General features: G+C 41.3%; 3 protein-coding genes and 1 non-coding gene across 7 annotated transcripts; 1 reads left to right on the top strand and 3 right to left on the bottom strand.

Annotated features, from left to right (window-relative positions):
- Nucleotides 1-4720: 4720 nt before the first annotated feature.
- Nucleotides 4721-31017, bottom strand: MEP1B (meprin A subunit beta). The gene is made up of 15 exons (XM_040984658.1): nucleotides 30955-31017; nucleotides 29102-29120; nucleotides 28225-28275; nucleotides 28089-28136; nucleotides 25388-25459; nucleotides 22518-22635; nucleotides 19903-20081; nucleotides 18099-18317; nucleotides 17337-17489; nucleotides 14041-14256; nucleotides 11224-11667; nucleotides 9912-10091; nucleotides 7934-8060; nucleotides 5615-5819; nucleotides 4721-4954 (listed from the first exon to the last, which is right to left on the bottom strand). The coding sequence occupies exons 1-15, from the start codon at nucleotides 31015-31017 to the stop codon at nucleotides 4721-4723; spliced, it is 2328 nt and encodes a 775-aa protein (XP_040840592.1).
- Nucleotides 31018-58536: 27519 nt separating this feature from the next.
- Nucleotides 58537-82639, bottom strand: RNF138 (ring finger protein 138). Of its 4 annotated transcripts, XM_040984860.1 has the most exons (7): nucleotides 82442-82639; nucleotides 66493-66658; nucleotides 65250-65365; nucleotides 63382-63438; nucleotides 62811-62922; nucleotides 61085-61192; nucleotides 58537-58718 (listed from the first exon to the last, which is right to left on the bottom strand). In XM_040984860.1, exons 1-7 carry the CDS (start codon nucleotides 82549-82551, stop codon nucleotides 58650-58652), a joined length of 738 nt encoding a protein of 245 aa, XP_040840794.1. In that variant the 5' UTR covers nucleotides 82552-82639; the 3' UTR covers nucleotides 58537-58649. The 4 variants fall into 4 exon arrangements, with proteins under 4 accessions (XP_040840794.1, XP_040840795.1, XP_040840796.1 ...); XM_040984861.1 differs by lacking the exon at nucleotides 61085-61192; XM_040984862.1 differs by lacking the exons at nucleotides 61085-61192; nucleotides 63382-63438.
- On the top strand, nucleotides 79650-79756 carry LOC121159776. The gene has a single exon (XR_005884429.1). It is a non-coding gene; the product is annotated as a U6 spliceosomal RNA (small nuclear RNA).
- Nucleotides 82640-92801: 10162 nt separating the features above from the next.
- RNF125 (ring finger protein 125) lies at nucleotides 92802-131357 on the bottom strand. The gene is made up of 6 exons (XM_040984859.1): nucleotides 131121-131357; nucleotides 117862-118015; nucleotides 114696-114790; nucleotides 111470-111560; nucleotides 100345-100452; nucleotides 92802-97102 (listed from the first exon to the last, which is right to left on the bottom strand). Exons 1-6 carry the CDS (start codon nucleotides 131282-131284, stop codon nucleotides 97016-97018), a joined length of 699 nt encoding a protein of 232 aa, XP_040840793.1. The 5' UTR covers nucleotides 131285-131357; the 3' UTR covers nucleotides 92802-97015.
- Nucleotides 131358-144179: the final 12822 nt, after the last annotated feature.

The following is a 144179-nucleotide window of genomic DNA, read 5'->3' as shown; positions in this document are numbered from 1 at the left end:
CTTTAAAGCAAGTGGTCCAGATGAATTGCAAACAGCCATTGTGTTATAACCACAGGGAAGTACCACTCTAGCTCATTTCCAGAAACACCCACTGCTCCTCATCAGTCAAAACTGATGGAAACAAATGGCCTTAGAGACTTACAATTATGGGCCTGCCAAGCACAGCGTGATAGCTTGCTGTGCTGCAAGGAACTGTCGAGCATCAGCATGGAAACAGGTCTATGGACCAAGATCAGCATCCTCATTCTCCAGGGTTGAAGGAATATGTTAGGAGGTGTGCTAGAAGGTCTTGAGGTCTACCTATTTGGGAAACAATTAATTATGCAAGAACACGTACTTTTTTTTTTTTAAGATTGGTTTTATTTATTTGAAAGGCAGAGCTACGGAGAGTGGGAGAAAACTTTTATTCACAGGTTACTCCACAAATAGCTGCCATGGCCAGGACTGGTCCAGGAGGAATCCAGGAACTTCCTTCAGGTCTCCCACATGAGTGAATGTCTCCCACACAAAAATTGGGGCCATCTCCTACTGCTTTTACAGGAGCTTTAGTACGAAGTTGGATCAGAAGTGGAGCAGTCAGGACTTGAACTGGTGCCTAAATGTGATTGTTACAGGCAACAATTCAGCATATTGTGCTACAACACGAGCCCCAAGGACAGTTATGTTGAATAATCACAGGGTAGAGAGACTGAGAAAAGTAATCAAAGGGGAATCTCTGGTGTTACATCGTGGAAGGTACTGGACCCTGACAGGCTGAGGTACCCCTGCCTCCACAATCACTTTAAGGATACCTGAGACAACAGCTCTTGTGGAATTTAAAAAGAAGAAATATTCATTACTAATCACACATTGCTAAATTAACTGCTATATGCTCTCAATATACTGTTTGGAAACAACTATAAGACAAATATCCATATATTACTAAAAAACACAAAATCTGAAACCAACAGGTAACTAAAATTTATACTCAATATAGCTACTTGGTGTTAATGAACATCATTTTACTGATATATATAATATCCATAATATATATGAACCTTCAAAATATTCGTGGATTTCAATTCTTTTTCATTAAAATGAATTCTGACTACATTGTTAGAACAAGTGTCGATAGGAGGCAGTGTGAGGAACTAAGCAGGATTAAACAGTAGTTTGAAAAGAGCCTCTATCAAAGCAATATGAATTTTGTTAAACATTGATATGAGAACAGGCATCAAATTTATGATGATGTTTAGGCAGAAAATGGTGAAATACTCTATATTCCCTAAAACTTATTTTAAGAGGAAACAAGATAATGTTGAACATGACAGCCACAACGATAGACTAACCACATCAATTTGAAAGGAAAAAGTTGATCTTGCTCATGCCCTAGTTGTAAAAGACTGATGGTTAGCAGTAGCCAATACCACAGACATCTCAGTGGATTCAACTGACAGAATTATGCCTGTGACGTTAAAGCTGGGCATCCTTTCTGCTCTAAGAGCCAAAAAGTTGTACCTGGCTCATCTGCACAGAAAGCCAGAGCTTTTAATGGACATCGTAAGCAAGTGGAATCAAGATCTCGAAACATTTCATTCAAGAATATAATAGATTGAAGGATTGATCAGAATGGTGCTGGAGACAAAACACAATCAAAACAGTGGCTACCAAGATGGAACTGGTCCAGACAAGGCAAAAGGGACTGGTCGAGAGCAAAGGTCATGGTCACAGTTTCTTATTGACTGCCTGAAGTGTCACAAGATGACAACATTGGCTTGTAGTGACTTTGTTTGAAAAACAATTTCCAGAGTCTTAATAGGAACACACTGGTATATTTCACCAAAGAGTCTGAACTGGACAGTCCTAAACCTGCTGACATTCGACAGAAAGGATGTCTACTGGGTGTTTTAGGTAGGTTTCTAGGAGTTCTTTTGTCCTCCCAGAGAGGACCAGAAATTTAGAAAACTGTCTCTACATAGATGGATTCCCAATGAAACTGTTGGACATGTGTAGACAAGGGGATGCTGGACTGTCTGACATTGTCTGTACCAACAATGTCGGGGTACACTTCCATAAGAGACTGATAGAACTATGATTCCTTATGAAGGACTACACCATTGTAGTAAGACGGGGGTGGGAGTTTGGGGGGAATCCAAGCCTGTATGAAATTGTACCACATAACTCAAAATAAAAAAGGGGGGAAAACATTTAACACTGCCATCACTCAATTTGGAAATCTGTTATCAAAAGTTTGAAAATCATTGTTTTTGGTTTTTGTCTCTTTCCTTCAGACTTAGGTAATTTTATGTGATAACTTGAGTATGATACAGAGCAGTTGCTTAGTTAAATGTTGCTGTGAAGATCATTTTTGAATACACATGACATACAAGTCACAGACTTCAAATAAAGTAAATTAGCCTTGATAATATAGGAAGATCATGAACGATGACACAAAAGTCTTAACAGGAAGGCTGAAATTTCCTAAAAATAAAAAGAATAAACTCCACTTCAAAACAAAAGAAAGAAAACTCTCTAATTGTTGTGTTCTCGACACACTATCCTCCCAGTTGCTTCCTCTCATTAAAAAATTAAAAAAAAGAAAAAGAAGTACAAGCAATTTTTCATCAATTGTTTACCAAAATGATGATTTATAATCCATCCAACTATTAGTAGAGAAGCTCCATTTTTTTAGAAAAATGAGGTGGTTGTGATGTAGCTGAGGTGAAATTCATGATGAAGGATCATTGTAAATTTCATTTGCTGGCATGGCTGTGTTGTTGAGTTAATCTTCAAAAAGCATGATGCTAAAAGGGAAAGGACAATTGATGACTTAATTTCTAAATTTAAAAACTGTCATTTAAATGAATCTCATTGGAACAGTCTAATTTTTTAATGAGGTTCCTGGGCTCTCTCCCAGCTGGCAAGTAGCTTCTGTCCCCAGGCTCCAGGAAGATACTGTGGCCTTTCAGACTCACATGAATCAGATGCTAAAACATCAGGGTTGAACACACACTTTGATCTCATAAAAGTCAGTCTGATTTATGATCCAATCTAAAAGGGGGATCTGTTATCAGTAAATTACTGTAGAAACGCCTAGGCTAAGGAAAATACAAGTACATTCCTTGCATCTGGAAATATTTTTCGATGACTCACAGGCAAAGCAGTTCTCCTGTATGTTATGGTGTGTGTGTGTGTGTGTGTGTGTATGTATTTCACATGACGCCCCCTCTGTGTCCCCTAAACTCTGGGACTTACCCACCCACCCTTCCCATCATTGACTTATATCCCTTGTTTTATTTTCTCATTAAAAAAAATATATCATTTTTTTCTGGATCTTGCACTGTAGTATAGCAGATGAATCCACTGCCTACTGTGGCGCTGGCTTCCCATATGGGCTCTGGGTCACAAGTCACAGCTGCTCCACTTCACATCTAGCTCCCTGCTGATGTGCCCGGAAAAACAGCAAAGAATGTCCCAGTTGCTTGGGCCCCTGTACCAACATAGGAGACCCAGAAAAAGCTCCTGGCTTCTGTCTTTGGACTAGCCCCACTCTGGCTGTTGCAGTCATTTTGGGGAGTGAACAAGTGGATGGACGATCTCTCTGTCTCTCTCTCTCTAACTCTTACTTTCACATAAATAAATCTGTTTAAAAATAATTTTTTCTTTCATTTCTTCCTATTTCTATTCATAAAGTCAGAGCCCTGTGACAGTGCTTACATTCCCCAGTTTCCAGAATAATCTGGCCATCCCATCAACTCAGATAGCTGATCCTTTCCAGCCTAACTACTTGTCTACTTGCCCTGTGCTGGTTTCTGCATCATTTATTCTTGTCCAGGAGATCAGGCCTACAGTTACAGCTTCCATTAAGCTGGAGACCCCCCTACATGAGATGATCTGTTCTCTCTGCTTTTAAATCATAAGTTTTAAATCACTGTGTAAGAACAAATAAATAGGGCCAATACTGATTCAGTGGGTCAAGCTGTTGTCTGTGACCCTGGCATCCAATATGGGCACCAGTTTCACAGCTAGATGCTCTGCTTTTGATCCAGCTTTTTTATTTTTGAAGATTTACTTTATTTTTATCGCAAAGTCAGATATACAGAGAGGAGGAGACACAGAAAGATCTTCTGTCTATTGATTCATTCCCCAAGTGGGGAACTGAGCCAATATGAAATGAGGAACCCAGAGCGTCTTCCAGGTCTCCCACATGGGTGCAGGGTCCCAAAGCTTTGGGCCATCCTTAACTGCTTTCCCAGGTCACAAGCAGGGAGCTAGATGGGAAGTGGGGCTGCCGGGATTAGAACCGGTGCCCATATGGGATCCCGTGCATTCAAGATGAGGATTTTAGCTGCTAGGCCACAGCACTGGGCCCTTAATCCAGCTTTTGATCCTGCTAATTCACTTGGGAAAGAAACATAGGATGAATCAAGTGCTTTAAGACCTGCACCTATATAGCAAATTCAGAAGAGGCTCCAGGCTCCTAATTTCTTCAGTCTGTATACTCCCAGCCATTGTGGCCATTTGGGAGTGAACCAGTTGGACATCTCTTTCTCTCTCTCTTATGAATTTTGCCTTTGAAATAAATAAAAAACTAAGTTGAAAGAAAATAGTGCTTTTAAGCAAGGAATGTCCCCAACCAAAAGCCACTGCCTTCCCCAACTACCTGCTCCCTGCTTGAGAGCAGCTGCAGTCAGAAGGCTGGAGAACACAGGGGTTTGGCCCTTTCCCCTCTCAGGACACGTTAGAGCTGCACTGGTTCCAGAGTTCCCTGACAGATGGGCTGAGGCTTTGGCTGCACCTGCACCACAGCCCAGGCCAGCTGCCTTCGCTCATCGGAGCTGGAAACATGCGACTCCCACTCATTGCAGACTGCTTCTCCTGGGGCCTGGCCTGAGCTCAGGTGGCATCGAGAGCCTATCACCATCTTACAGGTTTCCTGAGGCAAGCAGATGTGAATCTTCTTCTCTGCCAAAGGCTATTTAGATATTTCTGACATCATTCATAGACCACACAGAATAATCAGCTTAAAATTTAAGTCTGCTATAGAGTTATTGAATCTCAAATATGTGGTTGCCTTGGCAAGAACCAGAACAAATGATTTTGTTGACCTTACACGGCCCAGGTGCCAGATATTCCCCATCCCTGCTAACCTTTAATTTGAAAATCTTGCTTTAGAGTAGTTCTATATAAAATCAGAGATAGAACATTCTTTAATGGAAAGTTTCTCCAGCCACATTTAAACCCATCCCTACAGGCCTGACCTCAACCACTGTTCTAACACATTTCAAATAAATACAGACCACCTCCCCCTTTTATCAGGGAGGTTGGAAACTTCTGGAAAAATCAGTTGTGCTCATAGATTATCCACATTCCAGAAACAAAAGCAAACAACTGCATCAAATTTGGGATCTGCTTCCGGGAGGATAATGAACTGTCCTGGGATGCCTCCATGGAATCCCATTTAAGAATCATTGATTTATACAGGTAACAGGAAAAAAACAGTCACAAATCAGTTGTTCCAGCACACGAAACAAAGAGATGCTAGGGGAGAAAAGCAACATCAAAAAGGTCCTGATTTCTCTCCCAATGGTTTCATCAATAGGTTTTGCATAAACAAATTTCAGACTCAACTTACAGTTTGCAGAGTGCTATCTTGTGTGTTTGAACTTGTCTTCTCACGATACCTCTGCCTGGTGCAGTAGACACTGACAAGGGTGATGATTAGCATTACGGCAAACACAGCGGCAGTGGAGGAGGCAGCAATGACAACGGTGTCTCGGGTTGAACCCCTCTTTTCACACCTTTCGCCCATGTACCACCAGTTCTCCCCTGATGGACACCTACACAGGGAGAACATGGCTCAGAGTTCCAAACTGACTGAACTTTGGAAATTATTATCACTAAAGGTGTTGATCACCTTTGGTCTGTGTGATCACCCCTTAGTCATTGACACATGCGACTGGTCCATCCAACTCTAGACCAAGGGAGACTGTTAAACTGATATCATAGGGGAAAATGGAAAGGAAAAATAGAAGAATCACTTTGAATCTGATTACAGAATAGCAACTGCAAAGTAGGAAAGAGAGGGAGCAAAGGTAGAAGAAAAAGTTTAGTTTTCCACCTTCTGACTTTACACATTGGCCAAGACCTTCTCAGAACTTGCGTCTTTTCTGTGCTAAGCTATTTACACGTGCTTAATTCGTTTAACCCTCCAAGTTGGCCCAGGAGGCAGTACTGTCATCATTCTTGTTTCGAGGAAACTGAGAGACAGGTTCACTTCGATTTGAACCCAGGCCATCTGGAGCTGGAGGCAGCATTTTTTTTTTAAAAGATTTATTTTTATTATTTTTTTATTGGAAAGGCGGATATACAGAGAGGAGAGACAGAGAGGAAGATCTTCCATCCAATGATTCACTCCCCAAGCAGCCGCAATGGCTGGAGCTGTGCCAATCTGAGGGCAGGAGCCTCTTCCGGGTCTCCCACGCGGGTGCAGGGTCCCAAAGCCTTGGGCCGTCCTCGACTGCCTTCCTGGGCCACAGGCAGGAAGCTGGAAGGGAAGCGGGGCTGCCGGGATTAGAACCGGCGCCCATATGGGATCCCGGGCGTGCAAGGCGAGGACTTTAACCACTTGCGCCATCACGCCGGGCCCAAGAGGCAAGACTTTTTAAGCAAGACTTTCAGCTCTCTGTCTCATAGTTTCGCTCAGTGACATCCACGCTTAGGAGCATCCTCATTCTTGGAGATTGTACTATATCAAATACATTGGGATTTCTCAAAAAAGAAGCCCAGCTGAAGCCCAATCTTAAAGCACACAAGAAATAATGTTTTGATTTTTAAAAATATTTATTTTAATTCTATTTAAAAAGCAATGACATCTTCCATCCACTGGTTCCCTGCCAAAACAACCTCAATACCCAGGGATGGACCAGGCCAAAGCCAGGAGCATGGAACTCAGCATGTTTATGTCTCACACTGAGAACTTAAGGTAGGGCTCCAGGTACTACCACCATTTCCTATTGCTTCCCAAGGTGCACATTAGCAGGAAGCTGGATCAGAAGTGGAAAAGCCAGACCTGGAACCAGGTACTATAAATGGGAGTGTCCCAAACAGTAACTTAACAACTAGACTCCATTGTGGTGTAGCAGGTAAAGTCACCACAGGTGATGCTAGCCACTTCATATCCCAGCTGCTGAGCAATCCACCTGCATCCTAACGATCTAAAAAAAAACAGCACAGGAGCTGTATGGCTTTGGCCTGGCCTTTGTGGCCACATGGGTGAGTAGATGGAAGATCTTTCTGCTTCTCCCCTTTTCCCTGTAACTCTTTCAGATAAACAAACAAACAAACAAACAAATAAACCTGGTGCCCATATGGGATCCTGATGCTTGCAAGGTAAGGATTTAGCCACTTGGCTATCATGCCGGGTCTGAAATAAATAAATCTTCAAGAACAAAAACAAACATTCAGGGCCAGTGTGGTGGCACACAGGCCAATCCTCTGCTCTGTGGCATTGACATCCCCATTTGGGTACTGGTTCATATCCTGGCTACTCCACTTTCCCATCCAGCTCTCTGCTGATGGTGCAGGAAAGCATCAGAGGATGGACCAAGTCCTTGAGACCCTGCAATCACATGGGTGACTTTAAGAAGCTCCTGGCTCCTGACTTCAGATCAGCTCAGTTCCAGCCATTTGTTCACTTCCCATTAGGAGTGGGCCAAGCTGAAGCATTAGCCTGGAGTTCCATCCAGATCTCTCATGTGGTGTGAGAGTTCCAAATAATTGGGCCATCTTCTGCTCTTTTCCTGGGGTATAAATGGTTTGGAAGTACAGCAGCCAGGACTCAAGCAGGCATCTAACACTGCAGGCAGTGGCTCAATCAACTGCACCACACACCGCTCCTAGGAATAAAACTCCTAACAAAGGAGTGAGGGACAATTTGTGTGTGACCTCTTACCTGCACTCAGCTTTGCCTTCTTTGACAGTGCAGAGACCATCATTCTCACAGGTGAATTTTGCGCAGAGGTCATCAGTGGTAGAGGTTGGATTTGGCTCAGTTTGTGTGGAATTGAGATGAGAAATATCTAAGAAGGGAAAGAGGAACACATGAATAGAAATCAGCCTTTGCTTTTGTTTCCAAGTTTAAACAGTGTTCATGTTTCAGGCTCATAAGAAATTCAGGTGACCTTGAAGCGCAGTCCTGCAGCATCCAACAGGCAGTGGAATTTCAAGCAGGGCAAAGGCAACTGGAGCCACTTGCTGAGGCTACAACATAATCACATTCTGCCTCAGGTTGTTGTAGCTCTGAAGGGGCAGAATCCCTGATTCTTAAAGGCCTGAAGGGATCTAAAGCTCAAAAGTGTACATTAGTTAAGGATCTTACTGAAGGTCATGGGTCTCTTGCTTAGAGCAGCAATTTGGTGGAGATTTTGAGCAAGACGCTTGCTATCTGACAAGTGTGAAGCTCTCAACAATGTTTTTGTTGCTTCTGATCAAAGTGGGTTCTAAGAGAATTAATAAATATGTAACATTTTTCTTCTGCATAAAATGTTTTCTCTCATGTTCAAGAGAAATAAAATCAGCATATAAAAGAGAAATTACATGTTTTTGCAGCACCATTCACAATAGCCAAGAAATGGAATCCATCTTAGCTGTCTATCAGCTGAAGACCAGATAAAGAAAATGCAATTTAAATATCTATACACAATGAAATACTCTTCATTCATAAAAAGAATGAAATCACGTCACTTGGGATAATGGAGATGGACCCAATGGGCTTATATTAAATTAAATAAACTGGGCCCAGACAAACTCTGAATGATGTCACTCATATGTGAATCTAAGAAAATTGATCTCATAAAAGAGATGATAGAATAGTGGTGACGAGCAAGTGGGGAAAGCAGAGGAGAGGGAAGAATGGAGAAACATTGGTGAATGGGGATGAAGTTAGAGCTAGATAAGATAAAGCAGCTTCATGTTCTTGCGCACTGTAGAGTGACCATAGGTAGTGTAACTTCATACTTCAAAAAGGTAAAGGAAAGAATTTCAAATGTTCTCACCACAAAGAAATGATAAATGTTTGAGGAAATAGGTGTGCTGTCCTGATTTGAACATTATACAATGTGTATGTGCCTTGAAACATCATATGATAGTCCATAAAGAAATCCAATTACAGCTGTCAATTTAGAAATACAAAAATAAATGCATCTTTTTTTCTCTTGTTTGAAGTTACTCCTGACTATTTTTCCCAAGAAATGTTATCTGGATTTACTCTAATGGACACTGAAGTAAAACTTTCAGTGTTTTTTCTACTTTCATTGCAAAGAAGAATATAATTTAACAACATGCACGTGGGTTTCTAATAGTAAGTGAGTTAAAATCCTACTACATACTACATAGAAGCTACCAGAGTTCTAGAAGCTATGCTCATTGGCTGCCATGAGAAGGAAATTCTAAAAGGCAGCAGACTAGGTCCATGTTATTACTGTCTATATTTTATGTATTTATGTCTGCATTCATATATTGTACATCTTTGTATGTGTACTTGAATGTCTATTTCTGAAAGATTAATAAGACAGCCCATTTCTAGTTAAGTACATGGTTGTGAGCTATCTTTATTTCTAGAATTTTGGAGTATAATCTAGAGTGGAACAGATGCACTTAAACTTATTTCAGAAGAGCTTTCTCAGTTTGAAAGTTTCCACAACTGCTCCAATGGTTGGCAACTAAATCATTTATCCTGGGACCCTCATTATTTTAAATTAAATTTTGTCATATTGTTAGTGCTTCATACCAAAAGAAAACCTATTCATGCCTATTTCTTCCCACATCTTTTATAATATACCTAAAAATGAAGGCCAGAAGAACACAGTAAACAATTACTAGCTGTACAAGTAACAAAAATAGCTTAACCAGAACTATTTTTATTGACATACCTTCCACCGTCAGTAGAATAAAAGCATCATCTCCTTTTAGGAAATCTCGGCTTCTCAGTCTGCCATAGGTTATGAAGGCACTGGTTCCATAGCCTGCACTTCTGCTATACTGTGTTCCATTAGGGAAAACCACCACTTGTCCCACTCTGGAGGGCCTGTCCCACAAATAGTTTCCATCACCTGAAAATTAAATTTATAGTAGCAGATTGTGTTTAGCGTCATCATAACTTTGGATGGTGGGAAAAACTGACAATGTGAAACACAACTAGGGTAGAGCTCAAAATAATTAAGTGCTATTATTGACCTGTGATGTAGTCCCTGGCAAATCACCGGGGCTTGCTCATTTCTACTGTCTTAAAGGAAATGAGATTGTTTGGCAGGGAGGAGCACACAGCTGTATATAAGGGGAGAGATACCCATAGTTCCCCGGGTTTTCTAGGAGAGATATAGTATTTCGATATTTACTGGGCAATATGGAAACACTCCTACGTATTACAACTTTTCCTTCACGGTTTCTGAGTTACAGATAGTTCTTTTAACTGAGTTAAAGCAATGTGTTGCTAAGGGACCATTTGTCTCATTAACTAAATTATTATGTAATAGAAACAAGTTGTTCAGGAGTAGAAAGCAAGAAGCATAAACTCTAGGAAAAGATGGTAACCTACTAACCCTGAGCCATGTTCAGGCTGGGGGAGAGTTAATACATTCTGATTGTCAAGTTCTGTTAATTTCTTTAGTGACAATTATCTTTATCCTATAAGACCAAGTTATTTTTCTATACCATCTGTCCTCCCGAACTCTTTAATTAGAGGTTGTAGACTATTCCTACATCCTTCCCGCCAGCACTCCAATGCACCTGCCCAACATCTTCCTTCTGATCAAATTTCATCTCCATTCCAATAACTGATTGCTTTCAACACTCTTAGCACATGAACTCTTACAAACTTTCGTGTTCATCAGTACTACGTCTCATAACAAATCTATAGGATTATTATTACTGCGCCAGTTTTACAACTAATAACCCTAGTATTCCAAAATATGATTCTCTCAAAATCACAAAACTAATAAAAAGCAAGCCTTGAACTTAGGACCTTAGACTAGCATCACCTCATCAATGCCCAGTAATACAGTCAGTATCTTCTCTGTTGGAGTCTCTGTCCTCAATCATCAAAACCTTTCCCATAAATATTTTTCTTGCTTAGAATTCAGGGTTCAAACTTCCCTAGTTCACCATGAAACCTTTGTTCCCAAGTTGCCTGTTCTTCCTACAGTAATAATCGTATCTGAGCAATAAAGAAAATGAGTCACGAACCGATGGTCATAAATGGGTCTGTTGTTATGCTCCGCTGGTTGGACATACGCTGTAGAATATCAGGATTTTGATCCATAAATGTCATTGTGGCTTGTTGCCAAGGGCATGGCCACTGTAAGTGATCATCATTGGCTCCAGAGATCAAGTGGAAATATATCCCCACATTGGCTGAAGAACTTAAATCCAAAAGCACCTGATAAGCATAACCTTTAGGAGAATAAAATGGAGGACTATACAGACTTCCATTAGAGTTGCCAATGTACTGCGTGAAATCTCTGATGTGCCAGACATGATGAGGGCATCGTGTTTCTGAAAGATTGATGTCATCAATAGACAGACCACCTGCCGATGCACCAGAGCCTCTGCGTCCTTCAAACACCACTCTAAATGTGTTGGCCACATTCAATGTTACATGGTAAAGTTGCCAGCTCCCAGTGGGTATTTCTGCAAAAGAGTCACTACGTTATTTCAAAGAAGACAAAGTACTATGAGTCTTATGCAAATCAACATTAGAGTTCTAACCCCGATAGGTAAGTGATCACCCCAAAGCTACTGATTCCTCCAGGAAATGGTCCAGGGTATGGTTTTTTTTTTCATCCTTTGGCATTTCTGCTGTTCTCCACGATACCTGAATTCTTGCCTAGTGATTTCTCAGAGAGCTCACCCTCTCCCAACGATATATGAATGAACTACAGGCTAACTCATAAAGACTCCATGTTCTACTTACAAACTGAATATTCTAACACCCATCTATATCCAACTTTCTTGTGATACCCACCAAATCTTCATAAGCATATTTATAGTTTGATTGGAATACATTCTTTATACCCAAATTTTCAAACAACTTTCTGAAATCAAAACTAGGAAGCTCCCAAACTCTAGGAAGCCCTTATTCTCTACTTTTTATAAAGCATTAACCAGGAACTCAACATTATATGTACTTATCTGATACTTGGTACAACTTTCATTGTCCAAAATCTGTTCTTCTTCATCACCATGATCTCAATTTGTTCATCCCTTGAGACCTTTCTCAAGAGATATCACCTTACTTTCTTACAGCACATACTCAACTAGGAAGTGAGCTAAAAATCTTCAGAAAGCCTTTGATAGACAAGAGCTGAGGAATTCAAGTAAAGCTAGTTGCTAACCCAAAAATTTAAAACTTAGCTATATGGGTATTTAATGCAAAACACAATTGCTTGGGAATAACAAGAAATTTCCAATTTACAGAAAAAATGCTATTGTCCAGATTTAACAAGAAGTCTAGATTTTACAAGAAGAACCTTGCTTGCATGAGAGCTCTACCCTGTTATCAGTAGCATCAGTTTAAGTCCTGGACATCTAAGAAAGTTTCTTCAGTGCCTTTCATGGTATCATCAATCAATCAATAATAGGCCACACATTACTAATGGAAAGATCCTTCTTCTAAACCTGCACAATGATATATAGATATGAATTTTATATTAGTGTATAACCTAACAAATAGTACACAAAGTTTTTATTGCTATATATGGCTTATGTGATGTTTCTATATATTTGACATATATAGTTCATGAAGTATATAAACATGTAGGATATCTTATATGCAGATATACTATTTATATGACTATATATGTGTGTGAGCATATACATATACTAAATATGTATATAGTCTTAGATGAAGAATCCTACTGTTCATAGGTGTTCACAAACAAAAATCTCAGATTGTTTCTCATTATTAGAAAGAGGGGGAAAGAGTATGATGGATCCATTTTATAATACATTTTACTCAACTTATTCATCCAGAGCATGCAATAGTCTATTTAACAGACCACAATTCCCAAAGAAGTGTGCTTCTTTCTCCACCACCTGCTTTAGCTGGTGACCATGATGGCCCACCTCTCTGACATGAAATTGATATGAAAGGTGGGTGTTCACTCCCTACTCAGGAATTGTTCTCAAATTGCATTTAACTCAAATCATAATGATCACAAATCTCCATGGCATATGTATATATATATATATGTATATAGTGCATATATAAATTTATTTTTTTTTAAAGATTTATTTTTATTATTTTTTCATTGGAAAGGCAGATATACAGAGAGGAGAGACAGAGAGGAAGATCTTCCGTCCGATGATTCACTCCCCAAGTGAGCGCAACGGGCCGATACTATGCCGATCCGAAGCCAGGAGCCTCTTCCGGGTCTCCCACGCGGGTGCAGGTTCCCAAAGCTTTGGGCCGTCCTCGACTGCCTTCCCAGGCCACAGGCAGGGAGCTGGAAGGGAAGCGGGGCTGCCGGGATTAGAACCGGCGCCCATATGGGATCCCGGGGGTGCAAGGCGAGGACCTTTAACCACTTGCGCCACCGCGCCGGGCCCTATAAATTTTTTAAGCTGGAAAATAAATGAATAGTCCTTTTTCCAGCCTAACATCATATTAAGAGGTAAGTTGAACAATCTTTAGCCAGAAGACTATTCTATATTGACAAGGTGATTCTGAGATAAGAGCCCCTCTATCCTCTGCTCTATAGTTGAATGGCATTGAGCCAATAAGCCTCCCCTTTTTGCTTAAGCTAGTTCACTTTTTGTTTTTACTACTTGACAAGCTGAGCTCTATGAGGTCAGAGACCGAGCTCCAGTTCCTTCATCAAGTGTCAGATGGCATGGGAAACAAAGGATCCAGGCCCTAAAACAGGATGGAGGTCTAGCTGCAAAACAGTGAATACAGAGTTCCTATCTCCTTGATTGTAACTTGTTCCACAAAAAAAAAAAAGTTAAGACCACTTAATTCTGAACTCAAACAATAAAAATGTCAATTGAATGTTAATCTTGTACCTTTTATTTCTTCCACAAGGGTTAAACTACCATTCACATTGCCTGTAGAATATTCCCTGACGTAGATATTCAGTTGGTCATCTTCACTTCCGCTGTTGTATAAAAAGAATTGCAAGCACTGAAATCCTCTTTTTGGGTAGAGAGTTCTACTTTCCAGAATTGCTGTGGCTCCCACATTTACAGAGCTGGTGTCAAAATGCATGAAAAAGCCAGAATCTGTTAAGGGAACAAGAAGTAGAATTGAGAGAAAAAACAGACACTGGGTCTAGGAAGGTGGTGAGAGTTTCTTTGCATGAGATATAATGAGCATTGAGATACAAATCACAAGGTGGGAATCCACAAATAACTGGTGCTTGGAAAAGCTAGCTACCTGCATAATAGAATAAAATGAAGCCTCTCTATTATTTAGAAAATATTTACTTCCAGTAGTAGTTTTGGGGGAGCAAGCTAATCCTTATTTACCTTGATTTCTATGAACTTTATAGAGCAAGTTTTAGTATCAAGTGCTAATTTTTTAAAATTACCTTGCTACTCTACCATCCTATATTGGAGTCTCAGTTTAAGGACTGACAGTCTGCTTCCAATCTAGTCTTTGGCACAGTAGCTAAGTGCCAGTTGCAATGTCTTGGGAGTGACTCAGTTCAGTTCCAAACTCCAGGGCTTATTCCATCCAGCCCACCACCAATGCAGACCCTGGAAAGCAGCAGGTGATGGCTCAAGAAGTTGATGTTCTGCCACCTTGTAGAACTAGATTGAGTTCTTGATCCCTCAGCTCTAGATTCAGCCCGGTCCCTCAGCCTGAGCAGGCATTTGGGCAGTGAAATGGCAAACAGGAACTCTTTCTGCCATTCTCTGTTTCCTCCACGTGTGTGTGTGTGTGTGTGTGTGTGTGTGTGTGTCTGTGCCTTTGCCTTTCAAATAAATCCAGTGTGAGACTTCAGGATGTGCATAAACAGAGGACAAAAAAAGGAGACTCTTCAAGAAAGAGTTTTCAACTGTTCACAATCCTGGTCCAGTAACCACTGGAAGCAACTACTACTGGTAAATGCTACCACGTTATCTGCCCCCATGAGTTTAAAAATAGTCAAATATAAATTAATTCAGCAGGAGGGTATGAAATCTTTTTATGTGTAGAGTGATACAGTCTAATTAAAGGTGAAGTCTTGCCCATTTTTAAAACCTTAAACATTTTTATGTATTTGAAAAGCAGAGAGACAGAGCCAAGGAAAGAGGTCATCCAGCAGTTGGGACACACACACCCAGCCCTGCAACAACTAGAGCAGAGCCAGGTCAAAGTCACAAACTCAAAATTCAGTTCAGGTCTCCCGTATGTGTGCCAGGAACCCCAATACTTGAGCCATCACATGCTGCCTTCCATGAAGCACATTAGCAGGAAACTGGAATCGGAAGTGGAGCCAAAACTTGAACCCTGACATGGAATATGCAGAGTGGATATTCCAAGCAGCATCTAATGAAAACACCAAATACATACCACCTCTTAGATTTTTTTTTTAAGGTTTATTTTTTAAGGCTGGTTTTACAGAAAGAGGCGACAGAGCTCTTCCATCTGCTGACTCACTCTCCACATGGCCACAGTGGCCAAAGATGAACCAATCAGAAGTCACAAGCTTCCTCTGCGTCTCCCACATGGATGCAGGGGGCCAAGGAAGTCTGCTGGATCAGAAGTGGAACACAGGACACAAACTGGTGCCCATATGGGATGCTGGCATTGCAGGCAGAGGATTAGTTAGATGAAGCACTGTGCCAGCACCCTTCTCAATTTTAAAAACATTTTCTAAGTCATTTTTGCTTTACTGCCAAAATGAAAATAACTTAAATTTCAGAAGATATTAGAAGACCAGCACTGTGCTGCAGCAGCCTAGATGACTGCTTGCCATTCTATCATCCTATATTGGAGTTCCAGTTCAAGGCCTGGCTGGCTTGCTTCCAATCCAGGTCTTGCTAATATGTTGAAAAAGCAGCAGATGATGTCCCAAATACATGGGCCCCTGCCACCCATGTTGGAGACCAGAATGGAGTTCTTGTCTCTTGGTTTCTGTGTGACTCAGCCCTGGCCATTGTGGCTATTTGTGGAAATAAACTGGTAAATGAATGATATATCTCTCTCTCTCTGTCTCTGAGTCACTCTGCTCTTTAAAAAAAGAAAAATAGAAGAGAAGGGAAAAGAAAGTTTAGGAAAAGAAGGGAAAGGGAAGAGAAAGGGAGGCAAAGCAAACAGTCAAGGTCCCTTTTTGATACTGAAATTATATTCCTAATATTGGGAATAATTAGACGTGATGACTTCAGAGATTCCTCCTAGTCCTTTGCATCCATTACTAGGGTACCCCCATCTCTTAAATCACCTCTAAAGAAGGCAGAATTAGTAACTCTGAGTTGTGTGTATATGAAATCTATTTGATTTAAAATATTTGCTTAATTTCCACAGTAAGCAGGTGCCATGCTTTGAATAGGTACCCCAAAGTTTCTGATTCAGAAATGAAACCCTCAGGTTCACATGCTAATGGAATTTTGAGGCAGGGCCTTTGCAGATGATCAGAATTAGATGATGTCTCTACCCTTCAGAAAAATGAAAATTTTTAAATTTTGATAAAAATTGATTTTTTTATAAACCAAAAATGAATAATCAAATACACATGTATTGAAACAGGAAAAATAAAATTAAATAAAGTAAATTTTCATCATCAAAGATCTCAGTCCCCATCTGGATTATTTGAGCTATGAAACCTTTATACACATGCTACCATAAGTGAAGAAACAAAATTTAAAAAGTGGTACGGTACTTGTGGCCAAATCACTACCTAATTCAAAGCAAAATTAAAATGAGGAATAGTATGAATCTGAAGAAAAATTCAATTAACTGTCCTTTCTACCTTCATTTTGTCTATTTTTGTAGCAGGAATGTGTAATCACAATCTACCAGAATTCTGAAAGTGAATAATTCTTCACCTAGAGCTGTTCATTGGGAGGCTCTTGTGTCTTGTGAGCTACTGGGAACATGGTTACCCCTAAGATGACAATCTTTCCAGAAGGTACCATTCTCTTAGGCTATGGTCAAAAACTCCCTCACTGATTGTAGGAAGATAAACAAACTGAGAAAATGGAAGTATAGAGATTGGCCACATCCTTCTAAGTCACAAGGCCTATTCCCTAGTAGTAACCTGAGAGACTATCATTAATAAATCCGGTAGAAATTAGAGATACAATCTCCATCTTTCCTAAACTGGACAAAGGCTGGAGCCATTGAGTGAAAATTCTAGCCGTGTCCCATTTGTTACCTTCACACTGGCCCATGTTGGAGTGATCAGTTCCTGGTCCACTGGAAACGTGGGAAACACGGCGCCAGTCAGCAGAATCTCCTGAACCCTGGATCATGCCACACACGTTTTCAAGCTCAAAACTGCACGAGTCCATAAAGCTCAGGGAAGAAGCTACAAACAGCAAAAATAAAACAGAAAACTATTATTGATTCTCATACAACATTACCTATATAGCAAACACTGACCCTATCTTGGGAGTATTAGGACAAGCCAGGATGATGCTAAGAGGTTACCATGCTGATTCTGGGTGACAGTGACTTCAGGACCCCTCCTTAGCTGCAGGTCAACCAAAAGATTGAGTAACTGTGGATCTGAATAAGTTGCCTGCCCAAGTATGCTTAATTGTGTGTTTCTTGAAGCTTGCACTCACCTAACTATTCAAAATATTAGGCTACAGTTCAGATTGTTTGATCGCATTTACATTAAGTGTAGACCACCTTTCATCTGAAAAGAGGTTTGAGTACCAAGCTGGTGCAATTTGAATTAATAACAACTTCAAAAAAATCTGCCACAGCATATTTCTACAAGGTGTATGTTGTGTTTAAGTCTCAAGACCAGAGCTTATGAGAATAAAAATTTGCAATTGGAACTTGGGAGTTATACTGTTTTTCTTTTGCCAGCATACTAAACTTCTATGATTCCAGAGAACCCCAAATGACACAGTCCAGCGATTTCCCTCCGCAGTGGAGGGAAATCAAAGTTATAGAATCCATCACATACTGCAGTTATACAGGCGATTCAACTTTGAGAGATCATAGTCGCTGAAATCCATCCGTTGGCCGATCACATCCTCGAAGTCTGAGATCCTTGTTACAATGGTTGGCTCTGTCCCGTTCTGGAACGCAGTTTTACTGTAGTGCATTACCGAGTTGTAATCATAAGGGACATTGAGAGAATCTGATACTTCATCATCATAGATGTTAAAATTGTGTTCTCTGCCTAAATAATACATTAAAAATATCCAATTACTTAGCTATACAAAATTGAGCTTATCACATTCAAAATATTATTAACTTAGAAATGGAGGCTCAAATACACTTGAGCAATTTTTGCTACAACTGATCTGCCATATTTCAAGTATTTCATATCTTCCTATCTCAAAACATGTTACCCAAACTTAGAATTGTGATGCCAGCAGTCACATCACACACTTATTTTTAATATATATATATATATATATATTAATTACATTGCATTATTTGACACAATTTCATAGGCTCTGGGGATCCCCCAATCCCTCCCCGTACCCTCTCCCCATGGTGGATTCCTCCACCTTGTTGCTATATTACATTTCAAATTCAGTCAAGATTCTTTCCTTGCAAGAGCACATTACACACTTCTAATGTTCCATTACAACCCAAAGTTGGAACATTAGCATTTGGTCTAATACCATAAGAATTGCTAAGGAGAAGGAGGGTTCTAAAGCAAGAATCAATCTAAAGCCAGGATCTTCCTCCAGGTCTCCCACACATGTACAGGGTCCCAAGGCTTTGGGTCATCCTCTACTGCTTTCCCAAGCCACATGCAGGGAGCTGGATGGGAAGTGGAGCATCCAAGACACAAACTGGCATCCATGTAGGAGCCCAGCATGTGTAAGATGGATTTAGACACTAGACTAAAACGAATGTGTTTAGAAAAGTGACCTAGCCTTTTAGTACTGTATCCATAGGTAACTAGAGAGGGGGCAAGGTTGCAGACAGCATGAGATGGATCTGATTTTCAAATCATAAAGACATACTGTCATATGTGGACAGAAGTTTCCTCCAAAAAATAAGACTGTGCGAATCCTAGAGTGAGGCCAAGGATGAAAGCCGAACACTTCCCTTGCTCTACAGACCTTTCAATTTGCTGCTGTGCAGCATTACAAATATCAGCTTAGTTTGCTTAACTTAGAAGTTCCCAAACTAAATTGGCCACAGATTCCTGGGCACATAACATCTGTGTACATGTCTTTGGACAGCACACCATAGCAGGTGCTCTGGAAAAACCTAAAACCAGTTTCCAAATTCACAGTACTAAGGTTCTGGAACACTAGCCCTCCAACAACTTGAAGGTACTTCAACGAATAGAATTAGAGTTAAACAAAATGGGACATTAAAACATCAAAATTCAGTATTAACATGTAATCCAAATAGAAAAGGACACATGATTAAAAACTCAGTCTTTATAAATGTAAGAAAACATGCGGCAGGCATTTGGTACAGGGTCAAGACAGCATTTGAGATATTTGCATCCCAACTTGAAGTGTCTCATTCAAGTTCCAGCTCTTCTACTTTCCATCCAGCTTCCTGCTATTGCACTCTCTGGGAAGCAACAGGTAATGGTTCAAGTACTTGGACCCTTGCCATTCATGTAGAATACCTGGCCTGGCCCCAACCTGGCTGTAGTGGGCATTTGGGGAATGAACAAGATCAATACAACTCTTTCTTTGTTGTCTCTCCTCCTTCCAAATAAAGTGAAAATAATCAGAATTTTTAAAAACATTTTTTAAAAAAAGTATAAAAGCAAAAAAAAAAAAATGTACCTGACAGAATTCTATCCCAAACTATATTGACATAGTCATCCCGGTCAGAACGCGATTGTTCGTGCCAGAACCCCAGAGCGTGGAGGAATTCATGCTGAACTGTCGCTATTCGGTCACAGTTCTCCCCAATGGAAAGTTCTTGCCTCCCAACACGCCTGTTTCCTACATAGGACCAGCAGCTTTAAGAGCATTGGTGAGAGAAGGAGGAAAGGTGTTACAAGGATGTACATTCATGTTTTAGATCAGTATTCCCCCTGCCCAATCCACCACGTTACCCAACCAGATTCTTGCATCATTCCTAGAACCCATGTTGCTCTCATAAACCACAAATACCTCCCAGACCAGGTACTCTTTGGGGAACCTGTCCAAATACCAAATATCAATACAGGTGCAAATCCTGTTTTTCCTGGCAATTATAAAGGCTTGACAATCAGCCTTAGTGTGTCTCTGCCCAATCACAAAAATCTAAAAAGGAGGGAACCATTCAGAGTAGCTGAGCTACAGGGAAATTACTTGCTGCCTTCTTAACTCAAGTAATGACAACTGTTAGGCTAACAGGGGACTGATGAGAGTAACTGGGAGTCACTCTGACTGACTTGCAGTTCCCACTGCAGTACATGAGGGCCAACTGTGTGGTGGGCAGAGATGAGCTGGGATGCAGCATCCATTAACTTACATTAGAGATGGGGCTGGAGACAGAACTGACCCAGCAACTGCAACCAGCCCTGTGTGTGTAAGCTCATCTTGGTGATGGACTGATCCAGACCCCATACTGCCTCGCACACACAAGAGTCAGGTCTGGGTGTCACCTCAAACGAGGTTCTTTGGGAACACCCCACAACTGAAATGCTGGACTCAGAGCTCCCAACCACAAGGAGAATCACTTCATCTGTGGTCTGACTGTGGAGTGCATGTGTCAGAAGTGGGCCTCCTCACTTGCTAACACAGAGCAGTGGATGGCATGCCCAAATGCACAAGGCAGGATATGGCAGTATGTTGGGAACTACAGAGGACATGTAGTGTCATAGGAGAGGATGGAGGGTAGAACAAATTGGACAGCTCTCCCAGCCAAGCTTTGACAGCAAGTATCTGGACTAGTGGGGACTCCAAGGTGGACTGTGTTAGCCTATGGACATTGGAAGGATTCCTTCATCCTTGGAGCAACAAAATCAACAGCATTTCAGAACTGTCAAAACCATCTGAGAAGAACCCTCAGAGCATGCTCCACATTGGGGGACTCTGGGATGAGATGGGGTGGCCATTCCCCATCCCCAGGTACTGATTTGATTAGGATAGTGGGTGCAGCTTCTCCCTTTCTCTTTCTCCTTCTCCCAGATACTTGAAGGAGAAAAACAAAATGGGAAATAATGGTCTTATCCATTTCCCCTAATCCTCAATCCTTCCCACTCTAATCAGTGGTTCACATGGGTATGCATCTTTCTCAATCATGAAAACATCATCAAAAATAAAACTAAAAAAAAATTACTCTGTCATCCTATAAGATTGTAGCATAAAATTAAATAGAAGGAAAAAAACTTAATTACAAAACAATAATAACCAAGACAGTGTGGGACTGATACAGACCACTGGATAGAACTGAAAGTACAGAAATAAATTATATGTCTGTGGTCAACTGGATTGTCAAATGCAAAACAATTAATCTGAACTCTTACCTCAAAACATTTTTAAAAAAAGTCTCCAGCAGGCTGAGGCTTACTACACCATGGAAGAGAGCAGACAATCCCACCCAGCTTTGTCCTAATGTTAGGAACTTGGTGGCATGTATGAAAATATCACTTTTTTTTTCTTTTTTATGGATAGTCTACTTTTAATTTATATTATTCTCAAATTCTTATAGGCTCCACTAAACAAAAAGTTCAATAATTTAAAATGAAAAGTATCAAGACTGGTGTCCTGGCATAGTGTGTTAAGCCTCCACCCGTGGCATCAGTATCCCATAGGGATGCCAGTTTTTATCCTGGCTGCTTCACTTTCAGTCCAGCTCCCTGTTATGGCATGGGAAAGAAGCAGAAGACGATTCACATTCTTTCGGTCCTGCACTCACATGGGAGACCCAGAAGAAGCTCCTGGTTCCTGACTTTGATCAGCTCAGCTCTCGTAAGTATGGCCACTTGGGAAGTGAACCACTGGATGAAATCACACATTCTCTCCCTTTTTCTTTCTCTCCTTAACTCTGCCCTTCAAATAAAAATAAAATAAATCTTCATCTAAAAAGGTAAAAAAGACCATTGCCCAGCAGGAAAATATAAATAGTAACCAGATGAAAAGATATTCAATTTCATTCATATAAAGTTTAAAACAGTAACAAATATTAAAACCATAATGGTGTTAACTCTTTTCAGTTTGTTTGACCAATTTAAAACAAAGTTTAACAAAGAACTACATTTGCAACGAAACTGAGCACACACAGGTTGAAAGTTTCTATATTCCTATTCCCAGAAAGATCACAGTCATTCTCTTTTACACTCCAGAAAACGACAAAGGAAATTCCCCATCACATCTAAAAGGTCAAGATGTCAGGCAATTGCTGAGATTTTATAGTACCCGAGACTAACAGTTCTTGTTAGCATCCTCGGACAATACCGTCACCTTACCCGCTGCCTTTGATCACTGATATGTAGTTAGCTTCTCCTGCCCAAGGCTTGAAGTCAATGCATGTTTTTAGGCGGTAGCGTTCAAAGGCATCGAGGATCACTCCCTTAGCATTTATATCTAAAAGACAAAAAAACAAAACACATTTGGCAAAGTGATCACCATTGAGCAATTCACCATACAAAATGTCACTATCTTGTTAGTCCTATCACAAATATTTAATATTTTATTTGTGTGAAATTCAGTGATACTCAGTAAAAATTAAGTATTGTATAACAAGTGCTTAATTATTTTTTAAAGATTTATTTATTTTTTTATTGCAAAGTCAGATATACAGAGAGGAAGAGAGACAGAGTGGAAGATCTTCCGTCCGATGATTCACTCTCCAAGCGAGTACAACAACCGGTGCTGTGCCAATCCGGAGCTAGGAGCCAGAAACCAGGAGGTTCCTCCAGGTCTCCCACACAGGTGCAGGGTCCCAAGGCTTTGGGCCGTCCTCGACTGCTTTCCCAGGCCACAAGCAGGGAGCTGGATGGGAATTGGAGCTGCCGGGATTAGAACTGGTGACCATATGGGATCCCAGTGCGTTCAGGGTGAGGATTTTAGCCACTAGGCCACACCGCAAGGCCCAAGTGTTTAATTATTTTTGATATCCCTGGTCTTATCTCACATTTCTCTGGAGCCTCTCTTATCAATCAATAAACAGGGAATTTACCTACCTCAGGAAATGTTTAGATAGGATCCCAGGCAAACACAGCCAAAGGTCATTTTACACTTCGTTTGAGAAGCTTTGACACATATTTATTGCCTTTAAAACCTCAATTTTCATCTGAAACCTTTGAGATGCTAGGGTAATGGGGATCCCATAATAGTATGCCTGTGTACATTAAGCGCCTTTTCTAATTTTAAGGGACCTTTTGTGAGAATCATAAATGACTTCAGGACTCACAACATGGCAGCAGCAATTCATTTGGTGATAAATATGAAGCCATTGAGTGGGACGGGCTGGAACTCAGTGGGAGGAGACATGAAAACAACAAAACACAGGCTAAGACACTCTGTGGGTGACTGGGAAGAAGGGGTGCTTGTGGAAGAGTCACCACAAATGGGCTCAGGTCCTGGTAGAGATGAACCTAGGTGGTCTTCTAGGAGGTGGCAGATAGATAGTATGACAAACAATTTCTGTCTCATCCTCCCTGCTTCCTTGGGCCATAAAATCTTTAATTTCATTAACCTGTAGCGCTTTGGTGTTATGGTCAGTTAAGTGAGGAAATGAATCCAGGGATAGTATGAAGACAAAATTATTAAACAAGGTGAAATCCAAGGAATTAGCATCTGTTAAATGTTTATTTCCTTCCCTCTTAAGTCATCATTGCGCAGGCACTCAAGGCGGTGAATATCAAATGCCTTTGTCTCAAGAGCTCTGAAGAGGTCAAGCAGGGCCCTAGAATCCTGAGTCATAAAGGGCACACAGGATTAAACCTTTTACAATACTACTCAAGTAACAGTTAGCAAACACACACAACCAAAATAAAGGAAACATGAAATTATACCACCAGGAAAGATCAATTGGCACTGTTATATTTTTCACTTCTGGATACATACACACTATACATTTATTTTATAAAATATAAAGTTGCAGTCTATAAAAAACATTTCATAAACCATTTGTTTACCAAACAAAAAATCATGAAAATCTTATCCATCATTACAATTATTTCTGTCAAATAGCCTGGGGAAAGCAGACGATGGTCCAGGTGCCTAAGCCCCTGCTACGCATGTAAGGGACCAGGAAGAAGCACTTGGTTCCTGGCTTTGGTTTTGGCCCAGCCCCAGCCAATGCAGCCTTCTAGGGAGTGAACCAGCAGATGGAAGATCTGTCTCTCTGTCCCTGTAACTGTCTTTTACAAATAAGTAAGTCTTAAAAAGGTGAATAAGGATAATGTCTACCTTACATTCAAGTGCTTTGAGAGCCAAATAAGAAAAACATGTGAAATTTTGTAAATATTGTACACTGAGTCCCAAAACTAAGGCAAGTCCAGGATGATCCCTGGCAGTTAACAAACGCTGGGGCAGGTCTGTTTTTCTCTTACTCATCCCATTGAGTTCCTAGCACCACCACCTTCATTTTATCCCTCCGTTTCCCTGATCGCCATTCCCTGCTCTCTCTTGACTCTTCCCTAAAATTTGGCACTCAGGCAAGGAATTATAACTTTAAAAAAAAAAGATCTGCTTTATTTTTATTGGAATTGTATATTTACAGAAAGAAGGACAGGTGGATGTAGTTCCAGACTCCTGGTTTTGGTGTTGGCCAGCCACCTAGGGCTTGAACTATGGATGGAAAACCTCTCTCTCCCTCTATCTCATTCTAGAACAATGCCTTTCATATAAACAAAGCAAATATTTTTAAATGTCCCTTTATAACAATCTGACTTCCACAATAAAATTTCCACTCAGTATAAAGGAAGCTCTTGCTGTTGTTCTTGACTTAGTAAAATAAAATGTTGGGTAAAAGAATGCCACTCCCGAAACTTTTGTTTGGTTAACTAGTTTGGGTTGTTTGAAATCATATGTAAAATCTAAACGTACAGGAAACACTGCTTTAAAATAACAAGTAACTCCCTAAACTTTATATTCTTTGCATTCAGTACAGAGTAGGACCTATATAATGTTCGTGGAATTAATCTCCATGTTGGTCAAAATGCAGCAGATATTTCAAACAGAATCATTTAACCTCTTTTTGTTTTCCATTTTTCTTATTTTTGATGGATCAAAAATGGGAAAAAACAAAACCTTAAATATGCAACCTTGTTCTTGAAAAACCTTGTCAGGAATATACAAAAGTTATAGATGCTTTAAGGAGCATACTAACCCAAACTATCTTCTAGAACATATGGAATGGTAAGAGGCCATCTGTATATTTCTCCTTTGATGGAATTTCTGTCTTGTACCTGTTAAAAACATATGAAAGATGAATAGTTAGATGGATTAGGCAAAAACATACAAAATAATCAGTCAATCCAGAAATACATGGAATTTAATGCTCATCCATTTCACTTAAATTTTATATTTTATCATAGTATAATAAAGCTTTTAGGAAGAAATCACTAATTTTGTTAATTTGCTGATAAAAATACGCAGGAATCATGCAAAGAAATGATCATTGGAGACTGAGCTATCAATATTGATTAACTATAAATATTGACTTATAGGTTAGTTTCCTGCACTAGGGATTAAAAACATATCAGAAGAAAGTGATAGAAAAAATTCAAAAATCTGGATTTTACAATAATATTAGAAAAGGGCACCTATGAATTAGGTCTGTTTTCCAACTTTGCCACAGGATTACAACATGTTACAGAGAATGAGTAATATTTCAGTAACGTCTGTCTCACCAATAAACTAAGTACTATTCTAAGAACGGGGATCTCTTGGCAATACAATGGAGGTTGATCTAGGATCACAGAATGATTGGAGGTCTAGGGTATGCAGTGTGTTGGGAGACAGAAATAATAGAACTTACTAACAGGCTAGACAGGAAGTGAGGAAAAGGAAGAAGTGAATGAGAGTGATTTTATTTAGAAAATGGGATGGTGGTGACGGAGGAACAGTGAGCTTACAAAGGAAAAAGCAGGCGGAGGGCTTTGTGGGACCTGTCAGGATAACTGATCAGGGGATGCCTTAGGTTTGGAATCTCATAGGCATTGAGATGGAGCTAACAAAGCTGACTGTGAGGTACAACAGTCTGGAGCTCAGAGGAAGGACAGGACCAGTTATGCATTTAAAGTTATTAATATAGAAGTGGCATTTTGAAGTCCTAGCCAAGGTGAAACTGACATGACCAACACTCAATTTCCAATGCTGCTGCTCTTTCGTTCGGGGGTGCTCCTGGCTAGGTTGGGAGAACAACACTTAGCCTCACGTGACATAAAAGACTCGAGTGTGTGCTTGAGGGAGAGTAGAATTTGCAAAACAAATGGTCTATATGTACTTTACAAACATTTAGGTTAGTCTTAATGTGCAGTTCTTTTTAAAAAACATTTTACTTATTTGAAAGGCAGACCAACAGAGAGAGAGAGGAGAGACAGAGAATGTTCCATCTGTTTGCTTCACTCCCCATATGCCCACAACAGCTAAGGCTGGCTGGGCCAAAGAGAGAAGCCCAGAACTCCATCAAGCTGGAGTAGGAGGAACTGAAGCACTGGGACCATCATCTGATACTGCAAGGATGTATTAGTAGGAAGCTGATTGGCAAATGAAGAAGCTGGTTCTCAAACTGGCACTCCATTGGGGAACGCGGGTGATGCAAGTGACAGCGTAATCTGTATCACAATGCTTGCCTCAACGGTGTGTTTGTTTTAAACGAGGTGGAGCTTGTCAAATTGCCTTCTCTAGTTTTAAGGATATATCCTCTCTAATATGAGAACATAAACACATCTGTAAGCAAGCCTCAGAAATCAGCACCAACAGTGATGGTTCTTGGATCTTTTTCAACCTGGTGGACAATAAATTGTATCACATCTTTAAATAATGCCTGTTACAGCAAACATATATGTCCCCTTAGTCTACACAGAAGGGCTGTTCCCCTATGAGGGTCAGCACTCCATGAACAGGTTTGGGAGGACATTTAGTGGGCCACCCTCCTCTTAGCTGAGCTCAGGGGAGAAGTGACAAAATCTATTTCTTATGGCCAATAGTCTGATTCATGGCAGACATTTATAAAGTCTGCTTGATGTTAATCCAAATTGATTGAAATCAGTGAGGTTTTATTTCAAAATGGGAAAGTGATATTACTCTAATAATGGAAAATCAATAAAAATATGAGTAATGAAAGATCAGACATTATCACTGGAGTCCCTCCAAATACAACATGGTCACTGAATAAATGTCCCACCGTGATTCTAGGTGGGGTTGGCCTCATCCTTGCTATCCAGTTATTCCTGGCTACTCTGTATTTAACATGCAATGGTCAATAGAAGATTTTTCTATTATCATATATATTATATATATAATATATCATCATCTATTATATATAAAATAAAAGATATTATATATGCTATATTAGATAGTGTCTATAATATATATAAATATGTCATGCATTATCAATAATATAAATACAATTATTGTGTTACATAATATAATTATGCATTATATTTATTGTGTATCAATTATACATAATATATATTCATATATAACAAATCTATATATTATAAAGTCATATAAATATATATTTATATAGTATAAGTATATGTAATATATGATAATATATAATGATGATATGTTAAAGTATAAAAATATAAATATATCATATGTATTTTATACATTATATTATATATAATATAAATCTATTATATATGATATAATATGTGTTGATGTTATATATTACATAATATTTATGATGTATGAATTATAATACATGATTGTATAATATGTAATAAAATATATAAATATATAAATGAAATATATGAATGTGTAGCTATATGATAAAAATATGTTATATATTACATAAATATATAATATAAGTGTTATTCGTATAGAATATATTATGATATATTTTCCATAATATATATTACTCACCCCAACAAGTTTGATGTCTCCCTCAAAAAGATCCAGTCCCAAATCTGGGAGTGAATATAAAACTTAACATTAGCAAAAACCCATTCAAATTCTCCATTTAATATATTATATATGAAAAAGAATTCTACAAACCTTCATTGATATCAAATATGTCCTGGTCAATTCCACCATCTATATCCTTGACTAAAACAAAAAATAAAGATACATTGAATATGAAAAGAGAAAATGTTCATAAACTATATAATCAGAAGTAAGCAAATTTCTTTTACCTCAGGTAATTTACTACTAGATTCTGAGTCAATAAAAGTATATAGATTGGTTAAATCATTGAAAAATTTGCATGAATCAGGCTCTTGCATGTAACATCTGTCCTATCCACAACTCTTGAATATGAGATAATTTCAGAAATAAGCTATTGATCACTCATGTGTTAGTAAGCCTAATTTGGGAGATTATATTAGTTGAATAAATTGGATGGGAAATAAGTTTTCCCATTAATAAATGCAAAAACCAACTCAATATTTTCATTTGTGCTTTTCCCTTTGTAATAGTATACTTGGAACTCCCAAGCAAAATACTTAAAGTGAACTTGAGGTATTCTTCTAAACTGCAAAGGGGTAGATCACAAGGCATGCAATTAAGTGGGAGTGGACTCTATTAGCAGGTCTATCTGATGTGACAAACAAGCAAAAACAAAACAGTGAGCATGTGTGGGACGTCTGTGTCAGTCACCAGGTTTAGCCCTTGTTAACACCGCATAGTTTTCTGCTGAGTACATGTGTCCAGCACATAGATGGCAAAGGGTCCCTCAATAAATGAAAACTCAGTGTTTGATCAAAGCTTAAAGCAATATTATGCAAATGAAATTACGTGTTAGGCTTAACATTAGACATGCCCTAGCTGCTTATGTTGTTCTGTTATCTACATAATCATTTTTTGTGGAATCTGTACTTGTTTTTTCCATATGATCTTCCTTTAAAAGAGAAAAATACACAAAAAATAAACTCACCAAAATGCTCTGGAGTTGGCTGGGGGGTAAACAGATTTAAAAATATATATTATTATCATGTCTATGTATAAATGACCCTTTTATATCAATTTGTATGTAGACATTCATTGTTGTAGCTTTCCCATTACTGTTATGTATGGCTTTCTGCCATATGTCCAAGATAGTTAACCTGGAGACTCACATGACTTTGGAACAAATGGCCTCTTTATTTTATATAGGAAATGAAATTGCTCATTCGACTAACTGGGAAGATAAAAGGTAATAAGGAAACTTCCATAACAAGACACATATAACAGAGCATAACCTCTAACCTTCAAATAAACGTTCATTTTAAACATGATTTTCCTTACGTTTTTTATTTATTTAAAGTTTTGAAAAGCAAAGAGAAAAAGAGATTTTTCTGTCTGTTGATTCATTCCCCAATGCCTGCAACAGCCAGTGCTAGGGCGAGACTGAAGCCAGAGCTATGAACTCAATCCAGGTCTCTCCCAAGGGTGACAGGGATCCAAGTACTTGAACTGCTTATCTGCCACCTTCCAGTAGGAAACTAGATTGAAAGTAGAGAACCAACTTTAACCCACATTTTCTGATGGGCATCCTTTACACATCTGTACAGTCACACCAAATGCCTGTCCTTGTTCACACATGATTTTCTAAAGAATTCACAAAGAAGCATTTGAAAAACCCAACAACATGTTCACGATGTTGAAATATTGCTGTAATGTATAACTATTTTTAAAACAAGTTTTACTTAATATCTTACAAATCTTGTTCTACTTTCATATTTCTCCCAAGATTCTACCCCTCAACAATACCAAATATTTAAGAAATAAACTAGAAATACTTTGTGATTGAATTTCTTCCTCTGAAAAATAGATGAATGAAACTCAGACTACTTGCCTGGTGAAAAATCTAGGTAAACCTTGGGAAATTTCTTAGTTAAATTTCTTAGTGTTTTCTGGTGAAAAAAAAAAAGTTTGCGAGATAGGCAGCAGATCTGGATTGTGTTATGGGTTCCAATTGCTAATGTTCATTCACTCACTTTGCTGGAACTCGGGCTACCTATAAAATACAGTCAATACTTCCTTTGTTGTGGGTTTGTGAAGGTTTTATGACATAATGTAAAAGTACTTTGTAAACAGTAATAACTTCACACTAGTGTAAAGCATAATTGTATTCAAATACATCTTACATACCTAAATACTGCAATCATTCAGTGTGTTAGCAAGATAGGAGAAAGAACTGGGTGGAAAGCTAGCATCATTACTGACATTAACTTATGCCTTGGTTGCCTCATATCATAGCCGTACACTCACAGAGGAATGACCATCAGCTCAATATAACAGCTGTTATCCCCAGGCACCTACCGGGGTGGTTTGTGGTTAACAGTACCTGTCATTGTGGAAGGATTAGTCTAAGTTGATAAAGAAGCCTAAGAGAAATGCTATGCTATCCAAATAAATATTGCCCACACCATGACATTGATTCATCTTTTCATGTATGTCTCAAATCATTATATCAGCATTCTATATTTCATCCAGTAAAAACAGAATGAGTCAAAACTCATGTTTTCCATCTTGTCCAAAAAGAACTTACTGCACAACAATTAAACTAAAGAAACATATAACTTGTGACCAACTTCTCTGATCCACTTTCTGGGATGGCTACTTCTTACTTCTTAGCATACACTACCAGCCCCTATTCACCACAAATAAACAGCTATTGTAGATTAACATTGTGAAAATTATAAAACATAAAACATGAACAAACATTTGTTTTTTAATCATCAATCTCAACTGCTCCAGATTTTCCCAATGCATAGAACAACTGTTTTCTATGCATTGCTTCCTTACCAAGCCTGAAGTCACAAGAGGAGCTGCAAAGAATAGAAGCCAAGGCAGGTAACATGAATCCATGTTGTAGCTTCCAGGAGAAAGTTGCAAACTGACATTCAGCGTACCATTGACTTTTTTTTAAACGGCAAACATCATAACTTACAGCCGTTGATCGCAATGATCCATTTTGCAAGTCAGCTCTTTGCTGAAGTAGTAACTCCAATCACAGAGTTAAAGTCCAGGATCCTTAACACGGGACTATAGAGTGGCATTTTTTTTTTTCTTACTGTGACAGTCCTTTTTTTCTATCTACTTTCCTTTTATTTGGAAGCAGGAGAGGAAGACAAAGAGAGCTCTTCCATCCACTAGTTCATTCTCCAAATGCTTGCAACAGCCAAGGCTGGACCAAATTAAAGATCATGTCTTAGGAGGAGAATAGCACTTGTAGTCAAGAGTGGTACGAAATTATCAGAGAAAGCTCTCTGGCATGAAGGGTCAGGTGTATAGAGACAAGCATGGCTCCCCAGCAGGCTGCAGGCAATGGCTACCTAGACCACACCGCAGATGTGCCTATGAAGTTGGATGCCCCTGGGATCAGACAGGATCCCAATGCCTCAAGACTATTAAGCTTAGACACAAACTTGAAGAAAGGAGTGGGAATCCTGAATTGATTGCAATTAAATTTACCTCCTGTGTGGCTGGGACCTAGAACAGTAATTATTATCACAGGAAAATAAAGATGTAACTGGCGCATTTGCTTCTCTAAGCTGAGACTTGCAACTGCAATGCCTGATTGCATACTGATCTGGAAAAGATAGCTCATATTTGAAGTTAGGAGAAGTGGAAAACAGGAAGACGTTACATTGTTCTTCTCAGAATTCCCATTTGCTTTATCCTGATTCGTAAAAAAAAAAAGGGGGGGGAGGCGTTTATAGTTATGTCATGAGTTTCCCATTGGAGCTCTTTATGAAATCTTCTACTCGGAATATACACATACTTGAATGTAAATTAGATTAAATGGCCCTAGGAAAAAGAATGAAGCTGGAGTGATTACAGAAATCTTGGGGCAGCTATGTGAACATAGATTCAACAGAGGCCCAGCTCCAGCTCCTGGGTCATCTGACAGGCGTTCCATCTGCATTGTCTAACATTGAACAGATCAGATTTGCCACACACATCTCCCCAGCCCCTCCCTCAAGTACCATGTTCGACTCTATTTTTTACAGATGCCATGTTAACCAGCATTCTCCAGTAAAGCAGAATCAATCGAATGTGTATATCAGTAGTGAACTTGCTCCTCTTGGGAGTTCTGTTTTTCTCTTAAAATTCCTCTGATTTCTCTGCTGCTCTCTCTGTGTTCTTTCCCAGGAAAAACAAAAACAAAAACAAAAAAACTCTGATTTGATGAAGCATAGCCACATTATGGAGGGTAATCCATGTTACTCAGTCTCCTGATTTAAATATTTACCTCATTCAAAAAATATCTGCCCAATGACATTTAGACCAGTGTGTAACTAGTTGTACACTAGTGTGTAACCTAGTTGACACATAAAAGTAACCAGCCATCAGTTACTTCTTTTGTTTGCTTCTTTTATTTACCAAACTCTGTAATCACGTGCTTATGGAGAGCTTCAGCTCACACCTGAGGTGCTTAACCTCATGACTCATCACATTTGGCTTAACTGCCAGTCACACACCTGACTGAAAGCGCAGACAATTGTCATGATAAACACACAGCAATACAGTCCATTCTGGGTACTGACAAAATATCCAAGGACCTGGATAACCCTTCATGTCTCAAGAACCCAACTGACCAGGACATTGAGGAGAAATTCTATCCCAGCATGGAAGGTCCCATTTCAAAACCTTGCACTAACTTTATGCAAGGAGTGTTGCGGGGAGTCAGCCCACAAAGGAACAATGGGGATAAATTACTGTGGTATGAATAGGTAAACAGCTTCTTCCCACCACTTATGGAAGAATCACCTATTAGCCTAAAAAGTTTGATAACCTTGAACTAGTTCAGTTGACTTCAAACTGCTATGAATTTACCTGAACCTAAAATAGGTGTAGGGAGCGCATCAAATTGACTCTGTTGGAAATAACAAGTTGACCATATTTAAAGTGATAGCTCTATGTCTACTTCATGGGACTGCTAAATAAGCTGAACTCCCTCAAACACAAATCCAGTCTACTACCTCCATCGCTTAGACCTACCAGCACCTGGAAGAAGGAATTAACTACTCCTACTTCTGTGCTTTGATTGCCTTTTAGTGTGGTACTCATTACTCAGAATTACATATAGTTATTTATGCAATTGCCTCTTCCATGTAACTAGGGGCCAGTCTCAATATGCGATGAATGTATATTGGGTAGATATTTATTAAAAGAAATGAGAACCAACAATTGAAAGTCAGTGTCCATCCATAAATCTATTTCATAACCTGCCTCATCTTCTCTAGGCACATAAGTACTAAAAATCAATTCTAACAGCCAAAAAAGCTTTGACCTACGTATTGGATTGATACTTCCCCTAGGGAAGGAATGCAATACTGTATTATAACATATCTTTATGGAGACCGAAATAGGGAAAGAAATACATCTTTCATCTGCTGGTTCACTCACTAGATGGCCACAATACAGCCAGGGCTGGCCCAGACCAAAGACAGTAGCCAGGAGCTTCATCTAAGTCTGCCATGTGGGTGGCAACGACCCAAGTACTTGGGCCATTTTCTACTGATCTTCTCATGCCATTAGCAGAGAGCTAGATTACAACTAGAGCAACTGAGACATGAATTGGCACCCTTATAGGATGCCAGCATCAAAGCAGATAGCTTTATCCACTATGCCGCAACACTGGCCCTAAGAAACGTTACTTTGATAAAATTGATGTATATTTTAGGGTAACTTTAGATTAACTTTAACCAATATTGATTAATTAGAATTTAAAATAGAAAAACTGTAAAAGAGTCACTTATTTATTTGAAAGGCAGATCAAACAGAGAGAAGGGAGAGACACAGAGCAAGACAAAAAAAGCCTCCGTCTGCTGATCCACTCACCGAATGGCCATGATAGCCACACCTGTGTCAGGCCACAGTCAAGAGCCATAACCTCCATTTTCATCTCCCACAACAGGAGCAGGCAATCAAGTATTTTGGCATCTTTTTTTTTTTTTTTTTTTTTTTTGCCTTTCCTGGTGTATTGGTAGGAAGCTGGGTCGGAAGTAGAGTATATGTTACTTGAACTGGCATTCCAGTGTAAGCAGTTTAACCAGGGGCTTACCAATGCTGGCATCTAAAACACAGAAATATTAAGTGTTTATTTATTTTCATTATAAATGGTAATTACTAACCTAATATAATAGCATAATATACATAGCATAAATAACATGTTAATGGAAAATAAGGCAGATATTCAAAAGCAAAGCTAATGACAATGGACATTATATTTTAAAAATATCTTTTTTAAAAGGTTTATTTATTTTTATGGAAAAGATAAATTTGCAGAGAGAAAGAGAGAGAGAGAAAGAGAAAGATCTTGCATCTGCTGGTTCACTCCCAAAGTGCCACAATGGTCGGAGCTCAGCTGTTCCAAAACCAGGAGCCAGGAGCTTCTGCCAGGTGCAGGGTCCCAAGGCTTTGGTCCATCATCTACTGGTTTCCCAGGCCACAAGCAGGGAGCTGGACAGAAAACGGAGATCTGAGACAGAAACTGGCACCCATATGGAATCTCGAGGCATGAAAGAAAAGGATTTAGCCACTAGGCTATCATGCTGAGCCCTTTACAAATATCTTAATGAATGAGTAGAAGACAGATTCTCACATTTGCTGATTTATCCCATCCATGTCAGGGTGTTGTGATAAATGTGTATGAACACGATTTGGTCCTAAAGAGACCAAAGATAGGGACATTTTAATTGTCTCTGTGACAATTGTTACGCTTAGGTTCTACCCAGCAAGTGTAACTTGTTAAAGTAATCAAGAAAATATGTATTCTGTTACATTCAAATCTATCAGACGCTTGAGTTCGAATGTGTTGTTTCTGGAGGCTATGATTTTGTAACCTCCTTCATTGGCTTTTTAGAAAACTTACAGCACCTGTATGGACGAGTTCATGGAGGCCTCTGGGTATAGGCTTGCAGGGGTCCTCAGTGATGGTGCCGGTAGAATCATGTGGGGACCTGGAGGCTCACGCCCAGGCAGGCACACAGAGTGAGACTGGGGCTTTTCCCTATGCTTGGTCCCAGGGTTATTGGAGGGTGGAAGGAGAGGAGAAGAGGCCCCTAGGTTAACATGTTGGGCTGGTGGACTAGGCTTGGGGAACATTGAATATGTTTGGATCTTAGGTGAGTGGGGGGTAAAATTGCAGGCCAGCACATATGCCAGGAACTTGGGACCCTGGTGGGTGAGCAGGCCAACACACCATACCACCACAAGACTGGACTTCCAGAGATTCAGCTGAGGAACCCATGCACTTCAGGGCACAAGGACTGTAGATTGTTCAGGAAAGGGGACAAGGGGATATGTGTGAGGGAAAGGGGACCTCTGAGGGAGTATGATGCAGGTGAAGAATGACTTCTGAGTGACTTCCACCAAGGCCACTGTACTTGCAGGTAAGTGATGGAGCTGATACCAACTGGTTTTGAGGGAGGGAAGCTGGAGGACCTTTCTTGGTCAGACTGATGCACCTGTCCACATGGAAAACCTGAGCTAGACTAGTTAGCATCAACCACCACTGAACACCAACCATAGGTGCATACCAAAGTTAGGGCTGGAGATCTACCTGGCAGGGCTAGATCACAGTACCCGCCAAAGTGTCAGAATAGAGGACAGGTAACATTAGGCTGGGCCATGACACTAACCAGCACATAAGAGAACCAAGCCTGGGTCAGATTCTCTGGGGTACATGTGGAATCACCCCTGTGGAATTGCAATATCTACTGGTTTGCTCAAGAACTGGAGTAGTAATGGGATGAGCACCCACGTGGCCATGGAATCCTCTGACACTCATGGGTACTAGAGTTGGGAACTGGCTGGGCTAGTCCAGGCTATAGCATTTGCAGGCACACCAAAGAATAGGATGTGAGGCGGGCCAGGCTGCAACATTCACCAGCTCACACAAAGGCCGAGATAGAGGGTGCAGACTATGCCAGGGAAGGACCTAACACCCACTGGCATATGTAAGATCTGGGTCTTGGGGTGAGACTGGTAGGGGAACTTGGAAAACTCCCCTGGCAAATCATAGCTCCCATTACTGAGCGTGTGATTTATGCCTGGGTGTTGGTCAGGCAGGGCAAGACTGCTCCACTTGTAAGCAAGTATGTAGGTTGGTTTTAGGGATGTGAGGAGGGGCAGGGCCAGGCCAAATCTTAGTACTCTGGCATGTGTAGGAGCTAGGACACAGATTGGGTCATGCTGAGCTAGGGTATCGCACCTACAAGCTTACATGAGCAGAAATGGGAGCAGACTGGGCACGGCTGGGCTCTGCCAAGTTGCAGCATCCAATGACAAAGGCCAAGACAGGGGATGGGCTATACCAGGCTAGGTCAGAGAAACGACCAGCATATGCAAGATCTGTCCTGCTGGGGAGCTAAAGGCACACCAGAACTGGGTTGTGGTTCAAACTAGTGAGGAGGAGAGCCAGAATTGGGGCTGTTACCTCGGCATGGGTGTAGACTGGGTCTAGGGTGTGCCACATTGGGCTAGATTCTAGCACCCACTGCTGCTCTCAAGAGCCAGGGTGGGCATAGAATGAGCTGGGCTAGGACTCCAAACCTCCTGAACTGCATAATAGCTGTGTCTGGGTATTGACCAGGCAGGACTGGCTGTAGCACCCAACAGTAAGAACCAAAATGGGTGTGGGTCAGTCATTCAAGGCCACTGTTCCTGCAAGGACAGGACATAGACCAAGTCAGGCTTAGCCAAGGACCCATTGGTGTGAGCAAGATTCGCCACTGGGAGGTTACCTGACAGAGGAGCTTGGGGAAATTTCCATCAGGACATAGTCCTTGCAGGTGAGCGCAAGAACCAAGAATGGGAATAGCCCAGAAAAGGCCAGACTACAGTACCTACATGTGGGTCAAATCTGGTAGCAGGCCAGGGTGGTCAGGTTCATAACATTCACTGGCAGAACTGAGAATAAGGATGGGGGCAAAACAGGCTGGGTTGAGCCTCAACAACAGCTAGTTCATATTTTGGCTGGGACTGGGATGATCCAGATTGAGCTAGGCTTCAGCATCCAGTAGCATGAGCTGAACTGGGGGGTGGGAGGGCAGACCAGGATTGACCAGGCTATAGCACCCACTGGCAAATGCCAAGGTGAAGTGGGCCATGCCAGACTGGGTCGAAACACCCACCAGCACACATAAGACTCTGGGGTATGAGCCAGCAAGGACTCCCTTGCTGGGCCACTGCTCCCACTGGTGAATGTGAGAACTGGGACCACATAGCCCTGGCTAAGCAGGGCTACAACACCCATTGGCTTGTATATGAGCTGGGTTAGGCAGAGAGACTGGCTGGGCTACCCAGCTCTATCCACTGGCACATGCATGAGCCAGAGTCAGTGCAGGCTGATCACTTTGCTATAACATCAGCTGGCAAGTCTGGAATGGGACAAATCCTGTCAAGTAAGGCTGCAGAACCACCTGAAAATACAAGATCTGTGGCTGGGAGTAGGCCTAGCAGGGAAACTGGGGGCTGCAGCTCCCACCAATAAGCAGGAGAATTCAGGGTGTGGGTGGACCTGACGGGACAGAGGGTAGCACCTGCCAGCATTAATGTGGTCGGGATAGTGGGGTCAGTTGGGCGGAACTAGACTGCAACACCCATTGGAGTGTACAAAAGCCGAATGGGATGTAGGGCAGACCAGACCAGTGCTCTGTACTTACCATTATGTGCAGGAACCAGGGCTGGGGATGGGACTGGTGAGAGTAACTGGGAGTCACTCTGACTGACTTGCAGTTCCCACTGCAGTACATGAGGGCCAACTGTGTGGTGGGCAGAGATGAGCTGGGATGCAGCATCCATTAACTTACATTAGAGATGGGGCTGGAGACAGAACTGACCCAGCAACTGCAACCAGCCCTGTGTGTGTAAGCTCATCTTGGGGATGGACTGATCCAGACCCCATACTGCCTCGCACACACAAGAGTCAGGTCTGGGTGTCACCTCAAACGAGGTTCTTTGGGAACACCCCACAACTGAAATGCTGGACTCAGAGCTCCCAACCACAAGGAGAATCACTTCATCTGTGGTCTGACTGTGGAGTGCATGTGTCAGAAGTGGGCCTCCTCACTTGCTAACACAGAGCAGTGGATGGCATGCCCAAATGCACAAGGCAGGATATGGCAGTGCGTTGGGAACTACAGAGGACATGTAGTGTCATAGAAGAGGATGGAGGGTAGAACAAATTGGACAGCTCTCCCAGCCAAGCTTTGACAGCAAGTATCTGGACTAGTGGGGACTCCAAGGTGGACTGTGTTAGCCTATGGACATTGGAAGGATTCCTTCATCCTTGGAGCAACAAAATCAACAGCATTTCAGAACTGTCAAAACCATCTGAGAAGAACCCTCAGAGCATGCTCCACATTGGGAGACAAAGAGAATGACCTCCCAGCTACTGTTTTTCTTTCCCTTCCAGTCAAACCCACCACAGATGACGGGGGTGGCCGTTCTCCATCCCCGGTACCAATGCAGTTAGAATGCTGGATGCAGCTTCTCCCTTTCTCTTTCTCCTTCTCCCAGATACTGGGGGGAAAATGGGAAACAATGGTCTCATCTAATTTCCCCTTTTACTCCATAATCAATGGTCCATATGGACGTACATCCTTCTCATCTATGTAAACGTCATCAAAAATAAAATTAAAAAGAAAAGAACGCTTAGATGCTCTTGGATGTGCAGGTCTTCCAAATATTAGCACATTTAATGACACCTCAGCTGATGAGTCACTTGGCAAGTATCACCACTCCTGCCATCCAGAAACGTTGTACAGATTGGGGAAACAGCCAAGGCCATGGAGGCAAATACAAGCCTTTCTAAAATTTTAACTTCTTCTAGGAAGCTCAACATTCACCATTGCCAATAAATACTGTCAGTTGGTTTTCCTGATATTTCAAGCTCATGCGTTCAGCTTCAAGAAAATGCCTGCCAAATACCTAACAGCTATAGGTTGTCAGTTCCTTCAGTAAATATGCTCTTTTTCCATGAAAAAGACAGTTTGCTCCGTTCACATATCAATTCAGCGAGTGCTTTCCCCAGACAATGAATGCAATTTGGTATGCAGCACAAGTGCTTTCTGTGTACTTCCCACTCAGTCCTGCAGACTATTAAAAAAAGATGTGCACTTGAGGGTCTAGATTTTTAAAAATTAATTTGTATAGCTTCATCAGGATGTTTAAAGCAAGACTGATTTTTTTAAAGCTTGTATTTATTTTCATTTTATTTGAAAGATAGACACACAAAGAGCGAGACCTCCCACCTACTGCTTTTCTTTGCCCCTCCCATCAAACCCACCACAGCCAGAGCTAGGCCTGGTGAGCCCAAGCCAAAGCCAGGAGCTGAGAGTTTAATCTGGGTATCCCAGGTGACTGGACGGGATCCAAGTGCTTGGGTCATCTCCTTCGTCTGCCCAGAGTACACTTTACAGGAAACTGGAACTGGAAATGGAGTTATGACTTGAACTAGGTACTCTAATATGGGCCTAGGCAACCCAAGCAGCAACTTAACTGCTGTGCCCTACACCCCTACACTCACCTCTGAGTCTGCACATGCCATGAAGCATACCGTGACTCACAGCCATTGCTTTACACCAATGTCAAATTTTCAAGGTTAAATTTCAGAATTTTTATGAGGATAATTTTGACTTATGTCGCCTTATGAGGATTTCTGTGACAGATAGAACTGGACTCAAAAAGAGCAGGATTAAAACGCTGAGCTACATCTTCTTTAAAAATGGCTCTTTCCTGTTGCAATTTATAGTCTTTCAGTTACAATTCCATTTAATTCTGCTGTGATTTTTACCATTTCTTGCTTCCTGTTCATTTTTTTCCATTTTTAGTAAGTTCTTGAGGTGCATTATTAGATCATTTATTTGAGATATTTTGATTTTTTATAAACACCTCATGTTATACATGTCCCTCTCAGTACTGGTTTTGCTACATCTCGTGGGTTCTGATATTTTTGTTTTCATTTCTTCAAAAAGTCTTTTTCCTTTTTTTTGTTTAAAGATTTATTTTTATTATTTTTTATTGGAAAGGCGGATATACAGAGAGGAGAGACAGAGAGGAAGATCTTCCGTCCGATGAGTCACTCCCTAAGTGAGCACAATGGCCGATGCTATGCCAATCCGAAGCCAGGAGCCTCTTCCGGGTCTCCCACGCGGGTGCAGGTTCCCAAAGCTTTGGGCCGTCCTCGACTGCTTTCCTGGACCACAGGCAGGGAGCTGGAAGGAAAGCGGGGCTGCCGGGATTAGAACCTGCGCCCATATGGGATCCCGGGCGTGCTAGGCGAGGACCTTAACCACTTGCGCCACCGCGCCGGGCCCGAGTCTTTTTCTTATTAATTTTCTCAGTGACACATAGGTCATAGAGTAGTGAGATTTTCTTCAAAACGCTTTTGATTTTCTTTTTCATTTCTTCAGTTACATATTGGTCTTTCAGTGGCATGTTATTTAACTTCATGTTGTTGTGAATTTTCTATTTTTCTTCCTGTTGTTTATTTTGTTTTATGGCCTCTCATCCAAAATAATATATAGTAAATGCATAATATAGACAATCATATCCAGATGTGAAGGTACAATGTAGTCTACATCTGTACTTCCAACCCAAAGATGGACTCCCCAAGAAACTCTTAAATATATCTTGACAATAGGATGATGGACTCTCTGTCATTGTCCATACTTACAATGTCAGAAAATGCATAAATAGCAGAATGATGGACTTATGACTGTTTATGAAGGACTATACTACTGCAAAATTATAGGGCAAATCAGTGGGGGGAAAGGCAATCCGAGAGCATACGGAACTGTATCATAAAATAATAATAAAAATGATATGCAAAAAAAAAATGAGGTAAAAAGCTCAGCAATTTACTAACCACCTAAGCACAGGAAACTTAAACCCAAACAACCTCAACTTTCTCACATATAAAATAGAAATAATAAAATAACTGAATAGAATTAACATTAAAAATTATACATGTAATGTAAGTATCTGGAATATAGATAAAATCCCACAATATGGACTAAGGATGTGTATGTAAGGAAGTTTACGTGCACAGGGATTATTAGAGAAAATTAACATGTTCTTTACCATAATTACTCACATATTCATGCTTCATTCCAAAGCATCACTGATATCTGATCCTCTCATCAGAGTAACTCAGCGTGGTCAGGCATCCCTCCCCGCCCCATGTTAACTAGGACTCCACAGCCATGAATGGCTCTGTGCATTAGCTAGAACAAAAATAACTACATGCTAACTTTATGAAACTAGAATCAACATGTAGCATTTTTATTCACTGTGGAAGTGAGACAAGACATGATAGTGTGTAAAGATCCGTGTCTTTGTTCTCAGGAAAGATAACAAATATTTTCCTATCAGGACAGAGTAGGTACTGTATTATAAAACAAGAGAAAAAAGTAAAAAAAAAAAAACCATAGTAAGTGATATCTCAAAATAGCATATATGTTCATTATTGCTTTGAGATTATGGTTATTAGACTTGTGGCTAAAATCTTGCCATTTAACATAACACAAGATTTGTGATGTACTATATCATAAATTTATTCTTCCTGCTAAAAGTATTTCCATGTGATCTTTTCCATTCTAATCCTATGTATTTTGTTCATTTAAAGCATTATTCTGGGGTTAGCATTTGACACAGTGAATTTTTGTTCTCTGCCTTTGTTTTGTCAAGATTTATTTATTCATTTAGGGCCCGGTGCGATAGCATAGTGGCTAAAGTCCTTGCCTTGAACGCATCGGGATCCCATGTGGGAGCCAGTTCTAATCCCAACAGCCCCGCTTCCCAGCCAGCTCTCTGCTTGTGGCCTGGGAAAGCAGTAGAGGATGGCCCAAAGCCTTGGGACCCTGAACCCAACGTGGGAAAGCTGGAGGAGGTTCCCGGCTCATGGCTTCAGATCGGCTCAGTACTGGCAATTGCAGTCACTTGGGGAGTGAATCATCAGACAGATGATCTTCCTGTCTCTCCTCTGTCTCTCTCTGTCTCTCCTCTCTGTATATCTGACTTTATAATAAAAATAAACAAATCTTAAAAGAAAAGATTTATTTATTCATTTGAAAAGCAGAGTTAGAGAATGACAGCAACCACAGGTTTGTGCTTCAAATGACCCCAACAGCCAGAGGCTGGGACAGCATACAGCGAAGAGTTTCATCCAGGACTACTGCATGAGTACTTAGGGCTTAAGAATCTGAGCCACATTACACTGCTTTTCCTGGCATGCTGTCAGGGAGCTGGGTGAGAAGTGGAGCTGCCGGCACTCAAAGTGGCATTCATAGGAGAAGCTAGTATCACAGGCAGCAGTTTGGCCTGCCGTGCCGTAGCACTGCCCCCTTGACCCGGAGCTTTAGACACTGCTTGAGATGCCTGTATCCCACAACGATGTGTCTCAGTTGGAGTCCTGGCTTTGCTCCCTATGCCTGCTTGCTGCTGATGTGTACCCTGGGAGGCACCAGGTGATGACGCATGAAGACGGATACCTCCTACACCTGAGAGGCCTGGCTAGAGTTACAGGTTGCTGGCTTCAGCCCGGGCCCAACCCTAGCTTTTGTGGGCATTTCAGGAAAGAGCCAGTGGATGGAAGATCTCTCTCTATCCCAACCCCTATCTCTGCCTTTCAACTAAAACTAAAGTCTCAAGTAAAGCTATAGATTTAAAATGCATGATTCTGGAAATAGATCCATGATGCAGACATGTTAAGGTGCCTCTTTCCAGTGCCCTCCAGGGTTCTGAGTCCTCTTGAAGGGATAAGCATCGTGTGTGTGTGTGTGTGTGTGAGAGAGAGAGAGAGAGAGAGAGAGAGAGAGAGAGAAAGAGAGAGAGAGAGAGGCAGAGAGAGCGCCAGTTCCAGGAAGCAACCCAAACCATCAGGTCTGAGGCCTAAGCAAGCTATTTCCCCATTAGGCACCATAGAAACAGGGCTGAGGGCCAATGAGCTCCAACAATACAGTATGCAAAAATGCTTGAAACAGACCTAGGGAAAAGAAATCGTTTGCTCTAAACTAAAAATAAAACTACAGATGTGAAATCAATAAGTGCCTGATTCAACATTCTATCAATATGCATACATCAAGTTCATCTGTTGCAAAATTTAATATCCATGTTTTTACATTTAAAAACATTGCAGATCTGATTTTCTCACTTTGCAAAAAGTCTCAGAGTAAGCATGATTATCAGGAAAGGCAATACAAAATTAAAAGTCACTTGTAGCTTAAATATTTGCCAATGCAGAATCCTGGAAATATGCCAAAGTGTTTTATGGGGAAATAAAATGTATTTATGAGATGTGGAATGTCAGTGCAGTTTAATACGTTTGAGAGGATGAGGGGTAGGGCCCAAGGTTCCCAAGGTCTCAAAAACACCCTGCTCAGAAGTTGTACCATTTCCTCTCTGCCCCCATGAGAATTATGGCCTGCCTTTAGGCCTTGGGAAAATTCCTGAAATTGGCATCCCTTCCCCCTCTTTCTCACGACCTTCCTAATCCTCCTGCCAGTATACCTCACCCCTTGCCAGGACCCTGGCTGAGACAGGGCCAGGTGTGCCAGGCTCCACATTCTTCCCAGGGACTGGAAACTTGGCCAGCTCAAGCTACTGGGCCTTCTCAGCCCACTGCTCCAGCTGTAATGGAGGCCGCCTGGGCCTGTGTGGCCTGAGCTTCCTCTGTGTCCTCTTGACTTTTTCTCTCTCCATCAGAAATGCTGTGTGTCTGACTCCCTGAACCTTCACCCCCCACCACAGCACACACACACACACACACACACACAGAGGCATGCACAAATACGCACACACCACACCCCTTGTATGTTTCCTTGAGTAGCCAGATATTGCCCTGAAGGGAGAAATTGTCCTACCTGTTCTTTCACTCATCTGCTCCCCTTTGTGCCCATTTGCTGTGCCCAATGCCTGGCCTTCTTACTCTCCTCTTTCTGGCTCTTCCATAACAAAATAACACTTCCTACAATTATTTATACTTACAGTATAATTTCTACCAAATTGCTTTTTTAAAGGTGGATTACTTAACTTGAAAGTAGAGTTGTGGCGGAAGCAGGAGTGAGAGACACATATGTTCTGCCCTCCAGTTCACTCCCCAGGTGGCCTCAGCAGCCAGGGCTAAGCCAGATGAAATCCGGGAGCCAGGAACTCCATTTGGATTTCCCAGGTGAGTGACAGGGCTCCAACCATTTAGCCCATCATCTGCTACCTTCCCAGGTGTATTAATCAGAAGGTGAAATGAAGGACAGACAGTAGGTAGGACTCAAATCAGCATATTGATAAGGGATGCCAGTGGCTTAACTCACTGTGCCACAACATAGGCCCCTAAACTGCTTTTATTTTTTTCCCCCTAAGTGAAGGAGGACAAACTAAGGTAAAAGAAGATTCTAGGGCCCACCTCAAAAAGTCTAAATATAGTCAAGGACATTTCAGAAATGAACTGAGAGATGGCATGGTTGTCAGTAGCTATGTAGGAAGGCAAAGAGACTTGCCTTCTTAAAAGTCACTTGAGATTTATAGTAGCAACAAAAACCATAACAACTTAGGAATACATTAACAAAACAATACAAAATCTCAGGTCAGATACAAATGTAATAGTCTACTAATGTTTTAGATGACATTTAAAACAAGTGTATAGGAGATAGATTATCAGTGAATGGCAATTAAGTAGTAGACACACAATTGTTTTAGAATTCTAAGAGCAAAGTATGAGAGACAAAGGATAGAGAGAGCAAAGACATTCTATTAGACCAAGGGCTAGTGTGCATGAAGATGGGCTAGTAGGTTCAGATGGAGAACCTAATGCCCAACACAGGATGGGGACCCAGTGGTTGGGACTCAGCATTGTTCCGCCTAGGAGGTCACAGACAGACCTGAACTTGATCCTAAACCACACTTAGGAAGCCTCTGAATCTGGAAGTAGGAAGCTGTCACAATTAGTTTTCTATTTTAGAACAATTGCTCTGCTGCCTGTTCATAGGATGGATTAAAAATAAGTAGGGGGGAGAGTGTTTGGCCTAGCAGCCTAGGCTGCTTCACCTCCTACGATAGTAGCTGAGTTTAAGTGCTGGTTCCAGCTCCCAATCCCAGCTTCCTGCTGAAGCAGCATCCTGGAGGGTAGCAGGTGATGACGTGGAGCAACTGGGATCCTGACACCCATTTGAGAGAGCTGGAGCTGGTCATATCAGCCCTGGGGCTCTGGGCATTAAACTAATAGACGGGGGCTCTCTGGGAAGTAGAGGAACCATTTAGGAAGAAATATTTGTGTATAGGAGCCAGATTACCAAAGTTTAATAGAGGAATATAATAGTCCTCACTCATCCACCAGGAACACTTAGCAAGATGCCCAGTAGATGCCAGAAAGCACAACAGTACTGAGCTCTTGCATCCTGTGCTTTTAATACACACGATATCTAAACTAAGCACTTGGATGTTGTGGCTGTAACTTTTGCAGTTTGAGGTATGACAGTAAAAGCAGCACAAATTTCTGTTGCACTTTTTACAATAGCATAGATGGAAGATACGTTCTTGCTGAAGAACTTAGTAACCTTGTTTCTGCTTTCTTAGATTAAGAATTTTTACCTTTTCACCTTTTTCTTTGGTGCATCCATATTGTCAATATCGCTGCTTTTGTGCTTTTAAGTCACTCTTAAGATAAGGGTTGTTTGAACGCCATCATTATAATTCTGAAACATCCAGTCTAATAACTGAGACACCTAAACTGTGGGTGCTGTGATGTGCTGGACCAAAGGATAGCCTTCATCCCAGGAAGCATGCATCCTCATCATGCTACTCAGAAGTGGAAAAGGAGCCCTCCCACGGGTGCTAAAGAGGTGGAAGGTGCGAGCACAGGCCTCGTGCTTGAGAATTTGGGTGGTGAGAGGAAGGGAGATGATGGGATGATCACATACATAGGTCTAACACCAAAGAGAAAACCACAAGCATCTTAGCAGTAAAATGGAACCCGTGGCAATAGGTAGGAGTGGGGGTGTAAGCTGGGCAGCCTGGAAAAGGTGGGGAGCACGGGAGATGGGAAGCACCAGAGGAGCTGTCCACATCCATTTGCAGATGTCAGTAGGAACAGGGGAATCGGCTAAGAGGCAGAAGAGGTGGAAACCATGCCCTCTGGTCTTCCCAGTCAGTTCTCATGTTCCACTTTTCCCAATTATGGGAAAACTTCACAAAAGATGCTAGGTCGAACGGAAAGAACAAATCCACATACTGCCCTAAAAGGCTCATAACCACTCATATAACCTCTTTTATACCAATGTTGTTTGTTTCTCTTAGGCTGGGGACTCAAGCAATGAATGAAATGCAAAAGGTCCCTGCGCATATGCAGCTCATGTTCTCATTAGAGAGAAGACAATCTTCAGATAAGTCACCTTGGAACACAATCACAATGTCAGAAAAGGCAAGCACCATGGAGAAATATGACTTAAGAACAGTGAGGTGGAGAGGCTGAGAAAATGTGCCACTTTACATAGGATGTCAGGGAAGAAATCTCCAGTTGGATGACATTTTCTGAAACCAGAAGAGCAAAATTTAATGAGCAGCAGGCATGACAATTTCAGAATTGGAGATCCTGCCAAATGCAAACGTTTACTAAAGGAATGAACCAAAGTAACCCAGTTATCAGTTACACAGCTGCATTTCTTGCCTGTCCCTGGTAACCACCATTCTATTCTCTGCTTCTGTGAGTTCAATTTTTTAAGAGTCTGTGACTATTTCACATAAAATAATGTCTTTCAGGCCAGCCTGGCAGGGTGGGCACAAAGTAAACCCACCAGGGTTAAGAAAGGAGATGAAGGAGAAATGGAAATTTCTTTTCTTTTTTAATTTTTTAAAGATTTATTCATTTTTATTGGAAAGGAAGACATACAGAGAAAGATCATTTTTTAAAAGTGATTATTTTTTTGATGATGTTACATAGTTGATTAAGGTGGTTAGGGTCAAGGACTACAGGAAGAAAGGTGAGATCATCATTTCCACAGTCCCCTTTTCCTTCTTGTGTTTGGTGGAAGGAAGACAAGCAGAGATGCCACACTGCTGCAACCTGGGATTGAGGGCAGCCACCCAAAACCACCCCAGGGTCCCCGATGTGGGGTACTCTCTGAGGGTCCTACTCATGAGGTTCTGATAGTTCAACAGTTCCGAATTACTGCCACTCCAAGCACTATGAAAGCTTTCCAGAATCCACTGATAGAGTCTCCGTTTGCCCAGTTATTCACTGCCAACACTTGACTGGGGTAGTTGGTCGATTTGTTCTGTCCTCCATCCTCTGTTGTGGTACCAGGCATCCTCTGCACACTCCAGTGTACTGCCATGTCCTCCATGTGCACCTGGATATGTTGTCCACTGCTGTAAGCCACTGAGGAGGCCCAGCTCTGATACACGCCCTCTACTGTCAGACCACGGAACCTACAATTCTCTCTATAGTTGGGGTTCTGAGTGCAGGAATTCAGTGGAGGGGAATTCCCATAGAAACTAAAACTGAGGTGATCCCAGAACTGATTCTCGTGTGTGCTTGCCAATACAGGGTACAGCACAGTCTGTCACCCCAATCAGCTTATGCACACACTGCTGATTGCAATTGCTGGATCAGTTTTGTCTCCAGCCCTGTCTTCTACCAATGGGTGATGCAGCCCAACCCGATCCTGCCCAACACACACTTGGCCTTCACATACACTAGGTGGGAGCCACAGTCTAGTTGGAGCAACCCACAATAACCCCACTAGGACTGCCCCCTGCCCTGGTTCCCGCGCTTGCCAGTATGTACAGCAGACTGGCCCACATCCCATTCACTCACATACATGTCAACCCAACCAGCGCACGTGAGACTCGGGGGGTGGGGGGAAGGGAAACAAAGCCAGTAGGGTGGCTGTGGAGAGCTTCCATTCTGGACCACCACTCCTACTGGAGAGCGTGAGTTGGGATGGGAGCAGACCAGGTAGGGCAACAACACCTGTTGGTATCATGTGAGCTGTATCAGGGCAAACCAGGCTGGGTTGACTGTTCCTACTGGTACAAGTATAAGTCAGAGCGAGTGAGGGCTGGTTGGGCTTTGCAGCAGCATCAGCTGATAGATGCTGGCACAGGGGCTAAATTCTGCCAAGTTGAACTCCACAACCACCTGGAGAGTGCAAGATCCGGGAGTTGGAGTGGGCCCCAGTAAGGAAACAGTGGGCACCTCCCACCTGGGTTGCCATTCCAACTAGTGAGCATGAGAACCAGGACTGTGTCAGGCATGGCTAGACAGAGGGTGGCACCCACCAGCATGTGTGTGGGCTGGGTAGTGCAGCTGGTAGAGGTAAACTAGGCTTCAATGCCTATTGACACGTATGAGCGAGACTTCTTAAGACTGACTTTACATTTGATGCGGCTGTGCTGTTTAAGTTCAAGTGTGCGTGTGTGTGTGTGTGTGTGTGTGTGTGTGTGTGTGTGTCATTTTTCCCGGGGGGTTACAAAGATGTGTGTGGTGAGTGCTGCAAACTGCTGTGTCTCCCTTCTGTTCTAACTGCCCTGTGCTCCTTTCCCCACCCCTGGCTACAGTGCAAGTGATTGGGTCTTCCAAAGTGTTCTTTTCTGTATTGGCATAGCTCTATGCTGCCACCTTGTGGCTATTACATGTATGTGTTTAACCAGTCTGAAACTGGCCACTGGTGATGCTTTGATGTCATTCCTGTCATCTTCTGCATTTTCATCACAACCACTAAGCCCCTCTGGCATTTAGGAACAAAATGCTGATACTGTAACAGATATACAGTAGAAACGGGTGCTTCCTTCCCCAGAGGTGCTAGCTTTCCTATCACAAGATCATAAAAATGGATTACAACACCATGCATCCCTCAGCATAGTAAGTGTTCCCTGTCCATCCTTTGACATCGGACTGAACACTGGCTGACATCAATGTGTCCTTACAGGAGATGGACATGTTTTGTTTTGCCTTGTCCAGACAATACACCAATGAGTTCAGGGACGGAAAACCCATGGGCACCAAACCCTTTGGTGTCTTAGAGAGTACATGGAGGACACATTATAACAAGCATCATCTATATAGTAATATAGTCAACAATGTCCTATAACAATTTAAAAACATGGCTCAAATGTATCCTTTTTATTAGTATTGATTTGAGAAGGGGAGACAGAGAGGGAGAAAAAGAGAATGTGCATGTGTGTGTGTGTGTGTGAGCGTGTGTGTGTGAAATGACAGACAAATCTCCCATCCAGCTGGTTCACCTTCCAAATATCTGCACCAGCCCAGACTGGGTCAAGGCAAAGCCAGGAGCTGAGACTTCAGTCTGGGTCTCCTTCATGAGTGGCAAGGAGCCAACTATTAGAGCTGGACTCAGAAGCTGGAGTCAGGAGCCAAAGTCAGGAGTTGAACCCAGGCACTTTAATATGGGAAGTGACATCTTAACCAGGGTATTTTAGTTTTTTAAACTAATTTTCGTTGTTTCACAACTGGGTGGGGGGAGACTCTATCACCTGCTGCCTGTGAGGATGGGTATTCCTAGCAGAAGATGCGTCTCACAAGCACAGCAGCCTGAACTTGAATTCAATATGGGAAACAGGTGACCCAAGCAGTGACAACCACACTATGCAAAATACCAAACTCCTTTGTTCTGGGTATTGTCTACCCTATTCATTTTTATTGATTGTGTACCTTAATAACTACCTGAGTCCAAAATAAATAGGCCATGATACAAGTATTCATGTGCAAATAGTTAATTTTGGAAGTACAGAAGATATCTGCAGAGAAGCGAAATGAGGCAGGAAAGGAACAGTTGCAAATCAGGGTTACACTGTCAAGCCAGGACATAGGGAGCAACTGGAATTCCACAGGCTGAGGAAATCCCGGGAAACAGTTTAATACAGAGCTCAGAGTTACCCCAAGCAAGCAACACGCCATGTGAATTGTTTCAACATCAACTTCTGGCAGTTGTTGAGTGAAAGTGTTTGGGGAAGGCAGTGTAAATGAAAGGGATGAATTTCCCAGCACTTCCACTGTACAGAGCCTCCAGAGTTCGGGAGAAAGTCCCTGTCAGAGGCAGATGTGCAGACTGGCCGTTGTCTGGGCAGGAGCACAGCACTGATTCCAGCAGTGTGCAAGTCACTGCTGTCCCCAGCTCTGAGTAGTTCATTGCTGTAGTGTCCTCATATATTCCAAAGGAAACTGGCAAGAAGCTATTTCTATGTTTCATTACAGTGAGGTTACATTCCAGGAACCAGAAGAGCAGGATACTCTGAAAGGATCTAACAGGATTGGAACAGTGCTGGGCTTTCCAGACTGTCTTGACCAACTAAGGTGAGAACCGAGCTTTAAGTAGATGGTAACTAGAAAGGGAAAGAAAGGCTGGAGGTGTTCTATGATGAGAAGGCAGCATGTGTAAACACCTGAGGGGAACACAGGTGATAACTTTGTAGGAATAGAATCTAGAACTAAGCATGCCATGGTCTGTACCAAGGAGACGAGGCTGGGAAGGTTGAGCAAAAAGCAGACTATGTAAATTTGTAGGCTAGGACCTCTGGTTTCTTTTCCTCTTGAGATGGAGGTCACTGGATTACTTTAACCAGACAATAATACAAAACCTTCAACATCTATACTAAACACATACATTTAGCAATTCAGAAATAGAGAAAATGGCTAAAAGTAATGAAATGTAAACATTGTAATGATAGTAAACAGGAAGAAAAGTAAAGACATTCCAGAGATTTCTAGAAGATATAAGCAACAGGATTTGTGAGACAATTGGACAAGCAAGGTAAGGAAGAGGACTCCTAACTTTTAGGCTTAACCAGTTGCTGGAAGACACAATTACTCAGCTTCTGAACATGAAGGAGAACCAGAGATTAAAATGAGACTGGTCTTAGCAATCATAAGTTTGAAGCGCTTGTGAGAGAAACTGAACAAATCATTGTGTAAATATAGTGCTCAGAGGAGAAAAGCAGGTCAAAGTTAGACCATGCTTAACATAAGATGATGCTTGAAACCTCTGTGATGTTGGGATAAAGTCAGAGAGAGCCAGGACTGAAGCCTAAAGAACTCTGGCGCTTGCCTGGTCTCAGAAAGTAACCAACACAGACCTAGTAGGAAAGAAACTAAGAAAACCCAGAAGAGAAAGATGTCAAATATGCCAAGAGAAAACAACAGCTTGACCCAATAAACAAGTACATCTTACATCTTCTCAGTAATATGCTTCTCAGTATACAAACTCTGGATTCCTTCTCTGGCTGAGAAATAGCATAAGCAGTTGGTAGAACATTAAAACTCATTTTTAATTCATGATACATGAATTAAAGTAAATGGCTGCTTTAAATGATTTTGTATCTCTAGGTCCAGATAAATTGCACAGCCATAATGACAAGATAAGAGTGCCAACTCCATGTCAATGACAGGTCCTGATTGGTGGAAACAGTCCACCTCTAAATTGCATGAAAAGAACAAAGGGGATACTGCCTTCCAAGGGTCTATTTCTGGTAATACTAGCCTGAACCACAGCCACACCACAAAGTAACCATATCCGTTTCTTCTTTTCCTGTTCTTTGCTTCTATTGAGCTGCATCTCCATTCCTCACACAGTTTACTGCCATTGATTTATTTTTCCTTGACCCAGTATGTTTCAGTTGTTCATATACTAACTGGCTTTCTGCTTCACCTCAGGATTTCATTTTCTGGATCTGGTCTCACAGAAAATGCTTGTTTATCCCAGGAGACTTGGCCCTGCCACATTCTTAACTGAGTTGAATGGCAGTCTATAATTAATATGCTTAACAGTCTGTGTTGGGCCTGGCACATAACCTGGTGGCTAAATCCTTGCCTTGCATGCACTGGGATTCCATATGGACACTGGTTCAAGTCCCATCCAGCTCCCTGGGAGTTATGGAAAAGTAGTAGAAGACGACCTATGGCCTTGGGACCCTGCACCTACATCAGAGACCTGTAGGAAGCTTCTGGCTCCTGGCTCCAGATCAGCTCAGCTCCAGTCGTTGGAGTCACTTGGAGAGTGAACCAGCAGATGGAAAATCTTTTTCTCTGTCTCTCTCCTTCTGTCTGTAAATCTGACTTTCCAATAAAAGTAAATGAAGCTAAAAACAAAAAGCTGTCTGTGTCCCTCATCTGGCTCCCGACTCCAGCTTCCCGACAATGCAGATCCTGGGAGCGGTGGTGATGGCTCTAAGATTTGGGTTCTGCCATTCATGTGGGAGACCCAAATTTGTTCTCTGTTGCTGGCCTTCACCAGACCAAAGCCTGGCACCCGGAGTGAACCAGCAGATGAGCACTCTGTCTGCTTGCCTGTCTGGCTCTCAGAAAAAAATAATAATATTAAGTTACTTTAAGGTGATATTATATTTAAAAACACTGCAAAGAATCCTTGAGCAATGATGAAGGAGGTCTAGGATAAGTGCCTGTTTCACCAACAAGCCCCAGGGTTAGAATAAAAACAGACTCCCCTGACAGTGAGTCCATTTCCATCACGGCGTTAAGTGATGTTATCTCAAAACCAACTGAAAGATGTGAAAGAAATAATCCTTCCATGTATTGTAACTTTCACAAGCCTTAGACCAACTGGCCTCCTTGCTGTGTTATTAGCCCATACCATGTAACAAGAAGGTATTTAGTAGGAACATGAGAGGAATAAACAGGACATGGAAATGCAATCTTTTTTCTTTTTTAATTTTTATTGGAAAGGCGGATATACAGAGAGGAGAGACAGAGAGGAAGATCTTCTGTCCGATGATTCACTCCCCAGGCGGCCGCAACAGCTGGAGCTGAGCCATTCCGAAGCCAGGAGCCTCTTCCGGGTCTCCCACTTGGGTGCAGGGTCCCAAAGCTTTGGGCCGTCCTCGACTGCTTTCCTGGGCCACAGGCAGGGAGCTGGAAGGGAAGCGGGGCTGCCGGGATTAAACTGGCGCCCATATGGGATCCCGGGCGCGCAAGGCAAGAACCTTAACCACTGTGCCATCGCGCTGGGCCATGGAAGTGCAATCTAGACATGATTGCACTGAGTCTCGCACTCAAGCTGCTTTAAGCCTCGATAAACAGTGATCACTAAGCATTAAAGAAACCCTACTTGGATCTAGCTGTTCCTCTCCTGTCTGTAAATCTTTACAATAAAAATAAATAAATAAATAAATACTCTTTATGTGAAAAGCAGAGTGACAAAGAGGAGATAGAGAAATCAAAAGAACTCGCAACCTTTAGTTCACTGTCCAAATGTCCAGGCTGGGCCAGACAACAGCTAAGAGCTGTTGCTTCATCTTTGCTACACGGATAGCAGAAACCCAAGTACGGGAGCCATCATGATCTGCTGGCTCCCAGGGTATGCACTGACAGGAAGCTGCAATTGGGCAAAGGCCCGTGACTTGAACCCTGGCACTCCGATATGGCATGTGGGCATTCCAAGCAGCATCATAACCCTTAACCAATGTACCACATATCTGCCCGTCTAAAATGATTAATAGATGGATGCCAGTCTAAAGCAATCTTTACCCTGTGCTGGACTTGGCCCTGTGCTGGACTTGGTCCTATGCAATAAGATCAAAGTCTTATTTACCAATCTGCAAATGAATCCCGGAGTAGCGGCCAATATATCGAATGCCAAAATCAAAATTCAAACCCTGTCATAGATGGGAACAACTAACCCAAACTAAAAATGATGAAATTAAAGTCATGGGCCAGTACTGTGGCATATCAGGTTAAGCTGCTGCCTGCAACACCAGCGTCCCATACAGGTACCAGTTCAATTCCCAGCTGCTTCACTTCCAACCCAGTTCCCTGCTAATGTGTCTGGGAAAGCAGCAGAAGATGGCCCAAGTGCTTGGGCCCCTGCACTTACATAGGAGACATGGATGAAGCTCCTAGCTCCTGACCCAGTCCTGGCTGTCGTGGTTGTTTCGGGAGTGTATTAGTAGATGAAAGATCTTTCTCTGTCTTCCCGTCTCTCTTTCCCTCCATCTGTCCTTCTCTTGCTAATTCTCTCTCAAATAAACGAATCTTTCCAAAAAGAAATTCAATAGAAACAAATTTAAATTATAAAAAATATTTTATGGATTATAATTTAACTGTCATCAGTGCTTATGTAGCTGTGAACAATTGTGATAAAATATATGGTCTATAATACAACATGTATAATCATACCAAATTGCTCTGCATTGATAAAATATTCAAAGCATCAGACTGAGATCAAGGAGCCAGCAAGTCAGATTGTTACTAAAGTTGATCCAAGTCAAGACAGTGAAGTCCAGAAAGAAAACTCGGGCCATGAGGCATGATCAAAGATAAGAAATATTTTCACCTGAAATGAATTTTGTGAATGGTGTTAACAGTTTCTTATGTATTCAAAAGAAGTGGTGACAATTTTGTTTTTTTACATTTTTACCGAGCAGGAATATGGAATTATGATATTGTCCGATGGAGATCATTTGGTTGGGATGGCATCGCATCACAGCAGAGATACGTTTGTGAGGGTTCGGCTGCTCTGACTCAGCTCAGCTCCTCCGCTCCACTTCCACAGGCTTAGTTACCACTTCTGCTCCACTTCATTCTCTCCAAAATAGGCTGGTGTGCTACAGCTTGTCAACTAGACACCACTTAAATCTCAAAAAACATAAACATTTTTTCCCCATTAAAAGAATTTTAATAACTGACACATTAGTTATTTTGAAAAACAAAATTTGCAAGAGGTAAGTTTTCAGACACCCTTCATCTATATTTCTCCACGTGTTTGATTTTATCACATGTTTACCTGTGTTTGCCTTTCCTTTTAACCATTCGAAAAAAGTTGCAGACATCATGATCTAATATTACGTATGTATCCGCTAAGATCTACAACATTCTCTTCCGTATCATTTATGTATACAGTGATGGAAGGATCGACACTCACAGCAAATGACCCTGAACCAACGGATGTCGACAGGAGCACGATGCACACACAGGATGTCAGCTCAGATGTCACCCATTACACAAAAATAAACTTTAAATGGAATACGATTTAAATGCAAAGCAGAAAGTTGAGAAACAAAATATGCGGTAATGTAGGGCTCAGTGAAGAGTTCTCAGACATGACACCAACAACATAACTCATAACAAAAATAATCAATAAATTGGAGTTCATCAAATTTAAAATTTGCTCTGTGCAAACCTCTGGAAAAGGAAGCAAAGCTACAAATGAAGAAAAATCATCTGCAAGCCTAATTACTTACTGGCAAAGGACTCAGAATTATCATACATACAAAAAACACCCAAAACTCAGTAGCAGAAAAACAAATAATATAATTTAAAAGTGAATAAAGGATATGAACAGATATTTCATAACAGAAATTATATGTAGGGCTCAGCGCCATGGCCTAGTGGCTAAAGTCCTCGATTTGAACGCGCGGGTTCTAGTCCTGGCAGTTCCACTTCCCATCCAGCTCCCTGCCTGTAGCCTGGGAAAGCAGTCGAGGACGGCCCAAAGCTTTGGGACCCTGCACCCGCGTGGGAGACCCGGAAGAGGCTCCTAACTCCCAGTTCCGGATCAGCGCAGCTCTGGCTGTTGCAGTCACTTGGGGAGTAAATCGGCAGACAGAAGATCTTCCTCTCTGCCTCTCCTCCTCTCTGTGTATCTGACTTTGCAATTTAAAAAAAAAAAAAAAAACTTTAAAAAGTTATACATATGGAGACTAAGCACGTTAAAATAGGCATAGCTGGAGCACAGTGGATTCACACTCCACTTGCAACAGTGGCATCCCATATTAGAGTGCAAACTTGAGTCTCCTGACTCCTCGACTTTTGATTCAAGTCCCTGCTAACGCACTTGGAAAAGCAGCATTGGACAGTCCGGGTACCTGGGTCCATGCCACCCACAGAGACATGGGTGGAGTTCTAAGGTCCTGCTCTCTTTGGCCATTTAGGGAATGAACTAGCGATGGAAGATCTTTATCTCTCCCTCTTCCATCATTGTCATTCCGCCTCTCAAATAAATGTATTTTTTTAACTGTCCACTATCACCATCCATTGTAGAAAAACTTACATTTAAACCACAATGAGACATCATTATGTATCTATTTCTTTCTTTTCTTTTTTTTTTTTTTTAAAGATTTATTACTTGAGAGAGAAGAGAGACAGAGATCTTCAGGGCTCACTTCCCAAAATGGCATCAGTGGTAGGCACTGAGGCAAGCTGAAGCCAGAAGCCAGAAAATTCAACTGGGTCTCCCACGTGGGAGCAACTGAAACACAAACTGGTGCTGATATGGGATGCTGGCATCCCAGGTGCCAGCTCACCCACTGCACCAGGTGTGGACCCAGTTTATCTCAAAGGTTAAACTTTAAAATAATAATACCAACTACTGGCAGAGATGTGGAGAACTGGATCCCTCATAAGTTTCTGATAAAGGGATACGACCAATTTCATATAGAACTACACACACACAAATTCATAATACAACTACCAGATTCAAGAAATTTTACGTTACAATATTGTTATCTAATGAATAATCTTCCCAACTCACCAGTTGTCTCTATTAACGTCCTTTACAAAGCGCATTCTCATCTGTGGAATGACATGTTCTTAACCACTTGGAAGAAATGGTTGCTAAGTATTCAGAAGTAGGATTTTGTTTTCTTTTTAAATATCTTTTGCACAATAATACCATGATGAGTAATGAGTAGGCATTTAAAAATGTGAAAGTTGTAAGGTCACGCTTTTCAACTTTTCAGGGGGTAAAGTAGTAGATTAACATGGCTTTATGAAAAAGCTTACTAACACATTTCACTTATCCACAAAGCTTCCAAACAAAATTTTCTCTCTGCTACAGCTTTCCTTTAAAGTTCTTAAATTCAACAATGGTTGAATTTCACATACATACCAGACTTTGAAAGAAGCTACTAAAGTTATTGCTTTAAACAGGGGAAAAAAAAACAAAGACACTAGTCGTCAAGTCTAAGAGTTGTTATATAACCATTCCTAACCACACCAAGGGGATGCGGAGAGTACCCACGCACACAGTAAGCATCACTCCTCAGAGCGACGAAGAGGCATGCCCTTTGAGAGGGACGCCTGTGGTGATTCCACTACAGTGCATGAAGTCATTACTAAGACTAAAAAAGGGTTTTACAAAACTCCACTTCCAAAATTAACCTTTTTATTAAACCAAGTTTAAAAAAATGTTCACTGTAAAAAAGTCAACAAGGGTTTAACAAAACCAAAATATACCTTTTTATACAATATACGTATATATTAGCAGCAAACTACTGAGATTTTCTTTTATACTTATAAGTTTTTTTAAGAAAGCATAAACAATGCATTAGTATGGAATGTTAGCTGACCCACTGTTCATCCTCTATTCTGTGATTTGCCTTGCACAAGTATGTTATGAGTCACAACAGAATACCAAAACCCAGTTTCAATGCAGAAGTAGTGAGATTGACAGAATCTTTATCATTATTAATAGTCATGTTTCCTTTGAGAATAACAAATGAGCACCATTTAAACAGCTGATTTGGCATGTGTGTAGACTCAAATTTTAAGATGTATACTACCAGCCAACTAAACCACATAGCATTTGACTTTTTAAAAAGTTTAGTGATATACAGAATTTATATATCAAATCCAATAAATAATTCAATCCCATTTTGCCCATTTTAAAAATCCTTGGTAGAAATTCAACCTGACAAACTGCAAGTACGTAAACATGTGTATATACACATATACTGTATCTGAAATTCACATATGTTATGTATATTCCCATACATACACTTTTAACTTGGAATGAATTTCACAAATGAAAACAAAATTGAATGTTTCTAATTAAAGTTTCATTTTAGCCAATCAGAAACACTGACTTTGGAAAAATTCTGAGGTCTAACAGCTTTCAAAATGCTTAATATATTTCATTTATAAATTAATCAAACAAGATTGAAATCACTTGTTCATTAAAGAAATGGTTATGTTAACATTTTCTAACAGGAAAAGAAAACACCTTAACAATGGGTTTTCATTTTTAAAGTTAAAATTATTAAAGAAATCTCACTAGTCCTAAAAAATACGAAAATTTTTACATAAATACAAGTTGTTAACCAGTTGAATTATTCATCTAGAATCTGTATTTAAAAGCTTTGCTTTGGATCATTCTATTTAGCACTTCAAGTCTCCATCTGCAACTCTGGTATCTGCTACCGTGTGTTACCTGTGAGCAAACTGCACAAAATTTCAACAACATAAAAATGAGAAATTCAATGTGTGTAATATAAAAAAAAGTACAAGAATTACTCCTTTTCACATTAATGAAATATTATCTTTTATGCTTTTCATGCTAACGTCAATTTTTTTAACTTATAACTGAGTTTTTGATGACCCACCTTTACTTCTCATACAAAAGACTAAAACAATAGATTGGATTACTTTTATTAATATACACATCGAGTAATTGAACATGGTGACTTCATGTCCTTTCTTGTAAAGATGGCACTTGCAGGTACACAGATGCAGATTTCTAGAGTCATCAGATATTTACTTGAAAAGATTCTTCAACAGCAGTTTGGTACTGAGTCTCCTCATCTAGCTGAAGATTCTAAAAATAGTAACATTAACACATCATTAGGAAAAAACATGCTCCATTAAATATTCTGCCCAGTACACATCTTGACACAATCACACACTTAAACAGTTTATGTACAACATATCGCACCCTTTAGCAAGTAAGACAACTTTAATAAAATTAAAGTTCAATTGTAATTATTTGGCAATAATGAGTAAACAGGAAAGGTTCATCAATGAATAAAGTTATTATGAGTACAGTTCATTTTAACATAGGAAAGGATGTTGAGTATCTGAAAATTTTAAATTATTAATAATTTTCACAAATAAAAACTATAGTTAGCTCACAAAATTATTCCTAAAAAACAAAAAGGACTAAAATACCAACAAACTGAAACATTTATCTACCCACTGTCCTCCACACCTTGACCCTTCCCTACCCCAATCAGCGGACCTCACAACTACATAATCAATATCAAGAACTTTAAATTTATAAAGTGTAAAAAATATAGAAAGAAAACTATTCCTGAAGTTTAAATGTTCTATATACCACTGACGTGCTTTCAAATCTACCAAGGCTGGGACCAGTGTGAATTAAGCTGCTGCTTTCGGTGCCGATATCCTACACTGGCACTGGCTGCAAGTCCCTGCTGTCCCACTTCTGATCCAGCTCCCTGCTAATGCACCTATGAAAACAGTGGAAGATGATCCAACTGACTGGCTCCCTGCAACCATGCGAGAGAGCCAGACGAAGCTCCTAACTCCTCCTTCAGGCCTAGTTTAAAACTGGCCATTGTGGCCACTTGGAGAATGAACCAGCAGATGGAAGATCTCCATTTCTGCTTCTTTGGAACTTTGCTTTTCAAACAAATAAATCTTCAGCATATCAAGGATTCTACTTCATAATTTCAAGTAATCATAATTACACATTTTTTCCTATGGAAAATAAAACAATCTAACAATCACATCCAAAGTGGTTCATAAAACTATGTTTTTCTGGGGCCCAGCACAATGGCATAGCAGCTAAAGTCCTCGCCTTGAACGCCCGGGATCTCATATGGATGCTGGTTCTAATCCTGGCAACCCTACTTCCCTACTTCCCATCCAGATCCCTGCTGTGGCCTGGGAAAGCAGTAAAGGACAGCCCAAAGCCTTGGGATCCTGCACCCACGTGGGAGACCTAGAGGAAGTTCCTGGCTCCTGGCTTCAGACTGGCGCAGCTCTGGTTGTTGCAGTCATTTGGGAAGTGAATCATCAGATGGAAGATCTTCCTCTCTATCTTTCATCCTCTCTCTGTATATCTGACTTCGCATTAAAATTAATAAATCTTTAAAAAATGTTTTTCTTGGGGTTGGCACAGTGGTATAGCAGGCTAAGTACCTGCTAGCATCCCAGCTGCTCCACTTTTGAGCCAGCTCTCTGTATATGGCATGGGGAATCAGCAGAGGATGACTCCTGCACCCCTGTGTAAGACAGGGCAGAAGTTCTTGGCTCCCCGCCTTGGATCAGCTCAGCTCTGGTCACTGAGGCCATGTGGGGAGCGAACCAGTAGATGCAAGACCTCTTTCACTGTTTCTCCTCTCTTTGTAAAATCTGCCTTTCAAATAAATCTTTTTTAAAAAGATGTTTTTCCAAGCAAAATCTTTCTAGCAATGCTAAGCTATAATTATTTCATAAAATCACTAAATTTTAATTACATTTTAATTATGAAATAGAATATGAAATACACACTTCATAAAATAAAAAAAAAAAAAAATCCGGAATGATGTGATCTCAATACCAGACAGCAAAGACAAATGCAAATACGTTCACCTCACATGAGCCCACACACTGCTGTTCACCTAAACTGGAATATTATCTGCTGTTTTTCCAAGGATCAATCTTGAGGTAAGACTTAATTAAAGTTGAATAAAGTGTACTTTTGTTAGTAAGAAAGCAGATGTCATTATCTAGGAAATTATATTAGAAAATCAGTAACTCCATATTTTTGTTTTAGGAATCCATTTTTACATTATCAATTCCTCACTTACTTGGTTATGCAGTCAACCCAGCTTTGCCTGAAAATTAAGCTTCCTCATTTCAGAAATATGTCATTCTTTTATATGTTATACCAATTTTACTTTTCTAGTAAGTATAACTTTTCCTTTAATCTAGACAGAATTCTCATTTTCTTGATGTGGGAGTTTGTCATTCCTCTGTTAATTTTCTCTTTAATCAATAACAAAGAAATTCAACTTTTATCACTTCTACAACTAGATTTCACAAATGTTATTAAAAATAACTTATTTAAAAAAAATGCTACATATCCAAACAACATCATCTCAAAACTCAAGTCTAGACTGAAAAAAAAAATTTAACTTGAATATCTAAGAAGTACTTAATCTTGAAGAATTCGCTTACCACAAATTCTCCATAATCAAACTGATGTCTTTGATTTAGATGACTGACGAAATTTCTAGTAATCTGGGTAGGATCTCCCCAAGGAAGAGACACACAAATAGGACATGTCTATGAGAAACAGATTGTTTTACATAAAAAATAATGCAAACATATAAACATTATATAATTATTGAGAGCAATTAAAACAGGCTCATGTTACCAAAACATCAGGCATATCTTGCTTTATTGAACTTGGAAGTTTGGGTTTTTTAAAACAAACTGAAGGTGTATAACAACCCTGCATCAGGCAAATCTATCAGCGCATTTTTCCAACAGATGAAAAGATGGCTAAATATTTTCAACAATAAAATAATTTTCATTGAGGTATATACATTGTTTTTAGATAGAATATTTAATAGACTACACAATAAAGTCCAACACTATTATATACAGTGAAACCAAAATAAATGAGGATGGTTTTATTTCAATATTCACATATTGTAGGACTCTGGAACTGAACTTACAATATCTGAAAGTATGCCTTGCCCACGAGAGCTTTTTCTAAAGGCCAAGCTCTAGGGCATGTAACACAATGTAATGACAGGGACCTTAGACATTCTAATTAAGTCTGCAATTTTACCACTTTCCTTGGAAAAACCACATCTAACCTTTAACAATCCCAGATATAGGGGCCTGGCATAATAGCTCAATTGGCTAATCCTTCCCTTGCAAGTGCCAGGATCCCATATGGGCAAGAAACTCCTGATTCCTGGCTTTGGATCGGCTCAGCTCTGGATGTTGTGGCCATTTGGAAACTGAACTAGAGAACAGAAGATTTCCGTTTCTTTTTCTCTGTAAGTGTGTCTTTCAAGTATAACTAACATAAATCTTTAAAAAAAGAAAGTCTCATTGCTAACTCACTCTCAAGGTAGAATAAAAATCTTGTGTTAAAAGTATAATTCTTGGGCATGGCACAGTAGCCTAGCAGCTAAAGTCCTTGCCCTGAACACGCAGGATCCCATATGGGCACCAGTTCTAATCACAGCAGCCCTGCATCCCCCATCCAGCTCCCTGCCTGTGGCCTGGGAAAGCAGTCAAGGATGACCCAAAGCCTTGGGACCCTGCACCCACATGGGAGATTTGGAAGAGGCTCCTGGTTCCTGGCTTCTGATTGGCTCAGCTCTCGCTGTTGGCGGCCACTTGGGGAATGAATCATTGGACAGAGATCGTCCTCTCAGTATATGACTTTGCAAAAAAAATAAAATAAATCTTTAAAAAAAAAAGGATGAATCTGTTTTCTTCCTTGCTTAATGTATTCAGGTAATAAACGCTATAACTTCACAGTTCAAATAGCCACTGTTTTTATTCTTATTGAAGGTTATTTTTTACCTAGAGCAAATCCACTCGACAAGATTCAATTATTTGCATATTACAGAGCCCCGAGAGTGTTGAGTCCTGCTGCTACTCAAGAAAGAATCCTGGTTCACCTTTCATTATTTCACTCTTCTGCACACTGTTCTCTTCTCTCCCCACCCAGTAAGCACCTGCATTTTGTGATGTAAATTACTGCAATTCTCAGTACTTTATTTTGCTTCACAGTCATTACTCATTTGCTCTCCAAAAACTGACCTCACTCATAATGCATTATCCAAATTAAACTCACATTCATTTGTTGAACGTATGAACTGAAATAAACGGAACAGCATGCTTTAATCTTACAGAAGCTTATAAAAACATATTTGCTTACCACAGGAACTATCTGAAACAGGTGATTACTGTTGCAGTGATCCAATAAACGCTGTCTGGTAAGATTTGATTCTTGACACAAGGGACACTTAAAGGTAGGATGTCCAGAAGAACTATAAAACGATTTTACATGAAGCACACTTAAATCAAAATTATGACATAAGGAAGTAACAATCTCAATTACAGTACCCTTATAGTATTAATAGCTAATTTTTTCATGGTGCCGCCAAGATAAAACAAAATCCATGGTGGCATAGTAGGCTGGGCTTCCACCTGCAGATCCGACATTCCATATGTGTGACAGTCCGAGTACCAACTGCTCCACTTCTAATTTAGCTCCCTGCTTGTGACGGGATTGGGGTAAGAGGTGACGGGACAGCAGAGGATGGCTCCTTGGGCCCCTACACCCACCCAATGTGACTCTCAAAAGCAAAACGTACAAAGTTTACTACTAGGGAGCTAACTACTAGTACTATTTTTGATGATTCAACTGAATTAGAGGCTTATTATTATTTAAAAACATAATATTATTTCCTAAAATAAGTTCAAATTTGAACTTTTCACAAGCTTACCTTGTATTCTCTTGGTAAATTTCTGTGGTATCTGATGTAGATGTTTCACTCCTATTACTTAAGAAACAGAGGGGGAAAAGTTAACACCCTAATAACCAATAAAACATTACTAATAGTTCATTAACTTGAACTGCTAAGATTAATCTCAATTTGCTTTCATACTCTTAAATGTTAAAAATAAATTATAGAATTGACTACTTTTCAAGTAAGGTAAGAACACGTATTAGGTTCTTCGTCAAGGCTTAAAAGTTACTTCACGCAAAGTTACAAAAAAAATTCTAAATATAGAATTTCACACAATTACATTAAATTCTATTCCTTTAGCTCTAACAGGAAGTTTATAAACCATGGAGTACACTCAAGAATTTGCAGCTAAGATAAGGTTAAAGATTATGTTTTACAAAGTCAGTAAGTTCAAGAAAATATTTGACTATTTATTGTACTTTATACCCTAACGGAAAATAAACTAAGCTTCATTAATAAACTCTAAGAAGAACATATATTAAAAGGTTATTACATTATTCCATTAACAAAAACAGCCTGTGACATCTATTTTTTAAAATTTTATTATCTATACATTTAAACCTGGTAACAAGATTCTTCAAGCTAGTTTTTTTTTTTAAGGTAATTCTTAGTATCAGATATTAGAACACTTCAAAAAAAAGCAAGCAAGGAGGCCACTGCTTTTTCTAGCAATTAAGATGCCTGTCTAGACCTGGTCCCATGTGGGCGCTGGTTCGTGTTCTGGTGGCCCCACTTCCCATGCAGCTCCATGTTTGTGACCTGGGAAAGCAGTCAAGGATGCCCAAAGTCTTGGGAACCTGCACCCGCGTGGGAGACCTGGAAGAAGCTTCTGGTGCCTGGATTTGGATCGGCTCAGCACTCACTTGGGGAGTGAATTAGCAAGCAGAAGATCTTCCTCTGTGTCCTCTCTATATATCTGACCTTCCAATAAAAAGAAATCTTAAAAAAAAAAAGATTTATTTATTTTTATTGGGAAGGCAGATACATAGAGGGAGGAGAGACAGAGAAACATCTTCTGTTCCATGATTCACTCCCCAAGTGACTGCAACAGCCAGCGCTGCACCAATCCGAAGCCAGGAGCCAAGAGCTCTTCTGGGTCTCCCACACAGTACAGGATCCCAAGGCTTTGGGCTGTCCTCAACTGCTTTCCCAGGCCACAAGAAGGAAGCTGGATGGGAAGCAAGGTTGTCAGGATTAGAACCGGTACCCACATGGGATGCTGGTATGTTCAAGGCGAGGTATTTAGCCTCTAGGCCACGGCACCGAGCCCAGGTTCTTCAAACTAGTTTTAACAATCTCCCAAAATCTGCCTGGAGAATTAGCTCAGTGGGTAAATCCTCGCTTTGCATGCGCCAGGATCCCATTTGAGTGTTGGTTCCTTCCCAGCTGACCCACTGCCCTTCCAGCTCTCTGCTTCTGGCCTGGGAAAGCAGTAGAGGATGGCCAAGGAGTTAGGAACTTGATTCAGGTGGATCTCCAATGTGGATGCAGGACCCAGGCACTTGTGCCATCTGCCTCTGCTTTCCCAGGCATATCAGCAAGGAACTGAGTAAGAAGTGAAACAGCCAGGACTCTAATTGGTGCCTGTATGGATGGCAGTGTAGGCAGCACCTTAACCTGCTACAAAACCAGCCCCTAGTTTTCGAATAAAGCTTAAGTTTATCACGAAGTTAATCTCCCAGATGCAACCACACAGGTGCCAAGCTGTGGAGGTCTGTCCTGCAGTTCTGAGACTTAGCCACTGAACAATCTAATCTAATATTGTTAGAACATAAACAATCTAATCCCCCACATAATTTCCATTTCAATCACAAAAATTATGTTTAACAATAAATATTACTTACCTGTTCCCTCCTGAATCTTGGGAAATCTGTAAGTTTGGAATGATTGAAGAAACACCATATTCATCTTGATACTTCTTGCAAGATTTGTAATGATGTCTCATGCGATAGAATTTAATCTGTAAATTATTGATTAAAATGTGATTTTTAACTTAAAGTAAAATTGGCAAGATTTGAGATACTGTCAATAAGAGAATAAAAGACAAAGAGGTCATTCGATATGCCATTTAAAGATTTCCTTAAAAATTAGCACATGATTTTATCCTTAAGTGTGAGCTAAAACAGGCAATGCAATTTTTGTCCGTTAGCTTCAAAGACCATGGAGAAGAGTCCGTCTGTCCATAAACTCACTGCAACAAATAATAACAAATAACTTTACACTTGAAATACTAACACTAACAGCAAAACCGAAAAAAAATTTAAAAGTACTATAAGGTTAATTCATGCCATAATTCTTTAATCACTGCAACATGCTAGAGTTAGAAAGGGCTTATAAAAACTTAAGATCCCAGGTTAACATTTAAAATATTTGTCAGTTTCTCACAAAGGAGAAAGTCAGAGCTTCTCGAGTATGTTTTCTAACTACTTCATTGCTTGTCAGTTAAATACCTTCCTCAAAGAGAGGCAAAGCAGATCGGGCTTGTGTGAGAGCATAAAACAGCAACTGGTTTTGCTCACTAAACTTTTCATCAAGGGGTAAAAAAACGTGTGATAAATCCAGACACAGAGTTACACTTAAAAATCCTTCATTCCTGTATTTCACCAAACAAAACAATAAAATCTGGATTGGATCTGATCTTCCCACATTTCTTAAAACTTAACTATTTTACCAAATATTTTGTGATTTTCTAGATAAATACTAAGTAACTTAATATTTGGAAGAAAAGTTGCAATAATGATACCACTGCTAGAAAACAATATTTAAGAATAGAATGTAGGCCAGAATGGGGCTTAAAAGAGCTTGTTGCTTTTTAATTATCTTAGTAAGTAATCAATGATTGATTACTTTGGGAAAAACACCATGCTGCAAATTATGGCAAAATCAAAGATTTCACCTTTTCATTTCTGTTCTCATTAAGTTTATAAAATAGTAAGATCTGCAAATTACAAAATTTTTGGCCTTAACTTCTAAACCAAGCTAAATAACTTATTTCTGTTGGAAACATCACCCACCAAGAAAAGTCAAACAGGGATTTCAGAGTAGAAGTTTGGTTTGCAAAGAGGAGCTCCGTCATGGTTACTCTACCTGTTTTGCACAGCATCTGCAGCTACCAGAAAACTTCCTCATGATATTTTCAAGGTCTAAGGCCCGTTCGGGACATGCTCTTTCTTTTCTAGTCACATTTCCACGACACAGGGGACAATGTATTCCACTTTCTCTCATTGCAGTCAGGAAACATTTTCTACAGAAACTAAGCCAAACATTTGTGACACATTAAATACAGAAAAAAATCCTTTTTATTTCTATTTTTAAACACAGGTGATTACGAATTTGCACTTGTGCTGAATAAGCTAGGCTATCCCAAACTTAAGAACACATATGTATTTCAAAGGCCATAAAATAATGGATTAGAAGGAAATATAAAGAAACCACAAGTCTACTTTATAACTTTTTAACATAATTATTAAAGACAAACATTAATATTACATAACATTATCAGAGGAAGCATGTTACAAAGGAAGAATTGGATCTGATCTGGTTCTGCCATTTTGCAGCTATCTGAACACTGCATCTCCACCCTCCCCTTACAAAATGAGAACAAGGACCAGGACCGAATCAGCTTTCCTCAAACCGTTTACATCAAAATGTTTGCTTTTTCAGGACAGTGAATGGTCAGAGGGAGTGGCCTCCATTTCACATGGTAAACAATAAAAGCTGTTCATACAGTACCACACACACAAAGAAAAGGTCTACAAAATCTGATTAGGTCTGCCAAAGAAAGTTAACAGACTTCTTTGGTAAGAAAAAACATAAATGTCACCCAAACTTACTTGTTCAGCAACAGTGTACAAGAAAATATAAATTGAAAATTAGAACACTTCCAGTTGTAAATATCTGATAACCCACTTTCTAATTAGAACCAAATGAATCTAAGTATTGATTTCTTGTCTAACCCCTTCCAAATAAACCAGAGAGAGCTTCATCGGAGACCAAGAATAAGCAAACATAAAACGCAATCACCCAGAAAGACAAAAATATCAATACTCCCCAATCATACCAATGTAAGTTGAAAAGTGACAGTGCAGTAACAGATCATAGAATCTGAGTTCCTAACTGTAACACTGAAGAAACCATTTCTCTCATATCAATTTAATTCATCCATAAAGCTATAACTGAGAGTCGCTCACAGGATTAAAAGGTATGTAAAATGTCAGTTATCTTACTATTTGTTAGTTGGGACAGTGTAGTATCAATAGTCAAATATCATTCAAATAGCATTAGAAGTGATTACCAATTAAGACCATAATTTAAAACATCAAAAATAGTCACCATAACCAGGAATCAAAGCAATGCCAAATAAATACTCCGACACTAATATTTACTTGTCAAACTGATGAGAACCATCAGGGACTGGTGTTGTGGTGCAGTGAGCACGTGTGTTCCACCTCTGACCAGCTCCCTAACGTGTCTGGAAGCACTGTCGGCCCAAGTCCCTGGGAACCCCAGAGATCTGTAAGAAGCTGCTGGCTCATGGCTTAGAACCAGACCCACTCCCCTTGCTGTAGCCCTTTAGCGAGTGAACCAGAAGAAGAAAGATCCATCTCTCCCCCATCCCTTCTCTGTAACTTTGTCTTTCAAATACATCTTCAAAAAAAAAAAAATCAAGTTGTACCTCATAATTATACACAAATGCCAATTCAAATTTTTAAAATACCAATATTATGTATCAAAGTCCTTAGAATATTTCAAAAATCTTCGTGTTACTTCAATCTTTTCCCCTCTCAATTACTTGCATTACCCTCTTTCAGTGCTTGTTTTTGAGGACTACCTGCAAGACAGGGACAAACACAACTCCCACCTACTGGATCAATCCCCAAATGCCAGTAACAGCTGGGGTTTGACCTGCCAAAGCCAATCAAGTATCCGAGTCCCTTCTGCCTCCCACTGAGAAGGGGGAAGCAGAACTCAAACGCAAGCACTTCAACGTGGGATAAAGGTGTGTCAAGCGGCTACTCAGCCCACTGCAGGACGGCTGCCTCTATTTGGACCTTTACATCCAAAGTTTCACAACTATCATTTTGAAGTTAAGCTTTTTAAGTAAAAAAATCTCATTCATTCTTCATTAGAAATTTCTGCAAAATTTAAAAGGCAGAACATCAGAGAAAGCACTCCCAAATACCAACTACTGGGCAGCCAGGAGCTCTTTATGAGCCTTTCAAGTGGGTGGCAGGGAATCGTATTTGAGCCCTCATCTGCTGCCTCCTAGTATATCACACTGCAAAGAAACAGGCTCAGAGACGGAGCTGGGACTCAACCCCAGGGACTTCAATATGGCATGCCAGCATATCAAGTGGTGGGTTCACTCACTGTACCGTGATGACTACCCCCTTCATAACTTTGAATAAGCATCTTTCAAAAAAACTTGTTGAAACTTACTTTTTAAAAAAAGATTTATGTATTTTTATTGGAAAGGCAGATAGAGAGGAGGAGAGACAAAGAGGAGGATCTTCTGACCAATAATTCACTCCCCAAGCAGTCTGGCTGCAGCTGAGCGAATCCGAATCCGAAGCCAGGAGCCTCATCCAGGTCCCAAAGCTTTGGGCAGTCCTTGACTGCTTTCCCAGCAGGGAGCCGGATGGGAAGTGGGGTTGCTGGGATTAGAACCAGCATTCACATGGGATCAAGGAGAGGACTTTAACCACTACTATCATGCTGGGCTTAGAAACTTACTTTTATTGCCTTGAAAAAACTTCTTAATTTTTCCATCCATTAGTATGATTCCTCATACTCAGTTCTTTTATAAAAAGCTTTTCCATAAAATTTTGCAGCTTTTTAAAAGATTTATTAATTTTTATTGGAAAGGCAGATTTAGAGAGAGGAGAGACAGAGAGGAAGATCTTCCATCCACTCGTTTACTCCCCAAGTGGCTGCAACAGCTGGAGCTGAAGCGATCAAGACAGCAGCCAAGAGCCTCTTCCGGGTCTCCCACTAGGGTGCAGGGTCCCAAGGCCTTGGGCTGTCCTACACTGCTTTCCCAGGCCACAAGCAGGGAGCTGGAGGTGAAGCGAAGCAGCTTGGATACAAACCAAAGCCCATCTGGGATCCCAGGTGTGCAAGGTGAGGATTTTAGCTACTAGGCTATAGACCCAGGGTTTACAGCTTTTAAAAATTTGTGTATTTTTATTAAACTTATCCTAGGTGTTACAAATAAGTTTTTGTATTAAAATTTTATCTACTTGCACTTTAAAATATTTTCGTATTTCCTTGCATTAAGAGACTGTGCTATATAGTCTAGTAGTCAACTGTTTCCCTTCAGTTTTACATATAGGTACTCTTATCTACAAATGACAGACAATTTTCTCTCTTTCTTTTCAAATTCTGTATATCTTATTTCCTCTTTTCTCACAGATTTTCCTAAAATCCGAAATACAAAATGTTGACTGTTAAGGACTGATGTAGACATCTTTGTCTAGCTTTTGACTAGAAAGGTCTCTGAAGCTTACTACTCCATATATTTACAGGCTTTAGGAAAGCTAGAACAAAAGCCTGCTCTGCTACAGTTTTAAAATAAAAAGGCTAAAATCTGTCAAGATGCTTCTGGCATCCACTGGGTGACAATAAGCTTCCTCCCAGTAATTTGTTAACATGGTCTAGGGCTAAACATCCAAATCCATTCTCATTTTGAGTAGCTTCTCAATTACATAATCTCCAGTGAAAAGCACTTCCACAAAGAGGTAAATTTAAACACATCATAATGATTGTGGTCCTACTAATTTCTCCCTACAATTCTGTCACTTTTCACCTATGCAGTTCAATTTTATTCAAGAGACTCAGAGAGCAAGAAACAGCCACAGCTTCTTCACCCTGTTTACTCCTGAAATGCCTCCAACAGCCAGGAAACTTCGCCAGAGAGGTAACTCAGTCCAGCCCTCCCTACTGCTCCCTCCCAGGGTATGCACGACAGGAAGCTAGCGAGGACCAGCGGTCAGAAACTGAACTCCAGCACTCCGATATGGCCACATCCCCCACATATAAAGTTACAGTGGTTTGATTCGTTTTCCCTTATGAAATGTCTCTCCACTGTAATGTTATTTTAATTAAATTTTATCTGCTGTTAGTATTACTATCAACTTTCTTTTTTTTTTTAATATTTGTTTATTTTTATTGGAAAGGTGGATATACAGAGAGGAGGAGAGAGAAAGGAAGATCTTCCGTCCAATGGTTCACTCCCCAGGTGAGTGCAATGGCTGGAGCTGAGCCAATCTGAAGCCAGGAGCCAGGAGCTCTCCCGGGTCTCCCACGCGGGTGCAGGTTCCCAAAGCTTTGGGCCGTCCTCGACTGCTTTCCCAGGCCACAGGCAGGGAGCTGGATGGGAAGCAGGGCCACCAGGCTTAGAACCAGAGACCATACGGGATCCCGGCAAGTGCAAGGCGAGGACTTTAACCACTATGCTATCACTCAGAGCCCTCTACTTTCTCTTCAATGTCATAAAAAAGCCAGAAGAGTCAGCACTTACAGATTCTCTCAAATATCTTTTAAAGGGTCTGTTTTCACATACAAATATATATTCCTAAAGATATCAATTATGCAAAATAACAATAAAACGAATGTTCACAGAAAAACTGAGGTGGGGTACAGTATCCAAATGTGACATGATCAAAGCAATCTCTATATTGGTTATACATGTATTTTCATATTTAAAATTTTAAAGGTTCCTTTAAAAAAATTTACTCATGAAAATATAGTTCATTTTTATTGATAATATCTATATTCTTTGGGAGAAATTTTAAAGCAAATACATCAAAATGTATTTTAAAATGTGCAACATGCTATCATTTGTGTAAAACAAGGGGAGAGCAATTTGAGTGTATCTGCTCATATTAGTACATGTATAAAATGTCTGAAAAGACAAACTCAATGATGGATACCAAGTAATATGGAAACAAGGATATATGAAGTGATAATATGCATGATAACTTTTAATTTTATTGACAGTACGTGATTACTAAGTATTACTAAGTGATAATATTACTAGGTGACAAGGAATTTGTGATTTTTGAACAATGTATGTGCATTTTAATATATTAAAATATTAAAATTCTAGGAGATAAACACATATACAGCAACTTCTCTAATCCTTGTGCTTTCCTATAGTAAAATTTTCAAAAGAAGTTACATAAAGGAGTAAAGAAATATGGAAGATGCATGCATAGCAACATGTGATGGGACGCTATGATATTTTGTTGATTGAAAATATGCCATGTTACACAGTGTGCTATATGAACCTTTATGGTTTTTAAAACTATGTGTATGTTTGGAAAGAGCATCAAGTAATCTCTTACTAGTAGTTATACCTCTGGCAAGAGGAATAAAAATTAAGGGAGATCATTTGATTTTTTAAAAAATTTAATATAACACCTTTATATTTCCAGACAATATATTTTTTATAAACACAATCATTTTGTTTTTAAAGGTTTATTTTTATCTGGAAGGCAGGTTTGAAGAGAAGGGAAAGACAGATCTACCTGCTGGTTCACTTCCCAATGTCTGAAGCTGGGCAGGTCTGAAGCCAGGATGCTGGAGCTCCCTCCCTCCTTCCAGAGCTCCCACATGGAAGCAGGTCCGGAGCACTTGTGCCATTTCGCAGCTTTCCCGGGGACACTGGGGTAGGGAACTGGATTGGAAGTGAAGCAGACAGGATCGGAACAGGTCCCAATATAATATTAAAAGAGACAGTGCTTAGACCAGGCAGGAATGCGAGGTTCTAATAATATTTAACTATGAAAATCTACAGGGCCCGGCATGATGGAGCAGTGGTTAGGGCGTTGGTTCTAATCCCGGCAGCCCCGCTTCCCATCCAGCTCCCTGCCTGTAGCCCGGGAAAGCAGTCGAGGACTGCCCAAAGCTTTGGGACCCTGCACCCGTGCGGGGGAACCGGAAAAGGCTCCTGGCTTCGGATCGGCATAGCATCGGCCGTTGCGCTCACTTGGGGAATGAATCAGTGTACAGAAGATCTTCCTCTCTGTCTCTCCTCTCTGTATATCTGCCTTTCCAATAAAAATAAAATAAATCTAAACAAACAAGAAAAAATCTACAAAGTATTTTCTCAACAAATACTCCCAAAAAGGTAATTGAATAAAAAAAGTAAATCATATTTTGCAAATTGGAAAAATTCAGAAAATTTATTATTTTGAATACTAATTCACCAAATCACTTTTCAAAACTTCAAATACAGTCCTGACTGTCCCAAAATGAGTGTATCCAAATATTGCACATATTGGGATCGGCGTGATAGCATAGTGATTAAAGTCCTCACCTTGCGTGTGCCAGGATCCATATGGGCACTGACTCTAATCCTGACAACCCTGCTTCCGGCCTGGGAAAGCAGTCAAGGACGACCCAAAGTGTTAGGACCCTGCACCTGCGTGGGAGACCCGGAAGAGTTCCTGGCTCCTGGCCTCAGATTGGCTCCACTCCGCAACTCCATTGCGGCCGCTTGGGGAGTGAATCATCAGACAGAAGATCTTTCTCTCTCTCCTCCTCTCTGTATATCCGTCTTTCCAATAAAAAAATAAATAAATCTTCAAATATAGCACATATCTAATTATTTTTAACTGAAGTACTATAGCAACTCAAAACTTACAAGGCAAGCCAGGGAAAAATGTAAATTCATAAATATTACTTGCAATCAAATATGTAATTCTTAAATAAGATAGAAGAGAAATGATAGCAGATATTTGAGAAGCAAACTAGCAAACAGAAGATCTATCGTTCTATTTTGCAAATCAACCAACCAATCAATCTAGGGGTTAGGGGTCCATACAGAGGCCAAAAGAGTGCCTCGGTTTGAGTCCCAGCCCCAGTCCAGTTTCCTGCTAATGTGCACCCTTGGTGGCAGCAGGTGATAGATCAGCCAGTTGGGTTCCTGCTATTTTTTGGGAAACCAGGATGGAGTTCCCAGCTTCAGTCTAGACTAGTCCTAGATATTGCAGCATGGGAATAATGAACTAGGTGATAAAGATCTGTCTCTCCCTCTGTGTCATTCTGCCTTTCAAATTAAATTGATCAATAAATAAAGCTTCCATGAGACTCTGGAAAGAAGCTCCTGGCTCCAGCCTGGCCCAGTTCTGGCAGCTGTGGCCATTTGGGGAGAGAGTCAGTGGAGGGAAGACCTTTCTATCTCTCCTTATCTTCTCTGTCAAGGAAGGGAAAGACAAGACTAAATTAACCTCCCCAAATTACATATTATGAGTTAGTTGAATAGTAACTCTTTAAGGCAAGAATGGCAGCAATTCAGAACTGCTGAACTATCAAAACTACTTGAGCTCGCCCCACATTATGGACCTGGGCTGGGTGGGAGGCTGGGTGGGGCTTCTCCCTTTGTTTTTTCCCTGACACCAGATACAGAAGGGGTGATGATGATATTAGTGTGAAAACATTGGTCTTACCCATTTTCCTGTAGCCCTTGACCCTTTGTACCCTAATCAAATATGTAGGATTATCAAAAAGAATAATAATCATTATAAAATTTAAAAGCCTCTTTAAATAGTTACTGTATTAATATGGACCAGTAAGACTATTAAAAATACAAGGAAAAACAAAAAAATCAGGTTCAAAATTAACTTAGGATGTCACTGTAAAATGTAATTAAGATTCTAACTAGTTAATTACAAAGTCTCTCAAAGATAATTATGTCATAGGTCTTTATTTTAAAAAGATGGTAAAAACTAACCAGCAAAGCTCTAGACTGGTAAGAATATAGCCTAAAAATCAAGAAACAATAAACAAATGTGCAAGAATCAAACTTATGGAGACAAGACAGCTTTGAATAAATTGCAACGGAGCAATTAGACAGTACACAAACCTCAATATGTTTCCTGTCTTAAAAATTATGTCAAAACAAATTACAGAATTTCAGTAAACTAAATCGTCATCCAAAGATACATATACTTTCCAATCTCAGAAAAGTTGAGTAAATACCTTACATAGGTCTAAATTACACTAAGGATTTTGAGATATTAGCTGAGAATTATCCAAGTGGGAACTAAGTGTCATTTAAGCGTTTTTTGAAGTGAGAGCATGTGTGCTCGCTTCAGCAGCACATATACTAAGATTGAAGTGAGAGCATGTGGAAATTTGATTCAGACACACAGGGAACCCCTGTGAACTCAAGGATGAGATCTGAGTGATATAGCTCCTCTGAGGGCCTCAGAAGGGAACATGGCCCTGACAACACCCTGATTTTGGCCCACTGAAACTGGAAATTACAGCCTCTTAACTGTGAGAAAATAAATTTATTTTGCTTTAAGCTACCACATTTGTAGCAATTTGTTAGAGCACCTCTGGGAAAGATACATGGCTTAGTGTGAAACATAAAAGTTTTTAAAACTTCTTAAAAACCAGAAAATATTCAAAATACACATAGAAATAATATTAAATATGCATTTCTTAAAAGGAAAAATTCATAGCTGCCCCATCCATGGCTTTGTTTTTCATAGCTTCAGTTACCCATGGTCAACTCTGGCCCAATAATACTGGAGTGCAAAATCACAGAAACAAACAGAATTCCTAAGTTCTAGGTTGCATGCTGCTTAAAGTACTTGATGAAATCTCACACTTCCCACCTGTGTCATTTCTTTGTCCAGTGCATACATGCTGCAGCCTATACCTGCCTAGCAACCTCCTAGCAGCCATCTTGTTTACCAGATCTGCTCTCTGTACTGCAGTGTTTGCTTTATTTTAATAATGGCACCAAAGCACAAGAGCAATGAAGCTGGCCATCCAGATATGCCAAAGAGAAGCAGTAAAGGGCTTCCTTTAAGTAAGAACATGAAAGCTTTCAGAGCAGTATTGTGGCCCAGCAGCTCGAACACCAGCATCCTATACTCAACTCCTGCTCTGGCTCCCCCAAGCCTGACTGCTGCAGCCACTTGGGGAAAGAAGCAAGCTCCTTCCTACCTTACTATCTGTCTCTATGATTCTTTCATATGAATAACAAATTAAATGTTTTAATAAGGTGAAAGCTTCCAATGTATTGCTAAGTTATTAAGATCTGGTAGAAGGAAACTGTGAAGGAAAAAAAAAAATCTGCTCATTTTCCTGTTACACCTCCAGCCATGAAACCTATGGCCACAGGGCACAGGTACTTAGTTAAAACAGAAAAGACATTAAACTTGCAAATGGCAGACAATGAACAGAAAACAGGTCTTGCTGATGGCAATAGATTGCACATCAATCTGTTGTAGCATTTGCAGTACTGGAATACACTGGGGGCCTTATTATTATTCATAATGGTTTCTTTAGCATTACATTTCTGGACACAAATTTTGAAAGTTTCCTTTTCATTTAATAATCAAAATTTTATATTGTTATGTTTTGAAAACTGTAAAACAGAACTTATAAGGTCATTATTATTATGCACAAATATAAAATCTTACTTGGTCTTTTGAAAAAACAAGCACCCTGTGAAATATGTGGCATGTTTTTATACTTGTTTTTTGTACAAGAAAACAGACAGAACGGAGTTAAACAACCTGACCAAGTAACAGAGTAATATTTGGTCTTAACTCAAACCCTTTCATTCCTTAGCTCAATAAAAAAAACTAAATGTGTGTACAGAAGGCTCAATCAGGCAATGTACTTATGGTTGCTGCCTTTAAAGCTCACAACTCAACCCACTGGACTTACCGCAGATCAAATCACAAATCACTGAGTCCTACAAATATTCTGATTATAAACTGTGAGAAGAGGATACAGTTCTTTCATCTCCAGTTTTACTGCTCCTTCCTCTATGCCACCAAGGGTTTTTTTTTAGATACAGAATTGTTTATCCTCATTTTGCCTTGGGTCAACCTACATGAACCTGCTAGACAGTATACTTTAAAAGCAGAAAAGGCAAAAATACAAACCAAGATTAAAACTATTTGACATATCAAAGGAGTGCACACTGCTAGAATAGTGAAATACCCTGAAGCAAACAGAAAGAACATCTTTAAACTTTTCTCAACTTCAACTAGTAGATGCCAGATGAATTTCTGTTTTTATTCTCAACAATTGGTTCACATGGAGAGAAAAACAACATTCTCCCCATCCAGCTACTGCCTTTAATAGAAATGAAAAATGTGGCACCTTTATTTTTTAGTCTGTAATAAAAAACATATTTCACAAAACTTGAAAAGCAAAAAAATTTAGAGGTTTTTAATTAGTCTCCAGGACTTAAAACTGTTTTTCTAGTTTGGCACAGTGGTTGGACACCACTTGGGAGGCCTGAATCCCACAGGAGAGGACCAGGTTCCACTATGGATTCCAGCTTCCCGCTAAGGCACACATTGGCAGGTGGAAGGTGATGGCTCAACTGCTGGGGCCTGTCACTCACACTGGAGCACCCAGATTGAGTCCCAACACCTGGCTCCGGCCTGGCCCAGTCCGGGCAGCTGCAGGCATTTGGAGAGTAAACCAAAGATGATAAAGATTACTATCTCCAAAAGAGACAATACTTACCCTTAGACCACTCTACTTTTTTTTTCTTCCAAAACCTTAATTTGAACATCTTTTCAACTTTAATGGTAAGTCTTTATGTTTTAACTCACAAGTATTTGACACTATTTTCCTTACAATTTCACTGCCATGCTCTACTCTGGTTTTCTTCCTATTCTTCAGTCCATTCTTCCTCAACTGCATTTTTTCAACATTTACATCTGTGTTCTCCTTATACTTTGTCCTATGTGGACTAGCATTTATCTGTCAGTTTATATACATCCCCTAAGGGACAACAATCAGTCACAGACTTAGTTAATATACTACAGACCTGTCTTTTAGTACACACGATACTTTAAAAGGTTTATGGGAAATGGATATTATCAAAAAACCACACACATAATTTCACATTTTTAACAAAATAAATACCTTTTAATTCTACTTTTCTACAAACTTTAAAAAAAATCCTTATAATCACTGAACATACCATAACCAATTTTTTTTTAATTTATTTACTTTCATTAGAAAAACAAGATTTACGGAGAAAATGAGTGACAGAGAGAAAGATCTTCCATTTGCTGGTTCACTCCCTAGATGGCCACAAAGGCCAGAGCTGAGCACATCCAAAGCCAGGAGCCAGAAGCCTCCTATGGGTCAACCATACAGATGCAGGGTCCCAGGGCTTTCGGCCGTTCTTGACTACTTTTCCAGGCCATAAGCAGGGGGAGCTGGATGGGCAGTGGAGCACCCAAAACAGGAACTGGCACCCATATCGGATACCAGTACTTGGAGGTGAAAGGTTAGTCAGTTAAGCCAATGTGTCAGCCCCATACTCATCAAATTTTCATACAATTTCCTTCAAAGAACAGAAATCTCTTCTCTCCATTTCTACTTCCATTACTTTACTGAGGTTCTAATTATTCTTCTCCCTGACACATCAATGTGCTACCACCCATTCACTAATCCTACCACCATCAGTAAGACAGGGCCACACAAGTAAGTATACTCCCTACAATGGAAATGTGGTTATGCTGCTCCCCTACCAAAATGATCTAGTAGGTTTCTATGGTTTCAAGGACTACATTCCAAAGGACTTACACAGTGAGTGCCTACCAAGCTCCATCTCCACTATCTCCACTGGCTCTGACAAAGTGAGAGAGGGTCAGAGCCATCCTTCACACCGTACTCCCTGCCCTTCTGTTCCCCACAAACCTTAACAGAGCTTACAACAACCTTACATACAAATGCTTATCTCAGGTGCTACTTCATCCAAGAAACTGTCCCTACACTCACAGTTCATTTGGATCCCTGCCCTCTGGATACTAACATATAATTTTCTACCTAAATCATCTCTGTATCAATCATTATCATTCATAGGTCTCCTCCATTACACTAATAATGGTCCTTAGAGAAACACTGCATTCAATATCAGGCACACAGCACAATCTAACAATACTGTTGGAAGGGACTGGAAGGGATGAATACGGATTAAATGGAAACTTACATTTTGGCATAGCTGCTAATTAAGGACAAAGAATTTGTTTTTTTGACTTGAATAATCAGTGTCACCTAATGACTGAGGAAAACATAATTTCTAACTGATCCACAATGACCCGAAACTGCTTATCACCACATTCCTACAAACTTGATACCAACCCTGACCTTCCTGAAAATGAAAAAAGCAAATGACACAATAAACCCTATTACTTTAAACCTATTCTCAAGACATGCACTTGGCACAGCAGTTGAGACTTCCACACTCCATATCAAAGTGCCTGGGTCTCAGCTCCGCTCCCACTCAGCTTCCTCTGGGGCGCTGTAGATAATGCATGAATCCTTGAGTGCCTGCCACCACCTGGAAGACACAGGATGAGTTCTGTGCTCCTGACTTCAGGATAGCCCAATGCTGCTTTTCAAATAAATCGTATTTTTTTTAAAAAAAGGCATTTATAGGTCTAATCTCTTTCTGCCTTTCAAATGAGTTAAATCTTTTTTTTGAAAAAGATTCTCTTCATCCCCCCCAAATTCCTTTCAGCCAGTCAAAATCTCTTTCAACACCCAACCTCTCCAAATAAGAGATTTTTTTTTCCCTTCACTTAGATCATTGTTCAGCCAGAATGACAAAGCAACTACTACAAGTGATGGAGGAGTGAAAATGGAAGGCTACTTGGTCATGTCTAAACCCACTGAGTTGATCTGAGCAAGATCCTGAATTTTAAAAAATTTCTTTTTTTTTTCCATAATCCTCATATCAAGCCAAATTATAGTCCTAGATTTAAAATAAACTATTGCACAAGAAGTGGACTACTGCTTCTATATAAAATTTTGAGGAGAGCTAAAAATTGCAAGGAGTTCTGTGAGCTTAATAACTTTAAGGATAAGTGAGATGATTTTGTCCAGAAAAAATAATCTGCCACATATACACACTATTAGGTGTTACTATAACACCCTCTCCTCTTGCCCTACCTTCCTTGCATTTTTCCACTCACTGCCAGCACAATACTTGGAATTTTCTTTTAAATATAAGAAAGACATACTGATGCATTAGCAATTTTAAAAAAAGGCAGGGTAATAAATTGTGCCCTGGACACCTCAGACCAATTCACCTTCCAATAGTACAAAAACACCACTGGCCTAATCTGTAGCCTGAAAAGCCACATATTCTTGGTTCATATAAGCAACAGCTCAGGAATAACGCAGACAGTACACTTAAGATTGAGAGAAAAACTATAGTGATGACGTTTGTAATTAAAAACCCAGCACCCGTGCTCTCTTCGGCAGCACAGATACTAAAATTGGAACGATATAGAGAAGATTAGCATGGCCCCTACGCAAGGATGACATGCAAATTCGTGAAGCGTTCCATATTTTTCAAGAGGTGAACCGAGTAGGATTGGCTCATGGACACCCTGGTATGCGTGAAATCCGGCACTAGGAGAGGTTCTGATGAAGGAGCCTGGGCAACTCCTCTGGCAGGACACAGACCTGGCAGGTAAGCGCAAAAATCATGATAGGAAAAAGCCCAGAACAGGCAATGGAAAGTTTCCCATGGCATACATTTGGCATGGGGGGGGTGGGGGCAGACCAGGCTGAATCAGTTCACGTCATCCTCTGGCAAATCCAAGCACCACAACAGCGTGTGGGTCGAGCCAGATTTGGTCGCCACAAAAACCAAAGCACAATATGGAATGCCAAGGTGAGGTTGCCTGTACCGGATGTGACAGCAGCGACCAACCAGCAGGCGTGAGAACCAGGAAGGGAGGGGGCGGAGCCAGCAGGGGGAATATGAGGAGATTCCCTTGCTGGATAGCTACTCCCACTGGAAAGCGTGAGCTGAGGATGGGGGCAGGCCAGACTAGGCAGGGCTACACACCTGTGGTCCTCAATTGGACTAGATCAGGGAAAAGCCAGGCTGACTGTTCCTACTGGCGCTAACTACAAGTAGAGTGGGTGAGGATGGGTTGGGCTTAGCCACAGCATCAGCTGGCAGAAGCTGGCACTGGGGACTAATTCTGTCAAGTTAAACCACAGAACCATCTGGAGAGTACATAATCCAGAAGTGGGAGAGGCATGGGAGGGAAATAGTGGGCTCCTCCCTCTTGGGTTACCACTCCCATGGGAGGGCACGAAAACCAGGACAGGGGCTGGGGTGGCTAGACAGAAAGGTACTCAACAACATCTGTGAGGGCTGGATAGTGGAGCTGGTTAGATAAAACTAAGCTTCAATACCCATTGACATGTACGATAGCCCAATGGGATGTGGGACAGACTGGACTAGTCTAATACACACACTGGCAAACCAGGGTAGAGGAGTTGCTGGTGGGGGTTATTGTGGGTCTCTTTGACTGGGCTGCAGCTCCCACTGGTTTATGTGAGGGCCGTGTGTGTGCTGGGCAGAACCAGGCTGAACTGCAACACCCACTGGTTTCAGAGGAAGACGGGGCTGGAAACAGAACCGACCTAGCAATTGCAACCAGCAGCTGGTAGGGCAGATGGACTGTGCCGGGCCCTGTACTTCCTAGCACATACAAGGATTTGGTCTGGAAACACCTCAGACAATATTTCTTTGGGGATCCACCCAATCGAACTGCTGGACTCAGAATCCTGACCATGAAAGGACAGAGAACAGAACGAGTCAATCAACCACCTCAGCTATATGTTGGCAGTGAAAGACTGGGCAAACGGAGACTCTATGATGAACTATGTCAATCAGTGGATTCTTCAACGACCTCATCATGCTTGGAGTGGTGAGACTGGCAGCGATTCATAACTGGTGAACTATCAAAACCATTTGAGCAAGTATCTCAGAGCATGCCCCACATCCAGGACCTGGGGTGGGTGGGAGACTGGGTGGGGCTTCTCCCTTAAAATCCCCCTTTACCTCAGATATATGAAGGAAACAATATGGAAATAATAGTCTTACCCACTTTCCTGTAGTCCTTGAACCTTTTTACCCTAATTAACAATGTAAAGATTGCCAAAAAAAAAAAAAAAACAACCAACCAACAGCCAACCCATTCTCCATAACCTACTGGCACCCCACCTCTCCAAGAACAGATAAATATATTTAGGAACCGGTTCAATTCTTTTCAGCTGCTTTCAGCCATGCAGAACATTCAAGTATGAGTGCATTTTTTTTTTTAAAATAAAGACTTGCAGATTCCACCTGCCAGAAATTCCTTTGCAATGGAGCCAGGACATTGGTATGTTTACTGAACTGGTTCCCAGGGGACTCCCTGGCCAGCCTAGTCAGAAGTGCTCTCCACCCACCTTCCCAAGAGGGGCGTCTTCTAACCGGCATTCAAAGGGTCTACCCAACACAGGCACCCAGCTCCCCCACCTGACCCCAGACACCTCCCACACCCCCAGCCTGCGCAGCACAGTCAGGCCACAGCTCCTCACACAACTCTTCTCCGCTCCAGCCCTGCAGCAACCAATAAGCAGAAGGCTAAAACAAAGGAAACTCTTCAATGCCCGGAAATTGTTAGCGCGAACACAGCGGAAAGTAACACTCACTCTAGACCCACTTTAGCATACACTCTATGTGAAGCGAAGACAAGCCCTTGGAACGCGATCTGCACAGCAGGATCAAAGTTAAGTAAGAGATCCGGGATCTAGAAGAGATGAATCGAGGCTCTGAAAGCAGAAAAAAGTTCAGGACACGGGGCAAGGTGAGCGGGTGGGCCTCCGACCGGTTTTGACACTCGACACCGCAGCCTGCGCCCGGGTTGCTAGGAAACAAAAAGGCTCCACGTTGCCCGCAATTCGTCCCGGCCTAGGCGAGGCCGGCGGGGCCGCCGGGGTCTCCGGCTTCTGCAGTCCCCTCAGCCAGGGCTCCGCGCCGGGCTCTGGTCCCCGGAAGCCCGGGGAGCCGAGAGCTCGGGCCCGGGGGCGCAGACCCGGGCCTCCAGGGCAGGGTGGCCTAGACGCCGAGGGGCCCAGGAACGGGTTCCCGGGCAGGCCGCGGGGGCTCCCGCCATGCTAGAGCTCAGGGGCCCAGGCCCAAACGACCTCCCCCAACCCCGGATCCGCGCGGCCGAGGGGGGCGTCTACTCACACGTGCTGACAGGCCGAGGTCCGCACCGGCGTTTTGAGCACGTCCTGACAGACGGGACAGTAGAAATCATCTTCGGTGTAAGATGTGGCCGTGGAAAGCTCCTCGGCCATGACAGGAGATGACACAGGCGGCAGAGCCGGGCGCAGAAGCAGCGGCCAAGGTGGCGGTGGCGGCCCGGGGCCCAACACCCTGCGCTCACCAGAAGGGGGAGGGGAAGCGCGTCAGGAAGCGGCTCACGCCGGGAAGGGGCGGGGCCGCACGGAGCGGGGCGGGGCGGAGCCGTGTTCCGTCCACGGGAAGGAGGGGCACGACACCCTGCGCACACCCGGAGGGGGTAGGGAATCACGTCCGGAAGGGGCGGGGCCGCACGAGCCGGGGCGGGGCCGTGCTCCTCCCACGGGAAAGTGGGGTCCGGGCCCGACACCTGCGCGCACCAGGGGGTGGGGGTGGGGATCACGTCCGGAAGGGGCGGGGAAAGGGGCGGGGCCGTGCTCCTCCCACGGGAAGGTGGGGTCCGGGGCCCGACACCTGCCCGCACCCGCAGAGGGTGGGACACACGTCAGGAAGGGGAGGGACCGTGCTCCTCCCACGGGAAGGCGGGGCCCGGGGCCCGATACCTGCGCGCACCCGGAGGGGGTGGGGAACACGTTAGAAAGGGGCGGGGCCGCACGAGCCGGGGCGGGGCCGTGCTCCTCCCACGGGAAGGCGGGCCTGGGGCCCGACACCCTGCGCGCACCCGGAGGGGGTGGAGAACACGTCAGAAAGGGGCGGAGCCGTGCTCCTCCCACGGGAAGGCGGGGTCCGGGGCCGACACCTGCGCGCACCCGGAGGGTGTGGGACACACGTCCGGAAGGGACGGGAAAGGGGCGGGGCCGTGCTCCTCCCACGGGAAGGCGGGGCGGGGCCGGAAGAGCCCGCCTGTGGTGCCGCCCTGGCTTCCCTGGCGTTGGCCGCATCCTTTCGCGTCCCCCGCCGCTCTACCCCCTCCCCGGGGGTCCGTGCCACCCGCTTCGCATGGCCCCCCTGTACCGTCACCCCTCCGCCGGCGCAGAGCGCTGCTGTGGCTCGACCTGCTCTCGTGTCACGGGTGGGTAGAGAGGTGTCCCCGCGTGGTCCCTCCCGCCGGCCGCTGGCGCCCTCGCATCCGAGACCTGTAGACAAATGGAGGCGGTGTGCGCCATGCTCCTCAGCCCAGGGCGGGGAGGCACCGGAGGCTCGCGGTGCTCCGGGATCCCGCCGCCCGCAGCTGCCCCGCGCGGGAGGCCCGCGGACACGCGGAGCGGGGCGAGGCCGGCCGGTTCCCTCGCAACCGTTGTCTGGCAAGCCGTGACGTCACCGGCCGCGCGCCCCGTTTGCCAGGGACTCCCCTTTTCCTTCTCGAGTAACCACCTCCACCTCCCATCTCCCACCCCCGTTGAAACGTTCAGGCTTTTTACTATCAGCCCGTGCTAGGATGTTTCGATTCTATCAGGATGTGGGAATTTGGGTTTTGGTTTCATGTGAAAAAAGTTTTGGGAGGCTTTTCATATCCTTGAAAAAAAGGAAATAGGAGCATGTACCTAGGCTACATAAGGTTAACCGCTACATTTAAAAAAAATCTTCATGGGTCTTTCAATCCCAGAATTTGACCACAGGTATCTGTAGGGTCATAGTGTCGTGAAAGGAACTAAAGGAAATCTTCACCTCGAGCATCTTTAGTTTAAATCAAGTGCTATTATTGTCATCTTTGGTTAAAATCCTCAACACCATGGTCATAATCGTAAGTGGAACGGGAAGTTGAGCAGTTAATTCAATTCTGCCTGCATTGTGCCGAGTTAATTTATGGAAAGTCATTGGTTCCCCTTGCTCCTCCACCGACCCCAGGGATGGAGCTCAAATGGAGTCACACCTGCTTACGTACCACAACGTCAAACCCGACTTGTTTCTGTGAACTTGGACAAAGCTGTAGAATGATGGTAGTCAAATGTGTAAACAAGCCACTTTGCAGTAACCAATTCTACTTTTCGTTGTTTCTGCTTTCGTGAACGCTTCTCTTGTCTAAACACCACACTGCTCAGCTCCAAATTCTGCTTCCGGGCAAAATGACCTACTTCCCAATCCTGGAACCAAGGCTAAAAGCTAGTTTAGGTCTTTCAATGCATTGTGCGCTTTACCTTTTGCCAGCACTATATCCTAAGTGTTTTACCAAAGGTTAGGAATTTTTTTTAAGGTTTATTTTATTTTTCTTGCAAAGTCAGATATATGGAGAGAGGAAGAGAGAGAGAGAGGAAGATCTTCCATCCGATGATTCACTCCCCAAGCGATGATTCACTCCCCAAGCGACCGAAACAGTTGGAGCTAGGAGCTTCTTCTGGGTCTCCCATGCGGGTGCAGGGTCCCAACGCTTTGGGCCATCCTCGACTGCTTTCCCAGGCCACAAGCAGAGAGCTGGTTGGGAAGCAGGGTTGTCAGGATTAGAACCAGTACCCATATGGGATCCTGGTGTCTTCAAAGTGAGGACCTTAGCTGCTGGGCAACCGCATCGGGCCCAGGTTAGGAATTTTGTACTCAACTAGTTTACACTCTTAAAGTGAGAGAGCCCAAATCCGGGGCCTGAGTTATAACAGAGTGCGTTAGCTTGCTGCCTGCAGTTCCACTCATATAGCTAATCAGGAGCGCTGGTTTGAGTCCAGGCTGTTCTTCCTGCTCTGGGAAAGTACTGTGAGAAGGGCCAAGTGAGACCCCTGCCACCCATCTGGGAGACCAAGAGAGAGTTCCAGACTCCTGGCCCAGCCCTGACTGTTGAGGGTCTCTATCTTCCTCCTCCCCGAACTTTTCAGTTTTCTCCCTCTGCCTGTCGAAAGGTATTTTAAGGGCCCAGCGCGGTGGCGCAAGTGGTTAAGGTCCTCGCCTTGCATGCCCGGGATCCCATATGGGCGCCGGTTCTATCCCAGCAGCCCCGCTTCCCTTCCAGCTCCCTGCCTGTGGCCCGGGAAAGCAGTCGAGGACAGCCCAAAGCTTTGGGACCCTGCACCGGCGTGGGAGACCTGGAAGAGGCTCCTGGCCTCGGATCGGCATGGTGTCGGCCATTGTGCTCACTTGGGGAGTGAATCATCGGACAGAAGATCTTCCTCTTTGTCTCTCCTCGCTGTATATCCGCCTTTCCAATAAAAAAATAATAAGAATAAATCTTAAAAAAAAAAAAAGAGAAAGGTATTTTAAAAACACAGTATTTGCTGGGCCTGGCATGATAGCCTAGTGGCTAAATCTTTGCTTTGCATGCACCAGCATCCTGTATGGGCACCTGGTCGTGTCCAGGCTGCTCTACTTCCCATCCTGCCTCATACTTGTGGCCTGGGAAAGCAGCAGAGGATGGCCCAAAGCCTCAGGACTCTGCACCTGCCTGGGACACTGAAAAAAGCAATTCCCGGCTGCTGGCTTCAGGTAGGCCCACCTGCAGCTCAGCTCCAGCCGTTGGGGCCACTTTGGGAGTGAATCGGCGGATAGATAATATTTGTCTATGTCTTTCCTTCTCTCTGTAAATCTGCCTTTCCAATAAAAATAAGTAAATCTTTTTTTAAAAGTAGCATTTGCCAAAGTATTAAAGTTTAAATTTGAATTAGCAGTAAGGAAAATGAGAATAGCACTGCAATGCTTGGAATTGAATGGATTTAATGAAAAAAACGTTTTGGAGGCAATGAGTCTTTATGTACATATTAAAACAGTGGTTTCTAGAATAATGCATGGTTACTTGGCTGATGAACAGCCAAGTCCCTGTACTGAATCACGGCATTCTGAAGCTTTATTATTTTTCCTTTTTAGCAGCAAATATAGTGGAGGCAGAATAGGAAAGCTAATTTTAACTCGAGGTTTCTTGGGAGGAGCGACTAATGGCAGTACTCTAGGTGATTTTACAAATTTTTTCATAAAGTAGTTATTGGGTTCTAAATTTCAGCATCTTTAATAATTTCTTAAAGATTTTTTTATTTGAAAGGCATATATGCAGAGAAATAAGGAAAAACAGAAAGAAAAATCTTTTACCCACTGGTTCAGGCCCCAAATGACTGCAACGGCCAAAGGGTTGGGGCTTGGAGCTTCTGCTGAGTTCCACATGGGTGCAGGGTTCCAAGGCTTTGGACCATCTCTTGCTGTTTTCCCAGGCTCATTAAAAGGGAGCTGAATGGGTAATGCAGTGGCAGGGACATAAACCAACAGCAGTATGAAATGGGAATACCATAAGTGGAGGTTGCTCTGCCACAGCACTAGCCCCCTAAATTTCAGCTTTTTTATAATGTGTTTCCACTTACAGATCACTCAGGCCATTTTTTGGAATTAAGATGTATTTTCTATATAAAAGTGTTTTTCAGTATACATTGGGAATCTACCCCTAATGTTAATTTTATTTATTTTAAAGAGATTGTTTGAAAGGCAGAGAGAGGGAGAGACTCAGAGAGAGATCATCCATCTTGTGATTGACTCAGTGGCCAGGCCAATTCACTCAGTGGCTAGGAACCAGGAGCATCTAAGCCCCACATGGGTGCACGGTCCCTAATGCTTGGGCCTTCTGCACTTGCTTCCCAAGGTATATTAGCCCAGAGCTGGATAGGAAGTAGTACAGCTGGGGACCTAAATGGGGACTTAAATCCCTTCTAAGACACCAAAATGGGATGCTAGGTTGCATATGTGGCATAACCCACTGTGCCACAATACCAGCCTAGCTTTAACTTTGTTTGCTTGGTTCTTTCACTGTAACAGCAGCTGTACTGGCGTCTAATCCAAACATGATTATATTACACCCTCATATATTCTAAGAAGTCATTTGGTATACATGCAAATATGTAACTGGCAATGTGTGGAAATCCACCAGAACCTAAGAATAAGGAAAAGGTAGTTTTCTCTGAGATTTTAGCTTAAATAATAAATCATTAAGTACCAAATGACACAATCTTCTGTCTCAGTGGCATTTCATTTGAGAAACTATTTGATATTCTTATGGATAATCGCAGGCTTAACATATTCAGCTGTGTAAATAAATGGCTTCTGTGAGCAATAGGAATAAAACACTGCTAAATGCTTTTTTTTTTTCCCCCAGCCAGGCAAATTTTGGCTGCTTGTAGAAACCAGTGAGTTCTGGACATTGTGCTGCTAGAACCTGCTCGTGAAGGATTCTGTGACGGTCTCACCGGGGTCAAGGTAAGCCTTACTTGATCCATCCTTAGCAACACTGTAAAACCCTCACATTTCTGCTATACCTTCCAGTCTTTGACCCTCAGCATGGCATCCTCTTAGAGCTCTTCTAGCTCTCAAAATAACTGCTTTCTTAACATCTCTTAGGGTACCCCCTGTGCCACACTGGAAGAGAGACAACTTTTTTTTTTTTGAGAAACTTAATTCTATGTAAATATCTTATGTCATCTGCATGCAGTTCTGACCCTTGGGTGGGTTATGCATATCTTTTTTTTTTTAAGATTTTATTATTATTTATTTTTCCTTACAAAGTCAGATATACAGAGAGGAGGAGAGACAGAGAGGAAGATCTTCCGTCTGATGATTCACTCCTCAAGTGAGCGCGCCAGCCAGTGCTGTGCCAATCCGAAGCCAGGAGCCACACGGGTATAGGATCCCAAGGCTTTAGGCCGTATTGGACTGCTTTCTCACGCCACAAGCAGGGAGCTGGATGGGAAGTGGAGCTGCCAGGATTAGAACTGGCACCCTTATGGGATCCCAGCGCGTTCAAGGTGAGGACTTAAGCCGCTAGGCCACTGTGCCGGGCCCAGGTTCTGAATAGCCTATAAGGCCCTAGATTTCTTGCTCTCTGCCCTCCACACAGCCTTCAACCTAACACCTTTTTTCCCTTCTGAGACAAAGCCCTTAATCTCTTTGTCTTCCACAATTCCTTGGACTAAAAGGAAGTAGACTTTCCTCTTCCCACTCAGTGCTCGTCAGGTATCCCCATATTCAAAAATTTTTCAGTGAAATCCATTAAGCCACAAGTAATTGATGTGACAAGAAGCTAAAAATAATTTTTAGAAAATTTCTGTCTTTGCCTTATAAATCTTCAAAAGCTTGTTTTGCTGGTGGAAGTTGTTACCATTAAAGAAGTGAATTTAAAAGCCAGATGATAGAGTGGGAGGAAAGTTCATGTTTCACTGTTTACCCTTCGGTACATGTTTTTAAATCGGTATTGTGTGCAGTGTTCATGTAGAGCTGAGCTGCACTAGTACAGTGCTACTAGTCAATTTTAGCCTTGTCCATTCTGTTTGGTCAATACTTCGTCCCAAGTGATCAGCACCAATGTGGTTCCAGTTGAGAATTTTTTTTTCAATATTACTTTTGAATAACTAGTGAAGGCATATAGTTTTTATTACATAAGATGTTTGAAAAATCTTATATATTTCTGTTTTTAAAGTAAGTATTAATTTCACTTCTGTTGGATTAATGCTGACTTTTTTGCTTTCTCTACTTTGCTTTAACACATGTATATTGGCAGAATGAATGAGTCAGGATGAGTAGAAGGGAGATCAAATGACTAGGAATGTGAAAGAGAATCTATATGAGACACCATTTTCCTATCAACAGTCATAAATCCCATCCTTCACTCTAACAGTTCAAGATTTCTGTTGTGCTATCTTCTTTGTCCCAACTGTCCGCTTCTGGAGGTCACAGTCACTGCTAGCTCAAGAGGAAAAACTCTGGTTGGCACAAGCAAGTCTGAAGGATTTATTCTTGCCAGGAGTCTAAGCATGAGCATATGACTCAAGATAAAGGGGCTGCAAGAGGAATTATTTTGAGGGGCACTGGGAAGTGGTTTTTTGTTGCTGTTCACGAAACAAATGGGAGTAAACAGTTATACACCCATGTCTGGATTGTTTTGTGTCTACAGAGTACGCTGTCTGGAATTGCTCCAAATTAGCATGAAACCGTGAAAGGAGCAAATAAAAGAAAAAAGCCAGTCGGCTGAAGATGGCAGTGCTTAAAGACATAAAGAGTCCAGTTACTTGATGTAGTTGAATCATTTGCTAATCCAATTAGCCCTGCAACTATCCTGATTCCATTTGTTAGGCATGATAATAAACCCCTTGTGATGTAACCTTAGCTGAAAGTATGGAAGCCATGAATTTGCTGTTCAGTAAGCAGGTCTGTTTCCACCCTTTTCCCCTCACCCTTGTAAGCATAGTTTCCGCTGTTCACGAGCTTCCCACTGGGAGTCCTGTGTATTCAGCCAGTGTGGCAGGAAGGAAGATGCTGTGGTTTCCCTCTCTCCTGGTGTTTTGGGTGTTGGCTTCTTCCCCAGTTTTTGCTTCTGTGAGGCTGCCCTTCCCTCGCTGATACCACTTCTTGGTGGGAAGGCCTTATCAATTGTGTTCTGTGTCACTTGTTCTTTCAGCTCTTCCAATGCCTTTGTAATTAGTTTTCCATATTAAACATCCTTTATTAAACCAGCCATTGTAAGCTCCACTTTCCTGATTGGCCCCTGTGCTGTTTTCCTGGCTGAATCCACACTTTAGGAAAGTAAGAAAAAACACTGCAAAGTGGTTTCTTTTCCCAAAAGAGGAGGAACCGAGTTGTTTTCCATTGCAAGCCAAATCTCTGTTCCCAGGCGAGTATTTGACTTCACAGTTAGGGTGCCCCGATCATGCTGGGTTCCAGTCCAGGTCCCAGCATCCCGCTGACGCACACCTTGAGAAGTAGTGGCCATAATTGGGGTAAGTTAGATACTGCTGAAGAACCTCAGTATCAAAATCCCAACCTTTTGCTCATGGCTCATTGCTACTAAGAAACTGTGTGAGCTTGCAGGCCAAATGGCCTATGTGACCTTTAGCAGCCTATGTGACCTTTAGCACTGATGGATTCCAATCTTTTTTCTTTCTTTTTAAAATAAATTTATTTATTTATTTATTTTATTGGAAAGTCAGATTTACAGAGAGAAGGAAAGACAGAGAGAAAGGTCTTCTATCTGCTGGTTCATTCCCCAAGCAGCTGCAGTGGCTGCAGTTGAGCTGATCTGAAGCCTGGAGTGCCTTTCTGGTCTCCCATGTGGGTGCAAGGTCCCAAATCTTTAGGCTTTGGGCTGCTTTCCCAGGCCACAGGCAGGGAGCTAGCTGGGAGGTGGAGCATCTGATACACAAACTGGTGCTGATGGGTCCCAATTCTTATGAATCAAGACCCACCTAAGTCCAGTTATCTCACAGGTGGCTCCAAGTAATTAAGTGGGTGCTTACCTTAGTTGCTGGAGGCATGGGCTGTCCAGTCTAGATAAGGGAGGGAATGTGTGCTATTTCCCTTCACCTTGCAGGCTATTGTGAATTGCTGCTTTTCAAACTATTGTGGACTGCCCCTATAAAAACTATGAATATGCACTCCAGTAAGGGGTCTTGGTCAGCCAGCTTCCTGCTCTCAACCAAGAACCCAGGCTCGGATGTGCTGTGCTTGAATAAACCATCCTTATGCACTTGGAATAGACTTCAGACTCCTGGTGATTTCTGGGGATCTCAAAATCTGGGTACAACACTGCCACCCATGTGGGAAGCTGAGATTGAGTTGCTTGTGCTTTCCTTCCCTTCCTCCTCCCCTCCCTGTTTTTTTTTTTTAAAGATTTATTTTTATTTTTATTGGAAAGGCGGATATACAAAGAGGAGAGACAGAGAGGAAGATCTTCCATCTGATGATTCACTCCCCAGTGGTCGCAATGGCTGGAGCTGAGCCAATCCGAAGCCAGGAGCCTCTTCCGGGTCTCCCACATGGGTGCAGGGTCTCAAAGCTTTGGGCTGTCCTCAACTCCTTTCCCAGGCCACAAGCAGGGAGCTGGATGGGAAGCGGGGCTGCCGGGATTAGAACCAGCACCCATATGGGATCCCGGTGTGGAACCTCCTCCGGGTCTCCTGTGTGGGTGCAGGTTCCCAAGGTGTTGGGCCATCCTCCTTTTCTTCCCCAGGCCACAAGCTGGGAGCTGGATGGGAAGGGAGCAGCTGTGACATGAACCAGCAACCATATGATATCTCTGTGTTTGAAGGGGGAGAATTAGCTGATGAGCCTTTGTACCAGGTCCCAAGCCCAGAAATTTCTAAACCACAGCACTCACTGCTGGCATTTGGGATTGTTAGTTATTTAAAAGAATGTAAGAGTTCTAGTTTTAGGTAACAGGATATTAAGATACTTTACGCGCAGCTAATTCTCGCAACCTGGTTCTTTACCGTGAGCTGAAAACACCAGACGCAACGACATATCTTAGGAAGTTTATTCCAGCGAGGCAGGAATAGGGGAAGGGGAAGGACGGGGAAGGGAGGTAAGAAGGAGGAGAGGGAGAGCAGGGGAGAGGAACCAAGGAGAGAGCAAGAGCAAGAGCAAGAGAGAGAGCAAGAGAGAGAGAGAGAACCGAGTGGGGCAGGAACAGGGGAAGGGGAGGGAAGGGAGGAAGAGCAGGGGAGAAGAACCAAGGAGAGGAAGAGAGAGAGCAAAAAGGGGCGAACCGCACCTGGGGGCCTTTTTTGTCTGCCAGGTGTGGGGGGGCGGGGATTGGGAGGGATTGAGGTCAAGGCCCCAGGGGATTGGTGCCTGCAGGTGAATGCCTGGGGATGATTGGCGAGTGGGCGGGGAAGGGGCTGGGAGATTGGGGGTGGGATTCTCAGGTGGAATGCCAGGTTACATCTGATTGGTGGATGGCTGGACTGGCGCGAATTCCGTGAGCAGTGAGGAAGAAGAAATGGCGCAGGGTCCAGGGTGGGATATTGGAATAAGTCCTTACAGGGATAGTATAATTGTGATGTGCTGTCTTGTGCACTGTGGGATGTTGCGCAGCATCCCTTGCCTCTGCCTAGAGCTCAGGCCAAAAACATAGCCCAGCACACATGTAACTACCAGAAATATCTGTAGACGTTGCCAGTGGCCATGGAAGGCAAAATTGTCCCTAGCTGTGAACTGTTGACCTAAAGTATATTTTTGTGATGGATGTTCCTAAATGGCAACTTAAAAAGTATATTACGTTTGTGTAAAAAATGATCGAGATCAATTTTCAAAAAATTTATTTAAGAGATAGAGAGGAGAGAGCTCCCATCCACTGTTTTTGTCTAAATGCCCACGATGTTCAGGGCTGTTCCCTGTGGCTGGAGTCAGAAACACAAACCTCAATCCAGGTGTCCCATGTGAGTGTTAGGAACGCATCTAATGAAGCCATTCCCTGGCTCCCTCCCAGGATTTGTGTGCCTGGAAATTGGAGCTGGGACTCAAACCCAGGCAGCCTAGCGTGGGACACAGATGTCCCAAATGGTATCTTAATCACTAGGCCTGGGCCCGGCGCGGTGGCGCAGTGGTTAAAGTTAATCACTAGGCCAAATGCCTGCCCCAAGATCAATGTTCAAGAAAGACACAGTAGGTACATTCATGAAAGCAATGGTCCTGCCATTCTTTATTTCTCATAATAATACATATTCACAGAAGAAAAAATATTGTACATTTTAAATTCTGATCATTATACAGTTTTTTTTATGGTTGAATAATAGAACAAATGTCAGTACTTCTGAAAATATCTTCAGTGTTTGAGGATATAAATTATGATAAAACATTCCATAATTAGAGTAAGCTCATTTCAAAATGAAAGACACATAGCACCCTGTGAAAGTGATGAAGCAACATTATTGGAGCTAGAGCTCTGAGAAGATCTGACCCCTATCCCTAACTTTACCATAATTCACGATCAAATTTTTCTGTGCATATTTTAGAAATGGTGGAATAAACATATGGAAGGCAAATCCCCATAAGTTTTGTGCTGAGAAGGGATTCGCAGTCAAAGAGTGGCATGTGAGTTCATCCTCCCCTTATAAGACCTTGAAAGGTATATCCTGAGGCATCATTAAGAAGGTGAAACTGGATTATTAGTAACAGCTTCAGATATTGGCTTTCATTTTTTTTAAACAATGAGTAAAAAAAATCCTTTTTATAAAAAGCTAAAGGCACAGTGAAACAATATTTGTGGTTCACCATTTTAGAATTCAAAATAAATCAGAACATAAAATAATTCAGGCGGCCAGCACCTAATTTGTCCTGTAGGTGGCAAAATTATCAAAAGAGAAATGTAGGGACAGGATTCAGAATTGCTGTACTGAGGTTAATAGTGGTAGATTTTAAAGCTTTATTTAAAACACAGTTTTTAAAGTTTTAATTTTTTTTCAAGTTATACAGATCAAAAGATACCTTTTATATTGCTGTAAATTAAAAAAAATTCATTGTCTGGACAGTCAGTGTTAACACTTAGACATGGTCTTTTTTCTTTTTCAGGGACTAGATTTTCAGTCCAATGATAATTTGTAAAACGTTCCTCTTCTTTTGCTCATGTTGTCCAACAAGTTTTATGATTTATTCAAATTGGATGAAGAGAAATTATGAAACTGAAAATCTGTCCCTACTTGTTACCAACTATGAGAAACAAGCTTGAAATCAATACCTATCTTAAAGGGAAAGAGTGTGGGGGCTGGTGTTGCGGTACAGCCAGTTAAGCTGCTTCCTATATTTCCAATTTGAGTGCTAGTTAGAGTTCCTATTGCTCCACTTCCTATTCCACTCCCTGCTAGTGAGCCTGGGAAAGTGACAGAGGATGGCCAAGTGCTTGTGCCTTGCCATCAATGTGGGAGAGCTGGAAGCGGCTCATGGCTGAGGCCTGGCCATTGTGGCCCTCTGGGGAGTGATCTAAGTCATAGAAGATTTCTGTAACTCTGCCTTTCAAATAAATAAAGCTAGTAATAATAAAAGAGAGGATATGAAACTGTTCAGATTTCAGTTGGTTTTACATTTCCCTGATTGTCTTATATTGGATGGGAAAATAGTAACAGGGCTTTTACAAAGTTATGGAAAACTTACTACAGAAAAATGTGGGCACCATGATAATTACTACATATACATATTTGTTCTACATATTTATTTATTTATTTGAAATGCAGAATGACACATAGAGAGAGAGACTTTCCATCTTCTGGTTCACTCTCCCAATGGCTGCAACAGCCAGGGCTGGGCTGGCTGAAGGAAGGAGCTACATCAGGGTCACCCACATGTGTGGCCAGGACCCAAGCACTTAGATCATCATATGCTGCCTTCACAGGTTCATTACCAGGAAACTGTGTAGGAAATAGCAGTTGGACTCTAACCAGCACCCTGATAAAGGATGTAGGTGTTGCAAGCAGTGGCTTATGCCACAGCACCACAATGTTGGCTCTGATGTTAACTCAACTTATGTGTAAGCAACAAAGGAGTCTATAAGTGATTTCAATAAGAAACAAACTCCAGACAGGTTGAGTTTTTTCCCCAGGAGCTGATATAACTAGTCCTCATAGATTCACTGGCTTCATGTCATATATTTATTATTAAGAGTCAGACATGAAAAACAGACATTAAATAAAAGCTTGTGTCAGATGTTAAAAATGTTGTTGCTGAAAGAACTAAACTAAATGAAAGGATGAAATGGAGAACCTATAGAATGTTATATCAATATATTATGAAAATGTCAATATAGGTAAACTAACTAAAAACAGAGAAAGGAAAAAAATGAAAAAACATTTTTTTTTACTATTTTGGCTATCATATTGGCATGGTTAACCATTGGCATGGTTATCACTGGTTATCCGGCGATGTGCATGCATAAGATAAGTAATGGAAAAGGTAGTTGTAGGATATTCTATCATGTCCTGGGTGTCTTTGAAGCCCAAGATTTTAAATATAGAACAGAGGCACCATTGTAATAGAAAGGATACATTAAAATCCAGTAGAACTCAGTTGTATCTAGAATTATCAAAAGAAACTCTTGAAATGTTTGTGCATCTTTGCACATCAATCTGTTATTTTTAAAATACAGTTTTTCCTTGAAAGAAACCAAGTTTTTAAGAAAAACATTACATTCCAGAACCTGGGCAGAAAAATATGCAAGTTGAACCTACAGCATCTTGTCATACAAGATAGCAAGGAATCTGTTCAAAGCTGCTAGCCTACTGTCAAAAGAATTTACAGCAAACTTATTAAGGGGCTCTCATTCATTGTCAAAATGAGACAGTTTGAGCTTCAGTGATACAATGGAATGAAGCCATCAAATGTGTTTGAATCCAAGATTTCATAATACCTGAACAAGTGATAGGAAGCAAGTTTATTATCTGAAAATTGGTAAAGGAAAGAAGCCAAATGTTCATTTTTCCCTTTCCTACCTAAAATCTGCCACTGGTTAATAAAATAGCAGGTGTGGGGAAGCTTCTCTTGATAGAAATGTTTCCATTCATAAATGAAAAATAAATGATGTGAGATAGTCTCCAAACCAAAATGAGTTATGAATTTAGGCATTGTGTATCAATTTCAGCTTATGTCAAAAACAGAGAACTACATAGTATTATCCTTCTGATGAAAGAACACACCATGACCTATCGTCTTGCCAAAAAGGCTGAATCGGAGCCTGCTCAGTCCTCTGGCTGCAAATGCCAGTGTGCAGAGGACACAGAGGGATACGCTGACTGGTACCATGAGCGTACAGTCAGCAGCCCACAGACTAGGAGAATGTGCCTAAGATCAGGCTCTTCACGGGTAAAGGACGGACGAAGGATGAAGGGGAATCTGCAAATTCACAAGAAATATAAAATATTCATTTAATAAAATAATCTTAAATGGATACAATTAAAATATAAATAGGGACTTGGGTGATACAATAATTTTAAAAATGCAAGGAAGTAATTACCATTGAAACCAATATAGTAGTTACTTTCATAGACTAATAATTGTGACAGGACACATAGCTAACTGGCAGAGTTCTAAAATAGTATTTAAGAAGTTTCCTTATAATTATGGATTAAGTTCAACTTTTGTGTCTAAGTTTCAGTACTTGTTTTATTACTTTTAGAAAGATTAAAATAAGATATACATCAAAGCCCTTAGGGTTTTCCACAATTATTTATGTGATTTCTTCTACTGTAAATACAGTTGATGATTCTTAATTATCTGTATTGTAGAAATACTTCTATATAGTAAGCTACAAATATTCAGAAAAAACTACTTCTTACATGTGCATAGTTATAAAAAGTAAAGAATTAAATATATATTTGTAACACAAAATTTACTTTTTACAGTATAATGTAGTTTGGTTAAAGAGTTTTTGTTGACTTCCAAATTTTTCCTTTCCTACCCCATACAAGATCATTCATGTTATTCTACTAAAGATTAGAAACAGATTTTATATTTTCTTGAATGTCCACACTATTTTACTCCTCATCTTCTCTACGTAAAATACACAAAGTTTTCTTGCCTAACTATGATGGTCATTATTAATATATAATGTGTGACATTATACATAATCACAGGGTCTCCATTACACACCTGACCTGTGTCTCTTCCATATATTAAATACTGACAGAGACTAATTTTTGTTATTATATATCTAAGAAACTCTAGGATACAAAACAGATCACCAAAGTGAAAGCAATTTTAGAAGCAAAATAACAATAAACACAGGCCAACAGGTATCTGTGTTGTACATTTTGCCCATTGAACATTGACAGTTTCCCTCCAGGTGTTCAAGCAGCATCTTAGCAGTGCAACCCAATCGTGTACTTCCCTTCACCTTTAATACAATTATGTGGTGCTTGAGTGATTCACATATTCAAGAAGTGACCGGTCCAAGACTCTTCGGATGAGAGCTTCTTCAATTATATTAAAATCCTATAATAAAGAAAAACAGAAGTATACCTACTCAAGTGTGTTTCAGAAATGGAAGGATAAGAATTAATGCAGTGCCCTCAATGTGCAGGGAAGTACAGCTCTAAGTTCAATGACTTCTGCAGGGTTCTACGCAGCTGATGTAAAACCAAGGGCTCTGGCTTTGGGGCCAGTGTATTTTGTATTTCACTTTACTATCATTAAATTAATTTTATGAAAAATTGTTCATTTTGAATTTAAAGTCTTTAATGAAATTAGTAGTTTCTAGTCAACATTACAAATCCTAACAGGAAGACTATGTCTCTTAAAAAATGAGTAACAGATTAAAATCAGCCATCTTCCTCAAGGCCATCTGTATTTATATACAAAATACTCACTGAATTATTTACTTGCAAAAACAAAAAAATCTGTTGAAAACAACTCTTGCTCCTTGTACCCCTGTGTGTTAAAGTGGAATTCAAAACTTTATTTCAGTACTTTGTATAAGTAAAGCAAAAGCTGTGGGGAGCCCTGTCCACTGCAATCGTTTCCTCTTCCACAGGAAACAATGAGAACAACAATGAGAAAGTAGAATCTGTAATCAGAAGGTTATTCTAAACTATAAAAATAAATAAAACCCAAAGGAAAGCCAGAAAACATAGGAGAGTGCAGGAGCTTAGACTCAATACTGGCTTTTCTTTGGCAATTTGGTTAATCTTTTACCTTCAAATATTTACTAAATGAAAATAAAAATACAGTATTCATTTTAGAAGCTGCTATAAGTAACAAAATGAGACAGTATGCTTATGAAACAAAAACTTAAAAAGGAAAACTATTCCAAGTTCTTCCTCATTGAAGAATGCAGTTTTGAGAAGTTAGAAAAAATACTGAGAAAAGCAGCATCATCTTAACCAACCCTGAATTGCAGTGTGTCAGAAAGATCTTACGCACAACAGACCAAACATACATACAACAGGCATAAATTCAACTTGGCTTTTAGAACATCTTAGGAAGCTAAAATGCAAAGGAACCTTCTGTTAGGAATAAGCATGCATGGACCAGAACCGTGCTCTGGTGAGGCCTTGTGTACCTTAGGGGCCCAGAAACACATTTTGGAAAGATGGAGTAGAGGAAATGAAGCTTCTGTGGGTTTCCATGTTGTATTCAAGTGGTCCTAGTAATCCCATTAGCTCCCTTTCCATCTTCAGCTTGCCTAACATCTATGCCCAGATATACCAAGAAATCACTCTGTATACAGTGTCTTGTTTAGTCCTTACAAAAGCTTTCAGAAGTAATTCGTTTACTCTTCTTATTTAACAAATGAATAAACGAAGGTTCAGAAGTTAGACACTAACAAAATAAAAAACAGAAGGAAAAGAAGTTAGACACTTTTCCCAAGTTTGCACAGCTGTGTTAGAACCCAAGCTCCTTGTGTGCAAACTGTATAATCATATAGAATGCAGAAAATTTCAAATGATTATCTTTAACAGTCATTAAAATTACATCAAAAGGAAACAGTAAAAATCATGTAAAAATTATATGCAAAGGTTAAATTAAGCCCCTTAGAGATAACATATTTAGATATAAGTAACAATAAAATATATTAATGCAGAACATGTCTAAAAATGGCTTTCTCCCTATTTTAGCTGAAAGTGACTCAGAGGACAGTGCATTATAGAGCAAAGGTCATGAAAACTTCCTAACTCACTTCTGAAAATTGAAAATATATTCATAAGTATTAAAACTATTTACACTATATGTAGCTCATTTCCATGTTAAAATACTTTTACCATGATGGAACTTCAAAAAGTTTATAGAAACTTAAAGGATAACTTTATTTTCATGCAAAAACTTAAAAAAAATATGTTGGGTTGGGGCTGGTGTAATGGCTAATCCTACTCCTTGAAGTGCCAGCATCCCATACGGGCACCAGTTTGTGTCCTGGCTGTTCCACTTCCCATCCAGCTCCCTGGTTCATGCCCTGGGAAATCAGCAAAAGATGGCCCCAAGCTCTGGGACCCAGCATTCATGTGGGAAATCCAGAAGAAGCTCCTGCTCCTGGCTTGGGATTGGCTCAGTTCAGCTCCGGTGTTATGGTCATTTGGGGAATAGAAGATCTTTCTCTTTGTTTCTCCTCTCTATAAATCTGCCTTTCTGATAAAAATAAATAAATAGATTTTTTAAAATACGTAGGTTTTCAAAAAGTTTATGGAAATGAATACAATTATTTTATATATCTTACTTATACACATTGCTTTTTTTTAAGATTTATTTATTTATTTATTGTAAAGTCAGATATACAGAGAGCAGAAGAGACAGAGGAAGATCTTCCATCCGATGATTCACTCCCCAAGCAGTTATAACGGCTGGAACTGAACCAGTCTGAAGCCAGGAGCCAGGAACCTCCTCCGGGTCCCCCACTTGGGTGCAGGGTCGCAAAGCTTTGGGCTGTCCTTGACTGCTTTCCCAGGCCATACACAAGCAGGAAGCTGGATGGAAAGCAGGGCTGCCGGGATTAGAACCGGCGCCCATATGGAATCCCAGGTGTGCAAGGCAAGGACTTTAACCATTATGCTATTACGCTGGGCCCTTACACACATTTCAAAAGTGTTTTGCACCAAAACAATCTTACCTTTGATTTCTGTTTTTCCATTAACTTTTCATGTAATGAGATTGTACATGAATTACTTATTGAGGCTGTCATCAGTAACTATGACTACATATTGACTACTTATGTACATATTTATTATATATAATTATTCTGATTACTTTTGACTGTTTAATTTTTTTGTCATAATAAATTTTCTTTTTCTAAATTCCAGCAAACACACATTGTGCAACATCAATTTTAAAAATGAGAAGTCCCACATGTCTTATTAGACTGATAATGTTGCTGTTATTAACCATGCAAGTGACTGGATATAGAACAAATGAAGCCAATTCAATCTTGACACGATTTCTCAGCTATAGTTTTCAATTCCATAAATATTGTAACCATACATAAAGAAGAACTAGCAGAAAAATTTACTAATTTAAAGGCTAACTCTGACTCCACACTGGCTGATTACAGAAAATAATTTTATTCAAGACAAAAAATAATATTAAAGCAAATTTATAAAGTACTATGGGTTAATTACTTCTTATTTAATACTTAACACCTTGAGCTATACACACTTTTTCCCTTTATAATTTTACTCACTTGGCTTAAAACAGTAAGCTTAATATAATATAAAAGTATAACGTAAAAGTAAAAAAAATGTACTTACTATGAAATCATCATAAAACAAAGTGTGACTAACTTGCAAATGTCTTATTAAACTGCCATTAAAGCTGTCTGCATTCTCGTTAGGTATTAAACGGCAGAGTGGACAGAACTGGAAAGAAACAAGATCATGAGTTCAAGAAGGATCTTAAAATAATTACTAGTGTCAGAATTTTTTAAAATAATCATTCAGCAAAGTGAATTTTAACAGTATGAATCCATTGGCCACACCTCAGTATTTTGCTGAAAAATTATAGAACAAAGCAACGTTAATAAAATTTCATTTATTCATATATATTTCTTATCCAATTGACTATATAATAATATTACCATTTATGAGTTTGTAATTTAAATATTAGTTATCTGTCTACTACTTAGAATATCTGAATTTTTGTTTTTGAAAAATTTTTCATCTACTTCAAATACAGAATGAAAGAAAGAGGTTTTTCACCTGCCAGTTCACTTCCCAATTTGCCTCAACAGCCACATCTGGGCCAGGCTCGGGTCAGGAGTCAGGAACTCCATCTGGGTCCCCTGCCTGGGTATGACCAAATACTTGGGCCTTCCTCTATTGCTTCCCAGAATACATTATTGATAACCAAACTGTTTTAGAAGCCAGGTAGCCAGGGCTTGAATGAGCAGTCTGATGTGGTTGGTGTGTGGACATCCCAAGCATCAGCATGGGCTGCTCCTACAGTGCACCCCCCCCAAATTAAATTATGTGTGTACATATGTATGTGTGTGTGTGTTGCCATTACTAATGCATCACCATTAGTTAATTAGTGTTTATATATGTTTTCCTAATTTAATAGCCATAAATGGCTCTTTAAGATATTTATGAAATAAAATGAAATATATCCTACAGTTTCTTCTCAAACTGCAACTGACTTATCAAGTAGTAAATCTTACCCACTAAAATGACAACCATGTCTGTGTCTCAGGGCTGTTGACAGACTTGAAGACATCATTCTGAAATGGAGGTGGCAGGTTTCTACAATCTTTACCTGCACCCTAATACACTCCCTTCCATGCAAATTCATCATAGCTACTTTCTCCCATGATACACTTCAGTTTTCTCCTTGGTGAAAAGAAACCAGGATGAACACATGTATTCTGAATTCCACATGGAAACACCATGTAAACCTTCTCCGAGGATATGCTGGGCACTGAACCCTACCCAAATGCCACCTATTTGTGTATTTAATTAGGGCACTACCCTCTGTCCAGTGAAAGCGACCACCCATGTAGGGCAAGGCATATATGTCTCCGTATGGGCAGAGATTTCTCTCCCCAGTGCACTCCCTGCAATCACATCTGAACCTGGGCTCTTTCTACCTCTTTAAACAAGTCCTTTTCCCACCCTTGCACTTCTCTGCTTTGAATTATTTTATCATGCAGAGGCAAAAACCTGGAAAAAAAACAGCTGGGAACCTTCTACACCACTCTAATATGATGAACCTTAATCATTGTTAACTCACTCATTGACACTGGTAGTAAATAGTGGCCATTATTATCACTTTTTTTTTTAAGATTTATTTTTTTATTTTTATTGGAAAGGCGGATATACAGAGAGGAGGAGAGACAGAGAGGAAAATCTTCTGTCCGATGATTCACTCCCTAAGTGAGCACAACGGCCAATGCTATGCCGATCCGAAGCCAGGATCCAGGAACTTCTTCCGAGTATCCCACACGGGTGCAGGGTCCCAAAGCCTTGGGCTGTCCTCGACTGCTTTCCCAGGCCACACACAAGCAGGGAGCTGGATAGGAAGTGGAGTTGCCGGGATTAGAACCGGCACCCATATGGGATTCCGAGGCGTGTTCAATGTGAGGATTTTAGCCACTAGGCCACGCCTCTGGGCCCCTTTTTCTTTTTCTTTATTTATCTATTTATTTGCTGCCAGTTTCTTAGCATCAGCTCATCCTTTACTCAGTGCCCCCTGGCCCATGCTATCTACATTAGGAACCAACAAATCTTTTAGTGTTCTTTCAAAAGGTGTTCGCCTCATCTCTTTGACTTTCTTGTGATGGTTAATACAGAGGGTGAATAATAGCCACCCTAACAGAAGCTTACCAACTGCAGATTATTGAGAAACATTCTAAGGTAGCTTCCCACTTAACACACACTGATTTCTATCATGTCTTGGGAGCCTCTAGAGGCTAGGTTCCTGGTAAATGAGCTCAGAGCAGGCCAACACATAGCACACAGGACGTGGACATCTATCTATTCAAATTTGCTACCCATTGATGCCTTCAGTTAAGCCTCTTTGCCCTGGAGTTTATATTTTCTGGTCTTGAACCTTTCTCCATCCAGTGAATATTAATTTACTCTTGTTTCCTTGCAAAAAACTATAAAGCCAAAGAACAGCCAACATCACTGAGTAGATTTTATCTTCCTTTGTTTTACAGGAAACCAGATTGAGGATTAAGGAAATTTACTTGCTAGAAAAGGAGACAGATTTCCAGATGAGTACTACTTTAAAGGGATTAAAACAAAGTTAAACTTGATCTGCATGATGTTTCTTTCCATTCCTAATTAGATAATGAAGAAGCTGTCAAAAGGCTGCTGATTTCCCAAGTGCTTAGGATGTAGGTTATTTAACACTGGTCAACATAGACTCAAATAAAACGTGTACAGTCATATTTCTAACTTGCATTCTTCAATGCTTTCAGTGATATAGTAGCTCTCAGGATGGGATATTCAAACCAGCAGCATCAATGTCTTGAGGGTAACTTGTTTGAATTGCAAATTTTCAGACTCAGCCCAGACCCATTATATGGGATGCTCTGGCAGTGGAGTCCCATAATTTGTACCTAAGCAAACCCTCCAAATTACTGATGTACTCTAAAGTTTGGTAGCCACTTCTTTTACAAGAATTTAATCTCTTTTTTGAAAGAAAGGCAGAGTAAGAGAGAAAGAAAGACATCTTGGAGGTGTGAAGTCAGGAGTTAGAAACCCCTTTCAGGTCTGGCAGGGGCCCAAGTACTTGGGCTATATTTTGCTGTCTTCCCATACACTGCCAGAGAGCTGGATCAGAAGTGGGGCAGCTAAAATTTGAACTGCTGCCCATATGGGATGCTGGTGTTGCAGGTGCAGTGTAACCTACTGCTCTACAACGCTGGCCCTGAAAGTGTACTTTCTTCTGGAAAAATAAGATGAAGTATGAGTGGAAGTGGGAGAAATGAGACATTCCTGACCATATTATAACAGAGACCACCCCTTGAAGCAAAAAAACAAAAAAAAGTATTTTGGGTTATTTTACTAAGAATTATCACTACAGAAGAAGCATAACAATGTGTTTTTTTTTTTTTTTTTTAGAAATAAAATACTGAATAAGGAACAGTGTTGATAGTGTTCAGTTATCTAGAATAATGCTTCATGCTTCTCTGCATCCCTGTCCATTCTTGCAGGGTTGTGTTTTATTTAAAATGGTTGGTAAAGGAAGAACTAATAAATTGTAGATGGATTATTAAGATGTTGACAGGTCTAGTAACAAAACCCTGTAGTAGTTACTAGGTCATCACTCTGGGAAACTTCAAGACCAACATGGTATATGATTCATCATATTGAGTGAAAGGCTACCTTAAGTCACCTCTGAGGGCTCTTTTCCATGATCATATTCAAAGTACTTATCAACTTGGTACTAAACAGCTCGAATATAACAGAATAGAAATGCTGTTGTGTGTTATGGACAAGTTTGGGTTGGAGAAGGTTTGCAGTTTTGCTGCAGGAAAAGAAAAACCCCTCAGCATAAAGCCAACTCATACACTGAATTCCCCTGCAGTTGTATTCAGGCTTCCACTGAAATCCAGGAGAACCATGGTGTACCCATTTGACCTAGTGGAAGTAGTAAAGCTCCAGTGTCCCTAATGTGAGTGGTTGGGCTCCACACCCAGCTGCAGCTCCTGATCTCAGCTTCCACTCAATGCAGTGACAGTCCATGCCATTGGGTTCCTGCCACCCACATGGGAAGCTCCTGACTTCAAACCTCCAGTTTTCCCCACCTCCAGCTCCTCAGCTATCGAGGGCATTTGGTTAATGAATGAGTGGATGAGATCTCTTGTCTTTCAAATGATTTAAAAACAAAATTGGACTCACTGTCTAAAGCCTGTGAGTGACTGATTTAACAAAGAACAGAGGGAGTAGGAGTAAAAAATTTTTTTTCCCAATATCCTTTTCTTAGGTTGTAAAAGTGCGAAGGCCATCAACAACCCATTTTACTGCACAAGGTTTCCAATGTGGCAAATCCTCTCTATTGATACAATCTTTATCAATGGTCCTTAATGAAGAAAGAGCATGCTCTGTCATGCTCATCTGAAATAAGATGATGAATTCTAAGAGAACAGTGTCAAATAGTTGAAAGATGCACACACATATTACAGACATCTCAAAATGCAAAGAATTCAGTCCTTCAAATTATCCATTAACAATGGCTTAGATTAACCACAGCAACTCAGTCATTAGGGAACTGTGTCCTTCTGATGGCAACATCATTGAGATTACTAAATCCGATAACTCCAAAAAAGAGAAAACATTTCCTAGTGAATAAGTAACCAGATTGCATACCTAATTTAGTAGGCATCAAAGTAAATCTAATGATGTTTTTTTGAAATGAGCCTTTAGCATAGCAGTTAGAATGCTGTTTGGGACACCTTCATTCTATGTCTGAATGCTTATGTTCAAGACTCAGCTCCACTTCAGTTCCAGCCTCCTGCTAATACACACCTTGAGAGGTCGCACGTGGTGCTTCAATTACTTGAATTCCTGCCACTGCACAGGAGACATAGATTGAGTTCCTGGCTCCTGGCATTGGTAAGGTCCAGCCTTGGTTGTATTTGGGTGGAGAGTGGACCAATGGATGAGAGATCTCTCTTTCTCTGTCTCTCCCTTTTTCTCCTTTCTCAACCCTTTTCTCTCTCATAAATAAATTTATATAATGTTGGGGTCTGTGCAATGGATGTGGGGGACACGAAGGTGTGAAGAGTATTGTTCCATTGCAGGCAGGGCCACAAGGGAACTTCCCGCTGTTTGGCAGGGCCCCGTGGATATCTCTACAACCACCCAAATGCAGGTCCACCTTCCTTTGCATGGACACTGGGCCGCCCTGCAGAAGAATTCTAATCCAGTCAGGCATTGTTTGCTAATGTGTAGTTGGCTTTACTCAATGTGAGCTTGGAGGTTAATGTGAATAATAATGTCTTGCAAAAGGGGCTTTTATTATTCATACTGTCTAGGCTGTCCCCATTGTCCTTATGCTAATGAAAGGACCTGTATTTAGGGTTTCATTCTTTCCTTGATCTTTAGGTGCTCCTTTTTTTGTGATACAAGATTGAGATGTAAAATAAGAATTGTAGCAGGAACTTCTATTGTTTTTAGGTGAAACAAATGGCAGAATTATTCTTGGAAACACCCACTTGATGTAAAAACTCTGAGCCAGAATTTGACTGCTTCTGTATAAATAAAGCAGACAGTATAAATAAAGCATTGTCCATTATAATCATGAAATCCAAGTGGTCCATTTTTATCCTCTTTACGCCTCATCCATGCACCCTTCTCGAGTTCCGAACTCAGCTGGAGCTGGACTCTGGCAATAAAAAAAAAAAAAAAAAAAAAAAAAGCGGGCCTGGCACGGTGGCCTAGCAGCCAAAGTCCTCACCTTGAACGTACTGGGATTCCATATGAGTGCCGGTTCTAATCCCGGCAGCTCCACTTCCCATCCAGCTCCCTGCTTATGGTCTGGGAAAACAGCTGAGGACAGCCCAAAGCCTTGGGACCCTGCACCCTTATGGGAGACCCAGAAAGAAATTCCTGGCTCCTGGCTTCAGATCACCACAGCACCGGCAGTTGTGGCCACTTGGGGAGTGAATCATCGGAAGGAAGATCCTCCTCTGTACATCTGCCTTTCCAATAAAATAAATAAACCTTAAAAGAAAAAAGACTGCATATTAGAAAAGTCAATATCTCCTGATGTTTTTAACCGACTACCTCAGTCTTGAGCAGCTCAGAAAGAAAGCACTGACTGCCTTGTGGTTTGAGCTGTCTACATTACCTATTTTTTGGAAGGCAGAATCATTAACTCAAGTCTCTAACTGCCATGAAACCTCTGAAGTGAATCAGATGATATCACTGATCTTAACTGCTGGCAGGTTGGTATGCCCACACCTCAGTTCCTTGCTTCAGCATCTTACTGCAGCTTCCCAGCAGCATGAGCCCTGAGAGGCACAGATGATGGCTCCGGTGGTTGGATCCCTTCATCCATGTGGGAGACCAAGACTGCATTCCCGTCTCCCTGCTGCAGCCCTTTTGGACATTTGGGAAGTGAATGAGCCAATGGGAGCTGTGGGTTTTTCTACCTCTCTGTTCCTCTGCTTCCCCTAACCAACCATCCTAAATCACAGTAATTCCTTGGTAACTTTCACACCAAACCAGTCCATGTTTGTTTGGGATGTCTGGGTGATCTGTCAGCTAGGCCACATAGACCCCATGGGGCATCTCATGACTTCTTGTGGCTCTAAGATCCTTCAGCTGCCATTCATAGGAAACCCCAAGAGCTTCTGTTCCTATTTCTAGATGACCAAGGGTAAAATAGAAGCATGGATTTCTGCTCCTGTCTCAAGCCATAATAGCACCCTAGTCTTTGTGGTGAAATTTTATCACTTTATTTCCCAAACCCCCTTGTCCCCAGCTCTGCATGCAAAACTGGTAGTAATCTACCACCATCACCACCGCCACCCTCTTTCATTTAGGGAGTAGGCACTGAGTGGCATAGAGTACTCGATTTATATGCCTAATTACTACTCTCTGCTTAAAGATATCATATTAAAGTCATTATTATCTCCATTTTACAAATGATAAAACAGAAACAAGGATAAGGTAATATAGACGGGTTGGAATTTGAACCAAAGCATAGAATCTAACTAAATTTCAAGGGCAGTGTGACTCTACCATTCCCCTAGATTTTATTTCTGCTCGTAGGTCAGCCTTCCTCAATGACCTTGATGACAGATGAATTGTGGAAGACCTCACTTCAGTTGGATGGCCAAATTCTGCAGCACATTGACTGTATTCCTGCTACAGCAGCACAGTCCCCACAGACTGACAAGCTGTGACCGGCCCCAGGTTGCTGAAGCCAGAGCAGGAGACTGGGCACTTTTAGGAAGCAGGGCTCATTCTGGGTCAATAACGCAGTCTTTATAGATTTGCTAAGAGGAGACAAGCAAGCACTTACAATTCAGTAAATGATAACCTTTATTATTCCATCCTAATGCTTTCTTCTAATTTCCTCTTGCTCCCCAGGGACCTATAATAGAACAACTTGCTATCCCAGTTCCTTCTGCAGAGCACCCGGAGTAGGAAAAGCCTATGACAATCTCCCTGCTCACTCAACATATTTCAGGTTCCTACCTTGCTGTCCCAGGACCCCGACCCCCTAGGCCATTAGAATCAGTACCTTATCATGTGTGCTAGTGTGGCTTCTCTCTGTAACTTGCTATAGACCACAGGCTTCACCATACAGTAACTAGACTAGTATGTTCAGATTCTGCTTTGTTACGCACTGGTTCTGTGACCCTGGCTATCTTATTAACCTCTCTGAGCATCAGTTTATTATTTATGAAATGGGGATAACAATTGTCTTCTGACAGGATTATTATCTCTCTTTTTTTTTTCTTAAAGATTTATTTATTTATTGGAAATTCAGATATACAGAGAGGAGGAGAGACAAAGAGGAAGATCTTCCGTCCAATGATTCACTCCCCAAGTGAGCGCAAAGGCCGATGCTATGCCGATCCGAAGTCAAGATCCAGGAACTTCTAACAGGTCTCCCACTTGGGTGCAGGGTCCCAAGGCCTTGGGCTGTCCTCGGCTGTTTTCCCAGGCCATAAGCAGGGAGCTGGATGGGAAGTGGAGCTCTCGGGATTAGAACGGGCGCCCATATGGGATCCTGGCGCGTTCAAGGCAAGGACTTTAGACACTAGGCCACGCCGCTGGGCCCAGGATTATTATCTCTTTATGTGGTATAATCTTATATGTATATTTTAAAGGATTTATTTTATTTGAAAGGCACGGCTACAGAGGGAGAAGGAGATCTCCCACTCATGAGATAACCATAAGCACCCAGGCTAGCCAGGCCAAAGCCAGGAGCCAGGAGTTTTACCTGGGTCTCCCACATGCAGAGGCTCACATACTTGTTTTACTTCCCAGGTTCATTAAGAGGGATTACCTTCACAGGGTATAATTTTAAATAAAAAAATATAAAAATATAAAATTATAAATTAATTTGAATTGATCAATTTTCCAAGAATCATATGAATATATATAAAACAACACTCATGTTTGTATAACTACATATGTGCATACATATTTACATATACGTGTTGTGCATAATACCACACAAAGATAATATTCCAAATAATCTCTAAGGGCCAGAATTGTGGCATAGCACATTAAGTTGCTACCTGCATCCTATATGGGCACCAGTTTGAGCCCTGCCTGCTCCACTTCCTATATAGTTCCTTGAGCATTAGCATGTTAGTGCCTGGAAAAGCAGTGGAAGATGTCCCAGGTGCTTGGGTGTCTGCCACCCATGTGGGAGATACGTATGGAATCCAGGTTCCTGGCTTCAGTCTGTACCAGCCCAGCTAGTGGGGCCATTTGGGGAGTGAATCATCAGACAAATAATCTTTCTCCCCTTGCCTCTCTTTCTCTGTAACTCTGCCTTTCAAATAAATAGATGAGTCTTCTTTAAAAAAAAACAAAAACAAAAACTTTAAGGTACCATGTTATATATATTAAGCCACAGTAATTTTAAAACAAATATACCTAATTATGGCCAATTTAAGATGAAAATAGTTTATCCATAAACCACTGACACCAATATAAACTAACTCAAGCTTGCTGACACAAATATAAGTTAATGCAATATTCCTGGGAAACATTTAGAAGTATATTTCAAGGACTATTAAAAAGTCTGTATTTTGATCTAAGAAATTTCTTCTTAGGGAAAAAAGAATACAAAAGGGAAGTATAAATGCACAAGGATACTGGGTGGGTGTATGATGTAGTGGTTAAGTAGAGTCTCGGGGTCAAAGACCCAGCTCCTCTGCTTCAAATCCAGCTTGCTGCTGATGTGCAACCTGGAAGACTCCAGGGGACGGCTGAAGAACAGGAAAGCCTGCCATCCATCAGGTTCTGGGCTCCTGGTGTTGGCCTCACACAGTACTGACTGTTTCAGGAAAGTCTCCTTTTGCCTCTCTCTGCTTTTCAAGTGAAATGAAAAATAAGTAAATAATTTTTTTAATTGCCAGGATATGACTTCAAACTTTCCTAATTCTGGTGCTCAAAAACAGCAAAATAGGGCCCGGCACGGTGGCGCAAGTGGTTAAGTCCTCGCCTTGCACGCCCGGGATCCCATATGGGCGCAGGTTCTAATCCCGGCAGCTCCGCTTCCCTTCCAGCTCCCTGCCTGTGGCCTGGGAAAGCAGTCGAGGACAGCCCAAGGCTTTGGGACCCTGCACCCGCGTGGGGAGACCCAGAAGAGTCTCCTGGCTTCGGATCGGCATAGCATTGGCCGTTGCGGCTCACTTGGGGAGTGAAACATCGGACGGAAGATCTTCCTCTCTGTATCTCCTCTCTGTATATCCGCCTTTCCAATAAAAAAAACAATAAAAATAAATCTTAAAAAAAAAAAACAGCAAAATAGGAATAAGCATTTGTTATAGCAGTCAAAACCAAGTGAGGGTAGCTGCACCCCCTATCAGAAGAGCTGGGTTCAAGTCCCAGTCCCACTGCCAATCACAGATGGCACAGCTGGACTGACTTGGCTCCTGCACGTTGGAGAGTGAACTAGCAGATGGGAGCACTGTCAGTCTCTTTGCCTCACAAATAAATTAAAGATATTTAATTGTAAAATGGCTAAGCAAATGTTTCGTCTCAAAATTCTAAGGAACATGAAAATAGGATGCAGCTTGGGATACCCACAAATCATAGTGGAGTCACGGAGTCTAACTCTTAACTCTAATCCTAATTAGCTTCCTACTAACATGAGGCAGCAATGATGGTTCAAATATTTGGGCTCCTACCACTCACATGGGAGACTTCGAGTTCCTGTTGCTTGGCTTTTTGCAGGCATTTGGGAAGTGAAGCAGCGATGGAAGACATTTCTCCCTGTCCATGTCCCTGTGTCTCTGACTTTCAAATTCAGTGAAAATTAATAAATATATTTGTTTAAATAGACTGTGTCTAATTTTAATTATAAAAACTATGGAACAGAACCTGCATTGTAGCACATTAGGCTAAGCCACTGCTTGCAATGCTGAATTCATATAAGAGCTCCAGTTAGTATTCTCACTGTGCCACTTCCAATCCAGATCCCTGCTCATGTACCTGGGAAAGCAGCAGAAGTTGACCCAAGTACTTGGACACCTGCACCATGAGGGAGATCTGGATGGAGTCCATGGCCCCTGGCTTCAGCCTGGCCCAGCCCTGACTGTTGTGGCCATTTGAGGAGTGAACCAAACAAGCGATAGAGGATCTCTTTCTCTGCCACTCTGTCTTTCAAACAATTTTTAAAAATCTTTAAAAGAGTAAAAGCAAAAATAAAACCACACAGTAAAATAGAACTACAATTCCAGATTGTAAAAACAGAAGGCAGCACTGGCAATAAATCCAGTAAATCTAGTAAAGGAAGAGCAGTATGTACATTTACTAGGCATATGTTTAAGATTTCATATTAGGAAATAAAACAATAGATTAATTAAAATGAGTGACTAGCTTTCACTTGTAGTGTCATAACACACTTTGTATTAAAAATATTTTATCTTAGGATAGGATCGCTATTAGTATACTAAAATTAGATCTTATCCATGCATTTTGTATCACTTTAGTTGATTGTGTCCAAGAGTATCTGTAGGAGATAATATGTAATTTCATAAATGAAAGAGTGATTGCACATTAATAGTTCTTGTCAGTTTCAACTCAGCATTTTGACATATCATTAACACAAAACTACCATAACCTCAAAATAAGTTATTGTTCTTTATAATAGATCCATAAATGGAAATCTGTTAAATGGGCCATCTAATCTATCCTGAATTCGGACAGTGTTCAAATACATGGTAACAAGAATCCTTACCACAGGCCTCCTTTCTGATCTGTGGTGAGTAATACAGTGCTCCAGAAGGCTGTCTTCATCCAACTCCCTTTGACAAAATGGGCATACACACCTGGAAATCACATAGAACCCAGATATTCACATTGCCAGCTACCAGACAGTAGGCATATAAATGGGGCTTAAAAAAATAGAATGAGGCAGTATCTGATTTCTGCTCCTAACTCATACTCTAAGTTGGCATTATTTGCGTTGGTTCCTCAATTTTTCTTTCTCCTGACAAATGTCAGTGGACAGCTTCCTTGGGATTAGGCAGAGAAACAGTTAACAGTGCACTTAAAGTACTTTATTCTCTTTGGAAAAGAAATGTAATCACCCGTTAACTGGGCAATCACAATAATCAGCTGTCCCTAATCGGCCTCTTCTCTTCCTTCCTGTCATAACTCCTATAACATGTGACTTGGGTGTTGTTTGTTCTGGATATCCACAAGTACGTAAGTATGTAAGTCGAGGTGTCAACTCACATCCTTAGTTTCTAGTGCAGAATGAAACTGACTTGCCACTGCTTTGTTAAATCCCTGCCTGTGACACTCACATGTCACTGGAGCTCAAGGTTCAGGCTCCACGTACTCCATTTCCAACCCAACTAATGCAACTAGGAAAGCAGTGGGAAATGGGTGCAAGTGCTTGTTCCTGTGTCACCCACATGGGAAACACACAGGAAGTTCTAGGCTCCTGGCTTCAGCCTGGCCCAGTCTGACCATTGTGACCATTTGGGAAGTGAACTAGCAAATGAACAATCGCCCTCTCTCTGTCCCATCCTCTCCCTCTCTCTCTGTGTCATTCTGCCTTTAAAAAAAAATCCTAATGCACACTCAGAAGTATTGTATGGGAGCTGTTTAATGTTCTTATTGGGTAACTGAACTGTGGTTAGTACATGCTGGCATAAGCTGGAAGTATAAAATATGCATTAAATTAAAGATTTAATGTAAAGAAAAGAAATAAAACGCCACGAAGAATGAAAATATCTCAATAATCTTTATATTGATTACATGTTCAGATTTTGGTTTATGTTAAATTAGATAAAATATGTTACAAGTACATTTCATTTTTGAAATGTGACTAATGGAAAATTTTAAATCTTAGAGCAATCCACAATACTTTAATTAGATAGGACTGCCTTCATAAGTGGAATTCCTTGCTTACTTTTTCAATACAGATGTAATTTTCTGTTCCCTAGGATGTGGACCCCAAACAAACTCCCAGCATAACAGTTATTAAGATTTGAATCATGTAATAAATCCTTTTCCAAAGCTAATGTTTCTATATTAAATGCAAATATTTATCTAAGACAATAGCCCTCCCAAAATCTGTTATGTTAATTCTTTGTTATTTTATTCAAAACTAGGAGTTAAATTAGCTGCTGTATATTTTTGTTTTCATAAAGCCCATACTTCTTTTAAATTAAAAAAATTATTTATATGAAACTCAGAGTTCTGAAAAACAGAGAGAGACGAAGAAAGAGTGATATTCCACCTACTGACTCACTCCCCAAATGGCCAGGGCTGGGACAGGGCAAAGCCGAGCCAGGAGCTGCTGCTTCCCATGCACATTAGCAAAGAGCCGGATGCAAAATGGAGCATGGGCCAGCTCTGTGACATAGTAGGTTCGATCCAGATCCCAGCTGATGTGCCCAAGAAATCAGTAGAGGATGGCCCAAAATTTTGGACCCTGGCACTCACATGGGATAATGAGCAAAGCTCCTGGCTCCTGACCTCAGCCTGGCCAAACCGCAGGGCTTGTAGCCATTTGGGGGGTGAACCAATGAAAGATCTCTTTCTCTGTCTCTTCTAATCTCTCTATAACTCTGCTTTTCAAATAAAAAAATAAATAATAAATAAATCTTTTTTAAAAAAGTGAGGCAATTGAGATTTCAACTGGCACCCATATGGAATGCTGATGCTGCAGATAGTAGCTTAAAGCGCTGTGCCACAGTGCCGGACCCAATCCCAGAAACCCACACTTTATTTATTTGCTCACTATCTTTTTTCCCATCAATACTTGTGGTCATTCTTAACAGAATCCATACTCTGTTTACAACTAAAATATTTATTTAAAATTTGTAACGTCATAGTATAAAATTAATCCTAAAATAACAGGTACATCTGCAAGGCAATCTGGTAAAATAAAAGGAATAGGGTGATCGTTTTGATTCTAAGGCTAGAAAATTTAAGCTATATTTTCTTAAAATGGGCCAGAAAAGCAACTTTCTTAAGGAGCAAGGAAAACACTACACTCGCACTGAGACTGGATAATTCAATTCATAAGCAGGTTTAATAGTTTCAAAGTCAACAGCCTAGGCAGGAGAACACAAATTATTTCTTTATTTTGTTAGGGGCAGACTCCAAACTGTGTAATTACTCTTCCCATCAGGACAGTAATAAACTAGATTTGTTTCTTTCTCTTAAAAAAAAAAGGAATTATTCATCGATAATAACTACTAACCAACGCCACCTCCATTCTTTTCCTGAACCCCACAGAAGACCACCAACCAAAAGGCCAAGAATTTCAGAATGCCTGGCCTGGATCTGAGATGCTTGCCACTTCCTGCCTACTAAACGAGAGGAAATGAGCTGGGGACCTAAGTATTAAAGACGAAAGATGAATAATGTCTTAAAGCATATATTACAAGCAGCGGATTAAGCTGCTGCTTGGGATCCCTGGCTCTCCATGCTTCCGATCCAGCTTCTTTCTAATGTGTTCTGGGCAGCAGTGGCTGATATCCCAAGCACTTGAGTTCCTGCCACACACATGGGGGACTCTGATTTAACACCTGCTTCTGGGATGTTTTGAGCATCTGGGGAGTGGATCAGTAGATAGAAGATCTCTTTTTTCTCTGCTATTTATTTACCTTTCAAATAAATAAATAAATCTTTACCATATGCTTATATATGAACTAAGACCTACTTCAGGAATGTAACAGCCAGGAAAGAGAGCCTAGCAGAAATCTAACAGTTCTGCAATTCTATATTTGGGTCTTTCCTAACATCAATTTTTCTGGGGAAGTCATCCCAGTCTCCCCAGTGTGTGGTTGATCCCCTATGTTTTTAAAGTAAACAATGACAACAATTGCTATTAACAAGTTATTACCAACACCAAGTTATCTGGCAAAATGCCTAAACATAACTACTTAAATTATTCCATAACTGCTAAACTTTCCTGCATTAAATTCTATTGTACTAAAACAAACCTTGTTGCTGTCTCCCCAAGTTCTTGCAGTGGTCCAAACTTATCGATGTACTTCTGACACATCCTTATGTGTGCTCTCATCTCACTGAGGCAAACCTACAGAAAAGCAAATGCAAAATAAACTCACTGTTGAAAAGGGGCTTTATACGATTAAAAGAAGGTCATACTGCGGGCTGGCCAGTTACTTAAATGGATGCATTCATGACTGTGGTATCACATTGTTAGGGCATCATCAGAAATAAACCCATTTTTAATTTCTGCAGTACTTAGTTGACCCAAATTTGAGTTCTTGAACTTGATTCTTTTAAAATAGATGTATATATGTTAGAATGGAACAATGGGTACAAACTCAAAATCTGCATTTTGTGCATGCTAAAGAAAGAAATGAGGTGAAGAAAAGGGTAAGAGGAATGAAAAAAGGAAAAAAAATTTAAGAAGGAAAAACAAAAATAAGGAAAACAAAAAGAGATAAGAATAAATGGATAAAGATGTCCACAGTAAGTTAATAGAACCCCTGTGCCTTCGGCAAAGATAAACACCATGGTCTTATAATGTACCCAGTATGACATGAATTCACAATACACAATATACTTAATGGCTCCATTAAGAGCAAACATAAAAGACAGCTCTGGCAGTTCATTTTTAACAGTGCAGAATAAAGAGCCCCTATTCCTTCAGATATACATTCAGAGAGCTTCACCAGGAGGGATCTATTGCTAACATAGCACATATTCTACTAAATGTTTCATTAGAAACTCTGATAAGATCTTGTACTAAAGGAAGCTTTGTAGAGCTGTGGTAAGACAGCCAGCCTACTTTGCTTAATTCTGCTCAAGCTGCGGAAGTTAAACCTCAAACACAAAATTGACCACATCAAGAAAAACAGTTCTGTTTGTTTAACAAAAGGCAAAAATAAGGTAAAAAATTAAAACCCAAATCCTCACTTTAAGAATATCTAAAAGATGTAAAATGTAAGGGGTAGTCATAAACAGCCTTTCAACTTTGCACATACTGGGTCCCCCATGTCTTGACCACGTCTACTAGTAAATGCTTCGTTCTCTTTGTATTCCTTGTTCAACACACAAATCTGTGGCTAGAAATGGAATAGCTTGACAAATTCATGGTCAGGACACACAAGTTTGTGAGACATTATAAATAGGAGGAGGCAAAGGAAAGGTTCACTGTGCATGCTGTCCTGGAACTTACAACCAAATAGAGGGAAAAGGAAGTGGCGTGTACACAGGGGGATAGAAATGACCTGATGCAGGGGTCTGGGTTAGTAGGAAAGGGCTCAGAAACAAAAGTTTGGCTTTAAAAAACAAGTCAAACCCATAATGGTTGTAAGAGGAATGGGCAACCTTTCTAACAAGAAGAATGACATGGAAAGGAAGAAATAGATAAAAGAAGTAGCTTAAGGAAAACAGAAATTCAAATCCTTAGACTGTGAGAGTAATAAAACTTTTCCCTACCTACAATAATGGAGCAAATGCTCTTACTTGACAGACAACAGAAGTGGGATGAAGAACTGGATGACAGACAGAATGACTCTGATTTTGTGTGTGATGAATTTTGTATGATGACAGAAATCTAAATAAGAATAAAAATAGATTACCAAGAATGTAAAAAGTGTTTATCATGTTCCAGACAATAGGCTAAAAGCCTAACAGATAAAATTTACCTTCACAACCACCCAGTAACATGAACATTATCTCTTCCCTCATTTTTTTAAAGATTTATTTATTTTTATTGGAAAGTCAGATATACAGAGAGGAGGTGGGGGAAATCTTCTGTACAGTGATTCACTCCCCAAATGGCTACAGCATCTGGAGGTAAGCTGATCAGAAGCCAGGAGCCTGGAGCTTCTTCCGGGTCTCCCACTTGGGTACAGGATCCCAAGGCTTTGGGCCATCTTTGACTGCTTTCCTGGGTCACAAGCAGGGAGCTGGATGGGAAGTAGAGCTGCCAAGATTCGAACCGGCGCCCACATGGGATCCCGGTGCATGCAAGGCAAGGACTGTAGCCACTAGGCTACTGTGCTGGGCCCTTCCCTTACTTTATAAAGAAAAAATAGTTAATAACTTGCCCCAAATCACAAGGAGTGAGAGAGTTAGTGTTTGATAACATGATATCTAACTCTAAAGACCATGCATAAATTCTACAGCCAAGTGCCCATGAATGCAAAAAATCACTGAGCTTTTACTAACATAGACTCTCCCCACTCCCACCCCAGTTACTTTTCAGTGTTAAGTACAATGCTACCAATAAAATGGACACACTTGTGGAACTCAATTCTGATGAAAATAATCAAGTATTAAATGAAAGCCTCGCAAAAGCTTAATTACAAATGATAATAAGTGATGTACAGGGAAAGCACAGGAAATAAAAAATGCATCCCAGGGTTGTAACTTAGATGAATCATCAGGAAAATTTCTCCAGAGAAGTTTAGATGCTCACTACATAATATCTTTTGGCTTCGAGACCAGCATATCTATCTAAACCCCCTCCCATCTCCTCTCAGCTCAAAGTTAACATAGCCACAAGTTAATTCTGAATTCTTCTCCAAATTTGCTTCCCATATTAGGACACTCAAATGTTTATTTGTTTGCTTATTGTTTTCATCTACTCGGAAGGCGTAGAGATGAAGAAAATGATACAGATAGAGCTTCCACTCATTGGTTCACTTCCCAAATGCCTCCAATAGCCGTGGCTGTGGCAGGCAAAGCTAGGAGCCTGGAATTCTCTGCGGGTCTCCATGTGAGTGGTAGGGACCCAAGCACTTGGGCCATCATCTGTTGCCTCCTTGGATGAATTAACAAGAACATGGAGATCTCAGTCCTGGAGCTGGCACTGCCATGTGGGATGGGAAGGCACTGTGCAATACCACCCATCCCCAGCACATCAGGACCTAAAGGGACATTTTTGATCCTCCCTCACCCCCATATCCAGACAGCTACCAATTTCCTTCAATTGTACCTCTTAAATAGACCCTAGGATGTGATGCAGCTGATGGCAGACTTCTGTCTGTATGTTTCTCTGCCTTGCAAATAAAATTAAAGTGAATGGGTAAGTTAATTCATCTTTTTAAAAAGCAAAAGACAAAATGGATAGGGTTAGATCAAAAACAGGGGTTTAAGCAAGTAAGTACAAACAAATGCAAGGTTACACACCAGGGTGTCACACTCGGTGCAGTTCTGGTATTCTGATTTCATTCTCTTGGCTACATCAGTTGCTGGAACTCCTTCTGAAGGCAAATAAGCCCGGCAATAAGGACAGGTCCATTTATTGTTCTTTAGACTGGTAGCAATACAGGAACGACAGAATCTGCCAAAACAAACAAACAAAAATACATAATTTTCCCTGGAAGATCTGAAGGGCCCGCCACCAACAATATGCTTATTTAAACTATAATTCAATGACACTGTGTACACCATAAGCGATGCTATTAGATCACGGGCATCTTGGCTACCCATTGAGTCACTTACCTTTTCAGTAACCCTTCTTTGGGACCATAAATCCTCACCATGTACACTCACACGCATTCAAACATAAGTAAGAGTGGAAGTGGTTGGTTACACTGCCGCTTGGGAGGCACGTATCCCATGGTAGGCAGCAGCCCAGCCCCTCCACTTCCAGCCCCTCCACTTCCAGTCCAGTATCCTGACTGATGCATCCTGGAAGACATTAGATGATGATGGAAAGCACTCAGGGTCCTTCCACCCATGTGGGACAACCTGATGAAGTCTGGCTCTTGGCTTTGGTCTGGCCCATCCTGGCTGTTGGGGGCATTTGGGTAGTGAACCAGTACTTGATAAATCTCTCCCCCTGCTGGGATGCCTTTTGAGTAGATGAAAATACATACATAAGCATTTAAAAAAACACACACACAAAGTTAAGACTACAAAGTGGTTGAAATAACATTCCTACCAAGTAAAAATGTCCCTCAAAAATATCCTATAGTCCTCCTTTTCTTTAATCTTAATGGACATCAAATTTTCTTTAAAAATAAGTCTGTATGTTAAAAAAAAAAAAAAAGAAAAAAGTGTGTGTGTTATATAAGAAAACAGTAGGAAATCAAGGAAGTAAAAATACCAAACACATTGCAGTTCTTTACAAAACAATGTCATGGTCATTTCCAGATATAGAAAATTATCCCATCAACACTACCTACCATGAGGAATGTTCTCTAAGTTGACATATATTTTCTCTGGTTTATTAAAGAAGATAATAATGAAATCTCAGCATGATCAACAGAATTCACTGAAAGTTTCAGCATATTTATAGAAGCTGTTGACAGCTACAAGTACAGGAAAGGAGCATTTTAGAAAGAGTACCACATTCGCATGATTTGCTTCCTCCCCTAACCTACTCAGCATATAATATCTACTGGGAGGGAACATTTAACATATGTCAAAAGTTAAGCTTTTTAAATTTTACGTACACTATACATGATTGCAAAGTCCACATATAAGAGGCAAATGAGGTCTTGCAAAGTGAAAGCACCCATACTAGTGCTAACACAGAAAGTAGAGAAGATGGCTAGCTCCTAGGATCTCTCTGCTTCCTTCCTATGACGATTTTAACCTCTCCACGGTAATCACTGATTAGTTTTAAAAAATGAGTTATATTTTAATGGACCAAACACGACAATGTGATTATCAAATGTTGTACCAGTCTATGTACATAGCTTTCACATCTCTGCTCACAATTCTTGATGGTTGTAATCAATGACTCCTAAAAACAAAGTGATTTTTTTTTTTTGCCTGTTTTTGTCCTTTCTGTAAGTGGAAGCATCTGGTATGAATTCCTTATCCATCTTCATTTCAATACTATGCTCAAGAGAGTCACTCCATATGCTTATGTGTAGTTGAGATGGTCTTTTCTAATTTTGTGAAGTCTGCTGTATGAATACACAATTTATATCCCATTCTACAGCTAATGGGCATTTGGGAAGTATTATGTAAGTGCTTTCCAATGATAAACTTGAGTAATGGACAAGCACAGCTATTTCCAAACCATTTTTTTGTTATTCTCTCCCGCCCTTAATTCCCAATTATGCTAGCCTTAGTGACTCTTAAAAGTATTCTCCTCTGCATCTGCTATCAATTACAAGTACACAGAGGATGCTCCCATTTACACAGTGCTCAAGGCAACTCTCTTGATGTTTATGTCTACCCAGGAACCAATGCCCCATTTTCTAGCAATAGCATCCTATGCTTTCTCTGCAGGAACCACACTTTTGTTAGTGTTCCCTAGTCCAGGTGCCCACCAACCCCTTGCCTGCTGAACGCTTGAGCACCTAACACGGCCAGGCCAAGGACACCTGCCCATTCACTGGAAGCTGAAACCGAACCGAAGCACATGACTTCCTCAGCAGCAACTTGACAGGACCGTCCTATTTTTTGCTTAACACCAACAAATACCTGCTTCCTTCCAGCTTTTTCTAGAATTGTTTTATAAAGAACTGAAATGTATTTGATATTTTTACTTCCTTGACTAATTTGATACCTTTTTATTGGACATAATTTGAACTTTGCTAACATTTTTGGCACCCCTACAAAACTTAATTCATTTAACCGTAACAATTCCCTAAGAAAGATTATTATTTTCCATTCCTAGATGAGGAAACTGAGGTACAAGGAGGCCAAGTTATTTCTGCAAGGCCAGATATAGAGAAAGTGCCTGAATTTGCTTAGTCTGAAGTTGGGGTTTTCTGACCCAAAGTTCTGTAACTCTTTATTCCATTACCACAGCTTCCTGCCCCCATTAGAAAGAGCAGAATTTTAGAAATTAAGAGATTGAAGCCTTCTGCTTGTTTGTTTTTCTCTGCTTTAGCTGATTATATACGCCAAGGCATAATCCACTCTTCGCGCAGGCCTTTGAATCTCTAAGAATCTGGCCTCAAATGCTCACCCAGTGTGATAGCTCAACTGACTGATTCTCTACCTGCAAGTGTTGGGCTCCTATATGGGTAACAATTCAAGTCCTGGCTGCTCCACTTTTCATCCAGCTTCCTGCTTATGATCTGGGACGGTAACAGAGGATGGCTCAAAGGCTTTTAAAACACTGCACCAACATGGGAGACATAGAAAAGGTTCCTAGCTCCTGGCTTTGGATCAGCTCAACTCCTGTTGCTGTGACTGGGGAGTGAGCCAGCACATGGAATACCTTCTTTCTCAGGCTCTCCTTCTCTCTGTAAATCTGCCTTTCAAATAAAAAGAAATAAATCTTTAAAAATTAACCTCTTAAATACAACACATATGATTCTTTTTAAAAAGATTTATTTATTTATTTATTTATTTATTTATTTATTTATTTATTTATTTATTTATTTATTTATCTGAAAGGCAGAGCAACAAAGATAAGGGGAGAGACACAGAGAAAATCTTTCATCTATCTGCTAGTTCATTCTCCAAATGGTTCCAACAGCAGGGCAAAAGGAGCCAGAAGCCAGGAACTCCATCCTGGTAGGCCATGTGGATGACAGGGACCCCAGGCACATGGGCCGTCTTCTGCTCTTTTTCCCCAGAGGTGTCATCATGGAGCTGGATCAGAAGCAGAACAGCTAAGACTTAAACCAGTGCTTCATATAAGATGCCAGTGTTGCAAGCTGGAAGCTTATTTTGCTGTGCCACAGCACTAGTCATGATACCTATGATTTTGACATGAATTAATTATTTATATGGTTTAAAGTCAAGACGATATCATTTTGCTTTTTTTTTTTTTTAATGTATTTTTATTGGAAAGGCAGATTTACAGAGAAGGAGAGACAAAGGAAAGACCTTCCATATGCTGGTTCACTCCCTAAGTGGTCACAACAGGCAGAGCAGACCTAATCCCAAGTCAGGAGCTCCTTCTGGGTCTCCCATTTGGGTGCAGGGTCCCAGGGCTTTAGGCCATCCTATACTGCTTTCCCTGGTCACAAGCAGGAAGCTAGATGGGAAGTGAAGCAATCGGGATATGAATTAGTGGCCATATGGGATCCCAGCATATATAAAGAGAGGACTTTAGCCACTAGGCTACCGAGCTGGGCCAAATATTTTGCCCTTTGTCAAACAAAAGTCTTCCTTTTTTTTATGACCTCTCTCAATTTTATTCCAGTACCAACAGACGATAGCAACTGGAACCACTTGTTGTTTTGTAAATGTAGAAAAACAATTCGAAGAATGAAAAAACTAAGAATATTTGTTATTTGTTGGGGAAATGAGGACTGTAAAAAATTGTGTGGGAGAAAAGTATGTTCACTGTCAAATTTTTTAAAAACTGGCTTGAATATTAAAACCATGTGATCATACTACCTACCCACACAAAAATGATTCTTTCAAAAGTTTACCACCTACAAACAATTTGGACAAATGTCTGGGAGTTTCTCATAAAACAAAGCATTCTTTGGCCCAGCAATACCAATTCCATTTATTTATTCAAGAGAAAGGAAACATATGACCAAAAAAAGTTTTGGATAAGAATATTTGTAAGAAATATTTTCATAATAGCCCATGAACAAGCAAGTGAATAAACAAAGTTGTGGCACTGTCATACAATAGAATACTACACAAATAAAAACAGGAAAAACCACTGGTAACACGCAATGATGACACAACGGAAGCCATTCTATATAGTTCCACTTATCTGAAGTTCTAGAATATGAAATGTCTATCCATGGAGGGAAAAAAAAAATCCCCTTTAATTGCCTTTGGATGGCTATAAATGGGAATTGGCTGGGAAGGGGCAGGGGAAATGGAAGTATCCTGTCACTTGATAGAAACCTGAGCTAAATTTGTCAAAATTCAGCAAATGGTACACCTAACAGCAATGCATTTCAATGTCAGTATAATTTATACATACACCAGGGGCTGATGTGGCCTAACTAATTAAGCCATTGTTTCCAACTTCGGCATGCCATATCAGAGTGCCAGTTTGAGTCCTGGCTGTTTGGTTTCTGGTCTGGTATCCCTCTAATGTGGCTAGGAAGGCACTGAAAGATGGCCCAAGTACCTGTGCCCCTACCAGCCATGTGAAGGCAAAGATGCAACTTCTGGCTTCTGTTTTTCTGCCCTGGCTGTGCAGCCATTTGGCATGTGAACCAACAAATGGAAGATCTCTCTCTCTCTTTGTCTCTTCCCTCCTTCTTAATTTCTCTGTCACTCTAACCTTTAAATAATTAACTATATTTTAAAAGTTTTTAAAAATTAAAAAGATCATACCGAAATCTGATTTTTATGCATAGTTATCTGATAAGAGATGGAATGCACAGATATTTATACACGGAAATACATTAAAAAAAATAAAAGTAAGATGGGGGTCAGCACAATGCCTCACTCAGCCAATCCTCTGCCACAATCACCCGTTTCCCATATAGGTACTGGTTCATGAACTGCCTGCCTCCACTTCCCATCCATCCTCCTTGTGGCCGGCAAAGCAGTAGAGGATGGTTCAAAGCCTCAGGACCCTGTACCTGCATGGGAGACCCAGAAGAAGTCTTCTGGTTTTGGATCAGCTCAGCTCTAGCCGCTGTGGCCACTTGGGGAATGAACCAATAGATGTAAGATCTTTGTCTCTGTCTCACCTTCTCTCTATAAAATCTAAATTTCAGATGCATATAAATTTGTAAAAAAATTTATTTTAAATAAGATGGGTCAACAGATGAATAGGTATATAATGAAGATGAAAGCAAACAGACAGATGCTAACAATTATAGAATGCATAAATTTATTATATGAGCATTTGCTGTATAATCCTTTCAATCTTCGAAATTTTTCACAATAAAAACATGTGGAAATTTAATCATTTCTTTACGATGTAGTATGTCTTGAGTTAACCATTTGTAATTTCACAATGATATTATGACTTAAATTTTCTTTACTCTTAAAAAAACTTAGTTGAAAAATATTTGGAGGGTGAGGTAACAGAAAAGTTGAATGAAATGTAACTTGAAAGAGAAAAATGTAGTATATACGTAGAATTGGACAGCTGGACTTGGTTTAAATGATCCCAATTTTATTAGAAACATCCAAACATTCAAGGAGCCAGTGGAATATTTGTGTGTTTTGTTCCATTAGGCCTGATCAGGGTATTGACCTTGGCCATATCAATGTCATAGAATTTATTTTATTTTTTTAAAAGATTTATTTATTTGTCATGGAAAAGCAGATTTATACAAAAGGAGAGACAAGAGAGAGATCTTCTTTCCACTGGTTCACTCTCTAAGTGGCTGCAATAAGTAGAGCTGAGCTGATCCGAAGCCAGGAGCCTCCTGCAGGTCTTCCACATGGGTACAGGGTCCCAAAGCCCTGGGCCATCCTCTCTAATGCTTTGCCAGGCCAAAAGCAGGGAGCTAGATGGGAAGTGGAGCAGCCAGGACACAAACAGGTGCCCATTGCCATAGAATTTCTTCACAGTCTATTTGTGCTAGTGCTTGTTGACCTTGACATCTACAAGGAACACACATGCGTTGCTGTTTTATGTGTATTTCATGGTGGTCAAGGGAATTTCATGCTAGCTAGGTGAACTTCTTGTTTCTCTAGGAGTGGGCTGAGAGTCTTGGGCTATCCCTGGAAGAGCCCTGGTATCTGGGGTTACGAGCAGGTGGAGAACGTGGGGATCATCCCTGTGGTAGCTGTGAATGCCTCTCACTTCTGCCTTCTTAGCCTTCAAAGCCTTTGCTCCAACTTCAGCATTGGGAGGGACAGGAGCTTCCTTCTTCACCATGAGCCCCATCTTGGCGAAAACACTAAAAACTATTCTTGAAAGCATCCAAACCCAGAGAGGAAAACATTACATTGCATTATAGTCACTGAAATAAATAACGAGTACAAAATAATTTGACATGAAAATACAGAATCTTAAAATGCATTTTTATTGCTTTTACTTTCATTTGTTAGTTTATTTTCATTTTATTTGAAAGACATTGACACAGAGAGGGAGAGAGAGAGACCTGGCCAGGCCCAAGCCAGGAGCCCCAAACTCCATCTAGGTCTCTCCTGTGAGCCGTACCTACTTCCTCCCAGGTGTGCCTTATCAGCACGCTGGACTGGAAGCAGAGGAGCAGGACTGAAGCCAGGCATTCCCAGGTGGAATGCATGTGTCCCGAATGGCATGTTAGCCACCACAACAAATGACTGTCCCCTTATTATTATTTTTTATAAAACAATCATCCAGGCCTGGAGCGATGGCCTAGCCTTGAATGCACCAGGATCCCATATGGGCGCTGACGCTAATCACAGCGACCCTGCTTCCCATCCAGCTCCCTCCTGTGCCCTGGGAAAGCAGTCGAGGACGGCCCAAAGCCTTGGGACCCTGTACCCATGTGGGAAACCCGGAAGAGCTCCTGGCTCCTGGCTTCAGATTGGCTCAGCTCCAGCCATTGCAGTTAGAGAGTGAACCATTGGACAGAGGATCTTCCTCTAAATGTTCCATTTGGGGACATAAGTATACCTACATCCTACTCCCTCTTCTGTAAAGATGGATTAGACTGGCAGGCCGGAAGCACGGCCCTCTCACCATGAGCTACCTCTCAAGAGTTCCTTGGGTATATGCATGCATTCTGTTAGATCACTCTCCAAGTCCAGTCTGGAACCTTTTCAGTTTCCAAAATTTACCTCAGTATATCTCTGCACTCTATCATGGTTATTTTATGTCTTTATTTTATATAGAACATGCCTTTGTGGCAGTTTTTTAAAATTATTTTTATTTTCATGTTATTTGAAAAACAGGGAAAAGATTAGAGTTTCTATCTGCTGACTCATTTCCAGATGATTCCAAGAGCCTGCATAGGGTCAGGCCAAAGCTAGGAACCTGGATGGCTCTTGTGAGGCTGAGGAGTGTATGGGACCAGCGACCTCACTCATCTCACTTTAAATACTTACCCAAGTACACTGAGAAGTGAGAGTATAGATGGTCTATGTTTGGCTATAGACTTTCATCTTAAAGCCATTGTCAGAAAATCATAGATTAAAAATATATGAATGATAAGTTGCAATCAGATGAAAAAGATCCACAAATTTCCACTATTCTATTAGTTGGATTTGGGTCCATTTAATAGTCCAAGTCGTATCAGCTAGATAGTAAACTGACTAAAGTACAGGCAAGTCTTCCTCTGGCCCACTGATTTCTGGTTCTCGCTATCTCTCTGCTTTCTCTTTTTCTTCATTTTTTACCTATTTATTTATTTATTTTTGTTGTATCTCAAAGGCAGAGACACAGAGACCGATTTATTATCAACTAGTTCATTCCCCAAATGTCTGCAAACAGGCAGGCAGGGCTGGAGCAAGCTGAAGCCAAGAGCCAGGAATGTGGATCTGGGTCTCAGCCCAGGCACGGCGAGGTGGGATGTAGGTGTCCAGGGCAGAGTCAAAACCACTGCTCTCCAGTGGTCCTTTGAAAATTGATTAATTTAAAAAAATGCAGTTCTCTTGGCTTCACTTTCTTCTAGCTATTGCTTCCCCCCAGCTTTTTTTTTTTTTTTCTCTTGCTTTCCTTCACCTGCCAATTACAGGAAAGGGCTTTCCATCCTCAGAGACTTGAACTCACTTACTAATAAGAAGGTACTTCAAAAAGTTGTAGAAAACTGGGATTAAAAGATCAATAAACTGGGAATGGGGGAAGGAGAAGGCATTGTGGCACAGCTGGCATTACTTCAGATACTGCCATCCAATTTTGGAGTGCTGGGGTCAAATTCTACTTGTGCAATGTACCAGTACTGCTCATCCTGGGAAGCTGAAGTTCAAGTACCCGGGTCCTAACCACAACAGACATGGAGACTCATTTGGAACTCCCGGCTCCTGATTTCCCAGGGGTCAGCTTCAGCTGTTGGGGACCACTGGGAAGTAGTCAGCAGATGGAAAATTCTCTCTCTCAATCTCTCTGTCTCTCTTTCTCTCCCACACACACAAACACACACACAATCATTCTGATTTTAACATAAATAAAAACACAGGCCAGCACTGTGGCATAGTGGGTTAATCCATGGCCTCCAAGGCTGGCATCCAAAATAAATGCTGGTTGGAGTCCCAGCTGTTCAGCTTTGGATCCAGCTTCCTGCTAATGTGCCTAGGAAAGTACTGGAAGATAACCAAAATAGTTGGGTCCCTGTTACCTCTGTGGGAAACCCAGATGAAGTTACAGGCTCTTGGCTTTGGCATGGCCTAGCCCAAAGAAGTGTTGGTCATTTGGGAAGTGAATTAGCAGATGGAAAATCTTACAGACCCCTTCCTCCAGGTCTGTAACTCTGTCTTTTAAATAAATAAATCTTTAATAAATGCAAGTAAACTTTTTTTTCTTATTCTTTTACAAGTAAACTTTAAAAGAAAAATCAGCTAATTTTGGTGTAGAAAATTTCTGAAACTCATACATAGCATTTTCATACACTATTTTTTAAGATTTATTTTATTTTTATTGGAAAGTCAATAAGGAGAGACAGAGAAGATCTTCTGTCCACTGATTCACTCCCCAAGTATCTGTAATGGAAGGAGCTGAACCAATCCAAAGCCAGGAGCCAGGAGTGTCTTCTGGATCTCCCACGCTGGTGCAAAGCTTTGGGCCATCCTTGACTGCTTTCCCAACAAGCAGGGAGCTGGCTGGGCAGCAGGGTTGTCGGGATTAGAACAGGCGCCCATATGGGATCCTGGTGCGTGCAACGTGAGGACTTTAGCTGTTAGGCTACTGTGCCGGGCCCCATTATACACATTTTTCATGAATTTTTTAAAAGACCTCTGGTATGCATAGATAAGCAGAGAATAAGTACTTATAATAAATTATAGAAGCAGCTTTAATCCTAGGTTTGAAAAGAAACTGATGGGATTGCACATCTCATGTGAAAATGAAAGTACCGATTTCTGGATCAGCTGAAAGCTTGTCAGGAAGACACCTGGAATCTATTTTAAGAACCACCAATGTGGTGCAAGCTTTTCTGCTCATCTTGACCACAGGCAAAACATTTTCATCCATTTCCCTAAAAGCACTTCAGTATTATCTCCAACAGAGATTGATTTTTAAAAATCAGATGCATTTTGTGACTCAGAGTAGTTGATGCAACTCAGTTCAGTGGAGATCTGGATCTTTCTTCATCTCTCAGTATATGCCTAGTGCTTAACTTTCTGAGGTGCAGCCCTCAGCCTTTCCACCATCTTGGGTAACTTCCTTAGCCTCCAGCTCTGGCTTTTTTCCTCAAACTTAGTCTCCTAGTACCTTCAGAATATTTCTGTTTGGAAAGCTCTGTATCAGATTACTGTACATTCCACAAATGCATTCGTAAGTTCATTAACCTTGTCTGAAGCCAGTCTCTCTAGAAGGTGGGGCAAGTGAGGGATGCCCTCACCCCATTTCTGAATATGCAGGATTGAGTCTCAGCTCCACTTCCAATCCAGCTTCCTGCTAACATGAGCCTATAAGGCTGCAGATAATGGTGCAAGACTTGGACCCCTGCAAGTTGCATGGGAGCCTGGTGTAAGTTTCTGGTTTCCGACTTCAGCCTGGCCTAGCCTGGCCTTTTGCAGGCATTTGGGAAGTGAACCAGAACATCTCTCTCTGCTTTTCAAATAAAAACATAAAATTAAAAAACCTAGAGGTTGCTTTTGATGTCTTTCTTACTTGTAGCTGCCATATATAATATATAATCTGAAAGCAGACATCTTTGAATGCCTTTTAAAATGTAAATCAAATTCCTTTTTAGTTCCATTCCCATCAATTCAATTTATTTACCCACTCTGCATCTCTCTGCCCCCCCCCAGTGCGTGCGTGTGTGTGCACACACACACACACACACACACACACACACACAATTTTATAAGGCAGGTAGGTAAGGAGCCTTTTCCCCTAAACCTATTTTTACATCTGCTACTGATACAAATAAAGTCAGTTAAAACTATGAAACACTACAGGGATACTTAAAGTCTAGCAAACAGAAAAGAGCTCAGCCAAAACTAAGGGTATCTGGGACATCTTGGAAGTGTCAGAGCTTTACTTTTTGTGAATTTCCGCCAAAAGAAATGCTAAGATAAGAAATAATACCTGTTTCTGGGAATTTTGTTGTGGCATGACTTAAAGAAAACAGAAACATGTTTTGAGCCTTTATTATGGCCTGCTTGTACATTTTAAAAGCTCATAAGATGCACATTACTCACTCCATTTTTCCAAATAAAGAACTGAGATTCAAAAAAATTTGGCACACAATTGGGTGGCCACACAGCTGGCCAATAGCACTTTAACTATCAAATCCAGCTCTCTAATGCTCAGTTCTGTTGCATCACAATACAATTTACCAAGTGCTACAGACATTCTAATTCAAAATAAATGCTGATATTATTTTGTTTGCTTCACTTACAATAGTTTTATAAACAGAAATTAGCATAAACCACTAATTCAACGAGTTTGGAAATCTAGTTTCAGTAGGGTAATAAAATAGAAGGGTTTCACTGGCATTTCTTTGTATTTTCCAGCTTAAATTCAATGGGAAAGAGTCATTCATTTAGAATGTACAATTAGTGTTAACACTTCAGATGTCCAATGCAAAAGGGACTCTGGTTAACATTTATAAAGTGGAAGAGGCCCAAGTAATTTTGCCAAAAGGAGGAATATGGAAATTCTGCCCACAGCAGAACAAAGGACATTGATTTGTCAAAACAAAGAACAGCAAAGTGAGGGAAGGCAATTTGTCCAGCCCTTGTTATGCTGTTTTATGACGATTTTCCAGTTGCTGGTTTCCTATTCATATTAACGAAGAAAAAGATTAAACCCAAAAAGTTAACATTTTGCAAATGCATATTATCCTTTAGTGGAAGCGAAAACATTCTAAACAGGTTATACTGTTCAAGTCCAAACCAGGACTCCAATCTCCAATCTGTTCGTTACCACACCGGAACTGCTCATTCCGGTTCCACCACAGGAATCACCAGGATCCAATGCTGAGTATTCAACTTCGGCACAACTTTAAAGTTTTAATGCTAATGGCAATCAAATTTAAATGTAACTGCTCCAGGATTATTACTGCCCCGAACCAATCAATATTTTTATGCTATTACACAAGAGCATTTTTGGCTTCAATATCAGTTTTTAGTGAAGGAGCAACATCTGCAAACAGGGAAACAGCGCCAGTCATTAGAATCATGGCAAGTTTAAGTTCAAATCTGCCAACAGAAGGTCTTGTAAACACAGCCACGAAATAGCGCCCAGGGCGCTCTCTGTCTAAACAGTGTGTGGGCTGCACATTTTTCTTCCAGGCCTGCTAATGGACCTAGGAGAGAGCTGCTTCTTGGGGTCCTACGGTATGGGTGTCAGGGATGACAGAAACAACGCGTGCATTTCCGTTGATAACATGCTGCTTTTCTCCTGCTGAGCTCAAAGCCAGCAGCAGTTACTGTAGGTGAACCCAAACTTTCATCATCCTACAGTCAGACGCCCGTCCAGGGAAAGCATTAAGTGCGTTTTGTGCTCCTGATTTGTGAACACGCAGTCTTTCAGTCACACACTCCATCCATGTGTTCACAGAAACAAATTAAGCAAATAGAGAACACAGGTTCTCTTTTCCAGTTCTCACCACCAGTTACTGCAGTGCGCGTTTATGGGCATGTCCATTTTATGGAGAGCCCTAAGATTGTCCCTAGAAGATACCACGGCTTTGCACCAACTGGATTTTAAATAGTGACTGATTTGTAACCAGCAACTTGTACTCTACACTTTCTATCGCTTTGGGGAGGCGATTCGTACGTATGGCAGGTAGTCAGGAACCTTCTGTCATTTGTTGTACTTCAAACTGCTCCCCTCGACTCTATAATGTTCAAGCCCCCCAAGGCCCACCCTCACAGGTTGCCAAATGCCAACGAGCACAGAAAGCCGAACACTTCAGCTGGACGTGAGGATCTTTGCGAGCCCGGGTGTCTGCGGCGGGAAAAGAGATGCGGGGGTGGGGGAGAAAGCCAGTTTGCACAGATTCTTGTTTGCTCAAGAGACAAGTCTCCGTAGGTGTGGAGCACGTGCGCAGCTCCAGTACAACAAAACCGGCCGGGACTCCCGGGGGAGGCAGCACAGCTCGAGACCGACAGCAGCGGATGTGTGTGTGCCTGGCCGGAGCCCACAGGTTTCTTGCCCGGCTCTCGCCTCCCTGCCGCACCCGGGAGGGTGCCAGTTCTCCAGCCAAGGCCCTGGCTTTCGGCGGAATCCGCGCCTGGATCCACATCCCTGGAGTTCCGCACCTGCGCTTATGGAGCAATGTAGCTCCAGCAGGCTGCCTGCTCGCTGGTTTGCGTTTTCTTATCCGAAACCTTGTCATATCCCTGCTGGGCAAGTTTCCCGTGGCCCGCACCTGAGGGGTCCTAGATTCTCCCTGAAGCAGCTTCCCAAAGCGCTAGCTTCTTTTTGCAAGCCCTCGGCACTCCAACATCTTCCCCGCCCCCGCAAGGACTGTGCGCGTACACCCAGATCCCCTGGGACTCACACGTGGCCACAGCGAGTCCGGACAGGCTGGTGCAACACCTCAAGGCACACGGAGCAGTCGAAGGAAGTGAGGGGCAGCTCCGGGTCCCCCTTGCGCTCCAGGGCCCGTGAGGTAGCAGAGGAAGGAGCAGACTTGCCAGTTTCGCTGCTCAGCACGGAGCCCATCGCTGCGCCTCTCGCCCCGGCAGCTTCCAAGAGCTCAGTGCCTGCAGCCGGTTGTTTGTTGTCCTGCGGTGGAGGAAGGAAGTCCCGGCCCAGCTGTGACCGCCGCCTCCCAGCACGCACAGTTAGCACGGCTCAGAAGCAACCTCTGCTGCTTCGCCCAACCTCAGTCTAGAGTAGGCTGAGTGCGCGGCCCCGCTTCTGCAATGATTGTTCGGGAGCTGCCTGGCGTGGCGAGTGGAGGCGGAGGCAGCAGCCGCGCGGTGCACGCTGCAAGGTCTCGCGGGCCTGGGAGAATTGAAACCTGAAACCTCAACTGCAGAGCCGCGGACCTGGACTGGCAGGGAACCTTCCAGGCGAGCACACACAGCCTCCTCCTGCCTGGGCTTGCTCTCTGGGCAGTCCGAGAATACCTGATTGGCGGTCGGTCGTATCAGCCCTCAGAGTTGTAACCCTAATAAACTGCAAAGATGACCTGTGTCCAGTGGAGTCCTCCCAAGACTCTGTTAATTGTTGCTTAGGTCATCTAATCAGAATATCTTGCTATTAATGGAGAATAGTGGAAAGGGTTCCGGAGATACTAATTCAAATCTAGACTCTACTGCATGCCAGATTCTGGGATGGAATATGATTTTCTGTAAGCCAAGAGAATTCCAGTTCAGGATGTATTTTATAAAATCTTTTGAAATAATTACAGATTCATTTGTTGTTGTAAGGGGTATTGCATCATGTAATAGACATAAATATATAATTAATAAATATGCTTAAAATGCATAGCATGATAATGCACATGATTCATAATAATCCCATAAACTTCATCCAACTTCCTCCAGACTACTTTAAAGGAGAAAATCAGCAAATTAATCAATGAGGAAAAAAATGTCAGTGATAAGAGCTGGGAAGGAGATAAAACAGGGAGGACAGGGGAAGGTGAGAAGGTCTAAGGCTTTCTGCAGGAAGTGACATCTGATCAGCACCATGAATAATGAAGAGCAGTCAGCCCTTCGGAGACTGAGGGAGAGGGGTGGCACCTCTGGGAGCCACAGGTGAAGCAGGCACTGAGAGCAGAAGGAAGCAGCACATGCGGCTAGTCCTTTATTCCCTTTTTAAGAAGCAAAACACACTCTGTCAATCCTGCTTCTCCTTAACCTCCTGCCCTACATCCTGCAACAAGCCAGATCTCTCCATCAGATTCCCTACCTTTTATGTCTCCAGTTCACTGTGGGTTCTGAACCTACCATTATGCCTCCGTCTGTCCCCAGGCAGCATCATCCGTGTCATGTGGACCTTCATGTGGCTAATTCTAGCACATTCTTTTCAATCCTTTTCTTGTTGACGTTTCAACTCTGTCAGTGTTGGCCACTGTCTCCTCCTAGAAACACTCTGGCTTTCCATCAATCATTTGTGGAGTAAACCAGCAAATGGAAAATCTCTGTCTCTCAGTCTCTTTCTCTGTAGTTCTGACTTTTAAATAGATAAATCTTAATAGGTTTAAATATTTTTTTTGTAAAAGATTTATTTATTCTTATTGGAAAGTCAGATATACAGAGAGGAGGAGAGACAGAGAGGAAGATCTTCCATCCGATGATTCACTCCCTAAATGAGCGCAACAGCTGTTACTGCGCCGATCCAGAGCCAGGAGCCAGGAACCCATTCCAGGTATCCCACACGGGTGCAGGACCCCAAGGCCTTGGGCCATCCTTGACTGCTTTCCCAGGCCACAAACAGAGAGCTGGATGGGAAGTGGAGCTGCTGGGACTAGAACCATCTCCCACATGGGATCCCAGCATGTTCAAGGTGAGGACTTTAGCCGCTAGGCCACGTCGCTTGCTTAAATATTTCTTTAAGATATTTATTTACTTGAAGAACAGAGTCATAAACAGTGATCAGTGGGTCCAGCGCCGTGGCCTAGCGGCTAAAGTCCTCACCTTGAATGCACCAGGATCCCACATGGGCACCGGTTCTAATCCCTGCAGCTCTACTTCCCATCCAGCTCCTTGCCTGTGGCCTGGGAAAGAAGTCAAGGACAGCTAAAACCCTTGGTACTCTGTACCCACGTGGGAGACCTGGAAGAGCTCCAGGCTCCTGGCTTCGGATTAGCACAGCACCGGCCATTGTGCTCACTTGGCCAGTGAATCATCAGATGGAAGGTATTTGTCTCTCCTCTCTCTCTCTTTCTCTCTCTCTCTATGTGTATATATGTATATGTATATATAATATATACCTTACTTTGCAATAAAAATAAATGAATCTAAACAAACAAGCAAACAATGATCAGCAACAATAGTGATGCCCGCAGCAGCCAAGGCTGGGTAAGACTGCAGCCACGTGGGCAGCAGGTGCTCAAATGCTTGAGTTTTCACGTTCCCTCCTAGGGTACACATAAGCAGGAAGCTTGGATCCGAAGCAGAGGTGGGCCCCTAAGCCAGGCACCATAGTACAGAATGTAAATGTCCATGGTAGCATTTCTACCACCAGGCCCACCAGCCTCCCTCAATTTCTTGACTCCTCAATTTTCCCCTTTTTAGCCTTAACTCTTACTACTCAACACTCCACATTCCAAATACCATTTTCTGCCACTCACTTTGAAAACCTGAGCAAACCACATTCATCTCATACTATCTTCTTTCTTCTTAGCTTACTATACCTGATTTCCTACTTAACCAAAATTTTATATAGCTGTTATAAAGTAATACATATACTCATATTTATATGTATATTTAAGCAATAATCTCACAGAGTGAGTATTATTATTCCCACTTTAAGGTTCAGTTTATTTAAGCAAAAAGGCACAAAGTAAATACATTTAAAAAAACTAGATTTTTTTATTTTTAGTTTAAAATCTGTAAATTTGCATTGATGCATAGATGTAGCAATCAGAAGCATGAAGAGAATCTTAGATGAGAAAGAAGAGACTATTAAAAAATCAGGCCCGGTACGATAGCATAGTGGTTAAAGTCCTTGCCTTGCACACGCCTGGTATCCCATATGGTCACCGGTTCTAATTCCGACGGCCCTGCTTCCCATCAGCTCCCTGCTTCTGGCCTGGGAAAGCAGTCTAGGACAGCCCAAAGCCTTGGGACCCTGCACCTGCGTGGGAGACCCAGGAGGAGGTTCCTGGCTCCTGGATTCGGATTGGCTCAGCTCCAGCCATTGTGGTCACTGGGGGAGTGAACCATCAGACGGAAGATGTTCCTCTCTGTCTCTTCTCCTCTCTGTACATCTGCCTTTCAATAAAAAATAAATAAATCTCTCTCTTTTTTTAAAGATTTATTTATTTTTCACAAAGTCAGATATACAGAGAGGTAGAAAGACCCAGTCTTTGCTGTTGTGGGATCTGGGGTATGAACTATCCAACTGAAGCTTTCTCTCTGTCTCTCTGACTATGCCTCTTGGTGTTTCCCTGCATTTCAAGTAAATAAAATTAACAATTGGAAAGTTTTTTAAAGGAAAGATAATTGTATAATTGCCTTTGGAAAAAGCTTCTAAAACATTAAGTGAAAAAGTAACTGTATCTTTCATATGATCACATCTATACCTGCTGGTTATGTACATGCACGCACATATGTATGTATAGTCACAGATTTCTCAATAAATAATATATACACTGGTATATACATAAAATATACATCAATGTTTTTTTAAAAGATACACAAGAAATTAATAACCGGGATTGTCTCTCAGGAAGGGAGTTGCTTGTTAGCAAATTAGAGTGGAAAAAGAAAGGCTTTTATTATATGACCTGCACATTTTGCAATTTGTATTGTGTATATGCTCTGCCAAGTCAACTATAAAAAAGTAAAAGTTAATTATTTTAACACACATACAGCCTTTAATTCAACAATACCACTCCTTTGGCCAGTGTATGGATTGTCATGTGTACTAGAAGACAGAAGCAGAAATACTACTTTTTAAAAATATTTACTAATGAGCCTGATGTAATGGTTCAATTAGTTAATCTTCCACGTGCAAGCACTGCATCCCATATAGGCACCAGTTCATATCCTGGCTGCTCTACTTCCCATCCAGTTTCCTGTTTGTGGCCTGGACATCAGTAGAGGACGGTCCAAAGTGTTGGGAACCTGCACCCACATGGGAGACCCAGAGGAAGCTCCTGGGTCTTGGCTTCCGGCTCCGGGCTTTGATTGGCTCAGCTCCAGCTGTTGTGGCTACTTGTGGAGTAAACCAGTGGACAGAAGATGTTTCTCTCTGTGTCTCCTCTCTGTAAATCTGCCTTTCCAACAAAAATAAATAAATTTTTAAAAAAGTTTTCTAGAACCAAATGTTCCACTGTTCTGTAGGAATTAACTCACTCCTCATAATAATCTTCTGGAATAGGTAAATAACACTGGAGTCCTGATTTTCCATAGAAACAGGGAAATAGCTTAGAAACAATAACCTCCCTCAGGGGCTAGTGTTTTGCTTAGTGGTGAAGATACAAGTGTCCCAAACCGGAGAACCTGGGTTGGAGTCCAGACTCTACTCCCAGTTCAGCTTCCTGCTCATGCACACCCTGATTTCATTCATTCCATGCTCATTCAGTGTGAGCCTACTTTGGACCAAGTAGTTCGCTAGACATGGCAACACAATCAAGAACAAGCACCTATGGTGTAGGCAGCAGTCATGTCTGGTCTCCAAGCAACTCTTCATCTTTTTCTGTAATTAAGGAATCGTCTCTTCTTGTTTGGAGTATTTAACAGGTATCTTTTTATGTATGACTGTTGATCACATCTGATGTTCAGTGCCATTGAGATGCGCGAGTGTTTGCCACACATGTGGTGGTTCTGCCTCTCAGTTCTCTTCTCTCCATCATGGCCCTGCCCTGGCATGAGTGGGAGTTCCTGTCCCTGTGATCTGCAGCTTCCTTATGGCTGCCCTTCTTAAGCACAGCTGACACACTTCCTTTTATCTCCTGCAGCATCTCACCAATACTTCCTTCTTTTTTATTTAACTTATTCAGAGTGAGTTCTGATGCCTGCAACCTAATTGACATATTTATCTTGTCCTCAAGGTTTCTATGGCCTCATAGGTAAAATGGATAGGAAGATAGCACTTACATTTATAATTCAATATGATGAAAATCGATTATAAAGAACTACACAAAGAGTGGTGGCGCAAATTTAGCCCTAGGGATGTACTTAAGGGGAGAGGAGAAATTAAAGAATCTCCAGATAGAGGGACCTGGAATGAAAGAAAGCTTTACAGGTCAAGGAGGGCTGGTCAGTACAGACAAGAAAGCAAGAAGCAGTAGCTGTTTGGAAAACCAGCAAGCAATTTCTGGCTGCTGAACTTTGAAGCACAAAGAGGGAAATGGAAAGAAAAAAGACTAAAGAGATCACGAAAGCTTATTTGACAGGCTAAATATGGTTAGCTTGTTTCTGTGGCTTTGCAGAGGCCAGTTAAGAGTTAAGGTAGGAAAGTGACATGGCAGTACAGGTAATTTTGACAAGTCACTCTGCTTGTGTCAAGGGTTCTCAAAGTTTATGTTGCATCACAACCACCTGAGGCGATTACTAAAAATGGCTCGACTCCACAATCCTTCAGCTTAGTGGTAAGCAGGGCGAGCCATGCATGCAAGCTTCATTTTTAACACCAAGCCTGGCTGGTTCTGATTCAGGGATCAATGGACCATTCTCTGAGAAACACAGTTCTGCATAATGGTCTGCAGTAGACTCTCCAGGCTGCTTTAACAGCAGCACAGCTGTCAGGTGCCAGGAGAGAGTTACTCACAATCAATCCACAATGATGACACTAGACCGTTCAGACATCCTCATTCTCAGATAATTTCTGACTTTACAGGACCATCCCCCCTCACACAGACACACACACACACACAGACACACACACGCACACACACACACACTCTTATCTGGAGGGGACATAATCCAAGACTTGCAATGAATGATTTAAAATTGTGGTTAGAACAGAGCCCTGCAGTCACAGAGTTAATCTGTCTTTCCTTGCTTTATCATCATCACTAATCTTGCACTTTGGAGCCATCATTAGGCAGAATATATGCTTCATGAACACAGGACTATAATATGGATATAGTTGTTCTGAAAACTAAGACCACTAACTGGCAGGTAGCAAATACAGCATGGATAAACTAAACAAAGAGAGGATTCACATCCCATGTGAGACAATTTCTTTCACATTGTTTACAATGGTACACAATTTAAATTTATGAATTGTCCATTTCTGGGATTTTCCTTTTAAAACTTGAAGTTGACTGCAGGTAACTGAAGAATGGAAAGTAAAATCACAGATAAAGGGAGACTACTACAATCTTTAAAATAATCAATAGAAACATCCAGAGTGAAAAGATTCATTGTAATCTATGAAAATGCAGTAACAATGTGATCATAAATAGTGTTTGGCACATGTCCACAATCTGAAGCATCATTTGATGATAAAATGAGACACCATTTTCTCTTCAAAGACAGTTGGCGTGACACAGTAAGTTAAGCCACCACTTGCAGTGTCAACATCCCGTACTGGAGTGCTGGTTCTCATCTTGGCTGTTCCAGCTTCCCGGTAATAAGCTTGAGAAGACACCAAATGATGGCCCAGATCCTTGGACCCCTGCCACCCATGTGGGAGAATCAGATAGAATTCCTGGATCCTGGCTTCAGCACAGCTCAGCCCTGGCTATTGTAACAAATTTGAGGAACCTGTGAATGGACAGCCCCACACTCTCAGTCACTCTTTCAAATAAACCAAATAAATCTTATGATGTATATGTATGTATAATGCATTATGTATATGCCCATATTCTGACAACTAAACCATGTATATGTGCATATACATATGGGCACACTGATGGAAACATGCATGTGCAATGCATGCTCAATGTCAACTACTTCACCAATTTTTTTCTGATCCCTTTTTCAAAATTGATGCTCAGAGAGATTAACTAATCCATTCAAAATCCATCAATATTTACTTGATTGAGCAATGTTCGCCATTCCACCTTTTAGACTCCTAAGTATACAAGTCCACAGAACCATTTTTTCTCCATTATTATTTCAAATATATAAACAGATCCAAGTTTTTTGTTTGTGTTGCCTATTTCCTGTTTTGTGTTAGAAGCTTTGCACTGCACTCTTAATTCCCAAAGCTTGAAAGTAAAATTGCATGTTATTATTGTTACTATTATATTTAGTCACCTATGTTGTACCTTACAGATCATAAATTTGATACTTGAAACATAATAATAATTATACTAGTGCCCTAAGAATTAAATAGATACAAGCCTTATTACTCCTATTTAACAAATGAAAAACTAAAGGATGTAAACAAACCCAATACACCATTTGTTTCTAGAGATGGCTCTTTAATTTAAAATGTAGAGCAATGCAGAAATAGATACCACACTCAGAAATTGGGGCATCAGTCAAGTCCTAATGATGTGGAAATTATAGCAACAAGTATATATAGATGATACTTAGAAATTTCTAGAAAGATGAATGATAAAAGCTGTTTTTCTGTGCATCTAACTTAGAAGGCAATTTGTCCTCTTGAAAAATAACAGTGTTTGGGCCCGGCGCGGTGGCGCAAGTGGTTAAGTCCTCGCCTTGCACGCCCGGGATCCCATATGGGCGCCGGTTCTAATCCCGGCAGCTCCACTTCCCATCCAGCTCCCTGCTTGTGGCCTGGGAAAGCAGTCAAGGACAGCCCAAAGCTTTGGGATCCTGCACCCGCGTGGGAGACCTGGAGGAAGTTCCTGGCTCCTGGCTTTGGATAGGCACAGTACCGGCCGTTATGGTCACTTGGAGAGTGAATCATCGGACGGGAGATCTTCCTCTCTGTCTCTCCTCCTCTCTGTATATCTGACTTTCCAATAAATAAATAAATCTTTTAAAAAAATAAATAATAGTTTTAAGGGGTTGTGGCTGTTTTCTCATATCAAATTCCCAATCAGTTTCATATGTGGAAGAGCCCTGTTACCCTTAGACGTTGAAATAGACATCAATTTCTTATATAAAAAAGCACAATACGTTTTTTAAACAGTGTTTATGGACCTCTTTTTTCCTAGTTAATATATGCTCTTTTGGCTCTTTGTATGAGCAATAGGTCAAGTGGGACAGAGTAGAGAAGTGGAGAGAAATGGTTCATCTTGAGAGTATGGGCCAGGGACAAAATAGGTGCAGAATGAATGGCCTATTGGCCAATAGGATGATGCCTGCTGTGTGGTAACTCCGTCATGCAGGCATACCTGACCTTCTCATAGAGGGTGTTGTGCCACGTAAGGTGTTATATTGCTGGATGGTGTCATTCTGGATCTCTTTGCAACTAGCAGCAGAGGTTGATATAGGGGGTGTTGTGAGTCACTGAACACTGGCGTATGTTATCTTAGTGCCTTAACTGAGATCATCAAAAGGATACTGCAGCATGTCAGTGAAATATACCAAACAACACATCATCACTGGCTGTAGTTTATTAAAGGCACAATATCCAAGGGTATAGAAAAAATCACATGAAGAGAATGAAGTTAAATCTGTAAATCCTTCTTCAAGGCACTGGGTGATTGGATCCAGCATGAAAATAATACAGCATAACCGTTTCTCAGTTTATATAGAGAGAGCTAATGAATTGTGTTAGTCGATTTTCTTCTTCCATTGATCCTAATAAAATCGGCTTCCCTTTCAGTGTATTAAGCCAGCTACTTCCAGTGTTGCCGTAGCTGTAGTGAACAACTTCATGATCAACTTCGTAATCAGAAGCACTGTAATACAGTCTGCTCAATTGGAAGCTATATATATGTGTGTGCATTTATGTGTATTTATATATATACATATATATATATAGGAGCTGGATCAAGGACTATCCTAATTAAAGAAAAATAAAGCTCTAAAAAGTTGGCTTTATCTTTAAACTGTATAATTGCTGACCATGATAAATAAACTGACAAGCAAAAGGTTTTATGTCAGTGCTACTCTTGTTTTGTTTTTTTTTTTTTTTCGGAGAATCATTTGACTGTCATCACCAATGCAGAATGAATCATCAGAAAGCCAAAAATAGGAGTTATAAACAGTGATCTTCGGAGTAGCAGCAAAACAAAGGGCAGGCAGACTTTAAAAAGAACGTTTTTATGTTAGGGCAACAAAAAATTAATAGTGGAGGTTAATTTTCCTAATAACACAGTATTTACAGGAATAAAATTGGAACAGAAATTTTACAGTGAGGGGTGGCTAGCAGGTGTCGTGTTTAACATGCCCCCCAGGACACCGATATCCTGGCCCAGGGTACCTGGTTTCAGTCCCAGTTTCATTGCAAATCTGGCTTCTTGTTGTCGTATATACCTGGGAGACAGTGGAGAAGACTCCAGCAGCTGAATGGCTTCCCAGCCAGGCCAGGGCCTGCGCTGGCCTCAGTTGTGAGCATTTGAGGACTGAACCAACAGATGAGCATGGAAGAGCTCCCTCTGCTTCTCTTTCTCTCTGCTTTTCAAATAAAAAATACACTCACAAATTTATAATATTCAAATGGAATCATATTGCTCCTGGCACATACATGAGCTAACTTGGAAATACATCTTTTCAGTCATTTTTCTGTCTTATGTCTGTATTGTTAAAGTGAATGTGGAGGCCTCAGCATGGTAGCCTAGTGGCTAAATCTCCCCTTGCATGTGCTGCATCCCATATGGGCGCCAGTTCATATCCTGCCTGCTCTACTTCCCTTACAGCATCCTGTTTGTGGCTTAGGACGGCAGTAAAGAATGGCCCAAAGCCTTGGGACCATGCACCCGCATGGGAGACCCAGAGGAAGCTCCTGGCTCCTGGCTTTGGATTGGCTCAGCTCTTGGGGAGTAAAACAGTGCATGGAACATCTTTCTCTGTCTCTCCTTCTCTCTGTAAATCTGCCTATCCAATAGAAGTAAATAAATCTTAAAAAAGAATAGAAAAGTGAAAATGGAAGGACAGGCATTGTGGCACGGCAGCTTTAACCTCCCTCCACTTGCAACACCGTTATCTCAGAGCAATGGTTTGAGTCCTGGCTACTCTACTTTAGATCCATCTTCCTACCAATGTATCTGGGAAAACAGTGGATTATGGTCCAAGTACTTGGGGCCTTGCCTAAATGTGGAAGCCCTGAATGGAGTTTCTGACTTTTGGAACCTGGTTCCATCCTGGCCCAGACTGTTGTGGCTACTTGGGGAGTGAACCTGTGGATGGAAATCTCTCTTTATCTCTGCCATTCCCTCTCTCTCTCCTCTTTGTGTCACTCTTTCAGAGGAGTAAGTCAATAAGTAAATCTTTTTAAAAAGTGCTTCTACAACAACCAGGTGATTCTAAGCCAACAGCTGCAGAGGTAAGAGAATAGCGGTTTCCATCCTTTCAGGCTCTGGAGAACCCTCTGTCAGCAAGTACAGTGGAAAAATCAATGCCAGATGGCTCTCAAGGAGACGCCACTAATGGTTCTGCTATTGTCAAATCCCCTGCAGGGAAAACTCTTTCACAGCTAATCAATACAGCATCGCAGCCCTGCAGACTCTGCGGCTCAGGATAGACTGTCCTCCCGCTTAGGAAAGCACCTGACTCAGCCTCATCCCACAGGCCCAAACACCGCTCAGGGTGCCAGTGATTTATGGCTCGGTGCACACAAAGCAGCAGAAAAACCTCCCCACCCTTCCACTTTTTATTTGCTGTTCAAAAAGTTTTTTAACCAATGGAAGGAAATTCATAAATAGCATCAAATACTACTACGATGCTAAGCATATGACATGGATTGACTCATTTATCCTTAACCATTAGACTGGTTTTGTCATTCCTATTTGCAAGTAAATTGCTGGCACAAGGTCATGCAGCTTGTCACTTGTGTAGCTGGAGCCAACACACTTGTCTGTGTGTCACTAAAGTTACAGGAACTGCTCTGCCGGATTTTCTGTGGTAAAAAACAAGATCTAAAAGAATCACTTCATGAGTAATCTCGTAATGTTGCTTTCATTTTCTCATATTCCCTGTTGTTCCCGTGAATGTTGCCAGGAACTTCCTTTTATTGTTGTCCCCACCCACTCTGTCCTTTCTGTTCAGCAAGAATAACCGCTTTCCTAGAAGCGGCCTTGAGCCCATCCCCCAAGGCCCAACCCCCAGCCACTGTTTATTAGTTCAAGGCTGGCTACTTGACCCAAGCTGAGCTGAGTCTGTTCTGTTAGGATTTCGAAACTTGGGCAGAGAGATTTCAAAAGATAGGGAACTCGGGAAGGAGACAGGGAGGGAGGGAAAAGAAAGCCATTGATTTGCTGTCACGTGTAAGTGTGGATTCTTTGTCAGAGGCTGAAGAACAAAGAAAGTCTGGGTAATGTGAAAAAAAGTCGAAGTACCACAGACAATGCAGTGAATGATTTTTTTTTTGTTTTTGTTTTTTAAAGATTTATTTATTTTTATTGGAAGGTCAGATATACAGAGAGGAGGAGAGACAGAGGAAGATTTTCCATCCGATGATTCACTCCTCAAGTGGCCACAACAGCTGGAGCTGAGCCAATACAAAGCCAGGAGCCAGGAACTTCCTGGTCTCCCATGTGGGTGCAGGGTCCCAAGTCTTTGGGCTGTCCTCAACTGTTTTCCCAGGCCACAAGCAGGGAGCTAGATGGGAAGTGGAGCTGCCAGGATTAGAACCAGCGCCCATGTGGGATCCTGGCACTTCAAAGGCGAGGTCTTTAACCACTATGCTGTCATGCAAGGACCAATGCAGTGAATGTTTCAGGCTTATTCCTGAGGTCCACCTGTGACTCTGTCTTTGGAGTCTGTAAAATGCCCCAATTTGCTGAAAGTTTCTTTTTATGCTTAAGATGAAGTTTGCTCTTGCTACTTACAGCCCTAGAATCCAATCTAACACTTTAAAAAATAAATATCCGTAGGGATATCTGTAACTGAATGCCTGGTGAACACGTGCAGGAGAAACTGCTCTTCATAGCTGTGAGTGAAAACAATTCAACACTAAGGGGGCCAGTGATTCAGGTAGCAGGGAGTCCAGAGCAAGGGCAGGCTTCTCAGGTAAACATAACCGGGGCCTCGGACACCATTTCTCAGTTTGGGTTTTTTTTTATTCTTTCAACCTATTTTATTTTATTTATTTATTTATTTATTTGAGAGCTAGAGAATTAGAGTCAGGTTGAACAAGCCACAGAGACAGAGTGAAAGAGGGAAAAAGAGAGAGAGAGAGAAGAGAGAGATTGAATGTTCCTACCTGCAAGGTTGTTCTCCAAATTTCAGCAATAACCATGTCTGGGCCAAGTTGAAGTCAGTAAAGAACTTCATCCAGGTTTTAAGGGTGGGAAAGACTCAAGTGCTAGATAGTGTCGCTTCTTCCTACAGTGTGCAGAGCTAGGGATTCAAACCTAGGCCACCTGGCATGGGATGTGGCAGTCTAACTGCTGTGCTAAACAAATACCCTCTTGCCGTTGCTTTGGATTCTCTCCTCCATTCCTACCTTCTTAGGCAATGGTGAGGTAATTGCTGCCTATGGCGCAAAAAAACTTCCTAACATTTCCCCACCTCTGTGTGAAGATTTATCTTGTTTGAAAGGCAGAATTACGGGTGGAGATGGAAAAGTGAATCTTCTACCATCAGGGTCACTCCTCACATTGGCCACATTAGCCAGGAGAGGCCAGGTTGAAGCCATGAACCAGGAGCTTTGTTCAGATTTCCCACATGGATGCAGCGGCCCAAGTCTTTGCTAAAAGAAGACTGCAGTCTTTGGACTGCGTAGAGAAGCTGCTGTTCCCTTGTGACCTTGAGCTCATTGCTGCCTGCGTCTTCTGAGACAGCCCATGAGCTAAGGATGAACTTAGCATGAGCTAAGTTCCTAGACTTGTTCCTAGTCAAGCTGAGCCCAGCCCCAAACTTAATCTGTTTGCATCTGATTATTGGAACAACTTGATCTTGTCCTTGGCCCT

Source organism: Ochotona curzoniae, unplaced genomic scaffold (genome assembly GCF_017591425.1).
Source record: "Ochotona curzoniae isolate NIBS_2020 unplaced genomic scaffold, NIBS_Ocur_1.0 contig_43, whole genome shotgun sequence".
Lineage (NCBI taxonomy): Eukaryota > Metazoa > Chordata > Mammalia > Lagomorpha > Ochotonidae > Ochotona > Ochotona curzoniae.
This window is presented reverse-complemented; position numbering and strand designations above follow the sequence as displayed.

What these genes read in the sequence shown, in the direction of transcription:
- MEP1B (XM_040984658.1), bottom strand. Translation starts at nt 31,017, where the DNA reads ATGGATTCATGTTACCTGCCTTGGCTTCTATTCTTTGCAGCTCCTCTT. An exon ending in CATCAAACTTGTTGGGGTGA is followed by an intron (nt 25,460 to 28,088) that starts GTAATATATATT and finishes AACAGGTACAAG; the next exon opens with ACAGAAATTCCATCAAAGGA. An exon ending in AAGATAGCACTCTGCAAACT is followed by an intron (nt 4,955 to 5,614) that starts GTAAGTTGAGTC and finishes ATATCTAAATAG; the next exon opens with CCTTTGGCAGAGAAGAAGAT.
- RNF138 (XM_040984860.1), bottom strand. Translation starts at nt 82,551, where the DNA reads ATGGCCGAGGAGCTTTCCACGGCCACATCTTACACCGAAGATGATTTC. An exon ending in ACCTCGGCCTGTCAGCACGT is followed by an intron (nt 66,659 to 82,441) that starts GTGAGTAGACGC and finishes TGTTTGGCTTAG; the next exon opens with TTTCTGTAGAAAATGTTTCC. An exon ending in GCAGATGCTGTGCAAAACAG is followed by an intron (nt 65,366 to 66,492) that starts GTAGAGTAACCA and finishes AATAATTTACAG; the next exon opens with ATTAAATTCTATCGCATGAG.
- RNF125 (XM_040984859.1), bottom strand. Translation starts at nt 131,284, where the DNA reads ATGGGCTCCGTGCTGAGCAGCGAAACTGGCAAGTCTGCTCCTTCCTCT. An exon ending in GCACCGAGTGTGACACCCTG is followed by an intron (nt 114,791 to 117,861) that starts GTGTGTAACCTT and finishes GCTTTTCTGTAG; the next exon opens with GTTTGCCTCAGTGAGATGAG. An exon ending in GATCAGAAAGGAGGCCTGTG is followed by an intron (nt 100,453 to 111,469) that starts GTAAGGATTCTT and finishes GTTTCTTTCCAG; the next exon opens with TTCTGTCCACTCTGCCGTTT.